Raw genomic sequence first — 135,080 nt, 5'->3', positions numbered from 1 at the left:
AGCGAAGCGCTCTAATGGGGTAATATGGTACTACGAGGTCCCTAAGATAAGATGGGGACCTGATTATTCAAACCTTATAAGTAAGAAGAAGAATTTAAAGAGAAATGGAGGAATATTCTGTGGACTGATGAGAGTAAAATTGTTCTTTTGGGTCCAAGGGCCGCAGACAGTTTGTGAGACGACCCCCAAACTCTGAATTCAAGCCACAGTTCACAGTGAGACAGTGAAGCATGGTGGTGCAAGCATCATGATATGGGCATGTTTCTCCTACTATGGTGTTGGGGCCTATATATCACATACCAGGTATCATGGATCAGTTTGGATATGTCCAAAATACTTGAAGAGGTCATCTTGTCAGGTTGTTGCTGAAGAGGACATGCCCTTGAAATGGGTGTTTCAACAAGACAATGACCCCAAGCACACTAGTAAATGAGCAAATCTTGGTTCCAAACAACAAAATTAATGCCTTGCAGATGTGAAGAAATCATGAAAAACTGTGGCTATACAACTAAATACTAGTTTAGTGATTCACAGGATTGCTAAAAAAGCAGTTTGAACATAATAGTTTTGAGTTTGTAGCGTCAACAGCAGATGCTACTATTATTGTGAACACCCCCTTTCTACTTTTTTTTACTAATAGCTCAATTTCATAGCCTTAAGAGTGTGCATATCATGAATGCTTGGTTTTGTTGGATTTGTGAGAATCTACTGAATCTACTGGTACCAGTTGTTTCCCAGGTAACAGTAAGAAATATACTCAAAAGCTGGAATTAATCGTTTTAATCACATAGCACTACTATTATTCTGACACTACTGTATTTGGTGTCTTTATTTTGCTTTGTTAAATTGAATTTATACTCAACAAAAATATAAATTCAACACTTTTGGTTTTGCTTCCCATTTTGTATGAGATGAACTCAAAGATCTAAAACTTTTTCCACATACACAATATCACCATTTCCCTCAAATATTGTTCACAAAACCAGTCGAAATCTGTGATAATGAGCACTTCTCCTTTGCTGAGATAATCCATCCCACCTCACAGGTGTGCCATATCAGGATGCTGATTAGACACCATGATTAGTGCACAGGTGTGCCTTAGACTGCCCACAATAAAAGGCCACTCTGAAAGGTGCAGTTTTGTTTTATTGGGGGGGGATACCAGTCAGTATCTGGTGTGGACCACCATTTGCCTCATGCAGTGCAACACATCTCCTTCGCATCATCCGTGAAGAGAACACCTCTCCAACGTGCCGAACACCAGCGAATGTGAGCATTTGCCCACTCAAGTCGGTTACGACGACGAACTGGAGTCAGGTCGAGACCCCAATGAGGACGACAAGCATGCAGATGAGCTTCCTTGAGACGGTTTCTGACAGTTTGTGCAAAAATTCTTTGGTTATGCAAAGCGATTGTTCCAGCAGCTGTCGGAGTGGCTGGTCTCAGACGATCTTGGAGGTGAACATGCTGGATGTGGAGGTCCTGGGCTGGTGTGGTTACACGTGGTCTGCGGTTGTGAGGCTGGTTGGATACTGCCAAATTCTCTGAAACGACTTTGGAGACGGCTTATGGTAGAGAAATGAACATTCAATACACGAGCAACAGCTCTGGTTGACATTCCTGCTGTCAGCATGCCAATTGCACGCTCCCTCAAATCTTGCGACATCTGTGGCATTGTGCTGTGTGATAAAACTGCACCTTTCAGAGTGGCCTTTTATTGTGGGCAGTCTAAGGCACACCTGTGCACTAATCATGGTGCCTAATCAGCATCTTGGTATGGCACACCTGTGAGGTGGGATGGATTATCTCAGCAAAGGAGAAGTGCTCACTATCACAGATTTCGACTGGTTTGTGAACAATATTTGAGAGAAATGGTGATATTGTGTATGTGGAAAAAGTTTTAGATCTTTGAGTTCATCTCATACAAAATGGGAGCAAAACCAAAAGTGTTGCGTTTATATTTTTGTTGAGCAGATAAAATGTTAAAGAGTTGGAATTGTCGCACGCTTCTTGTAGTTCTTTTAACCATCAAGCAACAAAGCTATTTTAGCGACTATTATGACAGAGTGCAGTCATTTGTGACCCCATTGGCTTTATATTGTTAATACTTCTACATAAATGATTGTTTTAAGGTTCTTCATATTTACTTCAATCTCTAATATATTTGTCCATCATCTAATCATTTATGGAATTAGTTTTTTTTTTGTTTTTTTTTTTTGTTTTTTTTTTTTTACAAACAGTAGTAAAAAAAACACCAATAGAACAATATTACATTTATTTAGTCAACCCTTGTCTGTTACATCTTGTAAAATGCACATTACCTTTTATTTATTTGCATTTTTTTCCTTTGCATCAAAAATTAAAGCAAATAATAAGTAGTTTCGAGTAAGATATGTATTACAATGTGGTAGGATAATTATAGCATCAAAATATAGAAGTGGTGACTTGCAAATATGCTGATATGATGATCTGACATCTCAGAGATACGACCTTTACTGACTCATCTCCATCAGTGGAGCTATTTTCATCCTCACTATGGGCATCAAGAATCAGTTTTGATGCTTGTGGAGCTGTAAATCTTGCTATTCTAGCTCTGTTGGTTTCACTGTTAAACAGTAAAATATAATGATTCAACTTGGCAAATTACAATACTAAAGCTATAATGTTCAAAATCTCATAGAGCTCTGGGGGGTCAGAAGTGACCCAGCACAGGTTTGCATTTTACTTGCTACACAGATCAGCCAATCATTGCAAAATGCTATGAACAAATACAAGACAAACAGATTGACAAATTCATGGTAGGAAACTTGTTCCTGATTAAAATTAGAAAAATGGTGCTCAAAAACGTATGCCGGGGTCATAAATGACCTCACTCTGTTACTTGAGGGTTAAAGTGTGTTGAAGGAGAAGGAGACAGGTGAGGGAAGCCACCAAGACAACCATGACCACTCTGACAGAAATACTTTGCTTCGCTAGTGACATCATCTTGGAGTGGAGTTTACATGCAGGTTTGCCAGAAGGCACATGTAGTCCATGGGACAAGCAGGTTTGCAGTACCACTTAAGGGTGACAAAATGGCACTTAGAATCCAGCCTCAGTGTATCATGACCTACACAAAAATGTATGATAGCCATCCCAGGGTGGTAGCTGTAGCCAGCTAGAGGTCAAGGAAGAATTACACAAAGGTCAAACTTAAAAAGACATTCTAATCATATTGAAAACTATGTCACATTACTTGTCTGATCCTAACGATTCCAAAAAGGTATAGTTTGGGCTGTCTATGACAGAATGTTCTGAAGTTATCGGGTAAAAACAGCAAAAATGGTGACAAAGGTCAATTTCATTTTGTACAGGGTCAAAAGTTAAAGTTGCTCCAATTTCAGTCAAAAAATATGCAAATTATTGTTTGGGTTAATAGGGTTCATATAAGAAATAATTTGCACCATCTGTCATGCTTAGTTATCATGTTAAGGGGTAACATATGTCATGTCATAGAATCCAATGGACGTTGACCTTGTTTGACCTTTACTTTGGAGACCAAACATTCAACACAGTCAAAACTATTCCATTTATCAATCCTTTTATTTCAACCAATAATATGCATCATTTTTTACTGAAATTGAAACTGACCTTTGTCACCGCTTTTGCTGTTTTTACCCCATAACATTCAGTCATAGATAGACCAAACTATACCTTTTTGGACTTGTTAGGATCAGACAAATGATGTGATATAGTTTTCAATATGTTTGGCACATTTTTACATTTTGACCTCTGTGTAATTCTTCATTGACCCCTACCTGTCTACAGCTAACACCCGGGATGGCTATCATACATTTTTGTGTAGGCCATGATACACTGAGGCTGGATTCTAAGTGTCGTTTCGTCCCCTTAAGTGGTACCGATTAGGTCCAAATTGATGACTGGCTCATGGACTAATGGGAGACTCTGACCTCATGTGCAGCTGGGAGGCACTGTTGTTGAGGTTCTGATGTTTGGATTTTGTGTGATCCTTTCTGGAGCAGCAGCGTCTGAGTTTATTTTAGTTGCTGAATGCAGGAGGTCACGTGGTGCGCTGCAGACAAACATTTGATTCATACATACAGTACAAGCGCACAACCATCCTGTAATCCCCCGAACGACCCGCGTGGAGACAGACTGTTAACGCACGTGGTGTGTTTTTAGCTCCATACGTCACCAACAAGAAGAGCAGCAGTTGTTTTTGGTGTCAGGAGAACTTTCCGTCACTCGGCAGCTGCTTTGGTTTGTGTCGGCTCTCTGCAGTCTTAAACAACATCCCATGACATCACTGTTTCAGGAGTTACAACAGGAACCATTTGTTTTTCTGCACCTTTACTGATGGTCTTTTTGTTTGTTTTCCGCGTGCATTTGGGTCTTGTTTGCAGAAAATAGCCTTTAATTTCAGTGTACACCCCCAAATCAGAGGACTATATTTTTAAAGTGCATTTAAAAACCAATGATTCTTGCAGTTACTTTGATTTCTATTCCACTGCAGACAATGTGAACCTGAAATATTTAATGTTTCTTTTTTTGTGTGTTTTTGTTTGATTACTGATCAGCTTCCTGCATTTCAGGCCTGCAGCACATTACAGAATTTATCACTTTCAAATGTCACCATTCCTTCTCACAACACTTAAAAAAAGACATTTTGGCGTTAGGACACTAAGTGCTGAAGTGTTTCACGATGTTATTGTAAGAGTGAAAATGGGATATGCTAATGATAAAACAATATTTTGTGTTGTGTGGGCATATAAGTTTGCAGTAATGCTAAGTTAACACTGTTACTGCGTATTCCACCTAGTGGGCGCCATTGAAGCAGCAATGGAGATGGAGCGAGAGGAGATAAGGGAGAAGAAGAGGTGGTTAAGGCTGTGTGTCGGCGCTCACTAAAGAAGTTATGAAGTTATTCCTTCACACACACCCACGTCACTTACACTGGTGGCAGCGGTAGGATTCAAACCCACGCCTTCCCGTTCTTCCTGCAAACACATCTAAAGGTGTGCAACAGTGCGGTGTTGTCCTCCTTGCATTTTATGTTTCAAAATCCTCCACACATTCTTTATTTATTACAGTTCAGGACTGCAGGCCAGTCCGGTATCCGGACTCTCTTCTTCAGCAGCCGCGCCTTTGTAATGTGTGCAGAATGTGGTTTTGCATTGCCTTATTGGAAAATGCATGGATGTCCCTGGAAAAGACACGTCTTGAAGGCAGCACATGTTGCTCAAAAATCTGAACATACTTTTCTGCATTAATGGTGCCATCGCAGAAGGGCACTGACAACCCCAGACCGTGACAGACCCTGGCTTTTGGACTTGGTGATAAAAGTCTGGATGGTCCTTTTTATCTTTGGTCTCATTTTACATACATTCTAACTTTTCCTGGGTTGGGGTTGTAGATCCTGGCAGACTTCTACCCAGTTCAGGCTGGAACTGTGTAGGATTGACAGCATTCCTGTGATTTGTTTGATATGTTTCAGATTTTCATACATCAACAGCCAAACTATTAAAAAGGTCAAAAACCTCCATATATGATGTCATAAAGGGAGAGGATACTGCTAACAAATGTAACTTTCTAATGCTGCCATGGCCGTGACTGACCACGTCAATCAACAACAGCAGATTATGTTTTGCAAATCAGATCAAAATGCCAAAAATGTCACAGTGTTTAGGAAATGGTCGAGAATCCACAAACTGCAAACTTTTTAATGTTGTTTTTGTTTGTTTTCTAACACTGATCAACATTGATTGAGGTCAGATGTTAGCCTTTTGACCTTAGTGGTCACATGAACTTCCTGGCAGTGATGACAGTGCATTTGAACAGCGGAAGAAACACAGAGCAACTGAATGAAATATTTTACATGCAAAATGTATGATTTGTAAATTCAGATTTATCACACAGGTTACATTTGCATGTTGGTTTTAAGTAGCTTGAACCAAAACATGTTAAAGAAACTGCATTTAACAGACATTTTTTATTACTTACATGTTAACAGAAGAAAAGGAAAAGAATAATGCTGCAATTTTATGTAACGTTCATGTTCAAAAATATGTTTAAAATCAATGAAAATGTTATATCTTGATGTAAAAAGTATTTAAGGGTGATTCTTTAACTACGGGCACTATTGGCCTTGTAAATGTAATTTCCACCACACCATTGCCTTACAATATAAAGCGCCTCGGGGCAACTGTTTGTTGTGATTTGGCGCTATATACATGTGCTCTGATGTCACTGTTTATCTCCATAGAAACTACCCAAACAATCTTTCATACAAACTGTTTAAAGGGACATTACAGTGTTGTGGTGGAAATTACGGCAATAGTGTGGGACAACTACATTTTGTTTAAAAAAATCACAACAGTTGTATGACATTGAATACCCCAATTATGTTTTGATTATTTTACTGATATTTTATTCAGAGATATTTTAAAACATTAGAAAAAACGTTTCTTTACCATTCATTTTTATCATTGAAGATCAAAAGTCTGGGTGTGGGACAAGCACAAAACAGCAATATTTGCACATAATGATGCTGAAAAAAGGTGAAAAAGTCATCATAGACTACTAGAACAAATTTCTTAACACACTTTCATTGTAAAGATAACTATAAAAGTGTGAAATTTCCCCTTTTTTCTGTTTTTCATACAATATGATCAAAGGACATAAGTGCCTGTAGTCTAAGAATCACCCTTAAATACTTCGGCATTACAGTAAAATTAAAAAAATCTTTATATTGTTAAACAAGATGTTTTTATGAACTTGATTTTTAATATTGAAAATAACCTTAAAATATGAAAAAGATGTGCAGATAAATCCATTCAGATTTTTACATTAGAAAGTTTTGTTGTATTAAATGTTGATGCAGCACAAAAAGATCATAAAGTCTAAACTAATCTAGTCTAATCTAAAAGGTTTTTTTTTTCTAAATTTTCATTTATTTGTTGTCCACACATTCTTTTTGTGTTGCTTGTAGTTATTATATTTGTATTGTATTTTTCACAGTGAATTTGTTGTTTTCTGGGGTCACGTTGGGTTCGGGGGGCCTCGACAGCAGAAAGTCTTCAGAGGAGTCGTCCATCTGTCTTTGTGTTTCTGGTTCTGTGTCTTATGGGCCCTCAGTTCTGCTTGAGTAAACTAAAAACAGACGCATGAGCAGAAGCCAGAAACCGGCTCTAAATCTGGACCTGGTTCTGAGCTCACATTAACCTGTGAGACTTTTGGATCCAACCCGGCAAAGTGACCAACTGACTGAAACCCGGTCCGGCCCGTCCATGAGTGCTGCTGCAGGTTTTGGACATTAGGAGGTATCGGGTCAGTCCGGCTCTGTTATGTGAAGTATGCAGTGAGCTGCAGAGTAAACACAGACCCGCCCAGTGTGAACGCTGCCATTATAGATGTTTACTTTTGAAAAGCTCCAGATTTCTGGGTTTGAGGAAAATAATCACAAGAAGAAATTAACATTCTGAGAGGATTAATTATTTCCACACCCTTTAAATTTATCATCCACACTTTTCGTTCTGATTACAGAGAGTGCTCCTTTATCATTTTTTAAACAGCACCCTCACAGTCATCCTCATCCTCATCACCAAAGCTTTGTTTTTATTTGTGCCGGATCATGTTGAAAATCAAGTTCCATTCCTGTGACCTTTAATAATTTAAGAGCAATTTCAGGGTCAACCTTCACTGGCATGCCAGGTTTGGTAGAAATCAGCAAAAGGACCTGGGAGTGGCAGACCTGACGTTGACCCCAAGGATTGACCTTTGGCAAATCTGACCTTGCTGAATGAATCCAGAACCTCAGTATGTGTGCCACATCTCAAATTGTTATTAAAATTTGTATTAATTTGATCTCTCCAGGGCAAATTGGAGGCCCCACCTCCACGTGCGTGCCAAACTGATTGCAAATTAGTGTTATAGACCTGGGAGAAAAAGCTCTTAGATTGTAAGTATCAAAACTAAATCTGAAATATGCTGCAGTGTGAAGCCGTTTGTTAAAATAAGATGAAACAGTTTTATTTCTGTATTTCTCTGCCCGTCGGTAGTGCAACTTCATCCCAATTTGGTCCCATTACGGTAACTGTTTGAATTGGTGCTGCCTTCAAGTACCATTAAAAGCTTTGAAAATCAACACACAACAGCGAGAGTTTGTGACTGTGTGCGACATTTAACATTTTCTGTTTCGGTTTAGAAGGCTGTCATATACATACGCATGCGTGTTTAACAAAAATATTGAAATAGAAATTATAGCATGTTCAATGCATATTATTATCATTACATCAACTCAATTCAGATGTTATTTATAAAGCACATTTAAAACAACTGCATTCAACCAAAGTGATGTACACCATAACACAATAATAAAAATGCAGAAATTTCAATAAAACTAAGCCACATAACGCAAAGCTATAAAATTAATAAAATAAATCAATTCAAATTACAACCCACTTAGAATTGCATCTTTGTGAATGGGTGAATATATGGCATCACTGTAAAGCACTTTGACAAAATAAATGTTATGTAAATGGAGGTGGATGTGGTTAAGTGTTGGGCTTGAGACCAGAGGATCATCTGTTCAAATCCCAGCCTGACTGGAAAAATCACTAAGGGCCCTTGCGCAAGGTGTGTAGTGGGCACCTTGCATGGCAGCAACCTGACATCGGGGTGAATGTAAGGCGTTACTGTAAAGCACTTTGTGTCTGATGCAGATGGAAAAGTGCTGTATAAATGCTATTTACCTTATTATTATTAATATGCATATGTCGTGGACATGAATGAGCAAAGCTCGTCAGCATCTCACCATGTCATTTAGGTCCTTCAGACTTTATTTTGAGTAAATGCTTCAGGGGAGCATTAGCATGGCAAAAACCTTTCAGCTTCTGGGGGGACTCCCCCCCCCAACCCCTTGCCTTTTTAAGCATTTTTTTTTTTTTTGCCTCTCACATGCCTGGAAAAGCTCCTCACCATCTAACCATGTCATTTAGGTCCTTCAGACTTTTTTCAGTAGAATGGTTCTTGGGAGCATGAGCATGACTAAAACCTTTTCAGCTCTGCCCCCATACTGTCCACCTTTTTAAGCATTTTTATTTTTTTGCTTTTCAGCTGACCCCCCTGATTACAGCCCTCTTAACCCCCTGCCACTTTAAGCATTTTTTAAATGTAGATGTAAAGTAATATTCAAAGTTTTCAGATAGTTGACAGTGGGGCTGTACAATATGGTACAATTATCATATCTCAATACTGTCATATAAAATGTCATGCAAATGTCACTTATATACATGCTGTCCATATTTTTGAGCCGCTTAGGTGGGTAGGGAGAGTTCCCATGGGATAAAAAAGCTTTTCAACCTACCGTCACTGGTTCTCAAGAACAGACACCGAAGTGGCTCTACTCTCTCTCTCTCTTTTTTGTTTTTGTAAAGATATTTCAGTGTACCTTATTAAACACTATTAGAGTTCCACCTTAGATTTGGAATGTATAATAGAAGATATACCTTACTGAATTTTCATATCAATATGATATATGATATGACTATGATTTGACACAAAGTGCAGCAACAGTGAAAATTAAACATTCTTAAACAAAACAGTAATAATACCACACTCATTTTGCACTCATCATAAGGTTAGGATACTGTGCCCTCCAAAAGTATTGGAACACTTGGAATTTCACACATTTTAATTTGTTTGTCATTTTAAATACAAGAATACAAATAAATAAAGAATAAAATTTCTAAAATTATCTTCATCAAACTCAAACTGAAAGCAAATCTCTAAAACTTGATAAAACCTGTAAATATAATCAGTTTTATTGCCAGTTTTCTTCATACAAGTCAGGGGATGGAAACATGAACATTTCCAACTCACTGAATATGTCTTGGACTTTATTTACATCAATTATGAAGAAATACAAAAGTTTCTTTCACCAAAACATCAAATCTAGGCTTTCATCTCAAATGTACTTTCCGTCAAATTGTAGCTGAACTTTCAGGTCTTTTTAATAAAATCCTCCTCTACAGCACTTCATCAGGAAGATGGATTTTATATTTTGAATTAATTTATATCAAGTTGTAGAGATTTGCTTTCAGTTTGAGTTAAGGAAGACAATTTTAGAAAAAAAATGTATTTGAAATGGAATAAATTAAAATGTGTGAAATACCAAGTGTTCAAATACTTTTGAGGGCAACTGAGAAACACTGAGGAGCAGCATCTTACATCTCATATATAGTGCAGCAGATAAGAGAATATTTAGAGTGAAATCCTGCAAATGGTGATACAAGCATCAAATTTAGTACAAATAATCCATAGACATTAACTCTTTTAAAAAAATGATTGGCCACTTGAATTTTCAAGAGGCAGCCAGGTAGGGGTCAAATGAAGAATTACACAGGGGTCAAAATCAGGGGCCAAGAGGGTGCAGGTTTTCTTTGCAGCCACTGCTTCCCCAGGTGATTTCACTGATTAACTGATTCCATCTGCTCAAAGTGATATTAATCAGTGAAATCACCTGGTGGAATCAGTGGCTGCAAAGAAAACCTGCACCCTCTTGGCCCTTTGTGGAACACATTGCCCACCCCTGGTCTAAATTAAAAGATGCTCTAATCATATAGAAAACTACACCACATTATTTACCTGATCATAGAGATTCCAAAAAGGTATAGTTTGGAGAATCTGTGACTGAATGTTATGAAGTTATGAGGTAAAAGCAGCAAGAATGGTGACAAAGGTCAGTTTCAGTTTGTACAGGGGTCAAAAGTTAAAGTTGCTCCATTAATTTTGCTCCAGCTGTATTTGTACTGAATTTGATGCCTGTGTCACCATTTGAAGGATTGTTTCAGTTATCTCCTGCACTAATAAGCCAACAGAGCATGAACCCTGTGTCTGTTAGTTTAAACATGTGTATATAAGATCCCCCGAATTAACAGAGAAATGCTGCTTTTAACAACCTGGACCTCATTTCTGTCATAAAATACGGTCATTTACTCACCAATATAAGTTTAGTGTCATTAGAAGTCCATAGTACAAACGACATGTTCAGTTCAAATCTGGAGCAAACATTTTTCTTCTTCTACTAAGGTGGATTAGAAGTTTTTGTGGTACACAGCACCAACTACTGGACAGGAGGAAGCTAGCAGTCAATGTGACTCAAAGATTTCAAATGCAGCTCTTTCAACCAGACATGTGGTGCCATGACATGTCAATCATCTGTGTCCAATCAGATTTCAGGCGAGTCCAGTGAAACCCCGGCCTCCGCTCTAGCTCCACCCATGCCAGGAAGTGTTTGACATTTGAACATTTCCTGTTTCACTGTGGATTTGAAAATTGGCACTTCCTGTTTAGGATGCCCTGTACCATGAGTGAGCTTCACGCCGCTGCGCGACACTTCGCTCATATTACAGCATTGTTGTACAATATTTAGTTCCCTGTGAAGCACTGCTGCCATAAATTTTTCACTTTTTTCTATCTATCATGACATTATTTTGTTTTTTTAAATTGTGGAAATGTGTTGTAACTTGTTTTCCTCTCACAAGTAAATAAATAAATTAAACGATGCATATTTGAGCTTCATCTTAATGATTTCTAACTCGACCCTTACTTGAGCCAGAGCATCCCCCCCCCAAAAAAAAAGCCAAAATGTTCATCATAATTCTTAAAATATTTGTACATTCATGCTGAACCATTCATTTCTATTTAGAAACCGATGTGTTGAACAGACAACAAACGCCAAGTCATAAAAGGTCAAAAGGTTGAAACCGTGGAGTGACGAATTTACGTGGAGGCCTTGCACGCATCACATGAAACCACGCCTCTATTGTTGGGCGGGCGGTGGTGCGTTCAGAGGACGATTATTCCGCCGGACAGTTTGAAAGTTGTCAACAGCGGGGAAGCGGCGGATAGATCGAGCGTCTGCCGGCCGATACCTACAGCTGCTCCAATTTTTGTAATCATTGTCAAGACCTGAACGTTTCTCCGGAGAATCCGGAGATGCTACACCTTTTCTCACCCAATGTGAACTTCACTTTGAGTTAATGTCAGCAATGTTTCCATCCAATCCGACGAAGATAGCATTCATCATTACTCACCTGACTGGCCGGGCAGCAGCATGGGTCTTGGCAGAGTGGGGCAGGCAGTCACCGGCGTGCGACTCCCTCCCGGCTTTCAAGACTGCTTTTCTAAAAGTTTTCCACACATCACCGGGGCGTGAGACGGCCCATTTCCTCATGCGGCTCGGCAGGGAAGACGAGTTGCTGACTATGCCATTGACTTCCGTATCCTGGCAGCAAAGAGTGAATGGAACCCGGCGGCGCTCCAGGACGCGTTTTTCTGGGGGCTCTCTGACCAGATCCAGAACAAACTTGTTGCCATTAATCTTCCGGAAAATTTGGACGAACTCATCGCACTCACCATCCACACCGACCGCCGGCTGGCGGACCAGTCTTAATGCGACGCACGCCTCCCGGCTCAGCGCAGCGAGACAACTCCAGCTCGCCACACTGGGTCTCCTCCCCCTGGCTGCAGCCCTCCTCGTCCTTCCACGGAAGAGCCCATGCAGTTGGATTGCACCCGGCTAACTGCTAAGGAACAGCAGCGACATGAAGACCTGGGCCCTTGTTTTACTGGTGGCGGGGTGGACATGTGGTCACTGTCAATCCAGGGATGTCCTCGCGCGGTCACAACTGGTACTGTGGGTGAGTCAGAATTCCATTTCTCTCATTAACTCCTCAAAATGTAATCACAGCCAGGTTTATCTCAGAGCATTCATCCTGTATGGTGCCGGTGTTTACTGACTCTGGCTCAGACGCTAATTTGATGCAATCTTCTTTCGCCAGGTCCCTACATCTTAAATTAAACCGTCTCCCACATCCTCTGGTGATGCATGCTGTGGACGGCCGTCAGCTCGGTCGTATCACTCACTGCACTGAGTCAGTCCGGCTGATTATTGCAGAAAATCACTCTGAGATGACAAGTTTTCACGTATTTGATGAAATTACTCATTCGGCTATTTTGGGGCACCCCTGGTTAAAAATGCACTGTCCACAGTTAAATTGGTCCGCAGGACAAATTAGTTCCTGGGGACCTGACTGCGCAGGTCGGTACCTAATCAGTTCCGCTAAAACAGTCTTAACATCTACTTCCGATCTCACTGGGGTTCCTTGTGTTATCATGACCTTGCAGAGGTTTTTAGTAAAACCAAGGCTAAATCGCTACCTCCACATCGTCCTTACGATTGTGCGATTGAGCTACTTCCCGGTACCAGTCCTCCATGAGGAAAACTGTTTTCTCTGTCTGCCCCTGAACGCATCGCCATGAATGAGTATATCCAGGAATCATTACAGGCAGGTTTGATTCAACCCTCGTCTTCACCCGCAGGGGCGGGGTTCTTCTTCGTGGAAAAGAAAGCCAAGTCACTCCATCCATGCATAGATTATCGCGGCCTTAATGATGTTACTGTCAAGAACCGTTCTCCCCTGCCTCTCATCACCACTGCGTTTGAACTACTAGAGGGCGCCACAATCTTTACCAAGCTTGACTTACAATGAATGGATGAATGGAAAATGGCATTCAATACTCCCACTGGCCACTATGAGTATCTTGTCATGCCCTTCGGGTTAACTAACGCACCTGCAGTGTTTCAGAATTTGGTTAATGATGTCTTGCGTGGGTATCAGAATAAATGTGTATTTGTTTATCTGGATGATATTCTGATTTTTTCCCCAGATGAACTCACATGCGGGATGTTCGCTCAGTTCTGGAGACCCTGTTACGCAATCACCTATTTGTAAAAGCTGAAAAATGTGAATTTCATAGATCCACAGTGTCGTTTTTAGGGTTCGTGATCTCAAAGGGGGAGATTCGGATGGATCCAGGGAAGGTGGCAGCAGTTCACGATTGGGCTACCCCTAAGAACCAAAAGGAGGTACAGAGATTTCTTGGATTCTCTAATTTTTACTGTAAATTTATCCGTAATTTCAGTTCCATAGCCGCACCACTGCACAATGTCACCTCATCCCTCCGGGCCTTTAATTGGACTCCTGAGTGTGATGAGGTCTTTCAGGTCCTAAAGAATCGCTTTACAGCAACCCCCGTACTACTCCTTCCTGACCCCGCCCGACAGTTTGTGGTTGAGGTTGACGCTTCCGACATAGGTGTTGGAGCGATCCTGTCTCAATATGACCCAACTGACAATAAATTACACCCATGCGCTTATTTGTCTAGAAAATTATCTCCTGCAGAACGTAATTATAGCATAGGTGACCGAGAACTGCTGGCGGTTAAAGTGGCCCTGGAGGAGTGGCGCCATTGGCTTGAGAGGGCACAAGTGCCATTCATGGTATGGACGGATCACAAAAATTTAGAGTATTTGTGCTCAGCTAAACGGTTAAATTCCAGGCAGGCTTGTTGGGCTATTTTCTTTAGCCGTTTTAATTTTGTGCTGTCATAACACCTTGGATCCAAAAACGACAAACCGGATGCACTGTCCCGGCAAGGGGATCCTTCTATTGCTCCGTCTGAACCTAGTACAGTCCTTCCGGAATCTTGTTTTGTTTCTGCCATCACCTGGGATATTGAGTCTAAGGTTCGTTCTGCTGTATGTGACGTACCCGTTCCTCCAGGGTGCCCTAAGGGGAAACTATTTGTGCCTGCATCTCTAAGAGGGGAAGTTATACACTGGGGACACGATAGCCAGTTTTTTTAAATTACTGCCTTTGTCCATTCCACCGAGACCTTGGCCTCACATTATTGTTGACTTTGTCACAGACCTTCCGCCCTCTAAAGGGTACACAGTAATATTAACGGTTGTTGATCTCTCTCTAAAATGGCCCATTTCGTACCCTTGCCAAGACTACCTACTGCCAAAGAGACTGCTGAAGTTTTGTTGACTAACGTTTTCAGACTGCATGGTATCCCACAGGACATAGTCTCTGATCGAGGGCCTCAATTTATCTCTCGATTCTGCAAAGAGTTCTGTCGCCTGCTGGGGGTCACCTCCAGCCTAACCTCAGGACACCACCCACAAGCTAACGGACAAACTGAAAGAGTTAATCAAGAGTTGGAGAAGGGCCTGTGTATCCTGGCTTCTCAGCATCCGTCCACCTGGGCCTCACAGTTAGTGTGGCCTAAGCTAGCACATAACTGCTTACCATCTGCATCCACTGGCTACTCCGTATTTCATATGTCACATGGATTTCAGCCATCTTAGTTTCCTCCCACAGACTTGAACTCCCGGGTGCCCTCTGCCTTGTCCCTCATCCTTCGCTGCCGACGAACCTGGGAGTGGGCTCGTCGGGCTCTGTGACGTTTGTCAATGGCCTATAAAACCGCAGCCGATAAGAAGAGGTCTTCGGCACCAACCTACACCCCAGGTCAGAAAGTCTGGCTCTCCACTCACCACCTGCCCATCCGTGGTCTCCCTAGGAAGCTCACTCCCAGGTTCGTTGGTCCATTCCCCATCTCTATAGTGATTAACCCTGTTTCAGTCTGTCTGCTTTTGCCCAGGTCCATGAAGGTGCACCCCACCTTCCACGTCAGCCATGTGAAGCAGGTCCACACTAACCCTTTGTGCCCTCCGGCCGTCCCCCTCCTCCCACCCAGTTTGTGGGTGATGGGCTGGTCTTCTCTGTTCGGCGCCTCCTGGGATCTCAGCGGCATGGGAGGGGGTGCAGTACCTGGTGGACTGGGAGGGGTATGGCCCTGAGGAATGATCCTGGATCCCCTCCCGCTTTATTCTGGACCCGGACCTTATCACGGACTTTCACGCTCGGCACCCTGGTTCCCCTGGGCCGTCAGGGGTCGGGGGGGGGGTCCTGCCATGCTTTGTACCTGCGCTCCGTGTTGTTTAGTTTAGGTTTTCATGGTTTTCTTGGGGCTGGGTTTTTCCTGCCTGCTCTTTTTCTGTCCCTATCTTGCTTGTCTGTGTCTCTTGGATTGCACTTGGTTTGGGCCACACCCAGTTCTGGATCTTTCCATACACCTGTTTCTAATCTGCATCTCATCACCTGGGTGTATTTATGTCCCACTGGTGGCACTACTCCTTCGCCAGATCGTTGTGCCTTGTGCCTTCGCTTCCAGCCTTGTGTTCCATGTCTCCAAGTCCTGCTACCACATTGTGGTTCGACCACCTGCCTGTTTGTATTGACCACGCCTTAAGCCAGATGTTTTTGATCTGTTTGCTTGTTTTTGACTGCCTTGCAGTGTACCGGACCCCACTGAATCCTTCAGTAAACGCCTTTACAAACCAAAGCTACGTTGTCGAGTCCTGCAATTGTGTCCAGACGTTTCTGTCCACCATTCCTGATACAGTCGGACAAAATTCAACAACACATGTAAAATAAAAGGCATAAGAAGGCTAATGCGTACCCTACACACCACAATTTAAATGTATAAGGAAACACGTGTCTGTAATGGTCGTATGACTCCATCATATGAATTCTGTGTGGCTTCATCCTGAAAACCAGTCAATCACCAGTATTTGCTGATCAATATATTATAGGCTTCAGCCCCTGAATGACCCTTCAATGAAGTAAACAAGTATAGAAAATGAATGAATATAGGCTTCTAGTTTATGGAAATATACAAAAAGAGTGTTTTTCTGACCATATGTGCCTTGACCTTTGACCTTTAACCATGCTATTGTATAATATAATCACCTCTAGATATCTATCCAAATAATATTTCCACCAGATTTGAATGAAATCCATCCAGCCGTTTTTGAGTTACCTTGTCCACAGTCACTCCAGTGAAAACAACATCCTGCTTTGTAATGAATCCAGTTTTAAACCCAGTTTGATAAACTGCACATATTGTGATGGTTATGAGGAAACAGTGGATGCCCCAGTGGTGATGTAAAATCTGAGTGTGTGTCTGTGATATGCAGAGACATAAAAGCAGGCTGAGAATCCAGCAGCTGCAGAACACGTGGCCCACTTTCTCCACCTGCAGCCTCGCACACTGTCAGCTTTGATTTTCCTGAGGAGCACAGTGAGGTCAGCAGCTTTACCAGCAGATAGCAAGGCACTGACGCTGCAGGGTGAGCGGTTCAGTTCCCTACCCTGCTCAGGAAGTGCTCGACAACTATAATTTTCAATAAATGCATAAAAAAACTGCTGCAGCAACTATAACAGAGTTTTTTATTTAATGGAATTTAACTGCGCAGTGAATTACTTGCTATGTATTATTATATTAATGTTTTTTTTTATTTATTGTAAATAAGGATGCACCATCTGCCTGAAAAGGTGGAAAATAAAATTTGTGAGAAAAGAAGCATTAAATCCAATATAGGCCCTGAGGCTCATCAGGCAAGAGCTTATCTCTGGATTCCACAGCTTGAAGCAAATGAGTCTACGACTCTGCATGGAAGGGATCCCAGTCCATCACAGGTTACTTTTTCCTGTTACCCATCTTCAGCTGAGTGGACTGAGGTGATGCAGATGAACTCTTACTGTTGTCTGGTCTCTGTGCAGCTCATCTTCATACCAACAAAAACATTGAATACCACAGTGTGACTATAACAAAATCACAAACTCAGCAGACCGGTTCAAGCCCATGTTAGGATTGATGCCTGATGTTTCTTACTAGATCTGCCCCTGCAGCAAAGCATGTTTAATTTAAGATGATCTCATCTGACTTACAATAGGAAATTACTTTCAAAGGATTTTGAGGAACACGTTCTTGGTGGATTCAAATAAGACTGTATTTCTTTTCACGTCGGTCTCAAGCACACAGCTTCAGATCTTTTCTTATTATTTCTTGGCATTAAAACCAGTGGGCCATAAAATCCTGAAGCAGGTGTGACTGTAGAGCTGACGTCTGCAACTGCGATGCGTTCGGGGTTCAGTTCACACCTGAGACCCTTTATGAGGTCACAGATCAGACTTCATCCCTCCTTTTTCATTCTGCACATTTTTGCATAAAACCCCGACTGTGGCATGTTTTCATGAACCTTCCAAAAATGATGATTGTTTCCGATCAAAAGCTTGAAAGCTTTTTTTTTCCGCCTAAAAAGGGCGGGGCCTTTGATCTCCTGCAGGAGAACCCGCACCGACACACCTTTAATCCAAAGAAGCAAAACTGACTCTGAAATACGCAGGAACACATCTACATTCAAAGCTTAAATCAATGCTACAGCCATAAACTCGTCGTGATTTTTTTTAACGGGTTTTAACCGGTTTACCTCAGTTTGCATGTGCGCGTGCGGTCCTCCTCCTCGTATCCCTCCATAGGCGCAGACGAGGAGCTGGGAAGCATTTTGCTCAAATAATTTAATAATAAGGATTTTTTTAAAGCAGAATTACACCTGCAGACTGGTTCTAGCACCACGTGTCGGGATCCGAACCCATTTTTATTTTTCTTCTTCCAGCCACATGGATGGAGAGGAGCTGCTGCCGGCCGACAGGATCCTCCTCTTCCTGCTCACAGCATCATCTGGCTCCCCTGGACCCCTCCTCCTCCTCCTCCTCCTCTTCACCTCCCTCCCCCTCCTTCTCTTCACCTCCCTCCTCCTCCTTTTTCCACCTCCTTTCTTCATGCTGGAACTCAATCCAAAAAACTCCCAAAAAAAACTCTAACATCTTTATTTAGCGGTACTTTATTTCCTCTTCTCTTTTGTTATATCATTTATTTCTTCTTATCAAATTTATTATCTAACTTTATCCTCTTCTCGTCTCTTTTTCTATTTAATCTCTTTTCTGTCATGTTATCTCTTATCAGTTTTGCAGTTTCGTTTCTCTTGTTCTGACGATATTCTGACGTCTTTATTTTTACACATGATTTTAAGAACCCAGTCTCTTCGGCTGCCCCCTTTGTGCCACTGCAGATCTACATGGATCTGCATGTTGATTTGCCACAGGTTTCACACCGGATGCCCTTCCTGACACAACTCCACATTACATAGAGAAATATGACAGGGATGGGGTTCGAACCGGGATCCTTCCACACTGAAACCAAGCGCACTAACCACTTGTCCTCTTTGCTATAATACTTGATTTTAAGAACCTGATATATCAATTTATGTAATCTCTTTTCTGTGATTATTTTCAGCTTTTTTTTTCTTATATGTAAATTTTTTTTTCTTGGACGACTTTGGCAAAAATAAAGTGACAAATCATAAATCACACGAAGAGAAACTGTCCATCGACATCTACAGGCGCTACGGTGCAATTGCAGGTTCCCCCCTCCCCACCCTTTTATTTTCTGCGTAGTCACGTGAATCCGCAGCCGTCACGTGACCGTCTGGTCTTCGTCCTTTCCGCGATTAAATGCGGAAGAAGAACAGCTGTTCGCTCGCAGTGCGTTTTCTCGGCTCTTGTTTGTCTTTTTTTTATCGGTTTGCTGCTGTGAGAAGACGATGAACAGATACTTTATGTTCACGGTCACCGTGAGCCTGACTGCGGCTCTTTTAACGCAGATAAACTGCAGCAGAATGAAGAAAGTGACGAACGCCAAGGTGACAACAAATACAGCAGATTTTATGCTTAATTTATAGTAAAATTGAAAATGCACGTTGCCTTTTTATCTATTTCTGATTTCTCTTTATCTCATTCTTAATTATAATCTGTTTTTTTTCTGTTTGCTCTTTGATGTATAAAACAGACCACGTGCAAGTATGAATGTTGCATGTACGCGTGCGTGACCTTTCTGATGATATTCGGGGGTAATAACTAAATGTCGACAAACATTGTCCTTATACATGCACAATATGTACTAATATTATGTACTAAAACTAATACGTACTAAATAATGTGTACTAAAAAATAACTGACAGAATAATTATAATTATTTTTTGTGATTAATTGTGCATCATTTGGGTAAGAAACATTGTTCAATTCCGTTTCCTACAGGTGATTTTTAGTTTAGTTTATTTATTGTTTTAAATATTCAGTTTTATTTGTATCTACATGTTACAATGCAGAACAACTCTTTGAAATTTAAAGCAGCAGGATTTTTTTTATGAAAATCAGATTATTATCTCAGAGAAAAATCTGAAACCTGCTGACGTTTTCACCCTGTGAATGCAAACCAGGTTTACGTTTTCATAAAGTGATGCACAGGAAGCTACAAGAAGGTTTTATGAGATCTGGCAGATAAAAGGTCAGTGTATATGTTATATGTTAAAAAAAAACACCTGAAATCATGTTTACAGGAAGGAAGTGATGACAGATTAAGACTAGAATGTGCACATCATCATCCTGCTTTGACTCTTGCAGCAGAATGTTGAACCGTGTGAAGGCTTTTTAACAGGAGCATGTGACCAGCCAGAGAATATACATTGCCATAATCAATACGGGATCAATAGAAAACATGAGTCTCAGTATCAGCTGTGTGATAGGTTTTATCTTTGTTATTGCATAAGTGGGGAAAAAGCCTTTGTGATCGTTCCTCCAATATCCAGCTCAAAGGACTTTGAAGATTTGAAACAATTATCCTGTGAAACTGTGAAGCAATGATGCTGAAGTCTGTCAGAGAAACACAGGAAGTAAGACGATGTCCAGTTTTTGGCTGCAGACAGACAGCTCCACATTACTCATATCAGAACCACTTCTGTTTCCAGCGTGAGCAAAATAAAAAAAAACAACCTAAAAATCAAGTCTTCTAAAATCAAAAATTCCACTTATTTTTGATGTTTTTCCCTTTATAGGTGACTAAAAAAAAACATGGTGATATGGTGAGCAAAAAAAAAAAACAAAAACTCAAACATGATTTAGATTTTCAGTCATGTCAAATAGTGTTCAGAACCACAAAATAAGTACAGGTCATAAAAATTACAAACGCCCCCTGAAAAAAACTCAATGAGTTGACCTTTACTTTCTCTTGTGTCTGTTGCACAGATTTTGGGTTTTGACTGGAAGAACTGTGGGCAGCCTGATGATCCATCTGTGCTGAAATCTCTCAGTTTGTCACCAGATCCCATCAACATTCCAGGCAGCCTGACGGCGTCTGCCTCCGGATCCACGTCCGTGGCGCTGACCGCTCCGCTGGCTGTGAGTAAACAGAACCCATCTGTGTGGCGGTCAGTAGCAATTGATTGTAATGGAGTTATGATAATTATTTGCTTTAAAAAAAATATGTGCTGCAGCTGCACATTTGATCCAGTCAGATCTCAGAGAGACCACATCAGGACACCAGGAGCAGTGAGCTGGTTTCTCCATGTTGGACTGGAGGTGCATTAGGAAGGATGTCCAGCATAAAACTTGCACCAAATCCCAGTACGTGTCTGTACTGGATCCATTGTGGGGACCCAGAGCAACCCGGGCCCACCAAAATACATGTTTGGGAGGAAAAAACTCCTGATACACATTTAAATAAAAACTGAAGCGTTACGTCCAGGAATAATTGGGAGATTTTTTTTTTCAATTATATTTTCTGGAGTATGGCAACTTCCCTCAAATCACACATTATTATTACTATTATCGTTATTATTGTTGTTGCTATTAGTCACAAGTAAGTTGGTGTAAGGTCAGGGACACGACTAAGTTGTTTTTGTCTTTCAGTCCGTCTTATTTTCGCAAAAAGTTAATAATAAGAATAAACACCTTTACTAAAAATAACTACAACAGTGCACACAAATCCCAAATTAAACGGCTGATCAGATGGGAAAATGGTGCAGCTTTTATATGTCGTTTTCTTTTCAAGAGGCAGTTTAACAGGTGTGACATTTTTTCACTTTCAAACTGCATATTATATTTTCACTGATATTTATTTGTTTTCCAGCGCAAAGGCTGGAAGTAGATTTCAGCAAAAAAATATTGGGCTGTAGGGTGCCTATAACGGTGAAGGTGAAGCGGGTTGTCCATTGACAGAAGAGTTACTGGGTTTGAATCCTGATTGCTGCTCAGTGTTAAAGTGACATTACCTTCATGTATTTATCGAAATGAGGATTTAACTTTTCAGCTTTGGTTTCATCAGACTTTAGAAAAAAATAGTTTCTACAATGAACAGGATTTATTCATTTATTTATTTTGGGGTTAAAAAGGAAGATACCCAGACAGGCATCAGCCATGACAAAATTTTGATAAAGCGTTATAAAATTTCCAGATCCACCCTAAAATTTAAATGTGCCTCTACATTAAGTCAGGCTCAACTTCATTGTGTGAAAATGAGTTCATTAGATTTGGATAATTGGGGGTATGTGCAGAAATTGAATATTCTGTGTTCAAATCTTGAAAAAGTTTTAAAATGCCTGCAGCGCCACATTTAGTGCTGTTTTGTAAAAGTAATGACAGCAGCGAGTTTATGAAGCTGTTTGCCCGTAAAGCTGCAGTCACGCGTGCAGCTGTCAGCGGTTTAAAAAAATAAACTCATCACTTTGCACATTTCAAACATACAAAACTTATACTTTGGTCACATGCAGCAATAAAATCTAAAGTAGAAAACATTATTAAAGAAAAAAAAAACAGACTACACTTTGTTCTGTTTGGTAAAGACATTTTATTCAAAGCTCTGCACAGCTTTAGCTAACCTAGCTCCTAGCGCCTTAGCTCCAGGTGCTAATGCTAAAGGCTATCCACAAGTTGTTTGCTAAGTAATTATACTGTATGTTCCTTTTGACATGTGTAGAAATATGGTACTTTCAGATTATCTCCCTACAAAATTTGACAAACTACCTGCATGAAAGTATAGCACTAAAATGACATTTTACAAACATTCAGGGAGCATGTTTTATAAAAGTGTGTACTCTTGTGTCTTTGTTTTGTCCATGCTAAAATGTAATCCAGCTTTCAGTAGTTGTTAGATTTTTAGGAACACTTTGTATTGAGGTCCTTTTAATAAGCATTAGTTAATTAGTAATAAAGCCCTTTTAAGTTCTTAGAAAATGCTTAATGTTGCTGTGTTTTCACAAGACTCATTTCTCAAATATTTCTCCTATCAACTTTCACTTTTCACAGCGTTCACCCTTGACTCAAAATATATAAGCATACCAAAGAGCAAATGTCAGCTCTTCCCAGTTTATCCATGATTGAAGCCATACACATGCATGCACGCGTGCGCGCGCACACACACACACGCATGCACGCACGCACGCACGCCACTCGGGTATTAAATTATTGATTGATTTTAGGATGGATCGTTCAGTCGGTGACACAGAATGGCCTTTCTGATTTACGTATTGAGCTTAATGCAGAAGTAATTTAACAGTAGTTAGCTGTGCATTTAACAACACTTTATGCATTTAACAACACTTAACTCTGCATTCGCAGCTACCAGGTCGAAGAGAACATCATAATCTAACAATAAATTTGTTGTATGGTGCGTATTTAAATGTACCGTGACCTTATTTTAATATATAATAATGATATTATTGCTTACCTATTGCTCCCGGTGTATAGTGAGCGCCTTGTATGGCAGCACCCTGACATCGGGGTGAATGTGAGGCATAATTGTAAAGCACTTTGAGCATCTGATGCAGATGGAAAAGCGTTATATAAATGCAGTCCATTTAATAAGTGCTATATAAGGACTTATCAAGGCTTTATTACATTTTAATTAACACTTATTACAAAGACCTTAATATAAAGTGTTAATATTTTTATATGGCTTGAATATTTACAATTCTATATGTATAAACTATAGAGATCCACAAAAGAAAAGAAAATGAATTGATGGTTTGGTGTGTGTGTAAATGTCAGCTGTCACCTGTGGGTCACGTGTCTGTACCAGGATTTTATATCAGCCCCTGTGAATTTACAAGCAGTTTTGTTTCCTTATTTCATTCTCAGCATCGTGATCTGAGGTTCAAACAGGTTATTGGTCTCATATGACTTCCTTGTTTATAACATGTTGGCCAACAGTCACATTCAGTCACATCCAACCTGCTTTTAAAAACCTCTTGTCGATTCCTGTTTTCAGCGCACCTCACTGTTTTTGACATTTATGTCTGTAGGCTTTATGGTCACTCATGTCTTCAGTAATAATAATAGTAGTAGTAGCAGATGTGACTCCGGAAAATATGGTATGTATTTATTTATTTGGTCATTTAATAAAGAAAATGCCCAGAATTTCAGTTGTTAGTAGTAGAGGTAGTTTTAAATGGTGGTAGTTTTTTTTTTTTTAAGATGGTGACTTATGCCTTGTATATGTTTTATTTTTTCCCGCCATCTTCGAGATGCATTTGTGCATCTTGTGCTCGGGTTTGATTTGTACTCCTGAAAACAGATGTTTGGCGTTCCGAGTCACATTTCTTGGCTCCAACTGAGTTTGTATTTTTTGTGTTGCAGCTGAACGTGACGATGGAGAAGGAGCTGCAGGTATTTGGGTGAAGATCCCCTGTGTGGAGCAGGTTGGCAGCTGCCACTATCCAGATGTTTGTGATCTCCTTAACTTGGTCATCCCACCGGTCAGGACTGTCCGAACCGATGCACACCTATGGCCTGCCCTGCCACTGCCCCTTCAAAGCCGTGAGTCTGGTTGATCAATTGATTTTAGAACAACAGTATTATTTAAAATATCATTACATAAATTTTTGCAAATTAAAATTGTTAAGACAAAGTACATCTCTATATTGTTTATCAACATCATTCATTCAGAATATTTATCTGTTTTCTCACTTGCCCCACAAGGGGGCAGTGTTTCAACATGGGAAAAATTACCTGTTTTTAACATTTTAAAATGAGATGTGGTTTTTATAACAATTGGGCAAATATATTCTTAGGGTTTTTTTCAGTTTAAAATGCTTTTTGTGGTTGATGCTGACTTTGATTTGTTAGTTTAATTTCATTCTGATATGCTGATAAAATCATAGTGTTCATGTTTTGAGATAAAAACAGACACAGGCTTTGCTCTTAATCTGCGTTGTAATCTTGTATGAAATCATCAAAACCATGAAATGAAATCAGTGTTTTTAATTTCTCTGATTCAGTTTATTTAATATTCTATATAAATGATTGACTGTGGTATTGTTTCCAGTAACATAACACCATTCTGGTTTGGCATTTTGGGTTTAAACATAAAAAGTCTGCTTTTTTTGTTTTTGTTTTTAGGGCATCATACTTTCTTTTAGCTTTGAGACTGACATCAAAAGTGTGATGTCACAAGTAGTTTGTGCATGTCCTCCAAAATGAAAATTTACACACGCTACAGCCTTAAGCTGCAATACCCACACCCACCACAGGGGCAGTGTAACAGTAAGACCAGCACAACAACAGAAGAAAATAACTGGAACAACATCAAAATAAAAATGGTGTCAAGTTGACCAAGAAACAGGGCATGTCCCTGATGATGTCTTCGCATGAGAATAACAAATCTGTGCAAAGAGTTGCAGCGAGGTCACCAAGGAGACGCTGAAGATACTTTTGATTGTGCACTCTTCTGCCCCCCAGTGAATGAACATCATCAATTTTATGCAAGAACTTGAAGAGTTGTAGCGTGTATTTTGTGTTTGTGCTTTCAGTGTGTATCAGATTGTGTGGGTTTAAACATGTGGGACTGAACTCTACAGCGCCCCCTGTGTCTCCTCAGGGCTCCTACTCTCTGCCGCAGTCCGACTTCTACCTTCCCTTCATGGATCTGCCCTACTGGTTGACCAACGGGAACTACCGGCTGCAGGGCATGCTGGGTAGCCAGACCAGAGAACTGGGCTGCATCCAGGTCTCACTCGCCATCCAGTCCTACTGAACCAGGGAGAAATTCACACATTAAAAAAAAAAAACATTCATTTAAAAGAAAAGCAACTCTAAACAAAGCTGTTAGGATTTATAAATGAGGCAAAGTGTGAACGATAAATCGGATTTTTTCTTATGTTACTAATGTAGCCTTTGATTTCTGCCATACAGTGTTTGCATATCAGTACAAAAACGTGATTATACTGTATTTTTTTGGACTAAAAGTTGCAGGTTTGGAAGCTGCTGTGATTTATATTCTGAAGCAATTTACATGTTTTTAAAAAAAGGCATAGAGACAAAATTCGGGTTTTGGTGTATTTTCAGTACAATGGAAAGAAAGAATCACAGCATTAAAGATATTTTGTTTGTGTTCTTCAGGTTTGTGTGTAACTGAAGGGGTTTTCCTCATTTGAATTTTTATCAAATATGTTTAAAACAAATGCAGTTGATATTTCAGTGTGATTTATAAGTCCAGAAAATGCAGGATTATGTATTTAAAAATACATTAAGTTGACCATCTCTGCTCTAAATCACATTTCAGATATGTTCGCCAGATATGTATCTGATGAAAAACGGTGAGTTGTGTTGTATGATGAATCTGCTGTGAGCTTTTAATCCGCGGTTTTTTGCAGCTGCTCGACTCGTCCTCACCTCTTAAAGCGCGGTGATCAGCACACCTGCACTGAGCTTTACAAAGACATTTTTATACTTTTTTTTCCTCCTTTATTTAGAATTCTGAGCTGAGCTGCTCTGTATCTGGTCATTAAAAACAGCTGATCCTCCGCGACGCGTCAACAACTAACACTATTTTCCACTCAAATGCACCTAAACTCTCTTTCTGAGGACCACATGATGTGAAAACGCAATAAAACTCTTACCTGTAAATCTGGTCCTGTTTTCTGCATACATAAATGTTATCCATTCTTTGTGCTCAAACACCAAAGCAGGGGCGAATCTAGATGTAATGGGGGCGTGGGGCAGGGATGTGCCCCCTCCCCCACAACACCCCTAGATTAAAGGTGCAATTTGAAGCCGTTTTTACTACAACTAATATTGCTTAAAATAATAATTTCGACAAAATGTTTAGAGAGAATTTAAATGTTAGAAAAATGTTAGAATTTAATAGTTACCTTTATAAACAATGTAGGTTAGAAATTGCAAGTTTTACTGTTACAGTGCTGTCAACAGTTAAATATGAGGTCAAGAAAGACGTCTTTATTTTACTTTTTATAAAACAAGTATTTATTTCATTGAAGTCAAGAAAGGGTGACTATAAAGTGAGTTTTGGCAAAACAGGTATTGTCATGTTGAGGTGGCAGAGGGTTGTTGTCGGCAGCTGGCAAAGTAACTAAAAAAGTAACTAGTAATCTAAGTTACTTTACAATTGAGTAATCAGTAAAGTAACTAAGTTACTTTTTCAAAGTAACTGTGGCAACACTGGTAGAAACAGACTATAAATGTTCAGGTTATTTTAAGACGTATTTACATGAGACACTTCATATTTTCTCATCACATTTATTAGATTCTTTAGTTTTTAAGAATTGCATAAAAATGTTTTTTTTTTTTTTAACTCTTAAATGCCTGAGTTGTTTGGTTCAAAAAGCATGAATGAAACTCTGCAGCTCAGAAGAGAGGCTAAGCATTTTTTTTTAAATTGCTTGGATAAAGTTTATAAAATGTTGATTGTATCCACTCACCCTTGTTTAATACAGTTTTTAATAAATACAGACACCAATGTTGTTTTTTTCTGCAAAGAAAGTTTGCACTCATTATTAAATGTACCTGTCTGATCATGCATCATAAAGGTATGCAGGTGGTGGAGGGGCAGAGTTTAACCCTGCACACATTTAAGTGACCAGAATTAACAGACAGTTAATTCTACTACAGTAGTGTTCAGAATAATAGTAGTGCTATGTGACTAAAAAGATTAATCCAGGTTTTGAGTATATTTCTTATTGTTACATGGGAAACAAGGCACCAGTAGATTCTCACACATCGAACAAGACCAAGCATTCATGATATGCACACTCTTAAAGTCCCTTCGGCTGCTCCCTTGTTTGCACTCAGGATCGCCACAGCAAATCCGAGGTGGATCTGCATGTTGAATTGGCACAGGCTTTACGCCGGATGCCCTTCCTGACGCAACTCCACATTACATGGAGAAATGTGGCAGGGGTGGGATTTGAACCCGGAACCTTCTGCACTGAAAACCAAGCACATTAACCACTTGGCCACCACTCTTAAAGCTATGAAATTGGGCTATTATAAAAAAAAAAAAAAAAAAAGTAGAAAAGGGGGTGTTCACAATAGTAGTGTGGCATTCAGTCAGTGAGTTTGTCAATTTTGTGGAACAAACGGGTGTAATCAGGTGTCCCCTATTCAAGGATGAAGCCAGCACCTGTTGAACATGCTTTTCTCTTTGAAAGCCTGAGGAAAATGGGACGTTCAAGACATTGTTCAGAAGAACAGCATAGTTTGATTAAAAAGTTGATTGGAGAGGGGAAAACTTATACACAGGTGCAAAAAATTATAGGCTGTTCATCTACAATGATCTCCAATGCTTTAAAATGGACCAAAAAAAAAAAAAAAAGACGCATGGAAGAAAACGGAAAACAACCATCAAAGTGGATAGAAGAATAACCAGAATGGTAACGGTTCACCCATTGATCAGCTCCAGGATGATCAAAGACAGTCTGGAGTTACCTGTAAGTGCTGTGACAGTTACAACCCCTGGCAAAAATTATGGAATCACCGGCCTCGGAGGATGTTCATTCAGTTGTTTAATTTTGTAGAAAAAAAAGCAGATCACAGACATGACACAAAACTAAAGTCATTTCAAATGGCAACTTTCTAGCGTTAAGAAACACTATAAGAAATAGGGAAAAATAATTGTGGCAGTCAATAACGGTTACTTTTTTAGACCAAGCAGAGGGAAAAAAAATGGAATCACTCAATTCTGAGGAATAAATTATGGAATAATGAAAAACAAAAGAACGCTCCAACACATCACTAGTATTTTGTTGCACCACCTCTGGCTTTTATAACAGCTTGTAGTCTCTGAGGCATGGACTTAATGAGTGACAAACAGTACTCTTCATCAGTCTGTCTCCAACTTTCTCTGATTGCTGTTGCCAGATCACCTTTGCAGGTTGGAGCCTTGTCATGGACCATTTTCTTCAACTTCCACCAAAGATTTTCAATTGGATTAAGATCCGGACTATTTGCAGGCCATGACATTGACCCTATGTGTCTTTTTGCAAGGAATGTTTCACAGTTTTTGCTCTATGGCAAGATGCATTATCATCTTGAAAAATGATATCATCCCCAAACATCCTTTCAATTGATGGGATAAGAAAAAGTGTCCAAAATATCAACGTAAACTTGTGCATTTATTGATGATGTAATGACAGCCATCTCCCCAGTGCCTTTACCTGACATGCAGCCCCATATCATCAATGACTGTGGAAATTTACATGTTCTCTTCAGGCAGTCATCTTTATAAATCTCATTGGAACAGCACCAAACAAAAGTTCCAGCATCATCACCTTGCCCAATGCAGATTCGAGATTCATCACTGAATATGACTTTCATCCAGTCATCCACAGTCCACGATTGCTTTTCCTTAGCCCATTGTAACCTTGTTTTTTTCTGTTTAGGTGTTAATGATGGCTTTCGTTTAGCTTTTCTGTATGTAAATCCCATTTCCTTTAGGCGGTTTCTTACAGTTCGGTCACAGACGTGGACTCCAGTTTCCTCCCATTCGTTCCTCATTTGTTTTGTTGTGCATTTTTGATTTTTGAGACATATTGCTTTAAGTTTTCTGTCTTGACGCTTTGATGTCTTCCTTGGTCTACCAGTATGTTTGCCTTTAACAACCTTCCCATGTTTGTATTTGGTCCAGAGTTTAGACACAGCTGACTGTGAACAACCAACATCTTTTGCAACATTGCGTGACGATTTACCCTCTTAAGAGTTTGATAATCCTCTCCTTTGTTTCAATTGACATCTCTCGTGTTGGAGCCATGATTCATGTCAGTCCACTTGGTGCAACAGCTCTCCAAGGTGTGATCACTCCTTTTTAGATGCAGACTAACGAGCAGATCTGATTTGATGCAGGTGTTAGTTCTGGGGATGAAAATATACAGGGTAATTCCATAATTTATTCCTCAGAATTGAGTGAGTCCATATTTTTTTCCCTCTGCTTGGTCTAAAAAAGTAACTGTTACTGACTGCCACAATTATTTTTCCTGATTTGTTATAGTGTTTCTTAAAGCCAGAAAGTTGCCATTTGAAATGACTTTAGTTTTATGTCATGTCTGTGATCTGCTTTTTTTCTACAAAATTAAACAACTGAATGAACATCCTCCGAGTCCGGTGATTCCATAATTATTGCCAGGGGTTGTAGAAGACCCCTGTGTGAAGCTAATTTATTTGCAAGAATCCCCCGCAAAGTCCCTCTGTTAAATAAAAGACGTGTAGAAGAGATTACAATTTGCTAAAGAACACATTAACTGGCCTAACCAACCAACCAACCAACTTGTTTCTTATATAGCGCCAAATCACAACAAACAGTTGCCCCAAGGCGCTCCACATTGCAAGGCAAGGCCATACAATAATTATGAAAAACCCCAACGGTCAAAACGACCCCCTATGAGCAAGCACTTGGCCACAGTGGGAAGGAAAAACTCCCTTTTAACAGGAAGAAACCTCCAGCAGAACCAGGCTCAGGGAGGGGCAGTCTTCTGCTGAGACTGGTTGGGGCTGAGGGAAAGAACCAGGAAAAAGAGATCGATCACTAATGATTAAATGCAGAGTGATGCATACGGAGCAAAAAGAGAAAGAAACAGTGCATCATGGGAACCCCCCCACAGTCTACGTCTAAAGCAACATAACCAAGGGATGGTCCAGGGTCACCCGATCCAGCCCTAACTATAAGCCTTAGCGAAAAGGAAAGTTTTAAGCCTAATCTTAAAAGTAGAGAGGGTATCTGTCTCCCTGATCTGAATTGGGAGCTGGTTCCACAGGAGAGGAGCCTGAAAGCTGAAGGCTCTGCCTCCCATTCTACTCTTACAAACCCTAGGAACTACAAGTAAGCCCGCAGTCTGAGAGCGAAGCGCTCTAATGGGGTAATATGGTACTACGAGGTCCCTAAGATAAGATGGGACCTGATTATTCAAAACCTTATAAGTAAGAAGAAGAATTTAAAGAGAAATGGAGGAATATTCTGTGGACTGATGAGAGTAAAATTGTTCTTTTTGGGTCCAAGGGCCGCAGACAGTTTGTGAGACGACCCCCAAACTCTGAATTCAAGCCACAGTTCACAGTGAAGACAGTGAAGCATGGTGGTGCAAGCATCATGATATGGGCATGTTTCTCCTACTATGGTGTTGGGCCTATATATCACATACCAGGTATCATGGATCAGTTTGGATATGTCAAAATACTTGAAGAGGTCATCTTGTCATGTTGTTGCTGAAGAGGACATGCCCTTGAAATGGGTGTTTCAACAAGACAATGACCCCAAGCACACTAGTAAATGAGCAAAATCTTGGTTCCAAACCAACAAAATTAATGCCTTGCAGATGTGAAGAAATCATGAAAAACTGTGGCTATACAACTAAATACTAGTTTAGTGATTCACAGGATTGCTAAAAAAGCAGTTTGAACATAATAGTTTTGAGTTTGTAGCGTCAACAGCAGATGCTACTATTATTGTGAACACCCCCCTTTCTACTTTTTTTTACTAATAGCTCAATTTCATAGCCTTAAGAGTGTGCATATCATGAATGCTTGGTTTTGTTGGATTTGTGAGAATCTACTGAATCTACTGGTACCTTGTTTCCCATGTAACAGTAAGAAATATACTCAAAAGCTGGATTAATCGTTTTAATCACATAGCACTACTATTATTCTGAACACTACTGTATTTGGTGTCTTTATTTTGCTTTGTTAAATTGAATTTATACTCAACAAAAATATAAATTCAACACTTTTGGTTTTGCTCCCATTTTGTATGAGATGAACTCAAAGATCTAAAACTTTTTCCACATACACAATATCACCATTTCCCTCAAATATTGTTCACAAACCAGTCGAAATCTGTGATAATGAGCACTTCTCCTTTGCTAAGATAATCCATCCCACCTCACAGGTGTGCCATATCAGGATGCTGATTAGACACCATGATTAGTGCACAGGTGTGCCTTAGACTGCCCACAATAAAAGGCCACTCTGAAAGGTGCAGTTTTGTTTTATTGGGGGGGGATACCAGTCAGTATCTGGTGTGACCACCATTTGCCTCATGCAGTGCAACACATCTCCTTCGCATCATCCGTGAAGAGAACACCTCTCCAACGTGCCGAACACCAGCGAATGTGAGCATTTGCCCACTCAAGTCGGTTACGACGACGAACTGGAGTCAGGTCGAGACCCCAATGAGGACGACAAGCATGCAGATGAGCTTCCTTGAGACGGTTTCTGACAGTTTGTGCAAAAATTCTTTGGTTATGCAAAGCGATTGTTCCAGCAGCTGTCGGAGTGGCTGGTCTCAGACGATCTTGGAGGTGAACATGCTGGATGTGGAGGTCCTGGGCTGGTGTGGTTACACGTGGTCTGCGGTTGTGAGGCTGGTTGGATGTACTGCCAAATTCTCTGAAACGACTTTGGAGACGGCTTATGGTAGAGAAATGAACATTCAATACACGAGCAACAGCTCTGGTTGACATTCCTGCTGTCAGCATGCCAATTGCACGCTCCCTCAAATCTTGCGACATCTGTGGCATTGTGCTGTGTGATAAAACTGCACCTTTCAGAGTGGCCTTTTATTGTGGGCAGTCTAAGGCACACCTGTGCACTAATCATGGTGCCTAATCAGCATCTTGGTATGGCACACCTGTGAGGTGGGATGGATTATCTCAGCAAAGGAGAAGTGCTCACTATCACAGATTTCGACTGGTTTGTGAACAATATTTGAGAGAAATGGTGATATTGTGTATGTGGAAAAAGTTTTAGATCTTTGAGTTCATCTCATACAAAATGGGAGCAAAACCAAAAGTGTTGCGTTTATATTTTTGTTGAGGCAGATAAAATGTTAAAGAGTTGGAATTGTCGCACGCTTCTTGTAGTTCTTTTAACCATCAAGCAACAAAGCTATTTTAGCGACTATTATGACAGAGTGCAGTCATTTGTGACCCCATTGGCTTTATATTGTTAATACTTCTACATAAATGATTGTTTTAAGGTTCTTCATATTTACTTCAATCTCTAATATATTTGTCCATCATCTAATCATTTATGGAATTAGTTTTTTTTTTTGTTTTTTTTTTTTGTTTTTTTTTTTTTACAAACAGTAGTAAAAAAAACACCAATAGAACAATATTACATTTATTTAGTCAACCCTTGTCTGTTACATCTTGTAAAATGCACATTACCTTTTATTTATTTGCATTTTTTTTCCTTTGCATCAAAAATTAAAGCAAATAATAAGTAGTTTCGAGTAAGATATGTATTACAATGTGGTAGGATAATTATAGCATCAAAATATAGAAGTGGTGACTTGCAAATATGCTGATATGATGATCTGACATCTCAGAGATACGACCTTTACTGACTCATCTCCATCAGTGGAGCTATTTTCATCCTCACTATGGGCATCAAGAATCAGTTTTGATGCTTGTGGAGCTGTAAATCTTGCTATTCTAGCTCTGTTGGTTTCACTGTTAAACAGTAAAATATAATGATTCAACTTGGCAAATTACAATACTAAAGCTATAATGTTCAAAATCTCATAGAGCTCTGGGGGGTCAGAAGTGACCCAGCACAGGTTTGCATTTTACTTGCTACACAGATCAGCCAATCATTGCAAAATGCTATGAACAAATACAAGACAAACAGATTGACAAATTCATGGTAGGAAACTTGTTCCTGATTAAAATTAGAAAAATGGTGCTCAAAAACGTATGCCGGGGTCATAAATGACCTCACTCTGTTACTTGAGGGTTAAAGTGTGTTGAAGGAGAAGGAGACAGGTGAGGGAAGCCACCAAGACAACCATGACCACTCTGACAGAAATACTTTGCTTCGCTAGTGACATCATCTTGGAGTGGAGTTTACATGCAGGTTTGCCAGAAGGCACATGTAGTCCATGGGACAAGCAGGTTTGCAGTACCACTTAAGGGTGACAAAATGGCACTTAGAATCCAGCCTCAGTGTATCATGACCTACACAAAAATGTATGATAGCCATCCCAGGGTGGTAGCTGTAGCCAGCTAGAGGTCAAGGAAGAATTACACAAAGGTCAAACTTAAAAAGACATTCTAATCATATTGAAAACTATGTCACATTACTTGTCTGATCCTAACGATTCCAAAAAGGTATAGTTTGGGCTGTCTATGACAGAATGTTCTGAAGTTATCGGGTAAAAACAGCAAAAATGGTGACAAAGGTCAATTTCATTTTGTACAGGGTCAAAAGTTAAAGTTGCTCCAATTTCAGTCAAAAAATATGCAAATTATTGTTTGGGTTAATAGGGTTCATATAAGAAATAATTTGCACCATCTGTCATGCTTAGTTATCATGTTAAGGGGTAACATATGTCATGTCATAGAATCCAATGGACGTTGACCTTGTTTGACCTTTACTTTGGAGACCAAACATTCAACACAGTCAAAACTATTCCATTTATCAATCCTTTTATTTCAACCAATAATATGCATCATTTTTTACTGAAATTGAAACTGACCTTTGTCACCGCTTTTGCTGTTTTTACCCCATAACATTCAGTCATAGATAGACCAAACTATACCTTTTTGGACTTGTTAGGATCAGACAAATGATGTGATATAGTTTTCAATATGTTTGGCACATTTTTACATTTTGACCTCTGTGTAATTCTTCATTGACCCCTACCTGTCTACAGCTAACACCCGGGGATGGCTATCATACATTTTTGTGTAGGCCATGATACACTGAGGCTGGATTCTAAGTGTCGTTTCGTCCCCTTAAGTGGTACCGATTAGGTCCAAATTGATGACTGGCTCATGGACTAATGGGAGACTCTGACCTCATGTGCAGCTGGGAGGCACTGTTGTTGAGGTTCTGATGTTTGGATTTTGTGTGATCCTTTCTGGAGCAGCAGCGTCTGAGTTTATTTTAGTTGCTGAATGCAGGAGGTCACGTGGTGCGCTGCAGACAAACATTTGATTCATACATACAGTACAAGCGCACAACCATCCTGTAATCCCCCGAACGACCCGCGTGGAGACAGACTGTTAACGCACGTGGTGTGTTTTTAGCTCCATACGTCACCAACAAGAAGAGCAGCAGTTGTTTTTGGTGTCAGGAGAACTTTCCGTCACTCGGCAGCTGCTTTGGTTTGTGTCGGCTCTCTGCAGTCTTAAACAACATCCCATGACATCACTGTTTCAGGAGTTACAACAGGAACCATTTGTTTTTCTGCACCTTTACTGATGGTCTTTTTGTTTGTTTTCCGCGTGCATTTGGGTCTTGTTTGCAGAAAATAGCCTTTAATTTCAGTGTACACCCCCAAATCAGAGGACTATATTTTTAAAGTGCATTTAAAAACCAATGATTCTTGCAGTTACTTTGATTTCTATTCCACTGCAGACAATGTGAACCTGAAATATTTAATGTTTCTTTTTTTGTGTGTTTTTGTTTGATTACTGATCAGCTTCCTGCATTTCAGGCCTGCAGCACATTACAGAATTTATCACTTTCAAATGTCACCATTCCTTCTCACAACACTTAAAAAAAAGACATTTTGGCGTTAGGACACTAAGTGCTGAAGTGTTTCACGATGTTATTGTAAGAGTGAAAATGGGATATGCTAATGATAAAACAAATATTTTGTGTTGTGTGGGCATATAAGTTTGCAGTAATGCTAAGTTAACACTGTTACTGCGTATTCCACCTAGTGGGCGCCATTGAAGCAGCAATGGAGATGGAGCGAGAGGAGATAAAGGGAGAAGAAGAGGTGGTTAAGGCTGTGTGTCGGCGCTCACTAAAAGAAGTTATGAAGTTATTCCTTCACACACACCCACGTCACTTACACTGGTGGCAGCGGTAGGATTCAAACCCACGCCTTCCCGTTCTTCCTGCAAACACATCTAAAGGTGTGCAACAGTGCGGTGTTGTCCTCCTTGCATTTTATGTTTCAAAATCCTCCACACATTCTTTATTTATTACAGTTCAGGACTGCAGGCCAGTCCGGTATCCGGACTCTCTTCTTCAGCAGCCGCGCCTTTGTAATGTGTGCAGAATGTGGTTTTGCATTGCCTTATTGGAAAATGCATGGATGTCCCTGGAAAAGACACGTCTTGAAGGCAGCACATGTTGCTCAAAAATCTGAACATACTTTTCTGCATTAATGGTGCCATCGCAGAAGGGCACTGACAACCCCAGACCGTGACAGACCCTGGCTTTTGGACTTGGTGATAAAAGTCTGGATGGTCCTTTTTATCTTTGGTCTCATTTTACATACATTCTAACTTTTCCTGGGTTGGGGTTGTAGATCCTGGCAGACTTCTACCCAGTTCAGGCTGGAACTGTGTAGGATTGACAGCATTCCTGTGATTTGTTTGATATGTTTCAGATTTTCATACATCAACAGACAAACTATTAAAAAGGTCAAAAACCTCCATATATGATGTCATAAAGGGAGAGGATACTGCTAACAAATGTAACTTTCTAATGCTGCCATGGCCGTGACTGACCACGTCAATCAACAACAGCAGATTATGTTTTGCAAATCAGATCAAAATGCCAAAAATGTCACAGTGTTTAGGAAATGGTCGAGAATCCACAAACTGCAAACTTTTTAATGTTGTTTTTGTTTGTTTTCTAACACTGATCAACATTGATTGAGGTCAGATGTTAGCCTTTTGACCTTAGTGGTCACATGAACTTCCTGGCAGTGATGACAGTGCATTTGAACAGCGGAAGAAACACAGAGCAACTGAATGAAATATTTTACATGCAAAATGTATGATTTGTAAATTCAGATTTATCACACAGGTTACATTTGCATGTTGGTTTTAAGTAGCTTGAACCAAAACATGTTAAAGAAACTGCATTTAACAGACATTTTTATTACTTACATGTTAACAGAAGAAAAGGAAAAGAATAATGCTGCAATTTTATGTAACGTTCATGTTCAAAAATATGTTTAAAATCAATGAAAATGTTATATCTTGATGTAAAAAGTATTTAAGGGTGATTCTTTAACTACGGGCACTATTGGCCTTGTAAATGTAATTTCCACCACACCATTGCCTTACAATATAAAGCGCCTCGGGGCAACTGTTTGTTGTGATTTGGCGCTATATACATGTGCTCTGATGTCACTGTTTATCTCCATAGAAACTACCCAAACAATCTTTCATACAAACTGTTTAAAGGGACATTACAGTGTTGTGGTGGAAATTACGGCAATAGTGTGGGACAACTACATTTTGTTTAAAAAAAATCACAACAGTTGTATGACATTGAATACCCCAATTATGTTTTGATTATTTTACTGATATTTTATTCAGAGATATTTTAAAACATTAGAAAAAACGTTTCTTTACCATTCATTTTTATCATTGAAGATCAAAAGTCTGGGTGTGGGACAAGCACAAAACAGCAATATTTGCACATAATGATGCTGAAAAAAGGTGAAAAAGTCATCATAGACTACTAGAACAAATTTCTTAACACACTTTCATTGTAAAGATAACTATAAAAGTGTGAAATTTCCCCTTTTTTCTGTTTTTCATACAATATGATCAAAGGACATAAGTGCCTGTAGTCTAAGAATCACCCTTAAATACTTCGGCATTACAGTAAAATTAAAAAAATCTTTATATTGTTAAACAAGATGTTTTTATGAACTTGATTTTTAATATTGAAAATAACCTTAAAATATGAAAAAGATGTGCAGATAAATCCATTCAGATTTTTACATTAGAAAGTTTTGTTGTATTAAATGTTGATGCAGCACAAAAAGATCATAAAGTCTAAACTAATCTAGTCTAATCTAAAAGGTTTTTTTTTTCTAAATTTTCATTTATTTGTTGTCCACACATTCTTTTTGTGTTGCTTGTTAGTTATTATATTTGTATTGTATTTTTCACAGTGAATTTGTTGTTTTCTGGGGTCACGTTGGGTTCGGGGGGCCTCGACAGCAGAAAGTCTTCAGAGGAGTCGTCCATCTGTCTTTGTGTTTCTGGTTCTGTGTCTTATGGGCCCTCAGTTCTGCTTGAGTAAACTAAAAACAGACGCATGAGCAGAAGAAGCCAGAAACCGGCTCTAAATCTGGACCTGGTTCTGAGCTCACATTAACCTGTGAGACTTTTGGATCCAACCCGGCAAAGTGACCAACTGACTGAAACCCGGTCCGGCCCGTCCATGAGTGCTGCTGCAGGTTTTGGACATTAGGAGGTATCGGGTCAGTCCGGCTCTGTTATGTGAAGTATGCAGTGAGCTGCAGAGTAAACACAGACCCGCCCAGTGTGAACGCTGCCATTATAGATGTTTACTTTTGAAAAGCTCCAGATTTCTGGGTTTGAGGAAAATAATCACAAGAAGAAATTAACATTCTGAGAGGATTAATTATTTCCACACCCTTTAAATTTATCATCCACACTTTTCGTTCTGATTACAGAGAGTGCTCCTTTATCATTTTTTAAACAGCACCCTCACAGTCATCATCATCCTCATCACCAAAGCTTTGTTTTTATTTGTGCCGGATCATGTTGAAAATCAAGTTCCATTCCTGTGACCTTTAATAATTTAAGAGCAATTTCAGGGTCAACCTTCACTGGCATGCCAGGTTTGGTAGAAATCAGCAAAAGGACCTGGGAGGTGGCAGACCTGACGTTGACCCCAAGGATTGACCTTTGGCAAATCTGACCTTGCTGAATGAATCCAGAACCTCAGTATGTGTGCCACATCTCAAATTGTTATTAAAATTTGTATTAATTTGATCTCTCCAGGGCAAATTGGAGGCCCCACCTCCACGTGCGTGCCAAACTGATTGCAAATTAGTGTTATAGACCTGGGAGAAAAAGCTCTTAGATTGTAAGTATCAAAACTAAATCTGAAATATGCTGCAGTGTGAAGCCGTTTGTTAAAATAAGATGAAACAGTTTTATTTCTGTATTTCTCTGCCCGTCGGTAGTGCAACTTCATCCCAATTTGGTCCCATTACGGTAACTGTTTGAATTGGTGCTGCCTTCAAGTACCATTAAAAGCTTTGAAAATCAACACACAACAGCGAGAGTTTGTGACTGTGTGCGACATTTAACATTTTCTGTTTCGGTTTAGAAGGCTGTCATATACATACGCATGCGTGTTTAACAAAAATATTGAAATAGAAATTATAGCATGTTCAATGCATATTATTATCATTACATCAACTCAATTCAGATGTTATTTATAAAGCACATTTAAAACAACTGCATTCAACCAAAGTGATGTACACCATAACACAATAATAAAAATGCAGAAATTTCAATAAAACTAAGCCACATAACGCAAAGCTATAAAATTAATAAAATAAATCAATTCAAATTACAACCCACTTAGAATTGCATCTTTGTGAATGGGTGAATATATGGCATCACTGTAAAGCACTTTGACAAAATAAATGTTATGTAAATGGAGGTGGATGTGGTTAAGTGTTGGGCTTGAGACCAGAGGATCATCTGTTCAAATCCCAGCCTGACTGGAAAAATCACTAAGGGCCCTTGCGCAAGGTGTGTAGTGGGCACCTTGCATGGCAGCAACCTGACATCGGGGTGAATGTAAGGCGTTACTGTAAAGCACTTTGTGTCTGATGCAGATGGAAAAGTGCTGTATAAATGCTATTTACCTTATTATTATTAATATGCATATGTCGTGGACATGAATGAGCAAAGCTCGTCAGCATCTCACCATGTCATTTAGGTCCTTCAGACTTTATTTTGAGTAAATGCTTCAGGGGAGCATTAGCATGGCAAAAACCTTTCAGCTTCTGGGGGGACTCCCCCCCCCCAACCCCTTGCCTTTTTAAGCATTTTTTTTTTTTTGCCTCTCACATGCCTGGAAAAGCTCCTCACCATCTAACCATGTCATTTAGGTCCTTCAGACTTTTTTCAGTAGAATGGTTCTTGGGAGCATGAGCATGACTAAAACCTTTTCAGCTCTGCCCCCATACTGTCCACCTTTTTAAGCATTTTTATTTTTTTGCTTTTCAGCTGACCCCCCTGATTACAGCCCTCTTAACCCCCTGCCACTTTAAGCATTTTTTAAATGTAGATGTAAAGTAATATTCAAAGTTTTCAGATAGTTGACAGTGGGGCTGTACAATATGGTACAATTATCATATCTCAATACTGTCATATAAAATGTCATGCAAATGTCACTTATATACATGCTGTCCATATTTTTGAGCCGCTTAGGTGGGTAGGGAGAGTTCCCATGGGATAAAAAAAGCTTTTCAACCTACCGTCACTGGTTCTCAAGAACAGACACCGAAGTGGCTCTACTCTCTCTCTCTCTTTTTTGTTTTTGTAAAGATATTTCAGTGTACCTTATTAAACACTATTAGAGTTCCACCTTAGATTTGGAATGTATAATAGAAGATATACCTTACTGAATTTTCATATCAATATGATATATGATATGACTATGATTTGACACAAAGTGCAGCAACAGTGAAAATTAAACATTCTTAAACAAAACAGTAATAATACCACACTCATTTTGCACTCATCATAAGGTTAGGATACTGTGCCCTCCAAAAGTATTGGAACACTTGGAATTTCACACATTTTAATTTGTTTGTCATTTTAAATACAAGAAATACAAATAAATAAAGAATAAAAATTTCTAAAATTATCTTCATCAAACTCAAACTGAAAGCAAATCTCTAAAACTTGATAAAACCTGTAAATAATAATCAGTTTTATTGCCAGTTTTCTTCATACAAGTCAGGGGATGGAAACATGAACATTTCCAACTCACTGAATATGTCTTGGACTTTATTTACATCAATTATGAAGAAATACAAAAGTTTCTTTCACCAAAACATCAAATCTAGGCTTTCATCTCAAATGTACTTTCCGTCAAATTGTAGCTGAACTTTCAGGTCTTTTTAATAAAATCCTCCTCTACAGCACTTCATCAGGAAGATGGATTTTATATTTTGAATTAATTTATATCAAGTTGTAGAGATTTGCTTTCAGTTTGAGTTAAGGAAGACAATTTTAGAAAAAAAATGTATTTGAAATGGAATAAATTAAAATGTGTGAAATACCAAGTGTTCAAATACTTTTGAGGGCAACTGAGAAACACTGAGGAGCAGCATCTTACATCTCATATATAGTGCAGCAGATAAGAGAATATTTAGAGTGAAATCCTGCAAATGGTGATACAAGCATCAAATTTAGTACAAATAATCCATAGACATTAACTCTTTTAAAAAAATGATTGGCCACTTGAATTTTCAAGAGGCAGCCAGGTAGGGGTCAAATGAAGAATTACACAGGGGTCAAAATCAGGGGCCAAGAGGGTGCAGGTTTTCTTTGCAGCCACTGCTTCCACCAGGTGATTTCACTGATTAACTGATTCCATCTGCTCAAAGTGATATTAATCAGTGAAATCACCTGGTGGAATCAGTGGCTGCAAAGAAAACCTGCACCCTCTTGGCCCTTTGTGGAACACATTGCCCACCCCTGGTCTAAATTAAAAGATGCTCTAATCATATAGAAAACTACACCACATTATTTACCTGATCATAGAGATTCCAAAAAGGTATAGTTTGGAGAATCTGTGACTGAATGTTATGAAGTTATGAGGTAAAAGCAGCAAGAATGGTGACAAAGGTCAGTTTCAGTTTGTACAGGGGTCAAAAGTTAAAGTTGCTCCATTAATTTTGCTCCAGCTGTATTTGTACTGAATTTGATGCCTGTGTCACCATTTGAAGGATTGTTTCAGTTATCTCCTGCACTAATAAGCCAACAGAGCATGAACCAGCTGTGTCTGTTAGTTTAAACATGTGTATATAAGATCCCCCGAATTAACAGAGAAATGCTGCTTTTAACAACCTGGACCTCATTTCTGTCATAAAATACGGTCATTTACTCACCAATATAAGTTTAGTGTCATTAGAAGTCCATAGTACAAACGACATGTTCAGTTCAAATCTGGAGCAAACATTTTTCTTCTTCTACTAAGGTGGATTAGAAGTTTTTGTGGTACACAGCACCAACTACTGGACAGGAGGAAGCTAGCAGTCAATGTGACTCAAAGATTTCAAAATGCAGCTCTTTCAACCAGACATGTGGTGCCATGACATGTCAATCATCTGTGTCCAATCAGATTTCAGGCGAGTCCAGTGAAACCCCGGCCTCCGCTCTAGCTCCACCCATGCCAGGAAGTGTTTGACATTTGAACATTTCCTGTTTCACTGTGGATTTGAAAATTGGCACTTCCTGTTTAGGATGCCCTGTACCATGAGTGAGCTTCACGCCGCTGCGCGACACTTCGCTCATATTACAGCATTGTTGTACAATATTTAGTTCCCTGTGAAGCACTGCTGCCATAAATTTTTCACTTTTTTCTATCTATCATGACATTATTTTGTTTTTTTAAATTGTGGAAATGTGTTGTAACTTGTTTTCCTCTCACAAGTAAATAAATAAATTAAACGATGCATATTTGAGCTTCATCTTAATGATTTCTAACTCGACCCTTACTTGAGCCAGAGCATCCCCCCCCCCCAAAAAAAAGCCAAAATGTTCATCATAATTCTTAAAATATTTGTACATTCATGCTGAACCATTCATTTCTATTTAGAAACCGATGTGTTGAACAGACAACAAACGCCAAGTCATAAAAGGTCAAAAGGTTGAAACCGTGGAGTGACGAATTTACGTGGAGGCCTTGCACGCATCACATGAAACCACGCCTCTATTGTTGGGCGGGCGGTGGTGCGTTCAGAGGACGATTATTCCGCCGGACAGTTTGAAAGTTGTCAACAGCGGGGAAGCGGCGGATAGATCGAGCGTCTGCAACCGAACCGGGAACGTTCGGAGGGGGCGGAATGGGCTGTAGCCACAGCAAGGTGAGCACACCGCCGCTCCCGATACAGAATACAACCGATGTGTCGGTAAAAACTGAGTTTTATCGGTTTCGTGCGCGCGGAAGGAGCTCATTAGCTGGTCCGCATGTGTCGGGAATAAACTCCAAAAACTTCTGCTTTTTCATTTCATTTATGGGTTATCAAGCAGAAATCGACGGCGCATCGTTAGGACGTGATTTAAATCTGTGTTCAGAGTTCGTCTGGAAACTCGACGTGAGAAGTTAGTCGACACCTGTTTTTAATCATATGTCGACTTTTGAATTTCGGAGCCGTTAGATGTTTAAAACCAGCGATATTTCAGCTCCTATCAACACACAAATGATAAATATGTGTATGTTTCTTATCAGCATTAATTGCTTCACAGTGATTTATTGTTTGGAGTCTCGGTGATGTTCTGGTTTGAAACTGGTGGCCCGGGGGCCGGATGCGATCCACAGTTCAGAAGATTAATGCTGCATTCAGTGGGGATGGAGAATTTCTGCTCTGCAGCTGGGAGGAAAAACAAAAAAGTCATCAGAATTCAAATTTTCTACTCGCTAACGCTGGAAGGGTTTCTCAATACAACACTTTAGTGTTTTTAACATTATTCCCCAAATTATGTTTTAATTATTATTTTTCAACATTATTTTAGCCTGTTCCTATAGGTGGGTGCGGACCTACGTCGCATCCAGTTAGCAATGTGACCGCAACGAATGGGATTTGTTCTCAGTTGGTCTGCCGTTGCTAACCAAGGAGGGGGCAACGTCCAGGCTACGTGCACAGTAAATGCCTGGCTGTCCGCGAGGGTCTGCAGATACGCAGGGATGAAAAATCACCGCTTTTTAGTGGATTTCCGCTTTTTTGCCTGTTGCCTGGGTCAATTTTGAAATCAGTGATCAGCAGCATTTATTGCTGAATTTAGAGTTTTTTTTACATCAGGCAGCTTGGGCAGCTATTTCTATAAGGGGTCCTCAGAATTTTCGAGCTGTGAGTGCGCTCATAATTCTCATTTTTTTTCATTTTTATTTAAGAGTTAGAGAGAAATGCTTAACTTTTTAAGTTAAACTGACCTGTTATGGTCTTCTGAAACAGTTAGTAGATGTATTCCATAACTTTAAAACCAGAGCGATGCTAATGCATTAGCATGTCTATGGCATTTTCAATGTTAAAGTTAACATTAGAATCAAATACATTACAAATTGTAATATTTATTTATTTCTATTTATGCATTGTAATCATAACATAATAAAAAGTAAAACAGACAATATAAAGTTGTTCAAAAGGAGTGGGAAGAAGTCTAAACTTATTGGATAATATATCAATATTATTTCAATATTTTGTCTTAGCTATTATTATTTTAACTTGGATGTGTGTTTTATGTACGAATTGTGCAATTAGTATTTCTGTGGTTTTAATTATTATAATGGATTTTAACTTTTGATGTGTGCTTTTATGTACTATCTGTACAAACTTTTTGTCACACAGTAAATGTTATGTGATCAATATAAAGTACTACTGTTAACAATCATGATATAATAGCAGCAACAGCAATAATATTAATCATGCTACAATACAATTTTAGAAAAAGACAAAGATAAATATAGAAATAAATAATAACGGCTTCCCGTGAGCACCCAGTGACTCTCGCACCCTCACTTCATCCCTGTATCCATTGAAAACACATTCTTTATATTTAGTTTGACACTGCTGAATGTTTGGACTCTGCTTTAACTCCTCACCCTCACTGTTCCACAGTCTCACATCACAAAATGAAATGCAGAATCTTTTCTTGTTTGTAGGGATTTTATTCATTTTAAAGTTCTTTTTCCCTCTTAGTTGATATAGTTGAGCTCTCCTTTTGATCCCTAAACAATTTCTGTATGTTTTTTGGTAAAAGGGTGTTTTTTGCTTCGTAAAAGATCTGTGCTGTTTGGAATTTTACTGTATCTGTTCATTTTAATATTTTTGTCTTTAAGAAGAGTGAGTGAGTATGATCTTGATAGCCGACATTATGAAGGACCCGTATTGCCCTTTATTGAAGAATAGTTAGTGGTTTTATTGAACTCATGTAGTTATTGTCCCAGATCTCTACACAGTCATTGAAATCTGGTCAGATAGTGGAACAGTGGAGGACGTGGAGTGATTTGTGATTTAGAACATGTTTTGCTTTGTTTAACACTGAAATGATTCTTGATAGTTTGGTTTGTATATATTTCATGTGTGGTTTCCAACTGACTTTCTAGTCCTAAGAAGGGCAAAATAGTACCAGAGGAATGATTTTTAAATAAGGGAAGTTGTTTTTTTTAGTCACCGATAAGGATGCTGCACTCACTGCAGTTTTTGTCTGGAATAGCCCCAGATTGCATTTCAGAGCTTCTTGAATTCAAGAATTTTCACCCCACCCAATAATTTTGGGATTCAGCTTTTTTTGTTTTTTACCACTTTCATCCCTGGATACAGTACCATAGACTAACTGCAAAAATCAGTTAGTGCACCGCTTTTTGCTGTTTAATCTACCCAGCGTCATAAGTTGTGCACAACCCGAACCAGAGGTTTTAAATTTGAATACAGCTTCAGCGCCGTGATGTCATGTTCCTCTTTATCTCCCGGTAATCACAGCAGTTTGGGTCCCATACGACGTGGCGGATCATGGTACCGTATTCACAGCCACTTTGATTATTTTAAGAAAGCTCGCGTTTCAGTAACTCTATACTATTGGTTCACCAGCATGCCATTTGTGAAACAATCAAATCTTTTAGTCATTCTGTATGAAATAAAACATTACATTAGACCTTTTGCACTTTTTTTTGCTCTTCAGTCTTTTGTTTTTGCTTTTTAAGGGACCTGTTTGTTGATGACAAAACTATCTTTTTTTTTTTTTTAAAGCTGCAACTTATACTCCAGAAAATACAGGACAGTGCACCTGGAAAGTATTCACTTTTTTACAGCCTTGTTCCAAAATGTATGAAATTCATTTTGTTCCTCAAAATTCTGCAGACAAACCCCCCATAATGACAATGTGAAAAAGGATTTTTTTTTTTTTTGCAAATGTATTAAAAATAAATTACATGTATGTAAGTAGCCACAGCATTTGCCATGAAGCTCAAAATTGAGCTCAGGTGCCTTCTGTTTCCACTGATCATCTTTGAGATGTTTCTACAGCTTAATTGGAGTCCACCTGGGGTAAATTCAGTTGACTGGACATGATTTGGGAAGACACACACCTGTCTACATATAAGGTCCCACAGTTCACAGTGCAGGTCAGCGCACAAACCAAGCATGAAATCAAAGGAATTGTTTGTAGACCTCTGAGAATGGCCTTAGTCAGGGAAGTGATCAAGAACCCGATGGTCACTGTGTCAGAGTTCCAGCATTCCTCTGTGGAGAGGGGAGAACCTTCCAGAAGGACAACCATCTCTGCAGCAATCCACCAATCAGGCCTGTATGGTACAGTGGCCAGACGGAAGCCACCCCTTAGTAAAAGGCACGTGGCAGCCCACCTGGAGTAGGGTTGGGTATTGAGAACCGGTTCTTTTTGGGTATTGTTAAGAATTGATTTGATCCATCAATATCAATAGTCTTTTTGCTTAACAATTCCCTTATCGGTCCTTCAGGGTGGCTGTTGTTTTTGAGGGTGTTTGTCAGAAAAATGATCATTTCTCTACGTTGATTGCAGACCCTGCAGCAGCTCTGTAATCAACCGTTTCTGCAGTGCGACTCCAGTTTGACGTGTGAACCAATGAAGCAATGCTTCCATCGGCTGGCTCGTTGGTTCTTCGATTCGCTGCTCTTCAGAAGTGGCAAGACCGCTTCTTAACCCCTCTCAAAGCCAATAAAATATGTTAATCGTGACTCACTTTTGTGTAGATTAAAGTCACTAACTCTGACTCTTGTCTTGTTGCAGTCAAGAAACAAGAATCGTCCTCCTTTCCGTCGGCACAGCTCCAAACGCTTCACAAACAAGTCCAGTTGGAAATAACTTCAAAATGAATCCCAGCTTTAAATAAAATGACACCTCTTTCCAAACGCTGTAATACTTACAATAAACTACAATCGACTAAAACGTTTTTTCCTCCCAAAATGAGACGTCCTGCATTCTTTATGAATTTCATCCTGACATGCAGCACAGCCAGCTGCAAGAGCTCAGCTCAGATGTATGGAAAGATATTCATGCTAATAATGTCTGAAAGGAAATGCTTTGACAAGAACTACAGATTTTATTTCTATTTATATCCGGAGATCAAGGATCCAGTGACCAATTTCACATTTATTTACTTTAAGACTCAATAAAATGTTGTTGACATAGAAAACCTGTCAAGCCTACTTTTATTACACTGAAAATTCACAAGAGGTATCGATAAGGGAATCGATAATGGTATCTATCGATAAAATCTTATCAATACCCATCTTTAGCCTGGAGTTTGACAAAAGGCACCTGAAGGACTCTCAGACCAGGAGAAACAAAATTCTCTGATCTGATGAGGCAAAGATTGAACTCTTTGTCATCATGTTTGGAGGAAACCAGGCACCATCCCTACAGTGAAGCGTGGTGGCAGCATCATGCTGTGGGGATGTTTTTCCAGCAGCAGGAACTGGGAGACTAGTCAGGTTTGAGGGAAAGATGGATGCAGCAATGTACAGAGACATCCTGGATGAAAACCTGCTCCAGAGCACTCTTGACCTCAGACTGGGGCAACGGTTCATCTTTCAGCAGGACAATGACCCTAAGCACACAGCCAAGATATCAAAGGAGTGGACAACTCTGTGACTGTCCTTGAGTGTCCCAACCAGAGCCCAGACCTGAATCCGACTGAACATCTCTGGAGAGATCTGAAAATGGCTGTGCACCGATGCTCCCCATCCAACCTGATGAAGCTTGAGAGGTGCTGCAAAGAGGAATGGCCCAAACTGCCCAACGATAGGTGCACCAAGCTTGTGGCATCATATTCAAGAAGACTTGAGGCTGTAATTGCTGCCAAAGGAACATCAACAAAGTATTGAGCAAAGGCTGTGAATACTTACATACATGTGATTTCTTAGTTTTTTATCTTTAATAAATTTGCAAAAAAAAAAGTTTCATCTTGCCATTATGGGGTGCTGTGAGTAGAATAAATTAATTTACTCAATTTTGGAATAAGGCTGTAACATTAAAAATGTGGAAAAAGTGCAGCGAGTACTTTTTTTTTGTTTGTTTGTTTGTTTGTTTTTTGGACCCCTGTAGTTGCACACAAGACAACAAAAAATGAACAATGAATCACTGATGAGAAAATTTGTTCAGTCTTTCACATTGTGAACTCCTCAAGCCTTTGTCGGGTTACTTTAAACAGAAATTTTACTTAAGGCCCGGTCACACGGCGATTAATGAACAAAGGAGGAAAAAAAAGACACAAAGACACAAAGTCACAAATCGTTGAGAAAAATTGGACGAATGAGCCGGTACTTCTCCCCTCACCGAAAAGCCTCCGAGTCCAGAGCGCATAAAAGAACAAAACTGAAACTAACAAAAGGAAAAAGCAAACGGCGACCTTGAAGCTTTAAACAAAATCAAAACAAAACATTCATGATGACGTGACTTGACAGCGGGTATCAGACCAAGCGCCGGCCTGTAATCATGTCTGCAGACAACGTGCACTCTCCACAGCACCTGCAGGTGCGAGTTATGGTTGTCTTGACAACAGGTTTGTCTTCATAAAATGTGTGCGCAGCCACAGAAAGCATGCGAACGTGTGCACAGCCTCTCCAGCCACAGACAGCTGGAACGTATGTAAATAGTTAAAGTAGTCGATCAGACATTCTTGCCGTTATTGTTTCTGTATGAAACGTTGCTTTTCATCCCTCACATGGACAAGTCACATTCAGATTTAGTTATTGATCCATTCAGATATTGTCAATGTTCGTGTAAGACGATGGACGACCGTCGAATGGAACGCTGACGGTACGTGAACTACGCAGACGATGAGGAACAGTCAAGACAGAAAAACGGAATACGAACAAATTGAAATTGTCGTCAGGATTTGTTCACATTTTTCAACAGTTTGAAAATTCTGACGAAGCGCCAGCTACAGAAATGAAGCTGGACGACGGTTAAACGATGTCTCCGAAAGTCAACATAAGTCGAGATTTCTTGTTTTGTTTTGGCTTCAGTGTCCTTCATTAGTGCTGTGTGATTGGGGCTTTATTTGGAATTTCAGTCGTATTCAAATTATCAGCAGTAAAATCTGAGAGAACATTTGTTGCGTTACTGCACGACCCATTGATACTCATGTATTTCGTGTTTCTGTCATATGACACAATCATCAAAAAGAAGTCGAGCTCTGAGGACTGAATTTGTTACAATAAAAATGTTTTTTATAAAAGTGAACTTGCCCATTTAAATTGCTTCCTCCCATTATAATAGGAGCAGAATGTTCCGTTTGTTACCATGAATACAGGCAGATCTCTTAGATTAAGCTGTTATTTTAATTTTTATGTAAAATCCTCTGAGCAGACTCTATGTATTTGAAGATACTTGATATTGAAGAATTTGGATCAGATTTGAAACCGATGAGATCGGTTTTCCCTTCAACGTTCTCTCCTGCAGAGATACAGGACTATTCAGATCCTGATCCGGCTCTCTCTGATCCAGGAACAGTTTTAGAAGCTGTTGCGTCAGCGTGTGAAAGCTGAGAAAGAATTTGATTAGCTCAGAATAGCTCTTCAGATCCCTCAATGTGGCTTCATGCAGAGCTGGTGATTTATTTCAACCTCATTTAAAATGGTTATTTTGTTGAGGTATCAAATGTGATTTTATTGCTTTGTGTTTCAAACAAGTTATTTGGTTGATTTTAATGTTGAATTGAAATAGGAGTGAAGGATTTTTGTTTGAAGGCTGGTTTGTTGGATCACCATCGTTTTAAGTTGGATTGTTATCAGCTGGATGAGTTTGTGGACTGTTATTTTTTCCCTCATCATTGGTATTCCACCTAAAATAAACAGCTTATTTGGAGCATTTAAAATTGTACCTTCAGTGTGAAGTTTGCAGTCAGCCTGGATTTAAAAAAAAAAAAAAAAAAATTACAACAGGATGCATTTAACAATTAATACACAAGACTGAGCAGCAGGTGAAGAGATGAATTGGAGTTTGAACGCTGCCAAAATAAAAAGGATGCGACTTTGCTATCACTGATTGGTTGGATGCTCAAAGTTTCATTAATTTTGTGTTGGGGAACTCAAGATTTTGACCACATCGGCCAAGAAGCTTCAAGCGTACGGGCACGGCTGCCCTCGTGTAGCCAGGAAGCTTCAAATGTACGAGCACGGCCGCTCTTATGCGGACAGGAATCTTTGAGTGCCATGTGTGCGTAACGTTTTAAAACTTTGTGACTGAGATTAAAATAGTTTTTCACGCCACCGGGTGTCATCATGACACCACTCAGGGTTGAACATTTAATTTTTTTTTTGAATGAATGAATGATTGAAATCTGGAAATGTTTGTGAAAGACTTTAAGCAGTGGGCCATACAATGAATATCCCTCTAGATTTTTGATTCCATGACCTACGTCTGGGGTGGGTGTGAAATGTTGGTAAATGGAAGCCAATAGTACCACAAACAACATACTGTTGTATGTTGTTCGTGGCACTATTGGCTTCACAAGAGTACATTTTGAGCATTAGTGAGAACTGCTGTCCCAAAAATATCATACATCAAGTGTTTACTACTTATCCTTGGATGATTAAAACAGTATTTGTTTAACACTTGAGAACAATTGATTGTTTATTGGGGGGTCCCTAATGGAAAGGGGCCCCTAATGCCCCCTTTACCTTATTTGTCAAAATGCATATTTATGTACCATAATTTGGGGTGACTTTGGTTACTGCGGAAAACTGATTGTTTTGTATATTCTTTACCAAATTATATTAAGAATATTATTAGGATTATTTGAAAAACATGATTTGGTAAAAGATGATGCATAAAAGACCAATTTTTCCATAGTGTCCAAAGTTCCCCCAAGTACAACCCCTGGCAAAAATTATGGACTCACCGGCCTCGGAGGATGTTCATTCAGTTGTTTAATTTTGTAGAAAAAAAGCAGATCACAGACATGACACAAAACTAAAGTCATTTCAAATGGCAACTTTCTGGCTTTAAGAAACACTAAGAAATCAGGAAAAAAAATTGTGACAGTCAGTAACAGTTACTTTTTTAGACCAGGCAGAGGAAAAAAATATGGACTCACTCAATTCTGAGGAAAAAATTATGGAATCACCCTGTAAATTTTCATCCCCAAAACTAACACCTGCATCAAATCAGATCTGCTCATTAGTCTGCATCTCAAAAGGAGTGATCACACCTTGGAGAGCTGTTGCACCAAGTGGACTGACATGAATCATGGCGCCAACATGAGATATGTCAATTTAAACAAAGGAGAGGATTATCAAACTCTTAAGAGGGTAAATCATCACGCAATGTTGCAAAAGATGTTGGTTGTTCACAGTCAGCTGTGTCTAAACTCTGGACCAAATACAAACATGGGAAGGTTGTTAAAGGCAAACATACTGGTAGACCAAGGAAGACATCAAAGCGTCAAGACAGAAAACTTAAAGCAATATGTCTCAAAAATCGAAAATGCACAACAATACAAATGAGGAACGAATGGGAGGAAACTGGAGTCAACGTCTGTGACCGAACTGTAAGAAACCGCCTAAAGGAAATGGGATTTACATACAGAAAAGCTAAACGAAAGCCATCATTAACACCTAAACAGAAAAAACAAGGTTACAATGGGCTAAGGAAAAGCAATCGTGGACTGTGGATGACTGGATGAAAGTCATATTCAGTGATGAATCTTGAATCTGCATTGGGCAAGGTGATGATGCTGGAACTTTTGTTTGGTGCCGTTCCAATGAGATTTATAAAGATGACTGCCTGAAGAGAACATGTAAATTTCCACAGTCATTGATGATATGGGGCTGCATGTCAGGTAAAGGCACTGGGGAGTTGGCTGTCATTACATCATCAATAAATGCACAAGTTTACGTTGATATTTTGGACACTTTTCTTATCCCATCAATTGAAAGGATGTTTGGAGATGATGAAATCATTTTACAAGATGATAATGCATCTTGCCATAGAGCAAAAACTGTGAAAACATTCCTTGCAAAAAGACACATAGGGTCAATGTCATGGCCTGCAAATAGTCCGGATCTTAATCCAATTGAAAATCTTTGGTGGAAGTTGAAGAAAATGGTCCATGACAAGGCTCCAACCTGCGAAGCTGATCTGGCAACAGCAATCAAAGAAAGTTGGAGCCAGATTGATGAAGAGTACTGTTTGTCACTCATTAAGTCCATGCCTCAGAGACTGCAAGCTGTTATAAAAGCCAGAGGTGGTGCAACAAAATACTAGTGATGTGTTGGAGCGTTCTTTTGTTTTTCATGATTCCATAATTTTTTCCTCAGAATTGAGTGATTCCATATTTTTTTTTTTTCCCTCTGCTTGGTCTAAAAAAGTAACCGTTACTGACTGCCACAATTTTTTTTTTTTCCTGATTTCTTATAGTGTTTCTTAAAGCCAGAAAGATGCCATTTGAAATGACTTTAGTTTTGTGTGTGATCTGCTTTTTTTTTTCCTACAAAATTAAACAACTGAATGAACATCCTCCGAGGCCGGTGATTCCATAATTTTTGCCAGGGGTTGTAGTTCGCAAGCTAAAAGATAGGACTGTTTGTTTGAGTTTACAACCATCTCCTCATCTAAATTCCACTAGCCACATTGTGATGCCGTGACATTTGGAAGAAGTCATTTAAATACATAACATGATCTTCAACTATCTATTATTCGTATTAGCAAGGCAAATGCTCATTACATTATAAGTATCAAAATTACCAGTATTTCTGAATGTGGTTAATGAAGTGACTAACAGAAATAACTTTGATGAACTGTATTGTACAGATAGTACATGTATAGTCAATACATTTGTTTTGAAACACAAGGTTCGGTCAGATCGGCACACAGAAATGATCACACAGACTGCATTTTGCTAGAATAAAAAGGCGTATATTTATTCCCCACAAAAGCAGTTACATCAAACACAAGTGGTTGCAGCGCATTTTTCTCTTACCGTGACGCCTTTAAGGTGGAGAGCCAACACCTTCAGCAGAGTGCGCCTGTCAACCGGCTGGGCGTTCGTACGTTAACCCGCAGCAGACTCTGTTGAAGCATGGTTCTACTCCCTCTTTTCTAGTGTGTCCGCGAAGGGAGGGTGAGTGGCCAACTCAACCTCCCTGGCGCACATAATTTCTTTAATCAACAGGCATCTGAAAGTTATTTCAAAGATATAATAAAAGCAGTTCTTCACTCCCAGTTCAGAATGATCCCAGCATGCTTCACTCCCAGTCGTTAGTGGCTACGAAAACAAAGTCGTGCTATCAGTGTAATAATAACAAGTACATCCAGCTCTTCGCTCCCAGTTCAGACTGACCCCAGAGTGCTAAAACAAAATTAAATTCTCAGGGTTACGTTAAGACAGGTGCAAAACAGCACAATAACATTTATTATACAACATTTTACAGTAAACTACTGTTGTAGTACATTGTAAATACAATGTGGGTCAAACAAATGGAAAAACTATCTGATATAAAAGTGATTGTCCATCTTAATAGATTTTTTTTTTTCTATCAAAATCCACATTTTCCTGAAGTCAATGGCAAAATAAACATTACTATGATGTATTGAAGACTTGTGCAATTATCCAAAATTTTTTCAAGTTTAGTTGTTTTTATTTATGGCTCTTCTGCTACCTTAGTTTAAAGATGTCATGCACAAACTTAACTAACTGAGCATTTCTTAGTTGCAAATTGTAGAGATTCAGGTTTTATAACGCTAATAATTGGTAGAGGTTCTGTCTGAAATGGCATGATTTACTTTAGTGTGCAAAATAGGAAAGAATAAAAAATATACATCATATTTGAAATATTTAGTACCATTGTCCTTTATTGAAGCACAAGTATTTTTTTGTTCATTTGTTTCCAGGCAATTTTGACTGAACTACATAATTTAGCGTTTCAAAAATAGTGAGTAAATAGGTACCTCTTTAACACAGAATCTTTTTGGTACAGGTATCATGGTACATTATTAGGGTTTTTGTCCTGACTATCTTGAAGTAGATGTAAAAGAAAATTAAACCAAGGACTGGAAAATAATTTTTTGTTATGAAGTGTGTGTGTGTCAAAATAATGATTTAAAAATCCAAATTACTAAATAACGTACCAAGATATTGTGTGTGGAAAGACGTTGAACATTTCCTGTAATATCTTTTGGATAAAATCATGCAAAAGTCGTACCCACCTTTTATGTAGGTCATGCAATAACACAACATTTCCACATGGCCCACTGCCTACTTTTTTAGCCTTTGAATGGTGTCTTTGAAACCTTGTCTTCACAGGCCGTCAGACTGACGCGGATCTTAAAGACTCGATGTTCTGGTTATGTGTCGAACTTTGCCCTTTCCTCTTTGATATGTTTATAGTTTTTTTTTTTCCCGTCAGATGCCGCATGAGCTTTTTGTTTTTCGCCACACAGAGAGCAGTTAATGACACCACCAAAATGTCTCCAGGCTTTCCACAAACCGCATTCTTTGATTAATTTCCTCCCTTGAAGAGAGCTGTCTGTGTGTGGTTGTTGTTGTTGTTTTTAAGGACTTTCTTTTGAAGCTTCTTGTTGAGGTTTTGTGAAGCAACAGGAGGTTTAAAGTGCTGGAACCTTCATGCTGCAGTTTTATGTTTGAATTCTCTGCGGCCGCTAAAATGTGGGACATTTCACATGATGAAAGCAAAGCTCTAAAATAGAGTCCGAGCTCCTGCGTGTGAGTTTAACCTCCTCCTGGAACGTATCTGCGGGATGTCAGATCTTCTCCATAAACACTAGCTGAGATTTGTGTGTGTGTGTGTGTGCGCGCGCTTCCAATATAGGAATGCGGGTACCTCCTGAACGAGGCTCTTCTACAAGGAGCAGCAGTTTGTTTTTGTCTGTGTCCAAATATTTGTGGTTCTGAGTGTGAGATGTTGTTCTCTAACGTTTGTTTTTGTTCATCAGAAGAAAAGCAAATTGAAGAAGGGCGAGAAGCCGCAGAAAGGCGCCAGGCGGGGAGATGGAGGAGGTGAGCACTCGCTGTTCTTCACACTGTGGTTTTCCTCCTGACGGTTTAAGTTTACTCATCACATTCTCAAGGCTTATTTCCTGTGAAGTTTTAAATGAAGCCGCCAGGCTGTGACAGGTTTTATCCCGACAGACTAAAACTCAAAAACACAATAAAACCGACTGTGAGTACAGCTGCCGCCCTGGATGGCCACCATACGTTTGTTTAGGCGCACTGAGTTTAGTCCCATTGACTGGGAATGAAACCCTGCTTGGCTCATGGATTATGTAACTCCTTCAGGGTTGTCTGGGTCTCTTGGTGGCTTCCCTCACTCACTGCTTGTACTAAGTCACAACCAACGATTTGTCAAAAGAAAACTGGCTGTAAAAGTGATCATTTAGCTGTTAGACTCACAGGTTCCAGCAGCCCTTTATTTTTGACTGATATTTTTCTTTACTTACTTTTCAGCGTGAGATTAAAGAGGATCATTTTAATATAGAGGAGCTGTTTGTTTTTTTTGTAGACTTTCTCTGCCTACTGTAAATCCACACTCACTCTTTAATCTGGGCAAATTACAGATAATCTGGTGTACTTTGTCTTTGGTGGACAATATTTTACAGACTAGATTAAAGTTCTTCTGAACCACTTTAAAGGGGTTCATTTGGGATAAATGACTTTAATCCAAAGTTAAACTTGTTACGGTTTAACCGTTCCCGTCCATGGTGTTTGAGGCCAAACAAAAAAACAAAAAATGATTTGACATCTCGTTTTGGTCTGACAGATGTATGTTCTTGCAAATTATCCCCCAAAGTTAATCAATAATTGCCTGATTAATTGGCAGTAAAAAAAATATATAATTGCTTGGTTTTTACAGGAAAATGGTTTCAGAATTCTCTTTATTTTCCTTCTCTTTGGTGAACCTTCCCCCCCCGCTGTCCTGAACTTGAAGCTCTGCTGTGATCACCTCAGACTTTCTGTCTGTTGGTCTCCTTTTGTTTACCATCTTATCGTGCACTTTATAAATGTCAACCGCTCGTTTGTGGCGGGATGAGTTGGAACAAGCCGTGAATCACGCATGACGAGCCGAACCGCGTGCTGCCAGGTAACCTGCTTCCAGGGCACGGAGTTGCGGCTTGAGCGCCAACGTGTGTCGACATGCAGATGATATCATTGACAGGTGGAAATTACAGCAATAGACGGTTAATCTGTGGCGTTAGATCATTGCCAGTCCTTCCTGAGTACGGTTTAGTTTCCTCCATGGATGGTGACATTCTTTCATCTTTTTTTCTTTCTTTCTTTAAATTAACATTTGAATGCTGGAATAGAAGCTGGCATCTGGGCAGAGCATGCAGTGCATGCTGGGAATGGGTTAAAGTCAGCATGTCAGCGCTTTCTTTTAAGGGAATGCACAAAAAGCACTTTTATTTATTTATACTGCATACTGGTACAGTTTTGTTTTACACTTTTTACTCTTTTAATTAATTTTATTAGGAAACGGAGCGTGCCGCGGCCTCAACTGTACCTAAATTCTGGGTCTTTTAGTGAAGCTTAGGGCTAGTGGCCGGCGATCACCTTAGTATTTCTTCTGTTTTTCTTGTTGTTTAATGCTGGCAAATTATACAGTATTTCTTGTCCTTCTGATGCCTGATTCTGTTTTTTTTCTCTCTGTTTAAGTTGCAGCTCCATCCAGAGATGGGAGTTGTATTTGTGTTGGCGACCCTCCTGTCCTGTGCACCAACAGCATTTTTTGTATATTCGTCCATGAATTGTTTTGTAATTTGTGTCTGTAGCATGGGCCAAGCAGAGGGTCACCCCTTTGAGTCTGGTCTGCTTGAGGTTTCTTCCTCAGAGGAAGTTTTTCCTTACCACTGTTGCTCTAGTAAGGTTAGACCTTACCTATGTGAAGCCCCTTGAGGCAACTCTGTTGTGATTTGGTGCTATATAAATGAAAATAAATTGAAAAAATTTATTTTTGTGAATGCCCAAAAGGTGTATTTTTTATTTATTTATCCACATTTATTGATTCCCATTTGTGATTTACCTCTATGCTTTCCCTATCCAACAGGTCATTATTGTAAAAAATATTTTTTTTTCTTAATAACATACTTGATTAAATCAAATTTATTTATTTTTGTGAACGCACTAAATGTGCATTTTTTTTTTTTTTGTCATTTCAAAATCTGTGTACCTGAAGACTTCTGATTTAAATCAGAATTTGACTGACTTCCTGTTCCATGTATTTGTAAGTTGACAGCATTATTGTCTTCATGGTGCCTGTACAATAACTCGTATTAAAAAAAAATCCCCACTGTGATCTGGATTAGTACATACTGATTCTGGTTTTTATTCCATGCGGACTTGAATTTTGGATGAATGGGTGTAATTGGTGTGTTTAGGAGCCACTTTAATGGAACGGAGTGGGCAGCTGCTGAGGGACTCGAACACAGTTTCAAGGACTTATTGAGTCTAAATTTTTATCAGTGGTTTATTCATCGGTGGATGGAAAAACTAATATTTATAAACACTTTGGTGTGACTGCAGTCGTCACTTTCAGCCTCCATTACCTTGGCCAAGGAGGTTAATGTCTTCATCACACATTTGGTACTGTTTTTTTTAGCAGAATAACTCAAAAGTAATGAACAGATTTCAATTAAATTATGTGAGCAGATGGATATTGTTGGGGGAAATGAGTGGTTGAGTTTTTGGAGGTGTTCTGATCGTGAAATCAAGAAGAATGTTTGACACACAGCAACATTTAACTCAAAGTTACCAGAAGATGTTGATAAAAGCAGAGGGATAATATTCTAGAAAATCAGGAATTTTATGTTGAATTTGATCTAAAAGACGTTTTAAGCATTTGAGAACATTTAATTTAAAAAAAAAAAATGTAGGAGAAATAATGAACTTCAGTAACATTGTGTGAGCAGACTAATAATGTCAAAGCAATTATTGATTGATTTTATTTATTTTCAGGGTGTGGCTGAGGAGTGCGTTCTGGTTTTGTCTCCATGTTTGTGTCCACTTCACCGTCTAACACATAAATGTGTTTATTTGTGCGTCGGCAGGGAAACGCGCGTCGCTGGAGCCAGACGTCTGTCTTGAGAAGCAGCTGGAGAGGTTTGAGTGGCAGCTGACGATTCTCAAAGAAGTGCTTTCAGCCAATGGAAACACAGAGAGGGCGGAGCTATTGAGAGGCCACGCGGATGAAGAGGTGTGTGCCCTCGTCCTGAGCATCTTTGACAAGGTGAGGCAATAAACAGGAGTGGAAACTCGCTGCGGTTATTCTTAGATACTTTATTTGGCCGGGGCTGTTTTTAAAGTAGCGACAGATCTCCACCCCTTCAGACAGCAGATGCGCTGCCGGCCGTCCTCTCTGGGTCACGTGATTACCGCTCTGCTCTGTAGCCGGATGTTTTATCAGATTACAGTTTTCACTGTGCGCACCTCATCATCGTGTGTGAGATCATGTAGAGATTCTTTAAATGTGTGTTTCCACAGTTCAAGTACACTTTTTGTTTTTCTGATTTAGTGCATTTTTCCACTTCTTTTGTTTTGCAGAAAGTGCATACACAATATAATGAGCTTTGTCCATAGTGTCATAAGAGGGGAAAAATATTGGGGAGCAGGTCTGGATGACCACCACAATACAATGGGGAAAATAAGTATTTGACCCCCTGTCAGTTTTGCAGGTTTTCCCACCTACAAAGAATGGAGAGGTCTGTAATTTTTATCGTAGGTACACTTCAACTGTGAGAAACAGAATCTAAAAAAAATCCAGTAAATCACATTGTATAATTTTTAAATAATTAATTTGCATTTTATTGCATAAAATAAGTATTTGACCCCCTAGAAAAACAGAGCTTAACAATTGGTCCAGAAACATTTGTCTGTCATTACAGAGGTCAGACGTTTCCTGTAGTTCTTGACCAAGTTTTCACACACTGCAGCAGGGATTTTTGTCCACTCCTCCATACAGATCTTCTCCAAATCTTTCAGGTTTGGAGTTTCAGCTCCCTCCAAAATTTTCTATTGAGTTCAGGTCTGGAGACTGGCCAGGCCACTCCAGGATATTGAAATGCTTCTTACGGAGCCCCTTCTTAGTTGCCCTGGCTGTGTGTTTGGGGTCATTGTCATGCTGGAAGACCCAGCCATGACTCATCTTCAATGCTCTTACTGAAGGAAGGAGGTTGTTTGCCAAAATCTCACAGTACATACCCCCATCCATCCTCCCTTCAATACGGTGCAGTCGTCTTGTCCCCTTTGCAGTAGAGCACCCCCAGAGCATGATGTTTCCACCACCATGCTTCACGGTTGGGATGGTTTTCTTGGGGTTGTTCTCATCCTCTAAACATGGTAAGTGGAGTTGATTCCAAAAAGCTCTATTCTGGTCTCATCTGACCACATGACCTTCTCCCATGCCTCCTCTGGATCATCCAGATGGTCACTGGTGAACTTCAAACGGGCCTGAACATGTGCTGGCTTGAGCAGGGGGACCTTGCTGCCCTGCAGGATTTTAAACCATGACAGCATCATGTGTTACTAACGTAATCTTTGTGACTGTGGTCCCAGCTCTCTTCAGGTCATTGACCAGGTCTTCCTGTGTAGTTCTGAGCTTTCTCAGAATCATCCTTACCCCACAAAATGAGATCTTGCATGCAATCCCAGACTGAGGGAGATTGACAGTCATCTTGTGTTTCTTCCACTTTCTAATAAATAATCGTAACAGTTGTCTTCTACCAAGCTGCTTGCCTGTTGTCCTGTAGTCCATCCCAGCCTTGTGCAGGTCTACAGTTTTGTCCCTGGTGTCCTTAGGCAGCTCTTTGGTCTTGGCTATGGTGGACAGGTTGGAGTGTGATTGATTGTGTGAACAGGTGTCTTTTATACAGGTAACAAGTTTAAACAGGTGCAATTACTTGTTCTCGTTAATGTTCCATGAGTCTGAATCTTGTCTCACTTGACTTTCAGGTGAAAACGGAGACGACGGCTGATTTAAATATCCTTCATGAGCAGAAGAATAAAGCTGCAGCTGAGGAACACGAAAAGAACATAGAAGGTAATGCTCAGTGGAGTGTGATGGGGGAAAAAAAAAAAATCACATCTTAATTTTAATTTATTTATTTATTTTTTAAGATCAGTGCAGGTAAGCTAGTGGTGGGTAACAGTCAAACATACAAACTGTTTTTATCTTAACTTGTATTAAATTTCATTTATTTATGTGTTACCCATGTGAAGTGCCTTAGTTGTGATTAGTTGCTGCTTAAATAAATTCTTATGGAATGTTTGTATTTTAAGACAAGCTGCAGAATAAGCAGTTATAAAGAAATAAACAGTAATTTCAGACTCGGTGCTGATTTAATTTGTTTGACTGATCCATGTGGTTAATCTACAGGAGATGATGTTTGACCAAATGACCAAAGTTCAACAAATAAAATAGACTGAAAACCAAGATTTTGTTTTATTTATTTAATTTGTTTTAAAGGTAAAAATGACATGTTTTACAGTCATAACATCGTGTTACATTCTCTTTGTCTGCTTAGTTTATATCTTTTTGGAAATTATTGCTATGAAAGTGCATTCATGTGAATTTGTGGAGATTTTTTTTTCCCCAGATCTGAAAAAGCAACATGAACGAATGCAAAGTGAACTGACAGAAAAGTTCCAGACAGCAGAGAATACTCTGAAGGTAAAAAAAAAAAAAAAAAAAAAAGCTGCTTAGGGTTTTTTTTTTTAGCTTTTATAAACAATCTGATGTTGTTGACTGAGATAAATGTTTTTTTTATATAAATACTGAGCACTTCAATATGTCTCAGTATATTTAATGTGCATTTTACTTATTAAATCAGTACTTCTAATTTTTTTTATTGTTATTATGTGGTTTATCCCAATGTCACAGACCGAACAGTCCCCCCTAAAAATCGCTCCGTCCTGCCTTTACTGCGCATGCATCAAGCTGCGGTTCACCGATTATCACCTGCTTAAAACTGCACTCTAAGGTTGCGACTGATCCGATTCTGGATCAGCTTCCGATACTGAAGTAACTCGCGTTATCGGAAAATACTGCTCCAACCTGCAACATTTACCAATAACGGAGAAGAGCCACTGTGAATCCTCTTAACTGCTGTTGTTTGCTCTCTGCTTTGTTTGCTGCCGAGGGGAGGAGGAGGTTTTTGAAGCTGAGCTGTTTGAGCGAGCTCTCTTCCACAGTATTCAAAGCTGAGGGAAGCGGCAAATTTCTGCCCAGCTCTCTGGTTCAAATTGTCTCTTCGTCAAGCACAGATTTTCCACGAAAATAACTGAATTGTTGCTGAAAATGTGTGCTAGACAGTTAGCCGCTTCACTGTGCCAATGCTGTGAAATGCTTTAAAAAGCCAGCTCAGCGTGCAGCCGAGGAGGAGCTGAACAGAGATTCTGTCCACTGAAAGGGAACAAAGTCTCTGTTAAAATCCTGCATGTGAGCGTCGATGATTCATTTATTTTACAGTTGAAAGGCTTCGTGTTCCTAAAAAGTTCAGTTTATGCAGCACGAAAACAGCGAGGGAGGAAAAAAAGACAGAGGGAGAAAGCAAATGAAAGAGGGAGAGAATTTTTATTTTTTACTCTTAACACTTGCTTTGACTATGTAAACATCTTTCCCATGTCAATAAAGCTCCATGGAAATTGAAAATCAAGGCGAGACAGACAGAGGGAGAGAGACAGACAGACAGATGGAGGGAGAGAGAGAGACAGTGCTGTCTTTTCTCTTTAAGTTTATAAGATAAGGCTATAAAAGTCTATTAAAAAAAAGAAAGAAAAGTACTTAATTCTTTCACCAAAACATCAAATCTAGGCTTTCATCTTAGATGCACCTTCTGGCAAATTGTAGCTGAACTTTCAGGTCTCCTTTTTAAGAAAATCCTCATAAAATCAATAATAACAATAATAATGATGATAATAATGATGATGATGATAAAATTAAAGCACCACAGCTACACGGCTGCTAGCTGATGCATTCACTGTGGGTCGGTCATTTCAAAGCGTCACTAGGTATCGCCTTGTTTCTGCTTAAAACTGACTTTAGAATAATTTAAGAGGTTTTACTTTGTCATCTGATGATTAATAATCACATTATTCTATTTGATCGCTTTGAGTGAAGAGACTCTGTCTCAGATGAGCTGCTGAGCTCTGAAATGATGCATGCGCAGTGGAGGTAGGGCTGACTAATTTTTAGGGGCGGACCATTTGGTCTGTGACGCTGGTTCCTTGGGGTCACTACAGTAGATCCACTTTGAAATTTGGCACAAGTTTAACACTGGATTTCCTTTCTGAACCCGCTGCAGCTACACATGGAGAAGCGTGCAGCTCCTGCTGTTCTGTACAGTGAATATTTTTATAGTAACGTTTAAAACTGACTGTGAAATCATGCATCTAATTTTGTGCGCATTAATCTGGTTTTGGTATCTCTTCTTAGGAAGTTTTTCCTTCACTCAGTATGAATATTTTGTTTTCTTTCTGAAGGGTGAAATTGAAGTTTTGGCATCAGAGTTGCAGGTTTATAACGAGCTGAAGAAGAAGGTGCAAGAATCAACGTTTAAGAAAGACCTACAGAGGAACATTCAGGTTTGTCTGCTTCTTGTGAATTTAACAAACTTTTTTTTTTTATCTCCAGAAATGTTTTGAATATTTGTTTCAGTTTGCCACAGAATTTTAATTTCAATTTCCAGTCATCTCCTGTAGTGGGCATATGACTTTGACTGACATTTGAGATCCTCACAAATATGATGAGTTAAATTTTGCTGCATCACAAAAGTTGAAGAAGCCAATCACAGCAAGAATTAGAACAGACCAATCACAGTGGGGGTGGGGAGGTAGATGCTGATTGGTCGACTGCACTGCGTCACTCGACTGTGTGTATTTGTTGTTCCCAGGTTTGTGTTTAATCTTGTCCACATTGCACAGCAGTTATTAAAATTGGTGATGCTCTATGTTCCCTTCCCCTCAGACCCACGGGAGCCCAGGTGCATTCTGGGAGTCTGAGCAGGAGTCTCTGCTGTTCGTCATCGAGATGAAGAGTGAACGTGTGCAGGAGCAGAGCAGGAAGCTGCAGCAGATGAACCATCTGGTCAGTGGAAAGTTTTAACTAACACACTCACTGTGCACGCTCGTTGTATTACAAACTGCCATTGAGCAAGGCACATGTTTTTATTTTATATTCCTCTCTTTGTGCTTCCAGGTAGAGAAGAATTTGTCTCTGGAGGACCAGATTGTGCACATCCTGCAGCAGAACGAGGATCTGAGAGTCCGGACAGAAAACTGCCAAAGTCTAATTCAGTATGTTCACAATCAGTGTGCTGCCTCCTGCTGGACACTTCTTAATAGATGAAAAATAAAACCTGCAGTTTAGGTCATAATTAATTTAACTAAAATATTTAGTAGCAGCATGTAATCAGAATGCTTTCAAAAATCTTTTTTACTTGACATGTTGCAGCTTATTTAAAAATATTTTCTCCAAGTTGCAGTTTTTTGACAAGCTTAGGAGCTTATACTCCAACACGACTTGTACATTTAAAAATCATGTGTTCATTGTTATTAACAACAATGATAAATAACTATTTATATTTTAGGATTCAAAGGAATGAGCACACTAAACAAGATAAACTCCAGTAGAAATATACTCTGACAATGCACAAAAAACACAAATTAAACAGCTGTTTAAAAAAATCGAATGTTCTCACATTTTTATTGCAGTGTTTCCATCTCTGTGGGTCAGCAATCCCTGTTCTTGTCCATCTGGCTTATTGTAGTAATATAACAGACCCGATGGCGTCCACATCTTTCAGCCTCTGTCTCCACCTGATGTTTACTGTTGTTAGTGGTGGGCACAGCTAACCAAAAAGTTAGCTTCAATAACCGCTAATCCACTAACTGAAAAATTTGAGATTCACAAATATGTTGATTTATTCACACTCCCATCCAGTAGATGGCAGTGTTCTCTGCATTTTGACGCTGGGGGAGGGGGGTGATGAGAGCAGATCATTTGAATTTCCCATAATGCATTTTGGCATGTGTTTTTCTGTTTAATATAAACTTTCAGAATTAGTGGATGACTTTAAAAAATATGCGCAATATCATATTTTCACTTTGTAAAAATGACAGAATTGCCATTAGAATTTATTTTTTCACTTTGTAAAAATGACAGCATTGCCATTAAATTCGATAAACTGTCCCTAATTAGTTGGTTTTAAATGAAACCATGAGTGAAAGGTTTGCTGCCCACTGAGTATTGGCATGTTGAAAGTAAATGACTTTTTTTCTTCTTCTTCTTTGCAATTACAGTAGAAGGGGCAGCCGGTCCGCCCCTTCTACTGGGGGAAGGACTGAGCTTCTCACAATGGTCTTTTATTGCAAAACACATGACAGGAATTAACATGTTGGATTAACATGTTGTTACAAACTTAAAGCTTTACTCACTATGCCAGTTTAAAAAAAAAAAAAAAAGTTAGCAGAAGCTAATTGGTCTGCTGATGGTTATCAAAGTTAACTGAAAACCTAATCTGCTAATAAAAATGTTAGCTTTGATAATTAGCAGCTAGCAGATTAGCGGAACTCTGTGCACCGACTGTTGTCCAATCTGCCTCAAGTACCGTCCACCATGTTGTCCATTGCACATTTATTTGTCCATTTTGCTTAGTGTTGCTTTTAAAAAGTCCTTATGATAAGTAACACCACATGCTGTGGTGTGCACATGTGCTGCAGAGTTCCTGTCTGTTGTTTAAACTAGCCAGCTAGGAAACCCTGTGTTAAAAAGTGAGTTCCACATATAGGAAAAAGGTGCAGTTTTTACTCTGGAAAATATGGTGCACTTAGCATACATGTTACATTCGTTTGTAGCAGTTTTTCAGAACCTGCAAGTGAATTGGTGACATTCAAAACACTTTGCTGAGTTGCTCTGGTTTAATTTCTGTTTCAGTTCAGTTTTTCAATTTATTTTCATTTATATAGCACCAAATCACAACAGAGTTGCCTCAAGGTGCTTCACACAAGTAAGGTCTAACCTTACTAACCCCTAGAGCAGCAGTGGTAAGGGAGAAACTCCCTCTGAGGAAGAAACTTCAAGCAGACCAGACTCAGAGGGGTGACCCTCTGCTTGGGCCATGCTACAGACACAAATTACAGAACAATTCATGGACGAATATACAAGAAATGCTGTTGGTGCACAGCACAGGAGGGTCTCCAGCACAAATACAACTCCCATCTCTGGATGGAGCTGCACCTTAAACAGAGAGAAAAAACAGAATCAGGCATCAGAAGGACAAGAAATACTGTATAATTTGCCAGCATTAATCAACAAGAGAAACAGAATAAATACTAAGGTGATCCCCGGCCACTAGCCCTAAGCTTCACTGTAAGACCCAGAATTTAGGTAAAGTTGAGGCCGCGACCTGCTCCGTTTACTAATAAAATGAATTTAAAGAGTAAAAAGCATAAAACTATACTATGCCAGTATGCTAGCCATACGAAAAGGAAAATAAGTGCGTCTTAAGTCTGGACTTGAAAGTCTCTACAGAAACTGACTGTTTTATTGACGAAGGGAGATCATTTCACAGAACAGGGGCACGATAAAAGAAAGCTTTGTGACCCACAGACATCGTATTCACCCTAGGGACACAAAGTAGTCCTGCACCCTGAGAATGCAAAGCCCGGGCCAGTACGTAAGGTTTAATTAGGTCAGCTAGGTAGGGAGTTGCTGTCCATGAAAATTTTATAGACTAGTAGCAGAACCTTAAAATCTGATCTCACTGGGACAGGAAGCCAGTGAAGGGATGCCAAAATGGGTGTAATGCGGTCAAACTTTCTGCTTCCTGTCAAAAGTCTGGCTGCGGCATTTTGAACCAATTGGAGAGCCCTAATGCTAGACTACGGTAAACCAGAAAATAGAACATTGCAGTTGTCCAATCTAGAAGAGATAAATGCATGGATCAGTGTCTCAGCATCAGCCATACACAGGATGGGAAGAATCTTCACTATATTTCTCAGATGAAACAAATAAGTCCTCATATTTCTAATGTGGAGGTCAAAGAACAATGTAGGATCAAAAATTACCCCAAGGTTCCTCACTTTGTCACTGTTTCATGATTAAAATCACTTTTTCAATCAGGTTTTTGTTGTAAAGTTGCATAATTTTAAAGTTTAATTGAACCTAAAATTATGGAGAGAACTGATCAGGATATGCGTTCACACGCTGTGCTGAAAAACAAACTGCTGTTACACTGAGGTCTGTTATAATCATGAAGTACAACCCAATTCCAGTGAAGTTGGAACGTTGTGTAAAATGGAAATAAACCAGAATACAGTGATTTGCAAATCCTCTTCAACCTATATTCAATTGAATACACCACAGAGACAAGAAATTTAATGTTCAAACGGATAAACTTTATTGTTTTTGTGCAAATATTTGCTCATTTTGAAATGGATGCCAACACGTTTCAAAAAAGCTGGGACAGTGGTATGTTTACCACTGTGTTACATCACCTTTCCTTCTAACAACACTCAATAAGCGTTTGGGAACTGAGGACACTAATTGTTGAAGCTTTGAAGTATAATTCTTTCCCATTTTTGCTTGATGTACGACTTCAGCTGTTCAACAGTCCGGGGTCTCAGTTGTCGTATTTTGCGCTTCATAATGCGCCACACATTTTCAATGGGTGACAGGTCTGGACTGCAGGCAGGCCAGTCTAGTACCTGCACTCTTTTACAACGAAGCCACACTGTTGTTACACGTGCAGAATGTGGCTTGCCATTGTCTTGCTGAAATAATCAGGGACGTCCCTGAAAAAGATGTTGCTTGGATGGCAGCATGTGTTGCTCGAAAACCTGGATGTACCTTTCAGCATTGATGGTGCCATCACAGATGTGTAAGTTGCCCATGCCATGGGCACTAACACACCCCCATACCATCACAGATGCTGGCTTTTGAACTTTGCGCTGGTAGCAATCTGGATGGTCTTTTTCCTCTTTTGTCCGGAGGACACGACGTCCATGATTTCCAAAAACAATTTCAAATGTGGACTCATCAGACCACAGCACACTTTTCCACTTTGCGTCTGTCCATTTCAAATGAGCTCGTGCCCAGAGAAGGCGACAGTGTTTCTGGATTATTTTTTTTGTTGATGTATGGCTTTTGCTTTGCATGGTAGAGTTTTAACTTGCACTTGTAGATGTAGCGATGAACTGTGTTAACTGACAATTGTTTTCTGAAGTGTTCCTGAGCCCACGCGGTAAGATCCTTTACACAATGTCGGTTTTTAATGTAGTGCTGCCTGAGGGATTAAAGGTCACGGGCATTCAGTGTTGATTTTCAGCCTTGCTGCTTACATGTAGAAAGTTCTCCAGATTCTCTGAATCTTCTGATTATATTATGGACTGTAGATGATGGAATCCCTAAATTCCTTGAGAAACATTGTTGAGAAACATTGTTCTTAAACTGTTGGAGTATTTTGGGGTTTTTTTTTCACACAGTTGTTCACAAAGTGGTGATCCTCGCCTCATCTTTGCTTGTGAACGGCTGAGCCTTTTAGGGATGCTCTTTTTATACTCAATCATGACACTCACGTGTTTCCAATTAGGTGTTCTTTGAGTATTCATCAACTTTTCCAGTCTTTTGTTGCCCCGTCCCAACTCTTTTGAAACATGTTGCAGGTATTTATTTCAAAATGAACAAATATTTGCACAAAAACAATAAAGTTTATCAGTTTGAACATTAAACATCTTGTCTTTGCGGTGTATTCAATTGAATATAGGTTGAAGAGGATTTGCAAATCATTATATTCTGTTTTTATTTACGTTTTACACAATGTCCCAACTTCACTGGAATTGGGGTTGTACAAGATGGAGTGGATGGAAAAATGTCCAATGTTGATTTTATAGGTTGTACACTTTCTTTTTTTTTTAAAATCTCAGTCAAAACTTTTTTTCCCACCCTAAGGCAGTTATCAAAGGAGCAGCAGGACCTGAAGGTGACACTGGAGAGGCAGGCGGCAGTAAACCAGAAGCTTTCTCAAGAAAAAGAGCAGCTGATGTTCAAACTTAGACACAGAGACTCCTGCCCGCCCATCCACCTGAACGCCATGGTGCCGGAAATCGCACCCTGAGGACTCTCACAGACCTGACTCGTGTCGCCGTGTGCACACAGGAGCCAGATCAGGTACTTCTCTTGAAACCTGAACAGATTCTGTAACAAAGTGAACAAACAGCTGGCCAGCTTTCAGATTCTAACTGGACCAGCGCTCCAACCCACTTTGCTGTGACTACAGTGCTCTAGGTTCAAGACCGGTACAGCTGGATTTAGTCGGACGGTGCACCATGTCCCAAGCAGCTGAACAGTCGCTTGTAATCTCTCACGTTCTGTTTCTCCGCTAATGAATGACGCAAACTTCTCCATGTGATTTTTGGGCTCTTGTGCCTTTGACGGGTCATCAGCAAACGCTGTGTTGTTCCTTGTGCATGGACTGGATTGTGGATCTGGATCTGGGTTGGATGCTGCAGATGCAGCAGGACAGCAGTTTGATCTTTGCACCATTTCTTGTTTTGGTCCATTGAGTTTTAAAGTTTATTTTATTTTCGACTGTTTTTAGTTTTACTGATCAGATGAACTGAATTGGACTTGGTCCGTCTGTCCGTCTCACCTCCAGTCCATCAGGTTTTTGTCTCGTCCATGTAAACGCTGATTCTTAGTGTGACTGTGATGAATTTAATTCATTTATCAGTGTTTCTTCTCAATTATTAATCCTGTTACAAAAAAACTGGAGACAGATGTTGGAATTTCATCTTCAAATAAGTTCAAATCAAAAATAATTGTTTTTGTGACCAACTGATCAATTTGTCAAATTAATTCCAGTTTAGATCTCATGCAGGATCTGTAAGAACAGATTATCTTTGATTTCACCAAATTGTCAGATTAACACCTGTTAGTCACTCACATGTAAAACAGTTTTTAAAATTGGATATCTCGCGTAAGAAAGAGAAATAGACGATTTGCAAAGCTGTAAAAGTTCCGATGGTTTCATTTTCATAAATTAGTCGACTGTTTTCTGAAACCTTTGTCATTTGGTGTCGCAGAATCACAACCGGAGCAAATAACTTCCTGGTGCTTAAAGTCGTGAGGCGTCTGTGATCCAGGTTAGGTTCCTGGTGGTCTTTAGACCGGATTATTTATGTTGTTGCTGTTCAGGAACGTTTCCTGTTGAGAGTTTACCCGGTGTTCTGCAGCTCAAGCCACACTGACTAACCCAACCCTCACTTCCTGTCAGTTTGCAGCGTTCTTTTGTTGCCTTATCGATCCAACAAAGAAATCGTAATCTTCAGGTTGCCACAGAGCAGCTCTGCCCCAAGTTGGTGTTTAAGTGTCTTGCTCCTTGCCATTTCATGTGGTGTGTGAACCGGTATTGAAGAGCGATGCTTTGTTGCCTTGGAAACAGCATCTGAAAGGTCACGTGGTTCAGATCAGGGCTGCTCGTTAACAAACTGAGAAGAGCCGTTCCTGCTGACTCCGCTCCACATATTGACATGGGTGGAGCTTTGGTGCATTGATGGTAGACGCTCGCGTTGAGACAGGACCGGACCAGCCGACACCCTCCTGTTTATCAGGAGGGCTGAACGTTGAGCAGCACGGATTAAAATCTTAATTTTGTGTAACAGCAACATCTAAAAGTTCTTGTAAGAACTGCCGAAAAACATCACTTTAGGGTTTTCTTTTTTCTTTGTGATTGCAGCCGTCAGTGTTTTGAGTCGTCGCAACAAAAAAGTGTTTAAAAAAAAAAAGCATTAAATGTGAGCTCCAATTTTCCACAAGGAACGAGGGATTCCAGCTTTCTATCCAGTCACAGCCACTCGACCTTGCAGCTCCTCCAGAGCGGTCTTGGTGGCTTCCCTCACTCCGTGCACACTCACTCGGTACGTGAAGACGGTCTCTTTCACTGGACTTTCTCTTTAGTTTTCCAACTGATTCATAAGTGAAATGTAAACGGAGTGACACAAACCAGGACATGAAAGGCCTCCGTGTTGACGACCCTGGAAAAGGACCGTGGCCACGCCCACACGTCACCCGGCTGTGGCAGATTCTCCCTGGATTCAGTACCACAGCAGGGACTGAGCCCACAGCTGGGACCAGGACCTGGATTAGACTGTTTGGTACTCAGGTTCTCAGCTTTGTGGTGGAAAACGGAAGTCGATGTGGTTTTGAGTTTCTGTTCATTGCCACTGCTGTTTACTTTCTTTATGTCATGTGACCTCGTGGGGCCGTGGTCATATTACCGTTATTTCTAGGCGGCGGCAATAGTGCCGTCGGTTAACTTTCAGACTCTGATGCACGTTGAGGTTTTAGTTGTACTTTAAGATGTACTTGAGCCGTTCAGGACAATAATTACTGTATTTTTTGGGGGGGGGGGGTGTCAGTGTTTTGTTGCTTTTTGTGAACTTTTACAGTTTGTAACGATTAAATTGCCAAAAAAGTCAGTATTTTGACAGTATTTTTTTTGATGCACGAGCACTTTGACAGGATGTTCCAGGAGTTTGTGTCCATGTTGTACAGTTTGGGTGTTTCTTCACTTCGTATTTGTACATGTTGAGGTCCAGCAGTGAGTTTTCTGTGTGCCTTTAAACATGTTTTACCACCTTTTTTTTTTTTTTCCTTTTTGATAGATGAAATAAAAACTTGCATTGAAAACTGAGTGTTTCTACACAGATTATTGTGAAATGTTTCACTCGTTCATTCAGAAACAAAATCAACAGCTGAGATGCTGAAGTCGTGGCGACAAAAGGAGATATTAACTATTTTGCATTCAATACTTAATGATGGAAATGTTTCCTTTAATAAAAAAAAGCTTAGTGAAAATAAAATTGTAAGTCACATGTAGGTATTACTTTTTGACCAAAACCCAGAATCTGAAAGCAGTGAAGCTTGTTCAGCAGAAATATAGTTGAGTGAGTGAATCCTTCCCAGCCAGGTTCTATAGCCAACAACTCAAAAACAATAGATGTTCTCACCCTGTGCATCTGTAACTGTAATGGGCATATTAGGAGGGCATTCTTCTCAAAATCTGACCTGATTGTTGCATAAGCTCGATCAATAAATCGACTTTATTTTGTCTGTAATATCAGTGGATTGTGGAACAACCTGCTGGCTGTGAGTGGGTGGTCGAGTTCCATTGACATTTTTAAATCTAGATTTAAAAACATCTTTGCTGCACATAATCGTCCACGGTGAGAAAAGTTTACGGCTTAAGGTCTTAATGTTGTGTTTATTTGAAATGATTTATTTATTTTTATTGGCTGATAATGTGGTTTAGTTTGTGAAGCACTTTTTAAAGTGCTATATGAATAAAATGTTTCATTGTAGATTTCCTGTGACCCTTGAAGATAAAATGAGATTGTCCTAGATTCTTCTGCCCCCTGCTGGATAAAGCTACGAATACAGGACAACATATAAAGCAGGATGGGAAAGGAAAACTGAAATGAGTAGAACATGGACATGGCCGAAAATAGGTGCTTGTACTAAAAATTATTGATGGGAAAACTCAACTTATAAAATATTACAAAACTTTGTTCTGAAGTCTGCATAAAAAGGAAGACGTCACTTGCTGTGCTGCCACCTGCTGGGAAACTCGAAACAAACCCTGGAATCGATATTCATAAAGTGATGTAATTCACGAAAATGGCCACTGGGGAGCGGCAGAGGATTTGCTAAATGAGCTGTATTTCCACAGCGCTTTTCCTGGCGCTAAAATATTCACGACACCCCCCAACACACACACACACACACACACACGATGCACAACGACACAATATGAGCCTTAAGAGCCTTTGCTTCAGGTCAGTTGCCTGTCTGACACGGAACTGGACCAGGGGTCGTCTCCAACCTTCTGGCCACCAACTTCCAAAATGACAAACTGACACGAGCTGATAAAGTCACGTGTGGGAGCATGTGCACCACAAAACAGGTCCATCCCAACATCTGTAAAATAACTATCGATCTGCTGCAGCCAAAGGACACCTCAGTTTCCCGCTGGACTTCTCCAGGGACTGGGGTCCTCAACGCTCAGGCACCTGCACACTGGATCATGTACAGAGAAAACGCACCACATGGACAAGATGTCAAAGCTGACGCTCATCTTGTCCTGAAGTAACTGCCCATGAGACACAGTCCTTCCAGCAGGATTCAAGGATCCTCCAAACAGACCTGCTACCAAAGACATCTAGTCATCATCTTAGGTCACTGGCTAGAGTCAAAGTCTCACAACCATACAGTAAGACCAGAAGTACCAGGACACTAAATACTTGGACCTTCATTCTCCTGTTCATGCTACCTGTTTGTGTTCTTGAAGGAGACACTGAACCTGCATCGTCTCCATCCCCCCAGCTGTAAAAATGGGTGGATGAAGTAAATGTGAGGCATCATTGTAAAGCACCTTGAGCATCTGCTAGATAGAAACACACTGTTTTGGTCTTCCTCAGGGATGTGTTTTGGTTCCTCCATTATTCAGTGCTAGCATGAATGTTGGTAAGGATTGTGTAGTCTTGCAATTTGAGTGTCTTTGTGGGGAGGAAAGGATTATTGACCTTGACTTTGCAGATGATGCTGTGATCTTTGTGGAACTGATGGATACACTGATTACAGTACCTGAGATGCTCAGTGAGCAATCTGTCTGGGTTTGTGACTGTTCAAGATTAAGACTAATATCCAGGCTTTCCGTGTCTTCCAGGGCTCAGCCATCAGATCTTTATCTGTATGCGGAGAAAGTGGTGAACATGTAGAGACATTCTCTTATCTCAGCAGACATTCATGTCGCTGGACCTTTGGTCTTTGGAATCCAGGCCTGGTAGGAGCTTATGGTGTCACATGGTGTTTGGTGATGCCACCATCTTTGCAGGTTTATGAAGGTCCAGGTCTTTAGGGTCCTGGTGCCTCCTATCTTACTGTTTATTGTGAGACTCGGACACAAACAAGTGAGATGAAGTGAGAGTCTGATGTCTTTGGTCTGAGATCTCTTTGGAGGATGCTTGAGTACCGCTGGAATGACTTTGTGTCAAACGAGTGGTTACTTAAGGAGACTCCGATGAGGAGGATCACCTGCATTGTGAGGGAACATTATCCATTAGGAGATTTGGTTGTCATAATATGATTGACGGGATTGTTCTGTCTCACTGGACTGCGTCCCTCTGCTCTGTCTTGCTGGAGCGCGTCCCTCTGTTCTGCTGTCCAACAGTCACACACAGCAGAAGATAAAACAAATTTCTGTGCTGACAAAAAAAGAAGTGAAGTGCTGAGCGGATGTGAAGGGATCAGAGTGTCAGCGGCTGTTTGACAGCTTCAGATAATACGTGCAGTCTGCAGGTCAGCGCCCACTGAGTGTGGGCGTGGCCGGTCACGGGTCACGACCTCTGCAGGTTTCCCATGGCACTTCACAGCCACCTGGAAACACCTGAAGCAGAAAGGAGGAGAGAAGAATGAGGAGAAACTCTGATGTTGTTCTCCATATCTGAATTCTTTGACTCGTAATAGAACTCATCAGCCTGTGCGCTGAACAAGTTAAGAAAAAACAACTCTCGTTTGACAGCAGGAGTGTTTTGAACATTGGCTGTGTTTTGACTTTGCATTTTTTTTTCCTCCAGAATGTTCAATTCAGAGATCATCTGTTTTCTTTCTTGACATCTGTGAACCAGATTTTTCTTCTTGCTGTGCACCAGCATTTTCACTGATGTGTGTGTGTGTGTGTGCGTGCGCACAAGATAACTCAAAATAGGCTGGTTGGATTTCCTTCAGACTTGGTGGGAATATGATTTGGACAGATACAGTAGTGTTGAGAATAATAGTAGTGCTATGTGACTAAAAAGATTAATCCAGGTTTTGAGTATATTTCTTATTGTTACATGGGAAACAAGGTACCAGTAGATTCAGTAGATTCTCACAAATCCAACAAGACCAAGCATTCATGATATGCACACTCTTAAGGCTATGAAATTGGGCTATTAGTTAAAAAAGTAGAAAAGGGGGTGTTCACAATAATAGTAGTGTGGCATTCAGTCAGTGAGTTCATCAATTTTGTGGAACAAACAGGTGTGAACCAGGTGTCCCCTATTTAAGGATGAAGCCAGCACCTGTTGAACATGCTTTTCTCTTTCAAAGCCTGAGGAAAATGGGACGTTCAAGACATTGTTCAGAAGAACAGCATAGTTTGATTAAAAAGTTGAGTGGAGAGGAGAAAACGTATACGCAGGTGCAAAAAATTATAGGCTGTTCATCTACAATGATCTCCAATGCTTTAAAATGGACAAAAAAAAAAAAAAAAAAACAGACGCGTGGAAGAAAACGGAAAACAACCATCAAAATGGACAGAAGAATAACCAGAATGGCAAAAGCTCAGCCATTGATCAGCTCCAGGATGATCAAAGACAGTCTGGAGTTACCTGTAAGTGCTGTGACAGTTAGAAGACGCCTGTGTGAAGCTAATTTATTTGCAAGAATCCCCCGCAAAGTCCCTCTGTTAAATAAAAGACGTGCAGAAGAGGTTACAATTTGCCAAAGAACACATCAACTGGCCTAAAGACAAATGGAGGAATATTTTGTGGACTGATGAGAGTAAAATTGTTCTTTTTGGGTCCAAGGGCCGCAGACAGTTTGTGAGACGACCCCCAAACTCTGAATTCAAGCCACAGTGAAGACAGTGAAGCATGGTGGTGCAAGCATCATGATATGAGCATGTTTCTCCTACTATGGTGTTGGGCCTATATATCGCATACCAGGTATCATGGATCAGTTTGGATATGTCAAAATACTTGAAGAGGCAGTGGCGGCTGGTGTGCCAATAGATTCCCTTGCCTTGTCCAGTACAGGCATTCAAGAGAACAGTCAGAAAATTACTACAATTCCACAATAATCATTTCATGTCCTTCTCAAAATCACCAGTTTTACAGATAAAGTTAACCATTTACAGCTATATTAGGCCCCATTTGTACTTTGGAAAGGAACAGTATCAAATACAACACTCAAGTTCTTGAGCAAAGAACATTTCACCATTTGACACCAATTACACACATAGTACACCAAACTGTACTGAACTGCCATTATCTTCAGACAAACAGATCCTGGGGTTCACAATGACACCGACCTTAACAAAATAGAAAATATCACCAAATTTACACTCTTTCAAAATATGGAAAAATTCTTCAATTGACAAAAGAACATTATGTACATACTACAATGTTCACACCACCTTCAGAGAGAGAGAGAAAGAGAGTGTTTGTGTGTGTGAGAGAGAGAGAGAGAGAGAGAGAGAGAGAGAGAGAGAGAGAGAGTGAGTGAGTGTGTGTGAGAAAGAGAGAGAGAGAGAAAATTAAGGTAATATTTTGCATGAACATTACTGAGTGGAATGGAGGCAAAAAAGAAGCTTGAAAAACTTAAATAACTTGACTAACTAATAACACCAAAACCTTTAAATTAAATTGGTTAAAATTAATTAACAGTGTAGAGGACAAAGCAAATTAAGTTTACAAAACCACTTAATTAAATGCGTTGCTAAACTTGGGTTTGTCTGACTATAAGTGTCTTGTGTGAACTCAGTGGCTGAGTTAGAATTTCTTTTAAAAACATGCTATTTTAGGGTTTTGTTTTGTTTTTAAACTGAGCAAATAATTTGTTTTAGACTGTGGAATATTCCAAAGAATATTTCACTTCTGTGAACTGAGCCTCATAACTTGTAAAGTGAAATCAAAATACCAGCAAGGCTGCAGCTTTGAACACTGTTACAAACAGCCCCGGCCTCCCCTATTACCATTATAACTAGTCTGCTGTCCCAATAAAGATCACAGCTTTGACCCCCTAAAACAAACAAAAACATCACTCATTCGTTTTATCTTAAATTTTCACCCTCGTTTCCACACCAGGAGCAACATTCGGGGAATAAATCCGAGCAGCTCGTCAGCTCACCTGAAGAGGTGGATGCGCTCTTTTCCACCCGCGTAGATCAGCAGCCTCCGTGACGTGTGCGCGCTGACAGTGTGAATGAAGCCTGACACGGTTTATAACGAGTCAGACAAACGTCTGTCCTCCAACCGGGATGTGCAATTGTCATTAAACCACGAGAAAGATCTGATGTGCGCACCTCCATGCGCCTCCAAAAGGATCCCCGCCAAACTTTGGTGGCATTGATTTAATTAGTTTTGTCCCGTTTTAAACATCGGAAGACATAACGAGCAGGAGTCCCAGAGTTCTTCAACTTACTCCAGCAAAACACACGGAGACAAAATAAAAATAAATAAATATAACCCAAACGTCGTCGTCACCATCATCTCTTCCTGACTGACTGACAGCAGCAGCTGCAGCGTCACGTGTATCACTGACTGTAACGTTCCCGCATTTTTGTAGCAAGGGCTAAAATTCCGGCGCCCCAAAGTCATTAATTTAGGCAATGTTGATTTGCCAAATATTTATTAATTTTCCCTAGCAACTACATACGATTGGTTATTTCGCTGCACTTCAAGGGCGCTTTGAATGATCGCCCAAGACGAGGAATGATACGTTTTCTGCTCCTGTCGGTGGAAATGCACTGTTGAATGAGAGTCAGTTGGAGGAAGTGTTGTTTTAATCATTCATATTACATGTAGACACATACTATTAAGCAAAACTGACACTGATAATACTTTTTAAAAATATATATATATTATGACTTTTCCCCTCCACATCGAGGAGGGCAGCGCCCAAGCGCCGCCTATGGGCCGGCCGCCACTGTGAAGAGGTCATGTTGCCTTATGTCGAAGAGGACATGCCCTTGAAATGGGTGTTTCAACAAGACAGTGACCCCAAGCACACTAGTAAACCAGCAAAATCTTGGTTCCAAACCAACAAAATTAATGCCTCGCAGATGTGAAGAAATCATGAAAAACTGTGGTTATACAACTAAATACTCGTTTAGTGATTCACAGGATTGCTAAAAGAGCAGTTTGAACATAATAGTTTTGAGTTTGTAGCGTCAACAGCAGATGCTACTATTATTGTGAACACCCCCTTTTCTACTTTTTTTTACTAATAGCCCAATTTCATAGCCTTAAGAGTGTGCATATCATGAATGCTTGTTCTTGTTGGATTTGTGAGAATCTACTGAATCTACTGGTACCTTGTTTCCCATGTAACAATAAGAAATATACTCAAAACCTGGATTAATCTTTTTAGTCACATAGCACTACTATTATTCTGAGCACTACTGTATCTAGAGGTGATTAGATTCTGGAGTCATTTGGTCAATATTTTTGCTGCTAATGACCCAAATATAATTTTGTGGAATGTTCTGACAAAAGCAATTAAACATGTTTCATTTTGATGGGTGTCGTCTGAAATGTGGTGGAGCAAAATTAGAGATACTTAAAATTTGAAATACTAAAATACAAAATTGCAGTTAAAAAAGTTCCATTAAAATGCATTTTTCCTTTTTTTTCTTGATCAAACGGGAATTACTGACTAATTAGAGCTTTTAACAGCAGCCATGTTTGACCTTTATGCAGCTGCTCTGCATCCAATTAAACGTGACCTTTTTGCAAAAAAAAAAACAAAGCAAGAACCCAAACCCGGATCCTGCAGTGATGTTTGCAGGCTGGACGCTGCATCAGCGGCATCTTTTCTCTCTCTCTCTCTCTCTCTCTCTCTCTCTGTTTTCCGTGCAGCTCGTGCTGACGTCGTCCTCTTTGTGTTTTTAAGTGCCACTTTCATGCTGAATAGATTCAGAAGAGATTAGAAGTGGAAAAATAATTTGCAGTTATTTCCTGTTAGCATCTTGTTCTTGTTCCCGTCTAATGAAAGGACGCGCCTCTTTCACCGTCGAAGGGGCTTAGCAGCGGTTAGCCGGCTCCAGCCCGCGGAGGCAATAATCGCATCTTAACTCACCCCTCACAATAACTCGCACCACTTAATTCCCCCTTTCAGGGCCAGCGATAAAACGCCAGAGGCAAAATTAATTGATGCTAATAGCTGCCTTCAATCAGAGCCGAGCGCCATCCAAACCCACCAGTTCAGTCTATTAATTAACATGGGGGGGGGGTGAGGCAGGATGGGAGGAACGGGGGCCTCTGTGGTTCACATGGGCCTCTGTGGTGCAGGCCCTTTGAGCCTGGATGTAGGGGGGCTTTGTGGAGCTTCCTGGGCAACAATTAGAGGCTCCTGAATGTTCTGCCGTTTGTCCTCCAGGTCCCAAAGCTGCACCGGAGCACTGAGAACCAAGACTAGGAAGGACCTGGTGCGGATGTCATGGGTCAGACAGGATCCAACGTCCAAATTCAAGGCCTGTGACCAAGAGGTGACGAGGACAGGCCTCAGGAGAACCAGACGTGTGCACCGTTAACTAATCAATGAAATTAGACTCAGTTTGGACAAATTATGGACTCAAATGAGTTTGGAGAATTTTTTGCACTTTTTTTTTAAAGAGAGTTTTGACGAATATTTCTCCTTCTAGCAGCTCAGCAGGACAGATGGCGTCTATGCTTTACATTCTCCAGAATTATACAATATCACTGTTTTCATTTGGCTGTTCAGGGGCAGCCCTAGCTTCAAGGGAGGGGTTGTGACTTGGTTTGCGGTGCCCCTGGACCTCCCCCTCCTGCACATTTTTAAAAATCTACAGTCTTTTCCCATCATTCTAATGTAATCTGAGAAGCTAAATACTGACTTTACAGCTGTCGTTTTTAATGCACAAATTTTATTTTAAACTGCAAACTCTCCCGTTCTGCAGGCAGCAGCAGCGTTCATCAAGCAGCCTTTATTTATGTATTCACACCTTCGGTCAGCAGCTCCATGAGGGGGTTGCAGCCCCCTCAAACCCCCTTCTGGATCAGCCACTGGTGGGTTTTGTTTGTTTTTTGTTGTACAATTATGTTTCACACAAAAATGATTTAAACCTGAATGAAAACCTCAAATCAGTTCTATCAAAACTTAATGAATAATTCAATAGTTTCAATGGTGGTAAAAAAAAAAAAAAAGATTTTCATGTTATAATAAATGTCAGTTCCTTTGAAGTGCTGCTTCTAGTCTGTGGCTCCGGTTTCCGGTTCTGTAGCAGAATTTTTGTAACGTGACGTTTGGCATAATGTCACACTGTGTGACACTGGCTTCAGGGTTCAGAAACATTTGCAAAAGTGAAAACTAATTTCCATTTTAGAAAACAAGTTGACAAAAGTAAACACAAATTTACATGCACTCAAAAACTGATGCCTTGAATGAACTCAATTCAATGATGTGCAGGATTTCCATCTAATGAATATATGTAGCCCCAACTCAAATAAAGCACATCCATGCAAGATAATGTAATTGAATTTATGAGTAGTTGGGACTACATATATTTATTAGAGGGAAATCCTGCACATCACTGAATTGAGTTCATCCAGTGAGTCATTTTTTTTTTGAGTGTGTTAGCATTGTTACCTGAGGCCATCAAATATGGCTATCGGGTGTGGTAAAGACTTTGAATCCGTCCGTCCGTCTGTTCATCTGTCCTCAACACAAGTCCAGTCCTGTTACTCCCAGAGTCTTCAAATTCACAGGGAACATTCTTGGGACACAGACCTTGGACAAGTTCAAAGATGGCTAACCTTGACCTATTTTAAGAGGTTAAAAAGTCACATTCTACTTCATTCTGTTCCTTTTTTTTTAGGGGTGGGGTAACAGCCAATCAGAGTAGAGCGGCACCGTGATGTCACTGGCTGCAAACTCTGTTTTGTTTGTGTAAATATAACCTCTTTGTCATATATTATGTAAAAGCTAGCAAGAAATAAACACTTCTAAAACTGAAAATGTTGTTTTTTGTAACCTGATAAAACCTCTGGAGTCATTTACAAGACATTTCACAGACCTCAGCATGCACGCTAACTTCCGCTAACTCAAAGCTAGCTTCTGTTCTTGTCAAAATCTCATGTATACGCACACACGCCCTCCTGCAGACACCTTTAAAATGTAAATATTGTTTATCATTGATTGATAGAGGGGCTTTATCGAACATGTACAAATTGTACATAAGACAGTATGATCTTAATAATTAATGTAAATAACAAAAAATGTATATATATATATATATATATATATATATATATATATATATATATATATATATATATATATATATATATATATATATATATATATATAAAGCCCCTTTCTTTCACTTTAAAGCAACAGAAATGGGGGTCTGCCTGTCTTTTTTTTATCTTCACTCATAAAGACCTGAGGGCTGACGTCAGCTAACAACGTGTGTGTGTGCGTGTGTAATGTATGTGTGTGACATAGGATTGAGTGATTGCTGTTATTTATCATAATCAGCCGTGCCGAGAGTTCAACAAATTAAAAACCAATAAATATGAAGTTGTTCATTTTGACTGATCAGTTTTGACAGGTTGGTGATATATTTATTTACTTGTTTGCTCTTTAGTGTAATCAGTGACGACAACTCAACTGCCGTGCTGAAGGCTAAATCCACATTAAAGAGAGCGGTTACCCCTGACCTCTGTCCCCCAGAGGTCAATTGTCTTGTTCTGTGTCAATTGACCTGTCGTTTACATTGTGTCCCCACGCCCACCACCACCACCACCAAAAAAACCAAACCCTAATTATGGTCGGAACATGACAGGATTCTTTTCTCCTTTTTTTAACCTTTTAACACAAAACAATTGTTTAAAATCCTGTAAAGTTGGTTGATAGCAGATCTTATTGTTTAAATAACACATTCATTCATAATGTTTCAATCAATAACTTGTTTGGTTCATTTAAAGTGTTTTTTGCAAAACACAAGTGTATTGTTATAAATTTCTCTGCTGAAAGTTTTCTTATTTTTCTGAATTAATGAATGAATAAATTTCAATTAATTTTCAATTTATTTCAAATTTATTTAATTTATATAGCACCAAATCACAACAAAGTTGCCTCAAGATGCTTCACACAAGTAAGGCCTAATTTTACCAACCCCTAATAAATAAATGTTTATTTTCCAGATTTTTTGTTTTTGGATTTGTTGTTGTTCTAGAAGTTCATGAACAACAACAGTAATGAGACGATTGTTTATTTATTTAAATAAAGAATTAATACAGAACATATGTGAAAACATAAATGGCAAATGGACTGCATTTATGTAGCGCTTTTCCATCTGCAACAGTTGCTGAGAGCACTTTACAATAATGCCTCACATTCACTCCCAATGTGAGGCTGCTGCCAAGGTGCTCACTACACACCGGGAGCACCTAGGGGATTAAGAACCTTACCCAAGGGCCCTTAGTGATTTTCCGGTCAGGCTGGAATTTGAACCAAGGATCCTCTGGTCTCAAGTCTGATACTTAACCACTAGACCATCACTTCCCCTGCTCCCAAAACTTAAAGTTAATGATGAAAAAAACAAAACGAAACAGTTTGGTTTGTATTTCTGGTCATCACTTTTTGCTGACAATAGACAGTGTACAATTATTATTACTCATAATAATTTCTTCTTCTTCTTCTTCTTCTTATTATTATTATTTCACATACAACTACTATGACTAATAATAATAATGACAATGATAATAATAATAATAATAATAATAATAATAATAATAATAATGGTTTCTAGAGACCTCGGAACCACATACGTTTTCGCACATATCTCCCTTAATATTTGTCGTATTGAGCTAATTTTTAAATATGTTCCTCACGTAATTCTTTTCAAGAATCATGAAAAAAGTTATCTAAAAAGAATACTTAATCTGGAAAACTTTTATTGTATAGAACTGTCAAGATCGCAGTCGTACAGATATCGTATCGGTACTGCTGGTACTGAGGTAATCTGGTTCCGAGGTTACATAATAATAATAATAATAATAATGATACCAAGAAGAAGAAGAAGATGAAGAAGAACCTAATATAAAATTGTGGTAGCTATATATTTGGTCAAATGTCATATTTTCATATTTTAACCTTGAGTCTCAGTTTATCAAAAATAAAATGAGTTTTTGGTACTCAAATATGTAGAGAAAAAGAAATATTTGTTCATGCCACATTTACTTATTATGAATGTTCTTATCTTTATTTATTGTCATTGTACATTTACAATGAAACCGCATGCAATCCTACAAATATCAACACAAACTGTGAAAATATGTCCATACAAATACAAGCAAATTAAGCCTGTGAAAATAACCATTAATTTAATGAATGAAAGAATAAACTACATTCTAAAATAATTCTCGCCAGACAACATAACAGACCTTTTCAGATTCAGAGGATTTCCATTACACAGTTCAAGGTCAGACAGCATTTAACACAATTACGGGTTTTTGGATACAAACTGTTATTATTATTTAATGCGTTTGTCCGTGTTTTGATGGTTCTGTAGCGTCTGCTCGAGAGCAGCAGTTCATGTCCTGAGTGAGATGATCTCTCGTGATGCTCTTGGGTTTCTGGGGAACCCTAAAGATCATCCAGGGAGGGCAGAGATCTGAAGATCCTCAGTCTGCTCTCTGAGGAGCAGCACAAAAAGGACACAAGCGGTTTTTTGGTCAGATGGATCTTTTTGAGGATGCTCAGGAAGTTCTGCCACCAACACTGTGGTGTCAACGCTCTCTCAGGTTCTTATGACATCATCCATAATTAGCAATTGTATTATTAGTATTTTATTGATTATACTACTTCATATGTTAATTTTTGATGGAATGCAGATTAAAATGTTTTGATTTTCACCATAATCTACATCACAGAATCGTTCTCATGCATGCTTCATCATCATCATCATCATCATCATCATAAATCCTCCTCCTCCTCCTCCTCCTCCTTTCAAATCAAAATGGCAGTGCGCGTGGTGTGGTCAGTACGCATGCGCAGCACACCTCCGCGATGAGGGCAGGTACCTCTCCTGAGTCTCCTCGGATCTCACACTGTCACACTGCCCCGCGTGAGGCGGCCGGATGCACGAGGAGCACGCGCAGATGATCTGAGTTCCACGAACACTGAGTTTGTTCAGCAGGAGGAGCAGGAGGAGTAGGAGGAGGAGGCGCCGCCCCGGCCACAGGTGAAGGAGTCCGGGCTGTGAGCGCGGCTTTTACGCACACTTTAGATGGAGCTCCGGGGGCCGCTGGGACTCTGAGCCCGGACCCTGGGCCGATCTGGACTTGCTGAACGGAGCTTGTTTTGCTGTTTGTTTATTTGTTGTGCCGCAGCTGTTTCCACGATGTTCCAGCACAACAGTCAGAAGAAATGTTTCACCATCGAAGCTCTGGTCGGGAAGGACGCGAGCAGTCACGCAGGCGCCGGGGACGAGCCCATCCGGCCCACGGCGCTCAGGTTCCCGGAGTCCCTGCACCCCGGGGCGTTCGCCTCCTGCTTCCAGGGGGGCGGCGGGAGGACTTTGTACTCCGCGGGGCCGGACATGGTGCTGCAGGAAACCGGCACGCACACGCCGAGCCCCGGCGGGCTGCCGCTGCACGCGCTGCATCTCCCCGCGCACAGCCTGTTCGGCCCGCAGCACCGGGACGCGCTCAGCTTCTACCCGTGGGTTCTGCGGAGCCGGTACCTGGGACACCGGTACCAAGGTGAGCCGTTCGCCCAACCGCGTGTGTGTGTGTGTGTGTGTGTGTGTACGTGCGTGCGTGCGTGCGTACGTGTGTGTGTGTTGTTGTTTTCTTTTGCACAACGTGTGTAAGTTTTCGCATTGAACTAACTTCAAAACAGGAATAAGAAAAAAAAACCCATTGCAAATATTTACAATGATAATGATAATAATGATATTTAGATTAATTTTAAACTCTGATCGCCACATTAAATATTTAGAACAAATAATGATTGTGATACAGTGTTATAATGTTGTAGTGTTTCGGAGAAAACATAATTTTATTTACTCTCTGTTCAAACAGAACGCTTTCTTGGCCGTTTATATATATATATATATATATATATATATATATATATATATATATATATATATATATATATATATATATATGTGTGTGTGTGTGTGTGTTTATTTGACTTCAAAGTGTATTGTCACTTCTGCAGAATAATTATTGACGGTTCCAGAACAGAACATTTTTTTCTCTCGGTTTGTTATAAAATTTGTTTATTTCGATTGTCTTCTTTCTGTATAATTTATTTTCTGTTTGATCATCTTAATATCCCAGAACAGACACACACACACACACACACACACACACACACACACACACACACACACACACACACACACACACACACACACACACACACACACACACACACACACACACACACACACACACACACAAAATCAGTCATTAAATGAAGAAACATGATAAATACTTTATTTTGTTAGTATTTGTTTTATTGCAGTATCAGAAGCCCAGTAATACTGCAGAGTCCGTATTGCTTTGCACTGCAATAAAAAGCATTTATTTCTATGCCTCAGGATGTTATGTAATATTCTTTAGATTTTTCTTGAATATTTGTTGTATATTTTGTTGCAGGAGCCGTGAATTTATACTTTAAGTTGTTGCTTATCTTTCAGAATATATGATTAAAATACCAAATTGAAGTACAGTTTGTTTTATGTTGAAATACTGCTGATTTTGAGTCTGTGCGAACGTGTGTGTGTTTTAACGAGGTGGTTTTATTTTTAACATTTTTGTCCCCTGAGATACTTGTTTCTCCCTTTGGGGACTATTAAATTTTTTTTCCGAAGTTTTTTTTTCTTCTCTTCGATGACAGGGAGAAGTGGGAGGTGACGGGCGTCAAAGGCCTGGGCTCGAACCCCTGACTTCGGATCATTTACGTACTTTTTCAGCTGCTTTTGGACAACTTCATGACGCAACACACACTGAACTCAATGTCTTGCAGAGTTTTTTTAAAACAAAAAAAAATCTAAATCAACCAACTTTAAAAAACACGTTTACTAACTTCATGCCTCACACTGAATTAAATAAGTTATTTGTTGGTGCCGAAACTTTTTTCCAGCACAAACCCATCAGTAAACTGCAGATTGTAACGGACTGTGCAAACCTGATTTTAAATTAGTAAGATTTCACTTTCAGGATCTCTGATATTGAGGATAAATTTGTTCAAATGAAACATACACTCTTAGGCATAAAACATTGAATTTAATTGATAAAGTTAAGGTAACTTTTTCCACATAACACTGTCAATTAAGTGCAAAACAATATTGTAGTTGAAATTAATTAAATCAAATGCTTACATGTACATGTAAACATTATTTCTTAAATCCCAATATTGTTTTTGCACTTAATTGACAAAGTTATGTGGAAAAAGTTACCTTAACTTTATCAATTAAATTCTACATTTTACTTGTGCATTTAAAATATTTTTATTTCTCATAATTTTGCCTTATTTCAGAATTTAGTGAAGTTTTCTTTTGTTGTTGTTGTTGTTTCATTTATGTTTCCGTTTCTATTAAATCCGCCACAATTCAGGACATAAAATCTGACAAAATTGAAGTGAACAAAAGTCGACATTAACTTTGAGTGTGTTTTTGCTTTAATGAAGTTTTTATGTGATGTGTATTAATTTTCATCTTAAAAACGCAGTAACAGTAAGTAAAATGTAGTTTTTTTTTCCTGCTCCATCACCTGCACGTAATCATTTTTCTAAGTACGTCAAAGTGATTATTGTGGGAAATTAAAGTCATAAATAAAAAAAAAAAATCAAGTCATTGGTAAAATAAATACATTTTTACTCCCCAATATTAAGTATAAAGAAATAAAGAAATAAAAGTAAAAATCAGTTCGAATTTTCATCAGGTAAAAACCATCTGTTTGCACTAATAAAATAATAAATTATGATTAAAAAAATTGCAGAAATCCCACGGACAGAGGCACTGAGCAAAATGGCATCAATTTGAGTCATATTCCTAAAATAAAGAAATACAAAACCCCAGCAAAGTAATGCATAAGATAACATTAAAAAAAACTTCATATGTAACAAATTTGATAATAAATATTTCAAACGTATGATATAAAGTAAAGAAGTAATTAGGTTAATAAAATATCGAACGAAAATGAAAACGAATTCTACAGGAATGTCAACGTATATTTTCACTGTAATTTGATAATGATAGTAATTTGAATACAGACTCATTTTTGTCGCGTTCATATGCAAATTTAACTGCTGCTGTCTCAGCACTTCCATGAGCTCACTTCGTATTTAATTTTTAGTGTGCAGTAATAATATGATGGATATGCGGTCAATTCTGAGATTTTTTTTGTGTGTGCTGTTTTTGTTGAGGTTTTCTGACATCATACTTACATTACTTATTGTAAATATATTTTATGACATACAGGTCATAATTTGCACTGAACTTTAGCCACTACGTCATGTTTTGTCCCTTACAAATGATTATTCTTGGTATTTTTCCTCATAGCATCAATATTCTTACAATACTCCCGAATATCTCAACGTGTCCTGTAAATCTCATCATTTGATATCAAGTGCAGTTTGTGCTTTTTAACCAATTTTGTTGTAGCTTCTCTCTCTCTCTCTCTCTCTCCTCTCTCTCTCTCTCTCTCTCTCTCTCTCTCTCTCTCTCTCTCTCTCTCTCTCTCTCTCTCTCTCTCTCTCTCTCTCTGTCCCTTCAGTTCGAATGATTCGTTTGTTTCATGACAATAAAATTCTCAGTGATCAGCAGAAATCATAAATCAAATAGAGAAAACAATTAGCGTGTTCGCATTGAATCACTAAATATGTGATTAGATTATTAAAAACTTTCAAATTAAATGAGTTTTACATACGTGAGAATTATCATCACACAATGAAAGTATAAAAGATCAAATTTGTGCAACAGCCGAACTTTATGAAAATTAGTAAATGAGTTGTTGAAAATGATCTTTTTTTTAAAGTACTTGCTTATGCAGCCCTGCTAAATATTATCAATCACATAATGCCCGAATAGTAAACGTACCTTTGATCAGTTTGTAGTTCTCACGAAGGGCCCATTTTAATTTTAGATGTGATTTTAATTACAAGTACAAATAACACATTCATTTTGTCTTTAATTCACACCTCAATGTAAACAGAACAATTTAAGATTATTGACACAATGAATTGAATATTTATATATATATATATATATTTTTTTTTTAAACAAAATAACTTCCCATTCTCTGTGTAAATGCAGGTAGTGACAAGGGTTTTTTTTTTTTTTTTGTAAAAAATTAATAACTATTATTTTTTAGGTAATTAAAATAAGTGAAGCATGGCCACGAGAGAGCCGTCGGCATAATACCTGGTTGTAACTTTATGGTCTTGGATCATGGGATGCTGAGAAAATAAGTTTTTAATCGGAGGTGTAATTAAAAGGTGTGGTTCGTTCTGGAATCTGGGTTCCAGGTTCGCTCGTCATCTCTCTAAGACGTTATTCCCCACATAGGGATCAGATTCCTCTCGTGGGATCAGATGGGATAACTAAGAATACTGAACCAATATCCATCAATATTTGTTTCGGAGAGCGTGGCTGCGCGGGGGGATCACACTTCTGTCCACTGACACGTCTGACAAATGAGGATGGGTTCGACCTGTCCACGGGCGCGCGCACGTGTCATAATGAAACACGTCACAAAACAACTGGCTTTCCTCAGAAAAAAAAGGTTTCATGCCCTCGCTGTTGTTTTGTTGAGTCCAAAATGTTTGGGCTGATCTCCACGAAAGCTGCAGAACTGATCGAAATATAAAGATCATATATATATATATATCATTTTTAAAAAGATCATTTTAGGAAAGTTTGTGGTGAAGCAGTTAAGTATGAAGTTTGACGATGGCCCAAAACAGGAACCAGATCCGGATGCTGTTAGTGAACTTGGAATAATGTTAATGTTTTGGGATTGTGCAACATTGCTGGAGGGCTTCCCCCCACTTCCCCCCACCGCCTCTGAATTTCCGAGTGGTTTCGTCATTGGTGCCTTAAATACTCCAGACTGAAAAATGGATACATAACTTAAATATGTACATCAGCTGCACATGATCAGAATGTGTCCAAACAACATATTCTGATGTTTCTCAAACATAAGAAAATAATGTTACTAAATTATTATTTTCTTGCCATAAATTTTTTTTGTGTATATTTCTGATTATGTGCAACATAATTAAATCATGCAAATCCAACAGACTTTTAACTTTTCTGCAATGCACATGGCCACGTCGTTTGTCAACCCCTGGCTGGCGGCCGTTATTGGTACCAGTGGGTCCACAGGCAGTAACCTGTCAGTCAAGTCGCACAAACTCCGCCCACAGTTCATGTCGTTTTGTTTGTAACAACAAAAATAATCACAAAATCAAAGCAGGACCTCGTGGCGTTGTCACAAAGGTCTAAAGCGCCACTCACATGACGTCACATGTGACACGCCCCCTCCACTCCTGTTCTCAGAGGAGTAAAGTGGAGGACAAGTTCAGCATTTGTCTCATTGTTTTTTGCACCGACACCGCCACGTTTGTTGACCGTCTGATTTGTTTATTTTTTTGGTTTAATTTTTGTTTGATCTTTCCTCTGGCAGATCTGTCTGCAGTGCAAACAGCAAACAGACTTGTGTTACCTGCTGGATCCATTGAGACCACACATGCACACATTTTTATTCATTAGCAGGAAGCAGGTGACAGGCAGGTGAAACCAGAACCCTGAACCAGAACCCTTTCTGACAGTTCAGCTGTTTCACATAAACACAGACCGGGAGCTTTTCTTGGCAAATATTCAAATTTATGTTCTGTTGCGTTTCAGATAATTCTGTTGTTTTTTGTTTTTCTTCATTTATTTCTTTCAGTTTTGCAGGTTTCTAATTCGATGGTCCAATGATGTAAATGTCTGGAAACTTTAGTGTTTCATTTGTTTAAGACATAATGGTCCAATCTGATGTTTTCCTCCCTCAAAATACACATTTCTCATACCTTATGAAGCCAAAAAATTTTTTCTCCCTGCTATACCCCAGTAATCAAACCAACTTACAGATGTAGAAAACAATTACAGTCTTGAGGTTTTTTTTTTTTAACCAAAATTGAGAATTCAAACCACAGAATGAGTTTTATACATTTCTGTGTGTTACATTCACTTGCTCCAGCAAACTTACTGAGCATCAGTCTGGTTTTAGAAAGTCTTATTAGACTGACACCTCTTATATTTAACAGATTTTATGAGGGGTGAATTTTATAAAAGGAATTATCTAGTAATGACTCTGTCAGACTCACAGAAAGCTTTTGTTTTACTCGACCATAATATTCTGTTGTCCGCACTTGAAGCCATCAGTTTGAGTGATGTGCTGGTGAGAAGGTTCAGGTATTATATGTCAAATATAAAGCATCTGGCGGGCATTTCTAGGTGCTTTCTTGGCTCTTAAATGTATTTATGATTTGTGGTGTACCACAAAGACCCATTCTGGGCACTTTGCTCCTTTTGATATATGTTGATGGAACAGAAATGGCTCTTTAAATGCACATTATTGTAATATGCTGATGCTGCAGTGTGTTACTAGTTCTTGGTAAAGATTTATTACAACTTGGGACCAAACTTAGTCATGAACTTGTGTCTGTAAGTGACTGGTTGGTTGATAATTAACTGTCATTACATCTTGTGAAAACTGAATCTATTTTGTTTGGCACAAAACATAACATCCAAACAAATTTGATACTGAAGGTAACATGTAATGGGACGTGAATAAAGTAAGAAAATTTGAAAATATTTGGGTGCCCAGTGCAATCAATCATTCGATGGTGAAACCATGACAGCTAAAATTCTGAGCAAAGCATTAACCAGGCTAAGGTTTTTATAGAGTAAGGCTTGGTTCTACGACTATGACGCAAAAAGGATAAGAGCACAACCGCTATATTTCACAAGTGGAAGAAAGCAGTCTTCGTAATATTTCTAATGTGGAGGCCAAAGGACAACGTAGGATCATAATAAGGTTGATGCAGCCTTATTTATCACTACGGCGATGCATCAACTCCTCAACTAAGACTGAACTCGAAGCTAGACTGCCTGATGTCTTAGCATCACATTTGGCAAATACCCAGTCTTGTGGATAGTTTAAACTCAGTGCTCAAAATGACACTCGACATGATTGCGCCACCTTTGTTAAAATTGTGCCCCTCCAAAACACAGTCACCTTGGTTCAATGATTACCTGTGTGACCTCAAGCATAAGGCCAGAGGTCTAGAATGGAAATGGCGTAGTTCAAAATTAGAAGTATTCCACCTTCTGTGGTGTGATGCTATCTTAGACTATAAGCATGCATTATTGGCTACAAAGTGGATCTATTACTCTGATTTGATCAACAGAAACAAGCATAAGTCAAAGTTCTTGTTCAACATGGTAGCAACACTTATTCATGGACAATCACCTGTAGTTCACTCTCATTTTACAGCACAAGATTTCCTGGATTACTTTGAGAAGAAAATAGAAGACATTAGGTTAAACATATCTCAGCATGCCTTAACCCAGCCACTACACCCTGCTATTGAGGTGGGCGCCATTACTGAGGTATTACCTAGATTTACAGAATTTGAGAGTATCTCTCTAGGCATTCTGACGAAACTCGTAACATCTACAAAAAGCACAACCTGTTTATTTGATCCTATACCAACAAAACTGTTTAAGGACCTGTGGCCCACTCTTGGGATGATTGTGCTGGAAATTATTAATCTTTCTTTAACTTCTGGATCTGTTCCTAAATGTTTCAAATCTGCAGTGATTAAACCATTACTTAAGAAACCCAATCTAGACCCTAGTGTATTGAAAAACTATCGGCCGATATCAAATCTATCATTTTGCTTTAAAATTCTGGAAAAAGTGGTTTCACAGCAGCTCATGGACTATCTTACTGAGAATAATCTCTTTGAGCCACTGCAGTCTGCTTTTAGAAAATATCATTCCACAGAGATGGCTCTCACGAAAGTGGTGAATGATCTTCTGCTTGCAGTGGAGTCGGACACCACTACAGTTCTGGTGCTGTTGGATCTCAGTGCTGCATTTGATATAGTGGATCATCATATTCTACTTGATAGGCTAGAAAATCATTTTGGGATTACTGGGAGTGCCCTTGCATGGTTGACGTCATACTTGACCAGTCGTTCTCACTGTGTTTAGTACAGTAACACTATCTCTAACCTTAGTGACATGAAATTTGGGGTTTCACAGGGGTCTGTCTAAGGCCTCCTGCTTTTCTCCTTTATATAGCATCCCTTGGGCACATATTGTGGTGCTTTGGGATTACCTTTCACTGCTATGGTGATGATACTCAGTCATACATGCCGATACCTGCTGGTCATCTCATCCACATAAAATCCTTAGATTTTAGATCCTGTGAAATATAGTGAAGATTCATCCCATCCTGTCGATGGCTGATGCTGAGACCCTGATCCATGCATTTATCTCTTCTAGATTGGACTACTGCAATGTTTTATTTTCTGGTTTACGGCAGTCTAGCATTAGGGGTCTCCAATTGGTTCAAAATGCTGCAGCCAGACTTTTGACATGAAGCAGAAAGTTCGACCACATTACACCCATTTTGGCATCACTTCACTGGTTTCTTGTCCCAGTGAGATCAGATTTTAAGGTTCTGCTACTAGCCTAAAAAATTATTCATGGACTGGCACCTCCCTACCTAGCTGACCTAATTAAACCTTACGTACTGGCCCAAGCTTTGCATTCTCAGGGTGCAGGACTACTTTGTGCCCCTGGGGTGAATAAGAAGTCTAGCTGACCTAATTAAACCTTACGTACCGGCCCAGGCTTTGCATTCTCAGGGTGGAGCACTACTTTGTGTCCCTAAGGTGAATAAGAAGTCTGCGGGTCACAGAGCTTTCTCTTATCGTGCCCCTGTTCTGTGGAATGATCTCTCTGCGTCAATAAAACAGTCAGATTCTAGAGACTTTCAAGTCCAGACTTAAGACACAATTATTTTCTCTTTCGTATGGCTAGAATACTGGCATAGTATAGTTCTACGCTTTTCACTCTTTCAATTAATTTTATTAGGAAACGGAGCGGGCCACGGCCTCAACTTTACCTAAATTCTGGGTCTTTTAGTGAAGCTTAGGGCTAGTGGCCGGCGATCACCTTAGTATTTCCTGTTTTTCTTGTTGTTTAATGCTGACAAATTATACTGTATTTCTTGTCTTTCTGATGCTTGATTCAGTTTTTTCTCTCCGTTTAAGGTGCAGCTCCATTCAGAGATGGGTGTGGCATTTGTGCTGGAGACCTTCCTGTTCTGTGCACCAACAGCATTTCCTGTATATTCGTTTTGTGAATTGTTCTGTAATTTATGTCTGTAGCATGGCCCAAGCAGAGGGTCACCCCTTTGAGTCTGGTCTGCTTGAGGTTTCTTCCTCACAGGGAGTTTTTTCCTTCCCACTGTTGCTGTGGGGGTTGGTAAGGTTAGACCTTGCTTGTGTGAAGCGCCTTGAGGCAGCACTGTTGTGATTTGGTGCTATACAAATGAAAATAAATTGAAAATTGAGAAAAAAAAAAGAGCACCAGCACTGATGTTACTATGATTATGCCTGCAAATTTTCTTATTCTTGCCTTTCCACTTGGACTATTAAGAACAAATGCACATTTTTTTTTTTTTGGAATATAAGTTGCAGGACATCCCAGTATATATATATATATATATATATATATATATATATATATATATATATATATATATATATATATATATATATATATATATATATATATATATATATATATGTTTAAATTGCAGGTGTCTCAGAATAAAATAATTACCTTTGCCAACAAAGTTGGAGGAGGTAATGTTTTTGCCCCTGTTTGTTTGTTTGTTTCTTTATGACATTTTTACTGAAGATTCATATCCTGATGGGCAAGAACTGATTAAATTTTCAAGGTCAAAGATCAAAGCCAGGAAAAATCTTGGAAAATGTGGGTGCATAAAAATAAAAGCACACAAACATTCTGGACTCACACACCATTCTAACTTATTGTAGAAACTTTGCATAATTTATTGCCAACCTTGAAAAATCTCAGCTACCTATTTTATAAACACAACCCAATCTAGAGTCCGTGTTAGAACACAATCGTTATGATTTAAATGTCAACTAAATAAATCATTCAAAATAAAAAAAAACTCATTCAGCTGCTTGATGGGAAACTGAACACAGAAGGAAAAACTAAAATCCAAAATTTCTTCATTTAAAAAATATAGAAGCATGTAAACTGCTTTATGTTCTGTTCAGTTGAAAGCTCAAAATGTTGGTGTGAACAGTTTTTGCTTCACTTTGTTTTTGTGGCATAATATGTATATGTCACAGACACAAACAAGCAAAGCTCTTCAGCATCTCACCATGTCATTTAGGTCCTTCAGACTTTTTTTGAGTACATGCTTCAGGGGAGCATTAGCATGGCTAAAACCTTTCAATTTCTGGGGGGGGGGGGCAGAGCTCCCCAGACCCCATGCCTTTTTAAGCATTTTTCTTTATTTGCTTCTCACATGGCTGGAAGCTCCTCAACATCTAACCATGTTATTTAGGTCCGTCAGACTTTTCTTTCAGTAAAATGGTTCTTGGGAGCATGAGCATGACTAAAACCTTTTAGCTTGTGGGAGGGGGAGGGCTCCACCCCACAGACCCCCCACCCCCACACTAATCCCCAGCCCTCTTAACCCCCTGCCACTTGAAGCATTTTTAATGTAGATGTACAGTTTTCAGCTAGTTGACAGTGGGACTGTATATGGCCAAATTATTGTATCTCAATTTTGTCATATCAATATGATATATGATATGACTATGATTTGACACAAAGTGCACCAACAGTGAAAATTAAACATTCTTAAACAAAACAGTAATAATACCACACTCATTTTGCACTCATCATAAGGTTAGGATACTGTGCCCTCCAAAAGTATTGGAACACATGGAATTTCACATATTTTAATTTGTTTAAAGTTTGTTTTAAATACAAGAAATACAAAAAATATAAAGAATAAAAATGTCTAAAATTATCTTCCTCAAACTCAAACTGAAAGCAAATCTCTAAAACTTGATAATATTTGTAAATAATAATCAGTTTTATTGCAAGTTTTCTTCAGACAAGTCAGGGATGGAAACATGAACATTTCCAAGTCTGAATATGTCTTGGACTTTTCCGAGTTTCAGAGTCATACGGACGTACAAATAAAGTCGGATATTCAGGGTTTGGTCTGCAGCAGGTCTGTAATCAACCATTTCTGCAGCGCGACTCCACTTTGAAGCCGTGAACCATTGAAGCAATGCTTCGATTCAATGGCTCATGGCTCTTTGATTCGCTCCTCTTCAGAACCGGTAAGTCCGCTTCTTAACCCCTCTCAGAGCCATTAAAATATCATGAGTCACTTTTCTGTGTATTAAAGTCAGTAATTGGGACTGCAGTCAAGAAACGAGAATCGTCCTCGGTTCCGTTCTCACAGCTCGAAACGCTGCGCAGCTCTCTGCTGAGACAGAGTCCGGTCAGAATAAATAACTTCAAAATGAATTGCCGCTTTAAATAAAATGACACTTCTTTCCAAACGTTGTAATACAGACAAGAAACTCCAATTGACTAAAATGTTTTTTTTCCTCCCAAAATGAAACGTGCTGTATTTCTTTACAAATTACATCCTGAAGAGCTCAGCTCAGATATATGGAAAGGCATTCATGCCAATAATGTCTGAAAGGAAATGCTTTTGAAATGCATCTCAATTGTACACATATCACAGTTGTGATATGTGTACAATTGTGATGTATTTGTTTTAGTATATTTAGTCATGGACATGATGAATATTGTTACCTGCTGGACTGTTTCTAATTTTGATTGGTATCAATGTAAAATGTCTTCTGTGAACTGTCTGTATCTCAATATATTATTATTAAGAATATCTGCAGTCATATATTTATTGATTTTATCAATTGAAAAAAATCATATATACAATTCAGGTATAACTGAAAGATTTTGGCAATAAATTTGATCCTGTTTATAGTCAATTTTTGTTATAGTGTTTTTTTTGTAGGACATCATATTTATACAAATAAGAAGTGTTCACTATGATCCATGAAGTATAATAAATATATTAAAAGAAGTGTGACAGTGTATGTTGCACAAGAATAAAAGAATGAAGAAGATTGAATAACAAGATGCATACGATTTTTATTTTATCATTGGGCAAAAATGCATCTGTCAGATTTTCACTCTGGATCCACCCCTGTATGTCCCTGTTGTCCTTTATTTCACAATTATGACAGAGTTTTTGGAGCGAGCAGCAGCCCCACAGTAGAGGGAGCGGAGTTTTTTTTTTTAACGTGCGTACCCGAGCGAATCGTCTGTGAAGATTATTTTATTAATTAACTACACAGATGTATAATAAAGCAAATGGGGACTGGTTTCTAAACACAATTATGACAGAGTTTTTTGGGGAAGAGCGAGCAGCAGCCCCACAGCAGGGGGAGTGGAGTTTCTTTTTTCTCCATGTGCGCGCGCGAGCGAATCGTCCATGAAGATTATTTTACTTATTAACTACACAGATGTATAATAAAACAAATGGTTACTGGTTTCTAAACACAATTATGACAGAGTTTTTTGGGGAAGAGTGAGGAGCAGCCCCACAGCAGGGGCAGCGTAGTTTTTTTAAAAATTGTTTACATGTGCGCACGTGAACGGGACAGGAGGTCCTCAAACTGGGTCCTGCAGAGGCGGAAGGACTGCTGAAAGCGGCCGTCATCCAGTTGCAGCTCCTGCAGCAAATGATGATACTCCCCGAATTGGGAGCTTTCCGTGTGATCAAGGTCCGTCATGTTAACTTGACTGACAAAGGGAGCCGGCGAGTGGAATGGAAGCTCCTCCTATTTGATGACGCATTGGGGCAAATTTTTGCAGCGAAAGCAGAGCGACACACCGAGCGATGGTGGTGCGTCCTTCGCCATGCGACTGAAGTGAATTTATGGTGTCTGGTCGGGCCCAGTGTGAATGCGGCATTAGTTGTCTCCCTGTTGCAACACACCTGAATCCAATGAAAGGCTCATTAAAAGCCTGCTAATGAGTTTTTACTGTTTCAATGTGAACTTGCCACTGAGTTCCTGTGAGATTCCCTAGGATCTCATCTGTCATTCCAGGAAGTATCGATTCAGGAAGTGTTTTCCTGTTTCACTGTGGACTCAAAATTTGGCACTTCCTGTTTGAGACTCCCTGTACCATAGAGCGAGCTTCGTGCCACTATGCAGTGCTTCGATCATATTAATCAAAACTTTATGAATCAGTGTAAAACTCACACTGACAGTGAACATATGGTCCCACTATTTAATACTAGTGGTTTTACTGTGCACACACACACCTTCAAACGCTTACTCCAATTAAGGTTCATGAGATCTGTCTGTCTATGAATAGTTGTTCGCAGCTGCATAATATTTCTAAAAGTTTCGTTCTCTCCTTGTTGTTCAATCATGAGGTTGTAACTACACAACAATTAGTCAATTGAGTGATTAATTGACCCACAGAAAATAACAATAATAAACTCTTTTGATATCTAATTAATTGCTTATCACTTATCAGCTTATAATTACTTGTTATAAATACAGTTCATATATAAATAGAAGGGAAAATAAACACTTTTGACTTGAACCAGCTTTTTGAATGTAACAATAAATTCAGTTTATTTTAGCTGTGGCCAATATAAGCTTTAAACAGTTTCCAACATGAAGTGCAGGTGGCTCTGTGGGATAAGAGATGGAAGACCAACATGGTTTGTTTTAAGGTGTATTCTTCAGACTCTCTGTCTTGTCTGCATCATCCCAGTCTTTCCAGCTCTAAATGGGTCCAGCCTTTGGCTGATGAAGTGATCTGTAATGGACTAACGTCCTATCCTGGGGGAGTTGAAGACTTTCATAGGCCTTAGGGTCTATATAGAGCTTACAAGTTCTTCAACATGAAGACAAGATATTATTCTATTCTAAATTCCCTTTAAATGGCTCTAAACCAATATCATGTAAAATGTCTTTAGTCTACCCAAAAATGATCTTATATGGTTTTACACAACTGCTAACCCCCCAAAAGGTGAACTATTTTATGTCCTTTAAAATACTGTAAATGGAACAGATGATTAGATGTTTGATGTTTGTGAACCAAATAACTCAAAAACAAGACCTACTATTATGTTATAACTCGTAATGTGGATAAACTCATTAAAATCTGCTGAACTTTGATGCACTAAAAAATTTTTTTTTAAATATTTATATTCTCAATGGTGTGAGGCAGCTGTCAGTCATATCAGGATATGTAGACACATGAGGGGAAAAAAAGGACAAAATTAAAACACATCCAGCATCCAGGAGAAAAGCTATCATGTCAAAGAAGAATCTCAGGTTGTGTTTTTTTTTATTCTTCATCGGTTTTGAGGATGCATGCAGATCCATGTGGGCTTGGCGGCTGATGGAGCATGTTTATACTCAGCCAGGCACAATCAGCCTCCTCCTCCAACCTCGAAGATCAATCCAGCCTCCTACAGTTACATCTAAAGATGCCAAGATCATCTGGGATCCATGGCGTCTTCCTTCTCACGCAAAGTCTTCAGTAAACTCAGGACAAAGAGTCATCGCCACATAAAAAAAGCATCATATTTCCTCCCCAGCCGAGGCTAGTACCTCTTTATAGCTGGCTGAACTAAGATAGTGTAGATTAAGTGTCTTGTCCAAGGACACAGACAGGTAGCGTGAGCAGGTTTCAGACCCAGGTCAAAATATTGGCAGACCCACTGCTCTACAAGGACATCTCCACTGAAAAAAACCTGACAGGAATCCTTCCTGTTGGAAGTCTCACAGGACATGTTGTGACATGTCCAGCTCTTACACAGTTTCTCGGATACTCACTCGACTGAAAAGCCACCGAAAGCCGTCTGAATCTTCCGAATGGTTTCCAACACGGAGGTGCTTTTTGTTCTGCGCCATTAGCGGCTCCGTCCTGACGCGCAAATTCCTCCGCACGTCTTTCATTACAAAATCTCCTCTAACAGTGGAATGTGCCGAAAAAGTGCAATTTCTGTAATTTCTCTGGTAGTCAGACGACATCCCGGATCAACACAGCCTTCACTTTGGAAATGATCTGGTCGTTTCAGCCTGTCGATGGCCGCTCAGAGTGCGGCGCGCCCTCCGCCATTGTGTGGCCGCCTGAATCTTCCGAATGGTTTCAACCTGGCTGTCTCTCACAGTTTCTGGAAAAATCTGATTCAGGTCTGCTCCAATCGTTCAGACATTTTCCTCGCAATGAAACTCCGACGAGGGGGGAGGACCAATGCTCACACAAAGCCTGCTCACAGGCGAATGACGCAACCGACAGGCGTGAAAAAAATCACGCATGCACATGAAGGTTCAAGGTTGGCTCATGCAAGCACACGTGATTCAAATCCATCAGGTTTTTGAAAAAAAAATAAAAAGGTCCGATACTTTTCTAACAGACCTCGTAGAATTGATGTAGGACTTTTTTTTGGAGTCGGGCAGTTTTGTTGATGAAAGTACAAAAAACAGTACGATGAAGACTCCTTGATGTCAAGAGAGTTTTGTCCTTTAGGGGTCCCACTTTCACGATATTTACCTATTTAACCAAGTTATAGGACTCCTTATTGTGAGTCCTGTTTATGTCTTACTGATCCCGTAAAGACAGATTTCTAGAGTTTGGCACGCTTTCCACTGTGGGTGCTCTGTAATAATGCCTTGTTGGCGTCTTACAGCTAGCGACGTGTCGTACTGGTGTCATAACATTTTTGTGACATTTCATCTTGACATTTTGTTGTGGTTCTTTCCGGTGTTTTATCAGCTCTAGAGGAGCTTGTGATGCTGTAGTAACAATTTTTTTTCCCCCTGGGTGTCATCACCATGTGGTGGGTGGGGCAGTTTTGTGGAGGTATGGTTTAGAAATCCAGACAAAATCTGAAAGTGGAATCCCGGTCTGACTAGTACAACCCTTAACTCTAACCACGTTCATGCTGAAACTCCAACACACTGGGACTAACGGCTAAAGTTCACCATAAGAACAAATAATTTCAACCAACAGCTGGTTTAAAGTTAAAGTGGTCAGAAGTGTTTCAAATTTTAATCCTCTTCATTTTTTCTTCTGGTCTTCTTTTCTCTGCTCTTCCTTCTCCTCACAGTTTTCCTTTTTTTTCTGCTTTTTCCATCGTCCTCCAGAGTATTTGTCATCCTCACATGCTCCTGCCCCCCACGATCACTTTAATCTAGATCCACCCCTGCAGATGAATAAAACAATGGTGAGAGTGTCTGCATTTATCTTCCCAGATTGCCTTTGAACACAAAAAAGGTTTGTGTTTTTTTTGACCTGGGGCATCCATTTGGCCTACCCAATCAAGTCACCCCCCCCCCCCACACCTGAATCTAGAGCTGCCCCTGTATATTGTGATGCATGTTGACATTAACATTAAAATGAGTTCTTCGTTCTCTGCGTTTTTGTTTGACGTTCGTCTAGGGTCAAAGAGGTCAATTAGCAGTTTAGGAGTCGAATGTTTTGCTTATGGACACTATCAGGGGGAAATCTGCTCTTCTGAGAAAAGTCCAAGACTCGAACCGGCAGCAGTGTGTGATTGACAGCTGATGTTTGCCGTCATTGCCTCCCTCACGTTTCATTCTTCACCTCTTTCTTCTTCTTTTTTCTTTGTTTTTCATCACAGCAGCTGAAGCGTTTTGTCACTGAGGAATCTTGACACAAACTGTGCACTTTTTTCTGCAGCCTTTTTTGTTCTTCTTCTTTCAGCCTTCAGCAGCAGAAGCTGAAATCAGCCTCAAAGTTATGAACTGACAGCACTCAAATATTTATACAAATATAAATATGTAACACTTTCTTCACCGCCTTAAAAAACACAAAACTTCCTTTCAGGGCATCTCCTGCAAATTGCAACTAAATCTGTGCTGAAATCTGATTTTTACAGTGATTTTTATATAATAATAATAATTTAAAAAAGTCTGATTTTCTGCTGTCTTTGTGTCATCACATGTGAGCCGGGAAACTTGCCAAGAATTTAATTTTTGTTTAAAATTTTAAAACGATAGTTATACCTTAGTAATGGAGTCATTCCTTTATTGAAGAATAAATCAAAATACAATTTCATTAGAATAAGTAAAAAGTAAGTTAAAAAAAAAAACTTGGACATTTCAAAGTACAAACTACATTTTTGTCACATCTGAGTTGTTCATAAAGTCTCAGACACAACCGTAAGTTGATTTTTGGCTGCCAGTCCATCTTATTTTGGCTTAAAGTTAACTTTCAAATGAATAAACAGTCGAGACCTTTGAGCAGCATTTGTCGCCATCTAGCAGGCGTTGTGGGCATTGCAGGCCTTCTGGTGCATTTCCTACTTGCAACCCAAATCTCAGTGAAAAAAAGGCCAAAATGCCAAAAATGCCTGATTTCTTTGCAACACAGAGCTTTAGTCCTCCCAGTATGAATGTGCAAAAATTTAGATTTTGAGAGTTTTATGGTTCTTGAGTTTTTGGATATGAAATTTTGCTGGAAGGACAGAACAATGGAACAATGTGCCAACACATGCACATCCATGTTGGTAAGAAGTCCATTAAAATGCAGCCAACAGTTCAAAACAAATGCTGTTGCTGGATTGTTGCTGTCTGCACATCACCTAAACAAACAATATTCCACCACACATGGATATCGCTTATCCCAGGTAATGGCTAATAAGCAAGGTCTATGACTATGTGTATGCCAAATTTGGAGGCAACATTTCAAAAATTGTGACCAGGAAAGCTGTTTTTGTTGAGTTTAGTGTTTGACTTTCCTGTGACATTGACCTTGGTTTTTTTGTGTGCTGAAAGGTATCTACGTAGGACTGCTATATGTGAACTTACAAGAGTCTGCAGTGATGATTTACACGCTTTGTTACACCCTTAAAAAATCTAAATTGTGATGTTTTTTCATGATGATGTCATCAAATGACACCATAACTTAAAACTTTTGCTATATTCTGGATCCTCTCATCAAGCCCTTTAATTTGGTGTATTACACAGCATGTTTTACTGTAATCTGAAGTTTGACTTAATTTAGGTGACATTTGACCTCAAGTGAAACCAAAGGTCAAGGTCATTCACTTATCCTAGGTAATGGCTTATGGGCAAGGCCTATGACTATGTTCATGGCAAATTTGGAGGCAAAATTTAAAAAATTGTGACCAGGAAAGTTGTTTCATTGAATTTAGTGTTTTACCTTCCTGTGACCTTGACCTTTGACCTTGAGCTTGATCCTTTTGTGTACTGAAAGGTACCTTACTAGGGCTGCTATATATGAAGCTGCAAGAGGCTGTGATGTAAACTGTGTGCTGCACAGCGAGCTAAAGGTGAAAAATGCAATGATGACTGGGCGGGGGGAGATATCCAGGGTGGGGGGTAAGATATCCTAGGACATCCTGGGTAAACTGTTACACCAGTAATAGGAATGTGTACCTAATAAAGTGACCAGTGAAAAGCGGCTTCTTCTTTTGATTTTGGCCGCATCATCTCATTTATTTTCTCTGAGTTCAATAAGTTGCTTGTTTAATTTGATTTTTATTGCTTCTTGACATTCATGTATCTTGGTTTTTGAGGTACAGAGATGCCCAGGACAGTCTTATGGTGTCATGGGGTCACTGGACAGAGGTGTTTAGTGATGTTGATATCTTTGTAGGTGAACAAAGCTTGAAGTCTTCTGGGTCGTGTCGCTTCCTGCCTCATGAAGTAGTTGTGAGAATTGGACACGAACAGCATTTTCTGGTTGTGTTATTTATTTCAGAAGTTTCTCGGCCTCACGATGTTTCCTAACATAAGCTGCTGTCTGAGCTGTTTTGAAACTCAATGTCATATGTAAAAAAACAAACAAACAAAAACAAAACAAAAAAGTCGCATTAGCTTATTTGACATTCAACAGAAATCAACCGTCACATTTGCAGGCGGCGCTCTCCGAGACACCCTGTGGTCTCCATCAGCCACGCTTCAGACTCGCTTTGCATCTGAATGTCGCTTTGCAGACGTAAACGCTGGATAAAAGCAAGAACACGTGGCTGTTTCCTGCACACCATCATTGTCCTCTTCGCCGACTCAAAGCCGCGAATCAACCGACTTTTTTGCGTAAGGCGTGATGGCGGTTGCGTTCTCTTTCAGCCAAGCTGAAATTCTCGTTATGGCGGTTGGGGAAAACTCATGCATAGATTTGTTTATGTAAAATATATTGAAAAATATGTTGTCGGGTTTCAATAAATGGTTAAAAAATTAAATCAGACATAGCATGTGGTTTTGTGGGAAAATTGAACAAAGAGAAATGTAATGTGCATTTTCCGCATCACTGTTCCACTTTGACACAAATCGACATGAAGCAGACGGGATTTACTGATCTGAACGTGAGCGCATCTGATAAACAAATTTAACCAGGTATTATTCAACCTTTGGTATTTTCAAATGTGAAAACTCAACATATTTAAAAAATATTTAATAAAATGGAAAATATTCCATTACATATCCATGTATGTGTTCATCTGTGTTTTATATATATATATATATATATATATATATATATATATATATGTGTGTGTGTGTGTGTGTGTGCGTGCGTGTATATGCACATGTGTATATGCATGTGTGGATATATGCATGTATGTGTAGATACACACCTGGATATATGTATGTATGTGTGCTTGCACACGTGGATATATGTACACATGGTAATATGGACACATATATATGTGTATATATGCATGTATGCAGATTTGCATCTTAAAATGTATAAAATTTTCATTTGATGGGAAATAATTCACATGGATTAATTGAGGAGTTGTTCTGTTTCACATAATCTACTTCTCATGGAAAATTACACTGAATTAAACAGAAATTCACCCAGAAAAGTCACTGCTAAAATGCTGATGCCTACACTGATATATATTTTTTGACTTGCTTCTTTGGGTCAACCTTTGCCACAGTTGTCTTTTTGTTGCTTTTAGGGGAGGACAGTAGTCCAGAGAACCTGCTGCTCCACGGTCCGTTCTCCAGAAAGCCAAAGAGGATCCGGACAGCATTCTCACCCTCGCAGCTCCTCCGTCTGGAACGAGCCTTCGAGAAGAACCATTATGTGGTTGGAGCTGAGCGGAAGCAGCTGGCCAGCGGGCTGTGTTTGACAGAGACGCAGGTAGGCATGATGGGAAATGGTGGGGGTGCTCTTTTTAGAGCATCCTCTGTTTTTAAGTGTAGAATTTTTAATATAATTGGAAATAAAAGCTCTGAGTTTTCCTGGAATAATCGGCAGTGCTTTGGTGCAGCGTACATTGTTGCTCCGTTGGGCTGCTCTCGGGGACATGATGACAGGTCTGGATTGGCTGTTGATTTGTGGAAATCCAGCAGCTTCATAGACAGTGCTCTGCTTGTTGCTGATTCCAGCACTTGAGAAGCTGAGTGAGGAATTGGAGTGTTTGGGTTTGTGATCGTCTTGGAGCAAAAGTAAGTCCAGGCTTTTGGTGACTTCCTGGATTTGGTCATCAAGAGTATATCTGTGCGTGGTGAAAGTATTGAACTTTTAGAAACATTCACTTCTCAGAAGTGATGTTCATGTCTCTGGGTCCTTGGCCTTTGACATCAAAAGATACCTGAGATGATCTTATGGAATCATGAGGGAAAAGGTCAGAGGTGTTTGGTGGTCTTTGTAGGAGTCTTTAGGGACTTGGTGCTACCTGACTTACTGTATCGTTGTGAGACTTGGACTCTAACCAGTGATCTAAGGTGATGACTGGATGTCTTTGGTACCAGGTCTCTTCGGAAGATCCTTGGGTACCACTGGAAAGACTTTGCATCAAACAAGCAGTTACATCATTAGACTCAGATGAGGCAGTTCTCGTGCATTGTGATGGAACTTCAGCTATGACATTTTGGGCATGTGTTGCGTTTCTCTGATCACAATCCAGCAAGCAGCTTCCTCAACACTGAGGACCTCCATAACAGGAGAAGGTCAAAGAAATGCCAAGTTTCACTCGGCTGCAGCAGAGAGATGGTTACTTTGGTGAGGTGGGGATGGACTGTTTGTCTGCCTGGGTGGTTGCCAACCAGAACCCAAGGCAAGTCTGTGGTGTGGTTGATGCAGAGATGTGCAGCACCAGAGCGTACGCCCAGACCTGACCTGATTGTTTCAAGACTTCAAATATAATAATAATAATAATAATAACAACAACAACAATAATAATAATAATAATAATACAACCCCAATTCCAATGAAGTTGGGACATTGTGTAAAATGTAAATAAAAACAGAATACGATTTGCAAATCCTCTTTAACCTATATTCAAATTAATACACCACAAAGACAAGATATTTAATGTTCAAACTGATAAACTTTATTGTTTTTGTGCAAATATTTGCTCATTTGGAAATGGATGCCTGCAACACGTTTCAAAAAACTTGGGACAATGGTAACAAAAGACTGGGAAAGTTGATGAATGCTCAAAGAACACCTAACTGGAAACAGGTGAGTGTCATGATTGGGTATAAAAGGAGCATCCCCAAAGGTCTCAGTCGTTCACAAGCAAAGATGGTGTGAGGATCACCACTTTGTGAACAACTGCATGAAAAAATAGTCCAACAGTTTAAGAACAATGTTTTGCAATGTTCAATTGCAAGGAATTTAGGTATTCCATCATCTACAGTCCATAATATAATCAGAAAATTGAGAGAATCTGGAGAACTTTCTACACGTAAGCAGTGAGGCCGAAAAACAACACTGAATGCCCGTGACCTTCGATCCCTCAGGAGGCACTGCATTAAAAACCGACATCATTGTGTAAAGGATCTTACCGCATGGGCTCAGGTACACTTCAGAAAACCATCGTCAGTTAACACAGTTTTCCGCTACATCTACAAGTACAAGTTAAAACTCTACCATGCAAAGCGAAAGCCATGCATCAACAACATCCAGAAACGCCGCTGCCGCCCGAGCTCATTTGAAATGGACAGGCACAAAGTGGAAAAGTGTGCTGTGGTCTGATGATTCCACATTTCAAATTGTTTTTGGAAATCATGGACATCGTGTCCTCCGGACAAAAGAGGAAAAAGACCATCCAGATTGTTACCAGCGCAAAGTTCAAAAGCCAGCATCTGTGATGGTATGTGGGTGTGTTAGTGCCCATGGCATGGGCAACTTACACATCTGTGATGGCACCATCAATGCTGAAAGGTACATCCAGGTTTTGGAGTAACACATGCTGGCTTCCAAGCAACGTCTTTTTCAGGTACGTCCCTGCTTATTTCAGCAAGACAATGCCAAGCCACATTCTGCGAGGCATCCATTTCAAAATGAGCAAATATTTGCACAAAACAATAAAGTTTATCAGTTTGAACATTAAATATCTTGTCTTTGTGGTGTATTCAATTGACTATAGGTTGAAGAGGATTTGCAAACTACATTGGAATTAGGGTTGTAATAATGCTAATAAAATCAGAATTTTGAACTGTAATTTTTACTTTTACTAAAATGAAAAATGAAATCAAATTATAAAACACAAAATCTTTAATTGCACAGGTTTTTAAAGTAACATAATTAAATGACTGAGTGTAAAGTCAGTGGTTTTACTAGTTTCAGGTAACTTGACTGATGAACCATAGATCAGCTGGTTTTAATTTGGAGATTAAGTGATTGCTCTATAAATCCACCTATGTTTCAATGATTGGGTTTTTCATGAGACTATTCTCAGAAAATGAATGTGACAGAAGTTAATTGGTGACAGAAGCCACCAAAGACACCTGTGACAGCTCTTGGATGACCTGTTTCAGTCGTGTGATTTTGAGTTTTTGTGAAACGCAACATGTCAGGTGAAAGTTTCCTGTCATGTTATACTTGTGACTCGTCTGTTTACTCGTAACTTTGAGTTTTTCAGCCATTAGTTTATCGTTGCATGCGTAAAATGAAAACAAAACAGAACAGGCGTTTACCATTCAGCTGGCGTCAGGATCCTGGCCTCGGTCCAGGTCAATGGAACGATCCGGGGAAGTGAGTCGACAGTTAGTCATCCATGAGGCGCTTCCCTTTGCTGCCACAACCTGCTTTTCTCAAGCATGATTGACATTGTTTGTCATCTGGTAGCCACGGCGATATCAACCCTGACGCCAGTGAAGTGATGTGAATCATCAGCTGTTATTTATGAGCTCATTTCACAAGAGGACTGGAGAAAGAGCAATCCATCGCTCAACCAGCAGATAATCAACAGCTCTTAATAAATTAGAGCTCTGTGATGGAGAGTCATGATGCAGTTTTAATCCTAAAGTTTTCACATCACTTTGAAGGACCAGCTCTCACCTCCTCCTCACTGCTGAAAAAATGAGAGACTGCACACACATTCATCCACATTCACTCAGAAATCTCTGCTTTTGCAACATAAAGAGATTTAATCAGGTTTTAAAATGCCTTGGAACGAAATTACAGCTGGTCTCAGCCAATGAGGTTAAGTTGTCAGATTAACCGTATTTTCAGGAGCAAAAGTCACTTTATTTTTAATGACTTTGGGACGTCCTGCGACTTATACGCCAGTGTGACTTATGTGCCAATAAAGCATTCATCTCTTATTAGTAATAATGAAAGGCATCAGATGGCAGATGGATAACTATGTGCTCTACACACAACCATATAAATATACAAGTAAATATACATCATGACTTTATCATGTGACTTCATTATGAAGTCATTCATACCAACCAATCACAAATATTGTTCTGATCAATATATGCTTTAGATCAGGGGTGCTCAAGTTCGGTCTTCGAGAGCTACCTTCCTGATACTCTTAGTTGTCTCCCTGCTCCAACACACCTGAGTGCTCAAGTTCGGTCTTCGAGAGCTACCTTCCTGATACTCTTAGTTGTCTCCCTGCTCCAACACACCTGAGTGCTCAAGTTCGGTCTTCGAGAGCTACCTTCCTGATACTCTTAGTTGTCTCCCTGCTCCAACACACCTGGTGGTGTGGTGGAGCAGGGAGACAACTAAGAGTATCAGGAAGGTAGCTCTCGAAGACCGAACTTGAGCACCCCTGCTTTAGATCATCCATCTGGGCTTCTTGATTGTTGAGATATACAGATAAAGGTCTTTCAGACCATGTTTTCTTGACCTTTGACCAAACTACTCCAAAATCTAATCACATCTAGATACAGTGCATCAGGAAAGTGGCCTGAACAGAGCATCCTGGATGAAATCCTGCTCCAGAGCGCTCCTGACCTCAGACTGGGGCGACGGTTTGTCTTTCAGCAGGACAATGACCCTAAGCACATAGCCAAGATATCAAAGGAGTGGCTTCAGGACAACTCTGTGAATGTCCTTGAGTGGTCCAGCCAGAGCCCAGACCTGAGTCCAATAGAACATCTCTGGAGAGATCTCAAAATGTCTGTGCACCGACGCTTCCCATCCAACCTGAGCTTGAGAGGTGCTGCAAAGAGGAATGGACCAAACTGCCCAAAGATAGGTGCACCAAGCTTGTGACATCATATTCAAGAAGACCTGAGGCTGGAATTGCTGCCAAAGGTGCATCAACAAAGTCAATTTCAATTTTCAATTTCAGTTTTCAATTTATTTTCATTTATATAGTGCCAAATCACAACAAAGTTGCCTCAAGGCACTTCACACAAGTATGGTCTAATCTTACTAACCCCCAGAGCAGCAGTGGTAAGGAAAAACTCACTCTGAGGAAGAAACCTCAAGCAGACCAGACTCAAAGGAGTGACCCTCTGCTTGGACCATGCTACAGACACAAATTACAGAACAATTCACAAAACGAATATACAGGAAATGCAGTTGGTGCACAGGACAGGAGGGTCTCCAGCACAAATACAAGCCCAATTCCAATGAAGTTGGGATGTTGTGTAAAATGTAAATAAAAACAGAATACAATGATTTGAAAATCCTCTTCAACCTATATTTAATTGAATACACCACAAAGACACGATATTTAATGTTCAAACTGATAAACTTTATTGTTTTTGTGTAAATAATTGCTCATTTTGAAATGGATGCCTGCAACACATTTCAAAAAAGTTGGGATGGGGCAACGAAAGACTGGGAAAGTTGATGAATGCTCAAAGAACACCTAATTGGAAACAGGTGAGTGTCATGATTGGCTATAAAAGGAGCATCCCCAAAAGGCTCAGCCATTCACAGGCAAAGATGGGGTGAGGATCACCACTTTGTGAACAACTGCATGAAAAAATAGTCCAACAGTTTATGAACAATGTTTCTCAACATTCACTTGCAAGGAATTTAGGGAGTCCATCATCTACAGTCCATAATATAATCAGAAGATTCAGAGAATCTGGAGAACTTTCTACACGTAAGCAGCAAGGCCAAAAACCAACATTGAATGCCCGTGACCTTTGATCCCTCAGGCGGCACTGCATTAAAAACTGACATCATTGTGGTAAGGATCTTACTGTGTGGGCTTCAGAAAACCGTTGTCAGTTAACACAGTTCGTCGCTACATCTACAAGTTAAAACTCTACCATGCATAGCGAAAGCCATACATCAACAATATCCAGAAATGCTGCCGCCTTCTCTGGGCACAAGCTCATTTGAAATGGACAGACACAAAGTGAAAAAGTGTGCTGTGGTCTGATGAGTCCATGTTTCAAATTGTTTTTGGAAATCATGGACGTCATGTCCTCTCGACAAAAGAGGAAAAAGACCATCCAGATTGTTACCAGCCCAAAGTTCAAAAGCCAGCATCTGTGATGGTATGAGGGTGTATTATTGCCCATGGCATGGGCAACTTACACATCTGTGATGGCACCATCAATGCTGAACGGTACATCCAGGTTTTGGAGCAACACATGCCGCCATCCAAGCAACGTCTTTTTCAGGGACGTCCCTGCTTATTTCAGCAAGACAATGCCAATTCTGCACGTGTTACAACAGTGTGGCTTCGTAGTAAAAGAGTGCAGGTACAACAACTGAAGTCGTACATCAAGCAAGATTGGGACAAATTCCACCTACAAAGCTTCAACAATTAGTGTCCTCAGTTCCCAAATGCTTATTATTGAGGTAGTGTTACTGTACAGAACACAGTGAGAATGACTGGTCTGACGTCAACCATGCAAGGGCACTCCCAGTAATCCCAAAATGATTTTCCAGCCTATCAAGTAGAATATGATGATCCATGGTATCAAACGCAGCACTGAGCTCTAACAGCACAAGAACCATAGTGGTGTCCAAATTCATTGTAAGCAGAAGATCATTCACCCCTTTAGCAAGAGCCGTCTCTGTGGAATGATATTTTCTAAAAGCAGACTGCAGTGGCTCAAAGAGATTATTCTCAGTAAGATAGTCCATGAGCTGCCGTTAAACCACTTTTTCCAGAATTTTAGAGCAAAATGATAGATTTGATATCGGTCGATAGTTTTTCAATACACTCGAGTCAAGATTAGGTTTCTTAAGTAATGGTTTAATCACTGCAGATTTGAATATTTAGGAACAGATCCAGAACCTAAAGAAAGATTAATAATTTCCAGCACAGTTGGCCCAGGAGTGGGCCACAGGTCCTTAAACAGTTTTGTTGGTATAGGATCAAATAAACAGGTTGTGCTTTTTGTTGACATTATGAGTTTCATCAGAATGCCTAGTGAGATACTCTCAAATTCTGTAAATCTGGGTAATACCTCAGTAATGACGCCCACCTCAATAGCAGGGCGTAGTAGCTGGGTTGAGGCATGCTGGGATATGTTTAACCTAATGTCTATTTTCTTCTCAAAGTAATCCAGGAAATCTTGTGCTGTAAAAGGAGAGCGAACTACAGGTGGTTGTCCATGAATAAGTGTTGCCACCGTGTCGAACAAGAACTTTGAGTTATGCTTGTTTTTGTTGATCAAATCAGAGTAATAGGTCCACTTTGCAGCCAGTAATGCATGCTGATAGTCTAAGATAGCATCAAGCCACGCAAGGTGGAATACTTCTAATTTTGAACTACGCCATTTCCGTTCTCAACCTCTAGCCTTATGCTTGAGGTCACGCAGGTAATCATTGAACCAAGGTGACTTTTTTGGGGGGAATGCGGTTTTAACACAGGTGGCGCAATCATGTCGAGTGTAGTTTTGAGCACTGAGTTTAAACTATCCACAAGACTGTCTACTGACTGGGTATTTGCCAAATGTGAAGCTAAGATATCAAGCAGTCTAGCTTCAAGTTCAGTCTTAGTTGAGGAGTTGATGCATTGCCGTAGTGATAAATAAGGTTGGTGTTCCAGTAAACACGGCAGCAAAACTGTAAACTTAATAAATGAGTGATCAGAGATCACTGATGTAAGAGGCATGATGTCAATATTCATGACAGCAATACCACGTTTGAGAACCAAATCCAGGGTATTTCCACTAATGTGTGTCGAGTCCCGAATGCATTGCTGAAATCCTAATGCATCCACAATTTCCATAAATGATTTGCAGAGGGGATCAGAAGGCCTATTCATATGAACCTTAAAGTCACCAGTAATCAGAAAGTACCTATCTGCTGTAGGCAGATGGAAGAGTGGGCGTGTCCTTGGCCTTCTGCAGTTGCTGGGGTCCCCAACCCTCAGGGAGTTGCATGCTGGGTCATGTCCACATCAAAGCACCACATGGACAAAACCTCGTAGCTGACACTACTACTACTTTCCACTTCCCAGTGAGAATTAATGGATTGGTTTAATTAAATGAAGGTCGCTTGTGGAACAGCTTTCTGCTGCCTCATGATACCAAGGCACCATCACGGTGCCTGACCACACCTCCTGTTAGGACCAACACGCCCACAGATGCACAGAGGAACGCCAGCGTGTTTGCACCTTAAACAAAGTGTGCGCCAAGTGTGCGCTCAGCTGGAAACCTGCCATGAAACTTACACGGTCCAAAAGAGCTCCAAATATTCCAAACTGCTTTATTAATTTATGTTTTTAGAATTGCTGAAATTCAGGGCAGAAATCACTGTGATCTTTATACCTGCAAATTTGCTTTGCTTAATGTTCAATTCATCTGCAGCGATATATCGCCTACAAATTTGTGACACTGGGATGATAATTCCACAAAGTCCCCTCACCATGTTGACATGTCACCTCAGGCCCTTGGCGGGGTTTTGCTTGGCAGCTATTAAGGAGTTGTATCATGTTGATCTGGAGTCTGTCATCCACATTTTTATCTCAGGTCACTGACAGATTGTGCAACATGAGCTTGTCATCATCATGTTCACCTCCGAAAAGATCAATCTGTGACATGTTTTAACAGTTCTGTACATTTGTGTTACCAGCAGAAAAGGATTCAGTCCTCAAAAAGCTCATATATTAGCATTCTTGCCGCAGCGGACTAATCTGTATATATATATATATATATATATATATATATTAGTTTAATCCATCTTAATCTGCAGCAGTTCAGTTATGTTATTTGATAAGCACATGATACATTATTAGAAATTAAATCTAATAATATAACAGTCCCCTGCAAATTAACAAATTACTCCAAATGTCACTATAATATGGAGTTTTTATCAGTTAAAAGTATTGCAAAAATTAAATGTTGGTAGTGTTACTTTCCAGCGCTGGTACGGGGAGAAACAGCAAATCCATCAACAATCCCAGCAGTCAAATGACACCTGGTAGGAATGTTGTTGATGCTTTAGATGAAAGTGGTGAATCAGTGAATAGACATATCAGCGATAACTGTCAGAAAAATGGAGATGGACATTTCATGGTTATGACACAGAGTCGACAGACATTTAAATACCAGACATTTAAGTGTGTCTGTGGCCCAAGCAGCGTTCCAAAGGTAAATAAAAACATAATAGAAACTTAAAGGAAAATGCATCATGAGGCCTTGTTTCATTATATAGAGCGCTGGATATGCTGCTGCGTGCACATAAAATACAGTTAGTTCATGCAGTTTAATGAGTTCCCACAAGCTGAGTCTGCACAGAGCATGTGACAGAGAGTGACACTGAGTGACAGATGTTTTGTTGTTTTTTTGAATAATAACAAACATGGAAACACAGTTATTGAGCACAATATTTTATTGTTTTTTGCATGCAGATGAAGGACTGAGTATCTTGATGGTGTGTACTGGCAGAATTGAATTATGGGAAACCATGGGAATTAATTATATATCATGTACTCGCAAAAGCATTATGAGCACTACACATTTTTTCCTTTATTTTTTTCCTTTCAATGTCCAATCCTGAGATCTGGTGCTGCATAAACTTTTATGTGCACATGTCAGAAGTCGGGGTCCTTTCAAGGTGCATTATACATTTTTCTTAGCATGCACCAGCACATGTGCTCCTCCCTCTTACCACATTTTCACTTATGCTATGATACAATACGATATGAAAACTTAATTGTCCAATGTGGAAATTTGTCTTTAGTTTCACCATAAAAAACATTAAATAATACAGTACATCATCACTAATCAACCATAATATTATATCTAAATAACAGTTCATATATCCTCTATATATATCTGTAATAAAAAAGATTAAAACTCACTGTGCACAACATCATTACAGCAAACAACCATAAAAATATAAAAGTAAATTCTAAAAATAAAACATTTCTGTGCTAAAATCTCAAAACTGTCTTCTGCCTAAGAGCACAATGTGCATTTCATGGTTTTCATATTGAGGAGGAGGATCAGAAGGAGGAACAGGAGGTCCGAGTTATTGCATATTGACCACTTTAATCTACTTTTACACAAGCTTCCCAAAGATCTGCTCCAATTAAATCCAACTATTTGCTTTTTTGATCACAATTTATCCTGTCACAAAATAAAAAAAAAACAAATCTCTAAAATATCTGATTTCAGGCTTCAGTTGATAATCCAAGTATTATTATTAGCTAAAATAGTAGATAGTCAGGTATCAAAAATGGATAATAGGAGACAGGCTTTACACTCACAGAAATATTTAACCCTAACTTTTAAGATTTATGTAATTTTATTACATGACAAATTCCCATTTACTTTTTAAGATAATTTTAATACAAACCTACCAAATAAACCTTACATGATGCATATTCATTACTGTAATAAATCCTATTCATTTGAAATTCATAATCCTCAGCTTTATGTATTTACTATTAATAAAATATAATTACTCTAAATCAATACTGATGACAGTATTTATTTAAAATACATAAAGTTTATTGTATGAATTGCATAATAATTCTGTTACCTATGCCATTTATCTTGTATAGGTAACATTATTATTATGCAATTAAAACAATATACTTTATGTATTTTAAATAAATACTGTCATTATTATTGATTTAGAGTAATTATATTTATTAATACTAAATACATAAAGCTGAGGATTATGCATTTCAAATAAATAGGATTTATTACAGTAATGAATATACATCATGTAAGGTTTATTTGGTAGGTTTGTATTAAAATTATCTAAAAAACTAAATGGGAATTTGTCATGTAATAAAATTACATAAACCTTAAAAGTTAGGGTTAAATATTTCTGAGTGTACAGTCTACTGTAGTAGTACTGTTTGCAGTAAAACCTGCTGCACATATCATAACCAGAGTTTTAAAGTTTCATATTGAATTTCTGATATGATTACTGCATAAAACACAAAAAGCCCTTGAAGGCTGAACATTCAATGAATTCTTTACACTTTATTATTGAAGGTGAAAAAAAGTGGTTGTGAAACTTTGCATCAGTCACTGTGACAGACGTCATAATTGACATTTAACCATGAGCTGATACAAACGATCCAGATACTAATGTATGTACGTGTTAAACTGTTTTATCTTTTTCTCTGTCCAGGTGAAAGTCTGGTTTCAGAACCGCAGGACGAAGCACAAGCGTCAGAAGTTGGAGGAGGAGTCTCCTGATGCTCAACAGAAGAAGAAAGGCAGTCAACACGTCAACCGCTGGCGGGCCGCCACGCAGCAGGCCGGCACAGAGTTTGTCGACGTCATCTCAGAGGACTAGACTGAAACACTGAGCTGTCCATCCAAACTCACACACCGCAGCCACACACTGAAGGTCTGCGACATGTGTCCAAAAACCACTTCCACAAAACAAAGCAACTACAGCTCTTGAAAGGATACCCCGTGTAGACATCTTTGTTTTACTTTAAACTTTGTCACATTAGCGAAGAAAACCTGCTGTCATCATTACGCTTTAATCTGGAAGCGAAGCACCATCCTAAAACAACAACAACAAAAAAAAACAAAACAAAAAAACATCAGGCCTCTTCAAAGATGTTGGCAGTTGGATGTGAATGTGTTTGGGCATGTTCACCGAAACACATCAGGAGGCTGCTGCTTGTGTTCGGAATGTGCTGAAAATGGTCTGGGGGAGAAGGAAAACTATCGACAACAGGCTTCAAAGTAAACGTGAATAAACTTGGACAGTCAAAACACCTTCTGGTTTTAAATCTGACGCCTTTAAATCTGCACCAATGAAAATCAGACTTCAGATTTTCTGATTTCATCATCAATAGGAGGCGGTACTAAAAGACAGCAATGCAACAACTCAGAATCTGTCAAAATACAATATTCTGCCATCGGACAAAGGGAGATTAAACAGATTAAGGAGCTGTCACACCTGCAGATGTTCTGGCTGGATTCCGTTTCTCTGCAGGTGGATCAGCGTTAGACTGCTAACAGACAGACTGGGGTTCAAGTCCAGGTTGCCTGTTTTTTGTCCACGGACAACAAACCTCATCGGTATTGTCCCAGTCCACCCAGTTGTTAGTGAGTACCGTCCTTGGTTTGGGAAATAACTGGTGATGGACCGGCACCCTGTACAGGGGGTGCTGTAGACTCTCGTCCGCTTAACACGACGGAATCCACCGGGCTTCAAGGCCTGTACTGGACTTACTGTTTAAAGTACAATAATCAATAGTTTTGCTTAAAAGACCTTTGGGGCTACTCTGACAAAAAAAGAGGTTTATCCAAGTTTACTTGCAGTATACCTCTTTTACACTACAAAAGTGAGTATACTGTCAGTTTGTTATGTACTTATCAAATATATACTTAACAGATTCTACTTAAAGTATAATTAAATGACCCTCACAAGTACACAAAAAAAATCTAATTATCAATCAATCAATCAATCAATCAACATTTATTTATAAAGCGCTTTACAGCACCGACTGGTATCCAAAGTGCTTAACATTAAAAACACAAATTTACAAAAATAAAACACATATAAAATAAAAATTTTAAAACAACACATAAAAAAGAACATAAAAATAACAGAACATGTCACCTCCCCACTAAGTGTTAAAAGCCAGTTTAAATAAATAAGTCTTTAACTTAGATTTAAAAAGTGCTAGGTCAGGAATAGTACATAACTCAAGAGGTAGCTCATTCCACAGTCTCGGGCCAGCTACCGCGAAAGCATGATCACCCCAGCGTTTATATCTTGACCTTGGAACATCTAAGTAAAGCTGGCCAGATGCCCTTAATGTCCTACTGTAGGTGTGCAAAGTTAAAATTTCAGACAAGTAGGGAGGTGCAAGGCCATAAATAGCTTTAAAAACAAACATTAAAATTTTAAAATCAATTCTAAAACGAACTGGAAGCCAGTGGAGTGAGTACAGGATGGGCGTAATATGCTCACGTCTAAAAGTGTTTGTCAAAAGACGAGCAGCAGCATTCTGCACCAACTGGAGACGTGCAAGAGACGACTGATTAATGCCTGAATAAAGTGCATTACAATAATCAAGTCTGGAGCTGATGAAAGCATGAATGGCTGTCTCAAGATCACGTCTACTGAGAAAATGCTTTATTTTAGCCAAAAGGCGAAGTTGGAAAAAACTAGCTTTGACAACAGAATTTATTTGTTGATCGAACCTCAAACAGCTGTCAAATATCACTCCCAAATTCTTGACAGCTGGTTTTACATAGTTAGCCAAAGCACCAAAATTTGGTGTTACCACATTTGGTATGCCAGTGCGCTCAAACACCATGATCTCAGTTTTACCATCATTCAGGTAAAGGATGTTTTGGGACAGCCACTGCTTTACATCACGAATACAATTAAATAATGATGACAAAGCATCACTCCCATTAGTCCTCACAGGCAGATAGATTTGCAGATCATCTGCATAACAATGAAAGGACAGGTTGTGCTGGGTTATAATTGACCCCAATGGCAGAATGTACAAAGAAAATAGAATCGGCCCAAGGACAGAACCCTGCGGCACTCCACAGCACAGAGGAGCAGTTGATGAGGAAAGGTCCCCAATCATGACAGAAAAGCATGATTAATTATGTATACTTACAAGTAGACAGAAAATTCTGAGTATCCTTGGCATAAACTGATGCCTATGCTGGTTGTGGCTTATACTTGAAGCTACAAAAAGGAAGTGTCTTCAGGAAACATAAATCACTGGCTCCACAACTGGACTTCATCGTCGATGGGTTCGGGAGGTAGGGTTGTAACCAGAGTGTCCTTAGTCCAAATCCCGATCAAACAGGACAATCACTAAAGTCTTGTGGGTACGTGTACGTTCATAAATAAAAAGTTGGCTACAAGTACACAACTGCTACCTGTAACTTTACTTGCACTGTAAAATAAAAACTAGTTGTGTACTCAAACATTACCGCTTGTGTGCTTAAGAATATACTTTTATAAACTTAAGAAAGTGGGCCCATTAAGTCCCAAGAAGTATTAACATAGTACACTTACTACAATACTATAAAGTATACTTAAGAAGTAAAATTGATGTTTGCTTAAGTTTATTTTGTAAAATAAACTTTAAATATTCTTTTTTGTTAAGGGTAAACTGTGTCCAAAATGAAGGCTCACATATCAGCTAATGTATGCTACATAATCTAATTTTATAAAAACTTGCTTTATCAAAAAATGTTCAGAAGATGGGTCAATATTGCTTGCAGTAAAGAATCAATACATTGACTTTTGCCTACATAAATGGCATTTTATTGAGATCATTCTACAAACGTGACATTTTAGGAGTCTCATGTTGGGTAAGTTAGCAATTGAGTTTGCGAGCTAGCTAATTTTGCTGAGTCACCACAACGGTTTTTCCAGGCGTGCTATCTTAGGTCGTTAGTTAGCTTGTTTACAAGAAAATAATTTATTCTGATAATACGTGTTCCTCTGGAGCTCTGGACTGCCACCCACACTCAAAAAATGGCTTTTTGGATGAACTCAATTCAGTGATGTGCAGGATTTCCATCTAATAAATATATGTAGCCCCAACTCAAATAAAACACATCCATGCAAGATAATGTAATTTAATTTAGTTGGGACTACATATATTTATTAGATGGAAATCCTGCCCATAATTGAATTTTCATCCAATGCATCAGTGTTTTGAGTGCAGTTAGTGATTGAATGATTTTACTTGAACCACCAGAAATGACATGAAGCGTAAAACTTGTGCCAAAACAACACCAAGCAAAGAAGTCACTAAGGTTTGAGCCCCGCCCATTTCACCTGATCTCATATTTAAAGTTGACCAGTCGCCACCAGTAGTGGTTAAATTTCATTGCATTGTTTCGTCGGCGATTCATACAATAAAACACACACACGCACACACACACACACACACTCACACTCACAGATGTTGACAGCTCAGTTCTCTGAGAACTAACCGATGTTCCATCAGTACTCATCACAGGAGATATTTGACTCACTTGAACGCTCAGCCAAGCCCAACTGAGAAGGACACACTCATGGACACCTTACAGTGGGACCACTACGGACACAATTTTGGAAACTGTGCATTCAAAAACTGATCCAAGCTGAGAGTGACTTCCTCCCTGCTGGACCCAAGTGGAGATTTAACACTTCAGAGGCAAAAAAAAAAAAAAGGTCCAAAGCGTCACACGTGGCCAGGACTGTGCAGCGAACGCAGCTGCTGACTGAACACTCGATGACTGATTTTGGTGCCAAACGAAGCCGTGTTATGAAAAAAAGAGAGACGGGAAAAGCTGCTGTCAGTCTGGCTGCACAGACGGCGGCCAGCTCGCTGGAAATCTGGTACCCGGAGCAAGATGTGTTCCAGCTCAAAATAAGGTTCCTCCAGATGGATAAAGGCAGGAAACGAAGGACAAGAGGAGTAAGTTTGGAGGAAGCTGAAGTGCAAACTTTTACCTTCGACTTGGACGTCCACATTTTCTGATGCCAGGAATGCTGTTTTTAGATTTATCCGCCAAAACCCGATGCTAACCTGATCTGAGAAAAATCCTTCCGAAGGTACAAACATTCTTCCATTTCAGCATGTGTTATGTTATGAATGTCGCAGCTCACATACTGTATTTCTGTAAAGGATTTTAAGGGCTCTCCACCAGGGGGCAGTTTACTACAGAATCATCTTTTTTCTCACTGTTAAGTTGTGTCATCCTCAAAACCTATGACTGTTATGTTATCATTCCAGACAGGTTATCCTCATGAAAAATGCATAGTAAAAATTATGAAAAGTAATGAACAATATAAAGTGTTACCAAAATTCATTTATATCCCACTTATTTGTCAGCTAGCAGGTGGCAATAGCATCACAAGAAACAAGATGGCAGACTTTCCTTCCGCATAAATTTACATTTACCATTCCAAAGCATGCGTTAGGGCTAGAATAGTAAAATTCCATGAGACTGAGATAGCTTTAAACGGTCCTACTCTGATCTAGCCATCCTAGAAACTTCTTATCTACTACTATAAGCAACAGATTGGCCCTTGTTGTGTCTCTCAGGAGTCTGTACTCAAGGTTGTTGAAATGGAGCAACATCTTCACCTGGTGGAGATTTACCATTAACGCAGGTACAATAAAATCTCACAAAGAGCATTAGTTCTCAGTGGGATGAAATAATAATGGACAAATAATAATTCTCTGGGATGGCAAATCACAGCCGGACCATTTAAAGCTGTGATGGATGTGACAGCCTTATGGAATTGCCTTATTCTAACCATAAACCTAACAAATGTTTTAGGATGATTAATGTGAAATGTGCATTGTACATACACTTACAAATTTATAGGAATATGCATGACCTATTGTGCTTAACCTTTTGTATGATATCACATGAAACACATCATTGTTTCGGCAGAATATTGATGGACTCGACCAGCGTCGATTCAGATGAGCTGTTGACTGGGATTCGGCTCAGAATCCCAGGATCCTTTGACACTTTCCTGACTGATTTCTTCTTCTTTGTGTTTTATTATTCCTCCTCTGTGGTTACAGCGCCCCCTACAGTTTAGGTGGGTTGTGAGCTTGTCATGTTATTCTTGGAAGACATGAACAAACAACTCGGTAAACCAATCCAAGACATGTGATGTCACGCAAATACATCACTGACAGAAAGTATGTTTGTACCTTCAAACATATAAACCCTGCTACAAAAGAAAAACATTTACGTCCAACCGTCAGGTGGGCTTTAGGATATGAACGGCCACATTTGCCAAGTCAAATGAAAATGCACAGCTGTACAACCAGCTTTTTTCCTCCTAATTATGACTTATAATGTCATTATGAGAACCTTTATCGTAAATATAGATATTAGCGGAGCTCGTGCACAGTAGAATCAGGCACACAAATTTTGTTTCTGCCATCAAAACTGTCCATTGAACAACTTTTCCAACTGGCCATTAAACATCAATATGTTACCGTGGCAACACTGAGGTTAAAAAAAAAAAAAAAAACTGTCCAAAAGACAAACTTACTGGTTTGTTTGCTTGTTTCTTTTTTGAGTTTAAGTCCCTTTTTTAAAACTAGCTTGAGAGGTCTTTACAGTGGTGCAGCTTAGCTTTCCATAAATAATGGTTAATTTTGTGATAAAAGCATGGAATTTGGCACACCTATTCTAAATTAACTAATGTTTATTTTCAGATATGTAGCCATCCTGGAGCTGACCTCTAATGAGCTGCAGTGGTCAATAAAGAATTACACAGGGGTCCACATTTAAAAATGCTCCAATCATGTTGAAACCTATACCACATTATTTGTCTTATCATAACAATTTCAAAAAGGTATAGTTTGGACAATCTATGACTGAATTCCATGGAATTATGGGGTGAAAACAGCAAAAATGGTGACAAAGGTCAGTTTTAGTTTGTAAAGGGGTCAAAAGTTAAAGTTGCTCCAATTTTGATAGAAAATCATGCAGATTTTTGGTTGAGTTAATAGCAATTTTAAAAGGAATAGTTTGCACCATCTGTCATGTTTAGTTATCATGTTACAGGGTAACATGTCACATGTCATAGAATCCAATGCACGTTGACCTTGTTTGACCTTTACTTTGGAGACCAAACCTTCAACACAGTCAAAACTATTCTATTTATTAATCCTTTTATTTCAACCAATAATTTGCATTACATTTTCCCAAAATTGAAGCAACTTAAACTTTTGACCCCTGTACAAACTGAAACTGATCTTTGTCACCATTTTTGCTCTTTTTACCCCATAATTCCAGAACATTCAGTCACAGATAGTCCAAACTATACCTTTTTGGAATCCTTATGATCAGACAAATAATGTGGTGTAATTGAACCACCATATAATGTGGTTCAACATGATTGGAGCATTTTTAAATTTTGACCCCTGTGTAATTCTTTATTGACCCCTGTAGCTCATTAGAGGTCAGCTCCAGGATGGCTCCATATCTCAAAATAAACATTAGTTAATTTAGAATATGTGTGCCAAATTCTATGCTTTTATCACAAAATGAACAATTGTTTTGCTGTGCCGCCCCACTATTATACTCCAGTGTAACATATACGGAAAACTCATGCATTCTTCATAATAATAACTATATTAATAACAAAAAACAATTGTTATATATGCCTTTCTGAGGAATCAAAACACTAAACAAACTAAACTCCAAAGATAAAAGAATACATGCCAGTAATCAAAAGATACACTCCAACAATCCAGAAAATCCCAAATTAAAGACATGATAATACAGAAAAAAGGTGCCACTTGTACTCTGGTAAATCCTGTATCCTTTCAGTGTTGATCATAACGTCAATCACAAAGTTTACCATTCCTATCAGAATATTATGGCTGTTTTTAAATGACTAAGATTTTCCAAGCAGCAGAACTGCAGTCAGAAACCAGCTGATCCCGGACCAGTTTGTGGGCTTCAGTCTGAACCCTGCCAGTAGTTTTTTTGTAGGTATTTATGTAAATGGTTTTACAAAAGTATTCTATGCAGCTGATGTGTATATAATAATATTAATGACAATGATGATGATGATGATGTGTGGACTGTTGTGTTTCATCAGATCATGTGCTGGTTTTTCTTCCTGGACAGATTTACCTCATCATCACTTTATGTAGCACTTCTTAGTCAGATCTATTTTTTCATTGTTAGGATTGAATGCACTGTACGAGTCGTCCTGTGGAAGAGGAAGGTGGCAGCAGCTTTCTACTTCTTGTCTTCAGATTTGGAAAAAACATAAATAAAGCACTAAAAAAAAAAAAAAAATGTACTGCTATTTGTTTATTTATTTATTTGGTTAAATGTTGAGAATCTGCAGCACGTTAAATAGAAAACATGCTTATTTCAACATGTTTAGTAATATGCATATGTCGCAGACAGGAACGAGTGAAGTGCTTCAGCATCTCACCATGTCATTTAGGTCCTTCAGACTTTTTTTTTTTAGCAAATGCTTCAGGGGAGCATTAGCATGGCTTAAACCTTTCAGCTTCTGCCCCCCAGACCCCCCCCCCCGCCCTTTTTAAGCTTTTTTCTTTTTTGGATTTCAGCTTCTGGGGAACTCCACTCCCCAGACCCCCCTAATTACAGCCCTCTTAACCCCCTGCCACTTTAAGCATTTTTTAATGAAGATGTAAATTAATATTCAAAGTTTTCAGCTAATTGACAGTAGGGCTGTACAATATGGACAAATTATCGTATCTCAGTTTTGTCATATCAATATGATATATGATATGACTATGATTTGACACAAAGTGCAGCAACAGTGAAAATTAAACATTCTTAAACAAAACAGTAATAATACCACACTCATTTTGCACTCATCATAAGGTTAGGATACTGTGCCCTCCAAAAGTATTGGAACGCTTGGAATTTCACACATTTTAATTTGTTTATGCCATTTCAAACACAAGAAATACAAAAAAAATATAAAGAATAAAAACTTCTAAAATTATCTTCCTCAAACTCAAACTGAAAGCAAATCTCTAAAACTTGATAAAACCTGTAATTAATAATCAGTTTTATTGCCAGTTTTCTTTAGACAAGTCAGGGGATGGAAACATGAACATTTCCAAGTCACTGAATATGTCTTGGACTTTATTTACATCAATTATGAAGAATTACAAAAGTTTCTTTCACCAAAACATCAAATCTAGGTTTTCATCTCAAATGTACTTTCTGTCAAATTGTAGCTGAACTTTCAGGTCTTCTTTTTGAGAAAATCCTCCTCTACACCACTTCATCAGGAAGCTGGATTTTATAATTTTAATTTATATCAAGTTGAAGAGATTTGCTTTCAGTTTGAGTTTAAGGAAGATAACTTTAGAAAAAAATGTATTTGAAATGGAATAAACAAATAAACAAACACTGAGGAGCAGCATCTTACATCTCATATATGAGTATACTCGTAATGCAGCAGATAAGAGAATATTTAGAGTGGAATCCTACAAATGCTGATACAAACATCAAATTTAGTACAAATAATCCATAGACATTAACTCTTTAAAAAACTGACTGGTCACTTGAATTTTCAATAGGCAGCCAGATAGGGGTCAATTTTCTTCATTTTCTTTGCTACCCCCAGACTCCCCGAAAAGCCCTCTTAACCCTCTGGCACTTTAAGCATTTTTTTTATTTATGTTGATGTGAATTCAGTTTCTAACTTTTCAAGCTTAGTCACAGTAGGGCTGCACAAAATAGCTAAACTTTCAAGTCTTCTTTTTAAGAAAAACCTCTTCTACACCACTCCACAAGGAAGCTGTATTTTATATTTTTAATTCAATTTATACCAAGTTGTCAAGATTTGCTATCAGTTTGAGTTTAAGGAAGATCATTTTAGACATTAGAATATGAAAACTGTGGACTCAAAATATGGCACTTCCTGATTTAGTTTCAGATTGCCACTAAATTCCCATGAGATCCCATGAGATGTCCTGTCTTGTCAATCCAGGAAGTGTTCAACATTTGACATTTCCTGTTTCTCCGTGGACTCAAAATTTAGTACTTACTGTTTCAGTCTCAACCTTCCACTGAATTCCCGTGAGAACCCATGAGATATCTTGTCTTGCCAGCCAGGAAGTGTTCAACATTTGACATTTGAGGGAATTCCTGTGAGAGTCCACGAGATCCCGTCTACTGTCAGTCCAGGAATTGTCAATCCAGGAAGTGTTTGACATTTGACATTTCCTGTTTCACTGTGGACTCAAAATTTGGGACTTCCTGTTTGGGACTCCCTGTACCTTGAATGATCTTCGTACCGCTGCGCGTCTCTTCGCTTGTATTAAACATAATTTTACTTACACGTGAAACAAGTTTACATTCAGTCAAAAAAATAATTTTTTTTACAATGTTCTGTCATTTTAAAATGGTAAAATTGGAAAAGATTAATGTGGTGGATTGGTTTTGAGAGGTATTATTTGGGTACTATTTAGGTTCTGTATCTGCATTCGGTGGAAAGAATCAGTTAGGAGAAGAGAGAATGTGATTTCTTTTATTTTGTAAGAGATCTGTGGAGTTTCAACAAAGTATTTTACTCTTTTCAGTCTCTGGAGTTTTGAGAAACTGAGCCACAGATTCTGGAAATGTATTTGAAGGTTTGGGGATAAAAGTGTAAAATTAAATTGTTGATACTTGAAAGTTACTTGGGATAACGTATCCAACAAAACAATTTCTCAATTTGAGTTTTTTAATGTTATTTTAATGGTGTATGCCAAAAAAAAATGTGGAGATCTTTGTCAGGATATATTTTCGAACTGACGCTGCATTAAAGAAGCTACAAAGTAAAAAAAAAACAAAAAAAACACTCACATGGGTGACCCCCCCCCCCCCCCCCCCCCCCCCCCCCCCCCCCCAAAAGCCATTCATCACAGCTGTTTGTCACATGAAGGCACATTTAAATTTGTCAAATTATGAATACATTTGTCTACTGACGAATTACAGTGAAGGACATTAAAATTTAAGGTGTCATAAGGAATAATGGATGGTATATTTTAGCCTGAACAATATACTGTCCAATTGTTGGATTTTGTTTGATACGGCAGCATTAAAAAAGTCATGTTTGGATGTATTTTGTTCTGAAAAAGGTACGCTTTCTGTCATTATCCATATATTACCAACTATAGGAAAAATAATGATTACTAGAGCACCGCACTCATAGAGCGCAAAACCTCCACTAACGCTAGTTTTCAATTCCACAAATTTTTACTTTGGAAAAAATTTTGAAGGTCAAAGTCCTGTTAGAAGTGACTTTTCAGAAGCTAAACTATAATACAAAATATAGATCATAAGGGCTTTTCAATGTTAAAATCGCATTTCCGCTAAATCCGCAGTATGGATACGATGCAGATCAAACTTAGTCTGTTCATGGAGCGTGTCAGTTTGCACCTCACTGTCACAAATGAGAGTGATTGAGGCACTTTTGATTAAGATATAATGCAAAATGTACACTTTTCAATATGAAATTCAAATGTCCACAAAATCCACAGTCCAGATCAGATCTGGGTCAAATTTTGTCAGGTGATAGTGAGTGTCAGTCTTCACCTCAGTGTCAAATATGAGAGTGATTAGGACACATTTGATTAAGATATAATATAAAATATACATTAAATGCGGTTTTCAATGTTAAATTTAAATTGCCACAAAATCTGTAATGTGGATCAGATGTTGTTGTTTAATGTTAAAAGCTAGGGATTTTTTCAATATTACAAGATTTTTTCCAACATTGACCTTTGACCTTGAAATTTTAATCAGTTCTTGCCTGTCAGGATATGAATGTTCTGCAAATATTTCTTAATGATATATGAAAAATTCTGGGCTCCAGGCTGTTCACACAGACAAACAAACAAACAAGGGCCAAAACATAACTCTCCCTCCAACTTACCAGGTATCACTCCAGTTTTAAAAGGTTTATTACAGCTTTATGTTTTGGAACATATTGCCAGTTACATATTTTGTAGGTGAATTTTATTTTATGTTGTGCTCAAAGATGGAAAGAAAAAAAAAAGCAGGTATGGTCCTTTAAAACTCAAATCTCTCGCTGAAGTGCAAGATTTGTCCAACATTTATGGATTGCCGTGCCCCCTAGACTGCAACCATTATGCAGTGTATCACTGAAATATACAGATTTTGCCTTCCTTGAACCGCTGCTACCTGACTTGTTGCTGTTGTTGCCATGGAAACATTTCAATACTGACATTCAGAAGCTAAAATTAAATAATAACAGATGGTTGGGTGCATGTAGGTGCACGACCGACAGAAACAAATTTTCACTTCACTTTTTCTATCTCATCTGAGTTTGGCTCAAAGTGTATTGAAGGTAAAATGCGGTAATTCCTATTGAACCGTGGAGAACTAATTCCATTATATTAAATTATCAAACCACCAAATGCAGATTAAAAACAACAAACTAGTTTAAACACAAACGACATGAAGCTTTCATATCAAATCAAATCAAATCAATTTTATTTATATAGCACCAAATCACAACAAACAGTTGCCCCAAGGCGCTTTATATTGCAAGGCAAGGCCATACAATAATTACAGAAAAACCCCAACGGTCAAAACGACCCCCTGTGAGCAAGCACTTGGCGACAGTGGGAAGGAAAAACTCCCTTTTAACAGAAAGAAACCTCCAGCAGAACCAGGCTCAGGGAGGGACAGTCTTCTGCTGGGACTGGTTGGGGCTGAGGGAGAGAACCAGGAAAAAGACATGCTGTGGAGGGGAGCAGAGATCAATTACTAATGATTAAATGCAGAGTGGTGCATACAGAGCAAAAAGAGAATGAAACACTCAGTGCATCATGGGAACCCCCCAGCAGTCTACGTCTATAGCAGCATAACTAAGGGATGGTTCAGGGTCACCTGATCCAGCCCTAACTATAAGCTTTAGCAAAAAGGAAAGTTTTAAGCCTAATCTTAAAAGTAGAGAGGGTGTCTGTCTCCCTGATCTGAATTGGGAGCTGGTTCCACAGGAGAGGAGCCTGAAAGCTGAAGGCTCTGCCTCCCATTCTACTCTTACAAACCCTAGGAACTACAAGTAAGCCTGCAGTCTGAGAGCGAAGCGCTCTATTGGGGTGATATGGTACTATGAGGTCCCTAAGATAAGATGGGACCTGATTATTCAAAACCTTATAAGTAACAAGAAGAATTTTAAATTCTATTCTAGAATTAACAGGAAGCCAATGAAGAGAGGCCAATATGGGTGAGATATGCTCTCTCCTTCCAGTCCCTGTCAGTACTCTAGCTGCAGCATTTTGAATTAACTGAAGGCTTTTCAGGGAACTTTTAGGACAACCTGATAATAATGAATTACAATAGTCCAGCCTAGAGGAAATAATTGCATGAATTAGTTTTTCAGCATCACTCTGAGACAAGACCTTTCTAATTTTAGAGATATTGCGCAAATGCAAAAAAGCAGTCCTACATATTTGTTTAATATGCGCATTGAATGACATATCCAGATCCAAAATGACTCCAAGATTTCTCACAGTATTACTAGAGGTCAGGGTAATGCCATCCAGAGTAAGGATCTGGTTAGACACCATGTTTCTAAGATTTGTGGGGCCAAGTACAATAACTTCAGTTTTATCTGAGTTTAAAAGCAGGAAATTAGAGGTCATCCATGTCTTTATGTCTGTAAGACAATCCTGCAGTTTAGCTAATTGGTGTGTGTCCTCTGGCTTCACGGATAGATAAAGCTGGGTATCATCTGCGTAACAATGAAAATTTAAGCAATGCCGTCTAATAATACTGCCTAAGGGAAACGTATAAAGTGAATAAAATTGGTCCTAGCACAGAACCTTGTGGAACTCCATAATTGAAGAAGATTCCCCATTTACATGAAAAAATTGTAATCTATTAGATAAATATGATTCAAACCACCACAGTGCAGTGCCTTTAATACCTATGGCATGCTCTAATCTCTGTAATAAATTTTTATGGTCAACAGTATCAAAAGCAGCACTAAGGTCTAACAGAACAAGTATAGAAATGAGTCCACTGTCTGAGGCCATAAGATCATTTGTAACCTTCACTAATGCTGTTTCTGTACTATGATGAATTCTAAAACCTGACTGAAACTCTTCAAATAGACCATTCCTCTGCAGATGATCAGTTAGCTGTTTTACAACTACCCTTTCAAGAATTTTTGAGAGAAAAGGAAGGTTGGAGATTGGCCTATAATTAGCTAAGATAGCTGGGTCAAGTGATGGCTTTTTAAGTAATGGTTTAATTACTGTCACCTTAAAAGCCTGTGGTACATAGCCAACTAATAAAGATAGATTGATCATATTTAAGATCAAAGCATTAATTAATGGTAGGGCTTCCTTGAGCAGCCTGGTAGGAATGGGGTCTAATAGACATGTTGATGGTTTGGAGGAAGTAACTAATGAAAATAACTCAGACAGAACAATCGGAGAGAAAGAGTCTAACCAAATACCGGCATCACTGAAAGCAGCCAAAGATAACGATATGTCTTTGGGATGGTTATGAGTAATTTTTCTCTAATAGTTAAAATTTTATTAGCAAAGAAAGTCATGAAGTCATTACTAGTTAAATTTAAAGGAATACTCAATAGAGCTCTGACTCTTTGTCAGCCTGGCTACAGTGCTGAAAAGAAACCTGGGGTTGTTCTTATTTTCTTCAATTAGTGATGAGTAGTAAGATGTCCTAGCTTTACGGAGGGCTTTTTTATAGAGCAACAGACTCTTTTTCCAGGCTAAGTGAAGATCTTCTAAATTAGTGAGACGCCATTTCCTCTCCAACTTATGGGTTATCTGCTTTAAGCTGCGAGTTTGTGAGTTATACCACGGAGTCAGGCACTTCTGATTTAAGGCTCTCTTTTTCAGAGGAGCTACAGCATCCAAAGTTGTCTTCAATGAGGATGTAAAATATTGACGAGATACTCTATCTCACTTACAGAGTTTAGGTAGCTACTCTGCCCTGTGTTGGTATATGGCATTAGAGAACATAAAGAAGGAATCATATCCTTAAACCTAGTTACAGTGCTTTCTGAAAGACTTCTAGTGCAATGAAACTTATTCTCCACTGCTGGGTAGTCCATCAGAGTAAATGTAAATGTTATTAAGAAATGATCAGACAGAAGGGAGTTTTCAGGGAATACTGTTAAGTCTTCAATTTCCATACCATAAGTCAGAACAAGATCTAAGATATGATTAAAGTGGTGGGTGGACTCATTTACATTTTGAGCAAAGCCAATTGAGTCTAATAATAGATTAAATGCAGTGTTGAGGCTGTCATTCTCAGCATCTGTGTGGATGTTAAAATCGCCCACTATAATTATCTTATCTGAGCCAAGCACTAAGTCAGACAAAAGGTCTGAAAATTCACAGAGAAACTCACAGTAACGACCAGGTGGACGATAGATAATAACAAATAAAACTGGTTTTTGGGACTTCCAATTTGGATGGACAAGACTAAGAGTCAAGCTTTCAAATGAATTAAAGCTCTGTCTGGGTTTTGATTAATTAATAAGCTGGAATGGAAGATTGCTGCTAATCCTCCGCCTCGGCCTGTGCTACGACCGTTCTGGCAGTTAGTGTGAAACGGTTAGAAATGTGAACGGGTTGGCGGTGTACACGGGGCTTCTGTTTAGGGCTACGCTTCCTCCTCACAGTCACCCAGTTGGCCTGCTTTCCCGGCTGCTCGGGATCTGCCGGAGGGGAACTAACTAAGCTACCTTGGTCCGCACCGACTACAGGGGCCTGGCTAGCTGTAGGATTTTCCAAGGTGCGGAGCCGAGTCTCCAATTCACCCAGCCTGGCCTCCAAAGCTATGAATAAGCTACACTTATTACAAGTACCATTACTGCTAAAGGAGGCCGAGGAATAACTAAACATTTCACACCCAGAGCAGAAAAGTGCGGGAGAGACAGGAGAAGCCGCCATGCTAAACCGGCTAAGAGCTAGTAGCTGCGCTAAGCTAGCGGATTACTAAAAACACACGAAGTGAATAATGTGTAAATAATTTGGAGGTGATTCAGCAGAGGGAGTGCTTTAGTTAAGGCACGTGAAGATTACACTGTGAAACAAATCGTTATCTAGTTAACTAGATCAATCTAACTGTGCAGATTAAACAGCTAACAGATACAGCAAAACACCGCTGTGCTCCGGAACAGGAAGTGATACAATACCGCAGTGAGAGCCAACCACCAGTAGAGGCAAGCCATGTGTTTAAATGTGTTTAAATATATGTTTAAATATTTCAGGTTTTTTTTTTTTTTTGGCTCAGTCAATTTTATTGAAACAGTTCAACATAAAAGTAAACCTGAGATGTAAATGCTTGATTTCTAATTGTTTAATTCTTCTCTCAGTAGTATCACAACAACAGCCTTAAAGCTGTATGACCTTTGTGTTTTTTATATTTAAGTCTTATCATGAGTTTTCTTTGGCAACAGCATAATGTTATTCCTTAGCATTTAAATAAGGGATTCATAATGTGATTTTGCCAATATGATCAAAATTTGTGCTGTCTGGAAACAATTTAGGATTTTAGCCCATAATGGGTCAAAATTCAAGCAATCAGATGCCATAACATACATTTGGTGGGGATGTCAGAGATCATGTGATGGCAGAAAATACTCCAAAATATCTTATCTCTTAACAAATCTAATGTATTTCTCATATATTTTGTAAGTTAGCAAAAAATAAACACTTCTAAATCTAAAGGTGCTGTTTTCATAACCAGATAACACTTCTGAAGTGATTTACAAGACAACTTACAAATGTTAGTGTGCACGCCACAGGAACGTGCATCAAGCAAGTGGTCAGGTCATAGGTCATCTCAAAACCTCACGCATGTGTACACGCGTTTCCTCCTGCAGCCTGTCTGCACAATGGCATTAGAAGGAAGACACAATGTTCATTATGGAATTCCCCCAGATAAATCTGTTCTGTTCATTAAAATTAGCTATAATTTTGCAACATGTTACAAAATAAGACAACATTATAATTCTTGGAGTTATAAACTAAATTTTGTCAGCTTTGTGAAATTTGAAAGGCCATGTAGCTTTAATCATAAAGTGGTTTGAGTGTCCACATCAGCACTAAATGCAGTTAATTTACACAGCTGACCTTTGGGATGATAGAGCAGCACTATTGGTGCAGCTTTTTGCAGATGATGCTGTGTTGTGCCTCATCAAGTGGAAGAAAGAAGAGAGGAAGCTAGAAGATTGGACAGGGGCTTCAAAACGCAATAGCCGGTGGAAAACAGAATATCTGAGATTTAATGAAGATCATAATTCAAATACAGAGACACAAATTGAACAGAGTGAATAAGTTTAAATCTGTAGGATTAGTGGGAGTTGAAGATGGAGAAATGAGTGCAAAAATAACCCGCAGAGGGAAGTCTCTTTGGAACAACTGGAAGAGCTGCCCAGAAGTATTTGACACAAGGGTTAAAGGTCAGCTTTATAAGACAGTGGTGATACCAGTAATGATGTGTGGGGTTGAGACATGGGCAGTGAAGGGAGTGCAGGAGAAGAACTGAGAATGCTGTGTGGAGTTATAAAACTGGACAGAATGAGAAGAAGAAGTCTGAATGGCTGTGAGGCTCATCGTGTCAGTACTTATCTCCTTACACCATAACTGAACGCTGATAGGAGTCTACGACTCCCCACTGGATGGGACACCAGTCAGGCCCGGCGCCAGAAAATAAATATTAAGGGGGCGATGAGTTTATCACAGGGGGTGGGGTCGCCCCCCCCCCCCCCCAAAAAAAAGCGCACCGGAGGGGACGTGCCTCTGAGCATGTGTAATGAATTAGGTGCGCTCCTAGAAAGCTTGTGTAAGAGACTGACTAAGAGTAAAGAGTGATGACAGTATTTTTTTAATTATTATTTGAACATATTGACCCTCGGTCAAGTGATCTCCTGCATACCACAAAACCAAACCAACAACTGATCTGAGAAATGACACGAGACAGTAGATTAACCCCACATACAGCCCTCCATCACAAGCGCAAACACAGCGCAATTGGGCATGACAGTCACACAACGGGTCAAAGATAAACCTTTCATGTAGATGTACAGTGGTCCCTCGTTTATCGCGGGAGTTACGTTCTAAAAATAGCCCGCAATAGGCGACATCCGCGAAGTAGTCAGCGTTATTTTTTACAATTATTATAGACGTTTTAAGGCTGTAAAACCCCTCACTACATAACTTAATACACTTTTCTCAAACAGGCATTAACATTTTCTCACTTTTCTCTCGTGTAAACACTCTCAAAGTTCAAACCTGAGTAGAAAATAAGACCAACCTGTTTTCAGCCCCAAACATTTGTTTGAGAAATAAAAATAGAACATTTTCCTATAAATAATTATGATGCCTTTTAGCACTAATGAATTTAATTTTAACGATCAACCTACGAGGTTGGACACATAAGAAATTATTAATAGTGACTGACCAGTATTTCACAGTTCCTCTGATCGCGGCTCTTTGTCGTGGCGCCGCTCCGCTGAAGGCCTCACTGCAGGTGTCTTTTTCCAAGTGAAGAACACAGTTATGGGTAGTTGTTGGTGCTCTTTTTTCTTCTGGGCGAGAAGATTCTTATAAACAGACACACAGAACACAATGCGCGTACTATCCCTTTGCAGTGCCGCGACCGGCCTGCTTGATGAGGACGCAGAACACAATACGCTGTAAAAAAAAAAAAAGCATGCAAAATTGGACTAAAAAAATCCGCGAAACTGTGAGGCCACGAAAGGTGAACTGCGTTATAGCGAGGGACCACTGTATTAACAATACATAACTTTTATCTTACCATAAAAGTCCATATATTAACATAAAATTCTGTGTGGAAACTGGATGCTAGCCTACCTCAGAAGAGTTGAAGCCTTCGGTTGGATACCGCACTGAATCTTCTGAGAAGGACATCTCGCCACTCTCTGTTGAATTTCCTGGTTAGGTCATTCTCAAATGCCAGCCTTATTAAGTTCGCCTTTCGTTCATGCAGCATGCTGCATCTGTGATCACTAGGCTTTTTCCACTCGTGTGCAAAATCTTAAAACCCTCTCCAAGTGAGTCATGCTACATGATCTGCCTTTTGCTTGGTGGACTTGACGAATCCCAGGAACTCCAGCTCTGACACTACTTGAATAAATCGAGCATGCTTTAATTCGTCCACCTTGCCATCATCGCTGGACTCAGGACCCTTGCCCTCTGCCGCACTGACAAGCGCAACCCTCAACCTATCAAATTGCTTGAACACAGACACGCCATATCCGTTTGTTTTCAAATTAATTACTTTAGTTAATTAATTTGGTTTATTTGTTTAATACGTGCTATTATTGAATAACTAATATTTTGCTATATTTTCCAGTATTTTTTTTCTTTCTTTTTTATTTTTATTTTTTGATAACTCTCACATCCGAGGGGGCGAGGTTGATGACGTGAGGGGGCGTTGCCCCCAAACGCCCCCTCGTGGCGCCTGGTCCGACGCCAGTCCATCACAGGTGACATCTCCAGCCAAGGCTGATGTCCATTTACAGCTGTGTCCAAAGACACAGACAGGGAGCTTGAAGGGCACACATGGAATCAATCCAACATCTGTAGGTTGGTAGTCCAATTCCGATCCCACAGAGCCTGTTGTTCTTGTCACCCCCCCCCCCCCCCCCCCCCCCCCACCACCACCACCACCCTCAGAGAATAGAAATGTAATTTAAAAACATCACCTCGGGTTTCAAAATTTCAGCATTTTTGACAGGTTTATGGCATTTGATCAATTTAAACACTGACTAAGTCGCGGGGAAACATCACTGGATTAATCAGTAATAGCTACAGCCCTAAATTTGAGCAGGAATGTTGTCAGTGTTATATTACTTTTTATATAAAATCAGGAAAAAAGTCCAACTTTTCGATTATTTGATGTTTGCTTCATGTTTTTTTGAGATTATAATCTTCAATCAGTTAAGTGCTGCAATTACTGTCAATCATTCATCACCGCCCTGAATGCAGAATCAAAGGATCTCAGCAGCTTTTACAGCTGTACAAATGAAGGACAAATGAACCCGAACACTCATCACTCAACTTCTAATCAAGCTACAAATAAAAGCAATTACCATCAAATATAAATATTCTTCAATTAAAGACAAAGTTTTGCAAAAGGCCTAGCAGGCTTAATCACATCTCTTCCAAAAGTAAAAAACTAAATATGTTTAAAGGATTGATAATAAAATTTATTTTCCAGGAGAGAGATTTGGAGTTCTGTGGTGCAGCAGGAATTTGAGAAGAACTGTTATGGAAAGGACTACAATCTGAAGTTCATAAACAGCTCCATGGATGCTGAAAATGACATGAAAGCCTGCACAGTCCACAAACCAAGATATAAATATTTTTTGAGGAAGAAAGCTCAAGCAGACCAGACTCAGAGGGGCGACCAACAGCTTAGGCCAAACTAACAATAACAAGAATCAGGTGAACGAAATACAACAAAGAATTGTCAAACATGCAAACAAAAATGAACGTCCACTTTGGAGGTCCCAAGATAGAGTTCAGGGTCAGGGTGGAGTATGACCCACATTTCATCATGACTGGCAATTAATAAGTGTCCAAACTTCATCCAAGCATCACATGTTCAGGCAGATGCCCACTAGGTAATTCAGCCATCACTGAACATCAACAACATCGTGAAAAAGAGACAAAAAGCTCTGTGACCTGTTGACTTCTTTTTTTTTTTACCTTTGGTACTGTTAATAAATACCTAAAAATTCACGTCATATAATATTATTGATTTCAGACTCTCTAAACCGAGGCTTTTCAGGTTTCAAATCCCGCAAAACCTCGGAGAGTTTGCTGCGCTGTGAGATCTCAGTAACATTGAGAACTGCATTGAGACGCTCTGATCGGGCTTCACTTTAACCGCTGCACACGGACAACACCATTAACATTGCAACATAAAACTATTGTTATATTGTGCCTAAAACTCTCATGAATATATTCTCTGGGTTTATAGACGTTGTTATTGCATTTGTTTTATGTAAACATGTGAGAATCACAGGCTGTCTCTCTGTTATTTTCAATGGGAGCTGCTGTGAGCTACACTCGCTTCCTGATCATGTCATTCTGGGGGAAAGTGAAGTTTACTCTTTAACGTTTTAATTATTGTTCTTTACAACAGTGTTTGTCCTCTTTGTTCCAGACTAATATATATAATATGTCTGAAATTCGGTTTGCGTTTATTAAATTTCACGCAGATTAAATGTAGCAGACACGGATTATTTGTTCTAATTGTTTTAGCAAGTTTTCAGGGTATCATGCAGCAGTCTCTTATTAACGTGATGAAAAGCATAAAAAAGTTACATTTTTGTAGTGTAATATTCATTTACAATTATCATGTGGATTCTCTATGTTGTTTTGACTGCAGCGACTCTCTGGCGCGCAAGGGATTATGGGATACGTGAAAACCCCGAATATTAATACATTGTTGCTGTCTGTTGGGTGCTGTGTGAGGTTAAGAGCGATGACACACTGGGTCAATATGTTCCTGATATTTGCACAGTAAGTTACTGTACTTTTGTTCAGATATTTGTCTGCACCAAAAGTATATCTTGTAAAAGCGCATTTCATTATCTTGTGTTCCACTAACACAAGGTCCTGCTTTCACGTCTTTCAAGACTGACCCAGTTAGCCACATGGCCTAAACATGACATAGCATTTTTTGATCACGTAAGCACACGCATTTCTTTATGAATGATGTCAATAGACGTCAGATCTGGTTTGATTAACCCATGGGCGGCGCCAAGGGGGCGCTAGGGGGTGCTAGAGCTCCCCCTGGATTTGTCATAGCACCCCAAGAAAATAATTCGTCATTTATTATTTAAATTTCATTTTATCCCATGTTTTTAAGGCCTTGTCTACAATGAAACAGACTTCTGCTATACAACCTTTTTCTTTGTCATTTTCAAAAAGTGTTCCATTCAATAAATATCTCTGTTGTCACAGATCCAGTGAAAGCATGTGAAAATGCTGTAGTACACATGCCAGGCATGTATGTGGCGCTGTAACGCTTCCACAAAAAAATGGAGAAGAAGCCATGGGGCTAATGTAGCAACAAAAGCTAATACTTTAGAAGACGGCTCACGGATTAAATAAAGTCTTTTAATCTGTCCTGTTGCCAGAATTCATCATCACAGATGAAAA

The 135,080-nt window shown here is 39.3% G+C and overlaps 2 protein-coding genes and 1 pseudogene across 2 annotated transcripts; all 3 read left to right on the top strand.

Annotated features, from left to right (window-relative positions):
* The first annotated feature begins 19,285 nt into the window (after window positions 1–19,285).
* On the top strand, window positions 19,286–25,883 carry LOC117520961 (annotated as a pseudogene).
* A 16,727-nt stretch (window positions 25,884–42,610) lies between these two features.
* Window positions 42,611–70,097, top strand: ccdc69 (coiled-coil domain containing 69). The gene is made up of 9 exons (XM_034182297.1): window positions 42,611–42,711; window positions 54,782–54,845; window positions 57,890–58,068; window positions 59,790–59,877; window positions 60,434–60,507; window positions 62,319–62,420; window positions 62,803–62,922; window positions 63,034–63,131; window positions 67,786–70,097. The coding sequence occupies exons 1-9, from the start codon at window positions 42,691–42,693 to the stop codon at window positions 67,949–67,951; spliced, it is 912 nt and encodes a 303-aa protein (XP_034038188.1). The 5' UTR covers window positions 42,611–42,690; the 3' UTR covers window positions 67,952–70,097.
* A 12,644-nt stretch (window positions 70,098–82,741) lies between these two features.
* Window positions 82,742–113,950, top strand: emx3 (empty spiracles homeobox 3). Its single transcript, XM_034182296.1, has 3 exons — window positions 82,742–83,384; window positions 102,762–102,946; window positions 113,561–113,950. Exons 1-3 carry the CDS (start codon window positions 83,024–83,026, stop codon window positions 113,726–113,728), a joined length of 714 nt encoding a protein of 237 aa, XP_034038187.1. The 5' UTR covers window positions 82,742–83,023; the 3' UTR covers window positions 113,729–113,950.
* The last annotated feature ends 21,130 nt before the right edge of the window (window positions 113,951–135,080 follow it).

This window comes from Thalassophryne amazonica, chromosome 11 (assembly GCF_902500255.1).
Source record: "Thalassophryne amazonica chromosome 11, fThaAma1.1, whole genome shotgun sequence".
NCBI classification, from domain to species: domain Eukaryota; kingdom Metazoa; phylum Chordata; class Actinopteri; order Batrachoidiformes; family Batrachoididae; genus Thalassophryne; species Thalassophryne amazonica.
Note: the sequence above shows the minus strand (reverse complement) of the source record. Positions and strands in the feature narration are given on the sequence as shown.

Bases quoted from the DNA above. Each gene is read 5' to 3' on its own strand.
- emx3 (XM_034182296.1), top strand. From the start codon at position 83,024: ATGTTCCAGCACAACAGTCAGAAGAAATGTTTCACCATCGAAGCTCTG. The intron at 83,385-102,761 runs GTGAGCCGTTCG...TGTTGCTTTTAG, and splicing joins CCTGGGACACCGGTACCAAG to GGGAGGACAGTAGTCCAGAG. The intron at 102,947-113,560 runs GTAGGCATGATG...TTCTCTGTCCAG, and splicing joins TGTGTTTGACAGAGACGCAG to GTGAAAGTCTGGTTTCAGAA.
- ccdc69 (XM_034182297.1), top strand. From the start codon at position 42,691: ATGGGCTGTAGCCACAGCAAG. The intron at 54,846-57,889 runs GTGAGCACTCGC...GTGCGTCGGCAG, and splicing joins CAGGCGGGGAGATGGAGGAG to GGAAACGCGCGTCGCTGGAG. The intron at 62,923-63,033 runs GTCAGTGGAAAG...TTGTGCTTCCAG, and splicing joins TGCAGCAGATGAACCATCTG to GTAGAGAAGAATTTGTCTCT.